General features: G+C 42.8%; 4 protein-coding genes across 5 annotated transcripts in view; 3 read left to right on the forward strand and 1 right to left on the reverse strand.

Moving 5' to 3' along the window:
* Nucleotides 1–3285: 3285 nt before the first annotated feature.
* On the forward strand, nt 3286–8148 carry LOC135512756 (E3 ubiquitin-protein ligase RNF126-like). Its single transcript, XM_064935101.1, has 9 exons — nt 3286–3404; nt 4593–4651; nt 4842–4902; nt 5123–5361; nt 5552–5620; nt 5762–5831; nt 5991–6084; nt 6247–6362; nt 6587–8148. Exons 1-9 carry the CDS (start codon nt 3330–3332, stop codon nt 6740–6742), a joined length of 939 nt encoding a protein of 312 aa, XP_064791173.1. The 5' UTR covers nt 3286–3329; the 3' UTR covers nt 6743–8148.
* A 9365-nt stretch (nt 8149–17513) lies between these two features.
* bsg (basigin) lies at nt 17514–24581 on the forward strand. Its single transcript, XM_064935102.1, has 8 exons — nt 17514–17892; nt 19180–19348; nt 20086–20174; nt 20368–20510; nt 20784–21057; nt 22514–22538; nt 23122–23189; nt 23344–24581. Exons 1-7 carry the CDS (start codon nt 17529–17531, stop codon nt 23174–23176), a joined length of 1119 nt encoding a protein of 372 aa, XP_064791174.1. The 5' UTR covers nt 17514–17528; the 3' UTR covers nt 23177–23189; nt 23344–24581.
* A 2358-nt stretch (nt 24582–26939) lies between these two features.
* On the forward strand, nt 26940–100973 carry LOC135512758 (potassium/sodium hyperpolarization-activated cyclic nucleotide-gated channel 2-like). Its single transcript, XM_064935103.1, has 8 exons — nt 26940–27983; nt 33432–33855; nt 36501–36662; nt 50134–50352; nt 79086–79232; nt 81085–81325; nt 83577–83741; nt 96149–100973. Exons 1-8 carry the CDS (start codon nt 27097–27099, stop codon nt 97123–97125), a joined length of 3222 nt encoding a protein of 1073 aa, XP_064791175.1. The 5' UTR covers nt 26940–27096; the 3' UTR covers nt 97126–100973.
* Nucleotides 100974–111634: 10661 nt separating this feature from the next.
* The window catches only part of LOC135512759 (DNA-directed RNA polymerase, mitochondrial-like), an 87641-nt gene continuing 55096 nt past the window's right edge, over nt 111635–144179 (reverse strand). The window contains exons 16-21 of one of the 2 annotated variants that reach the window (XM_064935104.1): nt 134093–134145; nt 119883–119981; nt 118962–119034; nt 117458–117549; nt 113729–113802; nt 111635–112576 (exon numbers count right to left, since the gene is read on the reverse strand). In XM_064935104.1, coding sequence (XP_064791176.1) covers nt 112527–112576; nt 113729–113802; nt 117458–117549; nt 118962–119034; nt 119883–119981; nt 134093–134145 — 441 coding nt within the window. In that variant the 3' untranslated portion in view covers nt 111635–112526. The other variant, XM_064935106.1, reaches the window with a different exon arrangement.

A 144179-nucleotide genomic window follows, 5' to 3' on the forward strand; every position in this document is an offset into this window, starting at 1 on the left:
GCTAGAGGACAGTCAGGCGGAAACTCCTACTTACTCTCAACATGTGGTGCCAAATACTGGAGATTTGTCTCAAGGTAGCACAGTAAACTCAATACCCCTGGATGCTGGAGTGATACAGTATCTTACAAAGCTGCCAGAGCTGACCATAAATCACTGCTGTTATGGCTCTCTGGAGATAACATTAAAGCTACCTGTGAAAGAGTGAAATATTAAAGGAGAAGTATTTTTCATCTCCAAAATAAAAACAGACCTGCATAGTGCCCTGGGTCTTATCAATCAAGCTCTCCTCTTTAACATAACTACAAGACCACCTGGGCAGTGCAATCTTGAAAATGCTTTAAAATTTGATGTTTGAACTACACTGAACAAAAAATATAAACACAACATGTTTTTTTTATTTTAAATTTTACTAGGCAAGTCAGTTAAGAACAAATTCTTATTTTCAATGACAGCCTAGGAACAGTGGGTTAGCTGCCTGTTCAGGAGCAGAATGACAGATTTGTACCTTGTCAGCTCAGGGATTTGAACTTGCAACCTTTTGCTTACTGGTCCAACATTCTAACCACTAGGCTAAGCCAATTGTTAAGTGTTGGTTCCATGACTCATGAGCTGAAATAAAAGATCCCAGAAATGTTCCATTCACACTAAAAGCTTAAGTCCCTCAAATGTTGTGCACAAATGTGTTTACATCCCTGTTAGTGAGCATTTATTCTTTGCCAAGATAATCCATCCACCAGACAGGTGTGGCATATCAAAAAGCTGATTAAACAGCATGGTCATTACACAGGTGCACCTTGTGCTGGGGGACAATGAATTGCCACTCTAAAATGTGCAGTTTTATCACACAGCACAATGCCACAGTTGTCTCAAGTTTTGACTGCAGGAATGTCCACCAAGCTGTTGCCAGAAAATGTCATGTTCATTTCTCTACCATAAGCTGCCTCCAACATAGTTTTAGACATTTTGGCAGTGCGTCCAACCCGCCTCACAAACGCAGACCAATGTTGTGAACAGAGTTCCCCATGTTGGCGGTGGGGTTATGATATGGGCAGATATAAGCTATGGACAACGAACACAATTGCATTTTATCAATGGCAATTTGAATGGACAGAAATACTGTGACAAGATAATTTTGAGGCCCATTTCTTTTAAGGTACAGTATATGTGACCAACAGATGGGTATCTTTATTCCCAGTCACGTGAAATCTATAGATTAGGGCCTAATGAATTGATTTAAATTGGCTGATTTCCTCATATGAACTGTAAATTGTTGAGCATAACGTTTATATTTTTGTTCAGTATATTATGTACATTGACAACAGATAAATAGATCCAAACTATCAACTTTGTATATCTAAAATATCTCTAAAACCCACAGCTTGTCAAATCCAATGATGTGTATATATAAACCCTGGAACGAGTCATGCTATGCATTGGCCAATTAGAGGCTTTGAAGCCACTGGCTGCCATATTGGTACTCCCCAGAATGAGAAGTCTTCCATAGGAGTATTTCAATAAAATGTTTCATGGACAAAATTAAGTGTATTTTAGTATTTATATGATGAATTGGGGACAGTAACCAATGATGTGTATAAACCCTGGATAACTGACAGGTGGTGCTGAATTGAAGCCACCTCGGAGCCATCTTGGTATTCCATTGTCAAAAAAGATTTTGGAAACTATAGAAATGCATTTGTTAATGTTTACATTCGTTTTTAACACGTTTATTATATTACAGACACCTTTAATGCATACGTTTAAATAATATGCGAGCTAAACATTAATGTAATAATATATATATTTTTAAATGAGAGTACTAATGTTACTGTCCCCTCTACAACAAAAAAAGCTTAAAGACATAATTTTGTCCTTAAAACATTTAATTGAAATACTATAGGATTCCATTAATTCCTGTGGAGCACTGTTCCACCTGGGCAGTGCCAATATGGCCGACCGGTGGCTTCAAAGCCTCTCAATGACCAAAACATAGAAATAGCAACCCAGGGGGTATAGACATCACTAGCAGTAACATTACTACCACAGATAGAACAATTAGGCAGATATTTCACCGGATGTATAAATCTGAAGCATCCGGCTTGCGTTTCCACTCACTACCAAATATGGTGACAAGAAGAAGCCAATTGGCCGGCAGTGGGAGAAGATGGTATGAGATGGATTTTGGCCGAGATATTGCACATTTTCTCATCGATTAAACTTTTGATCTCAAAACAGTTTTCTGTTCCCAAAACTACAATCTGTTACGTACAGAGTAGACTAAGTTCTGTAGATTTTACCCTTCGACATAGTTAAAAACTTGCGTTGTTTAGAAGGAATGCAAGGGTGAATTGAGTTATTGCACATGCGCACTTCACAGAGTAGGCGCTCCCTACTACGACAGGCTGTGGTCTATAAAGGGTTAGTTATAAAAAAATATATTTGTTAGTAGACCTATACTGTGAATAAATGCTATATTTTTTAATTTTATTTGTTTATGTTCCGTTCACATAATATAATTCAAACATATGCAGTAAGGTGTCTAATAGAATATACTTGTCAAAAACAAATGTAGACATTAATAAATGCATTTCTATAGCTTCCAAAATATGGCTGCACGGTGGCTTCAATACAGAGCCCCCTGTCAGTCAGCCAGGGTTTATACACATCAATTGTAAAATCCCCCAAAATATGTAATAGAATAGACCAGCATTATCTATTTTTTGAACTGGACTCTGGATCTTTCAGTATTACATAAGGTGAAAGAAAGGTTGCCAATAGGTTCTCAACTGGTCACAAAATGTTCCACAATCCTGTACATTAATATGAAGAATACTTTACCTGCTGAGGGGCAATATTTGCTGGAGATCAGTAAAAAAACAATTATACTTAGGACACAAAAGCGCCACCATGTGGCAATACTGCGTAGACCCGCCATCAGAAAAGTGAAATAGAACATAGCGCTTCATTATTCCCCGGAATTTCTTGTTATAATGTATGTTGTTCGTGTTATTTTTTTTAACTATCAGAAATGCATATTGGCTTAGTATTGCTTCTTACCTTAGCATTATACAACAAACATCAGTGAAGCACATTAAGATGTTTTGTATTGCTAATTTACTGGAAACTAGTGCAACGAAAATGCTAATTTAGGCCTAAATAAAGATGCCATTGTTTTTCTTTAGCTACCTACTGAATAATACAGATTTAAGACATTTGATGTGTTTCATTATAGCCCGTCGTACATTCACTGAGACATCATGCCTATATTATAGTGAGCGAATGATTATTGTCCCCTTCATTTCGCCGTACATTCTCCCTCTACAACCAAAAAGATGGCAGAAGCACCTCCATGGCCCAGACAGTTTTTCTGTCACAGATGTTCGGAAGAGATCAGCCCTCGCCTCCCGGTAAGTAACGTTGACAAGAAGCAAGAAGTTAAAGACAATCGTCGTGGAGAGTAGATACATTGATGTTGGTCTTGAACGTTTGGAGTCCTTAACATTTCTAGCTAGCTAACAGCCACTCTGGCTAGTATCTAGCTAAGCAGTACGCTAACGTGAGCTAACCAGATTGTCCATGTCTGGCAACTGACAGTTATCTAATGAGAACTAGTTAGCTAATATTTTAAGCTGGAATGATGGTGTGTGAAATCAGAGACTCGCTATCTGGTTAACCAACTAACCTAACCGTATCTGATATGGTTTTCGGTTAAGATGGCTAGTTAATTAGCCAGCCTGTCTCGAGTTGCGTCGGTTGTAACTAGCTACTGTAACTAGCTTGGCTGTGTACGTGCTAACTAGTTTACTTAGCTAGGGCATTACATTTATGCAAGATATAAATGTGACTCACATATCTAGCTAGCAAGAAATCAGACATGATGGGACAAGCACTCTTAGCCAAGGAATGCATCAGAACGTCCTTTGATATCAGTCAGCAATGCTTGGCAATGGCATGTGATGACAGTTACGTCCAGATTAGCAATGAATGATTACTAAAGGATTTCATTCAGTGTCCAAACGTCCTGTAGGCCTTATGACTACATCCAGTTCAGCAGCAGCAGAGGACGATTTGTATTTACCTGGTCGTGAGATATTGACTTAATTAACCATTCTCTCCAAGGAACAGTTTATTGTAAATATTTCCATTATGGCATTAAGGTTATCTCTAGAAAGCGTATACATAGGTTGGTCATTTGCTGGCATATTCCAATGCCAAATGTAAAATATTATGTCTAGTGTTGAAATGCTAGTCATTGACAATGGCATGTTGCTTTCTTTCTGTGTGCGTGCCATTCAGTTAAATCACACCAGCATAACAGTCAGGGCCTGGAACAATCTGTCATAGTATACTAAAGGTGTGTCTCACAATGAAATGTTCATCTGTAGGCTTTCCCCAGTTTGGTGCTAATGACAACTGAATAACATACTGAACACATTTCAAGTCCTTCCAGGATTATTTGTTGATTATGCATGTTCTTTGAAGCTGTCCACGTTCATGGTTGAATGTAGTGAAGTAGGAATTCAATAGCTATATGCTCAATGTGTGGTAGTGAATGTGAAAAGGACACCTAAAGTCATTGTAATATTTGTTTGCAGGATTACACATGTCCACGGTGTGAATCTGGCTTCATTGAGGAACTGCTGGAGGAAAGAAGGTTTGTTAAATGTGTGATGGCAGGCATACTGTTGACATTGTGGTTAAAGATTTCAATTGATTTTGTCACTTGGCATCACATAACTTTTCACCTATGATTACACCAATCTGGTCAAGAGGGTGTGCACAAATATAAAAACATCTCTCCAAAATTGTTAACTGTTATTTTTTATGCTTCTCTTCTTGAACAGCAGTGAAAATGGGTCCACAGCCACCATCTCCAGCGGTGATCAGAACCAACAGTCGTTAGAGGTTTTTGCAGCTTATTCATTCTGCTTATTGATAAACCCAGGCTAGACCACGATATTATCTTAGCAAACACAAAAGCACACCTCTGTGCATTCTGGAAAGATTCTATCAGTTGAATTTTGATGTAGTTGGGATTTCTGTTGACTATTAACATTGAATAATACAGAAAGAACTCCAAGTAATTTATGAATGCGGCTGTATGTTAAATGTCCTTTTCTTGTAGAATGTGGACTCTTCACACATGGCTACATTCCCATCGGGTTACGGACAATTTGCTCTGGGTGTCTTTGACGACTCCTTTGATTTTGGAGCGGGGCAGGGAACAGAGGACAACCGCGACACAGAGAACCGGCGGGAACAGGAGTTGGCATCACGGCAGCGTTACGGCGCCAGGCAACCTCGCGGCCGCCATGACATCCGGGGACAGGCAGGGAGACATGAGGGAGTGCCCACTCTAGAGGGGTAAGCTCAGTGACTTGTGGGACCTTTTTAACTTTAGACCTGTCAGCAGTTCCCAGTGACAGGCTTGTCTCTTTTCCTCTGAGCTTTGATGATTTAGCTTGTCAACCATGTTCTATGTAAGCAATGAGGAAATTAGGTTTCATTTTTGGATGCATGCATAACATAATCATGTTTTTTTTGTCATGTGTAGAATCATTCAGCAGCTAGTGAATGGAATAATCGCCCCTACGGCAATGCCAAATATTGGTGTGGGACCCTGGTGAGTATAATTAGTCTCAGGATACTGGGATGTACTATGCCCCTTTTTTAAATTCATTTTTTATGTTAAACTTTGAAGTCAGCCAACTGACTCTTTTTCTTCCATCTGATATTTTTTAAATTTTTTTATTCCTTTTTATAGGGGCGTGCTCCACTCAAACCCCATGGATTATGCCTGGGGTGCCAACGGACTAGATGCAATCATTACACAGGTACGTATTGACTGTTTACCACTCGCATTATTAAAGTTTCTAAATTAACTGGCAAAAAGCACACAAATGCCTGCATATTTGCATTGTGAAAATGGTTGCGTTTGGGCAGCAAGATCTGCGTGGTATGAAATAAAAATGTATTTTTTATGTGTCCCTTAGTTATTAAATCAATTTGAGAACACTGGGCCTCCCCCAGCTGACAGGGACAAAATCAAGAGCCTTCCCACAGTCCCAATCACACAGGAGCATGTTGGTGAGTGACCCTGAACATTAACACACATGTACAGCACAGTCAATTGCATCACCTGTGGGCTGGACTTGTTGTGGTCTTGTTCTTTTTCTACGGAGGTCTGTGGGTCATAGGGTTTGGTGGTGTTTTTAAGGCATGTACATCTTGAATTTGTTTTGTTTCCAGTCTCAGGTCTAGAATGTCCAGTGTGTAAAGAAGACTACAGTGCTGGAGAAAATGTTAGGCAACTTCCATGTAATCATTTGTTTCATAATGATTGCATAATACCTTGGCTTGAACAGGTAAGACCTTTCCACTCATATACCCTTATTTTAGTGCTATCATTGACAAAACCTATATGACCTTACCCCCCCCATCACCTAACCACAAACATATATTGGCCCACATATATTCTCCAAGGCAAGTTAAGTGGTCAGTAAAAGCTACTGGCCCTACTTTAAATTCTTGAAGATGACTAATTATATAGTGATGTCTTCTGTGTTTGTGCCACTGTGTGCTTCCACAGCACGACACATGTCCAGTGTGCAGGAAAAGCTTGAGTGGACAGAACACCGCTATGAATCCTCCAGGTCTATCAGGGATGAACTTTGCCGCGGCCTCATCCCCTACACCCCCGTCCTCCACTTCAACCAACAACGAGAACTCAGCCAACAACTGCTAAAAAAACATTCCCCACCTCACACCACCCTGTGAACTGCCCTGAGTGGGTGCCAGTCTCTGGCTGTAGAGGGGAACTAAGAGCACACACCCAGTCTCATTCTCACTTGGAGCGCTGTCTCACACTGGACTGGAGCCAGCAGGAATCCAATCAAATGAAAGTCGATGCGTTTCTTCCCCACCTGAGGCTCTCCTCAAGCCTTCAGGAATGGTGCGCCTTGCCGGGTGGAAGGCTGACCCCCTGCCTGGGGAGAATAGGAACATTAGGAGGGGGGGGGGGGGTCACTCTGGATAATCTCATCATGCAACAACCGGTCAAGCCAGTTAGTCCTGCATTCTGAGGGCAGACAAGGGTGGGAGGTTTTTTCTGGTCTCTTACCAAGACAGAGTTGTTTTACAATGAGAGGTATATTAATTTTAATACTTTGGATGCACAGCAATTTGTGAAAAAGGATAAATATATTGTATTCACTTTTTTTTAAGTTGCATCCATATCTGTACAGTTGTAGGCCTCAAAATTGAACTTTCAGGAGTGGAGGAGAAAGGAGGCTAAGTATAGGATGTCTACTTGGTTTGGATTCTGCATCTTGTTTCCATGGATTGGAAACATCTTATCAGATTTTAAGTTTTTCTTTTTTTTTTTTAACAAAAGTACGTATGAATTTATCATTCATACTTAAAAAAAAAAAAACTTTCTCAAACAATAACAACCCTACATAAACAAAAGACCAATAAACCGATGCACACAAATTTCAACCAACATTGACGACATTACACCTGATCACACCCACCTGTTCCCACCGCAACCATACACATCACGTATATATCTCAACTACACTCCCCCTTCATCCCCGGGAACTTTCCAGTGCTTGTAGCACTATGCCATATGGCCTCAAATTGCACTGTTCTGATTCTTTGTAGCCCACACCTTTTTAAAATATTTAAATAATTTGATTCATCCACTGTTGTAGTGATGGAGGATAATTTTATTTCCAGTTTGAGTATAAGTATGGTCCACCTGATTTGGATATCGAAGTTTCTTACTGACTTAAGTTGCACTGATATCATTGTTTTGCTCTTCCAATTAAGAAACAAACTACATTTGGCTTGGGGCTTTTTGGAAAATTTGTTTGGATGCTGGATTGTCAAATGTTACTGAATTCCTCTAACTACAGAGGGAAAATCCATTGTAGTTAACCTTCTAGACACATTCTAACTCAGCCTTTTTTCTTATTCAATCATACATAATCAGTGAGTTTCCGTGCATTTTTTTTTATACATGAAGTTAAATGTAAAAAAAATCACAAAATTAAGTGAAATATTGATTTGCAGATGATGTAAACCCCTGAACAAAACAATCAATTTAAAAATAAAGCTGTTTTGGGTGCTACCGCTCAATATTCAAGTGAATGATTCTATATTGGTTTATTTATATCTATATAAGCTTATCATAAATATGTATGGATGGACATTTAGTGCTCGGTAGTTCAAACATCTATATAATTTATATATTGTCCCAGAAATGATAATGCTATCAGACCAATATCTTATTACTCATGGGTTATCTAGTAGATTTCAGTCACTCAGTCTATTACTTATGCATTTCCTCATGACGACATGGGTTTGACACTAGGTGGGAGTGTAATACAAAATGGCTACTGTTTGTCACGCAACCCTCTGATGTGGTTGCCTGAAACAACTATTCAATACAGTTTGGAATTGTAGGTAATTGTTTTGTCACCCTATATAAAACAAAGCCTTGTTGCATAATGGACATAACGATTGTTTTCAAGGGCTATAATCAACAATTGTTCTGGGTGTCTCATACTCCCATTTAGAGCAATGATATAACATTTACTACCCTGAGAAGTTGTGAACTCACCAGAGGGTAATACAATGAACTCATTAATGACCAACACTGGAAATTACACACCCCTCTTTGGCAAGGTGTTTGGTTAAGGGAAAATAATTGTCCAGTTTTTTTTAAACTTGTGAGATCCAACAAAGGGCATGTCTTGGATAAACGTTACACAACAAATCCAGTGCATGCTGTATTTTAGGACCAAATATTTAATTACACGGTATCTAATGTACTTTAAGTATCATTGAATATGCCTATTGTACAATACACCCAATGCAACATTGGTGCCTCTCTTTTAATATGAACATCATGAACGAGTTCACATTTTTAGCTTCTTAAACCGAGTAACTTGTACATTTGCAAGAGTAGACATGGCAAGTCTTAAACTTATATTTGAAGAATTGCTTGCCACAATTCTGTTTATATTATAATACAAAACAATTGCTCAAGCTGTCAGTTCCTCCAAAGAAATGTAGTGGGTCTCTAGATTCATTGCCACTGATACACCTACCTATTAAGTGAGATTTCCTGAACCACTTTAAGAGTAAACCATAATAAATGGTTGTCTGTTATTGTGCGAGAATAACATCCATGAGTAACATGCCCCCCCAAAAATTGAGCATTTGCTTTATTGTCATTTTCCGAAGGGGAGTTTGTTAAAAACCGTATGAATTCCCAATCTGGCCCTCATACCATCATGGCCTCCTAATCACCCCCAGTTTCAAACTGGCTAATTCATCCCACCTCCTCTACCCTGTAACTATACCACAGGTCCTTGCAGTAAAAGGGAAATTGTTCTTAGGCAATTTACCTGGTTAAATAAAATAAATAAACTGCTAACTCGATAGGCGATGTCATGGCGACGTTGGCTAGCTAAACTCATGCGCAGCAACACGTCATCCGGCCAAACTGAGCATGTACAGGCCGTCAACTTAAAAGGAGTGGACGTTGAACACATTTATAGCGGCAAAAAATATATAACCATGGTATGTATGAAAGGGATAATTATCTCGGGGCTCTATGCGTTCTCTGGAGAATAATGCAACTCCGTGGAAGGTCAGTTCCACTCTGCTAACGTCGTGAAACACATCTTCCACGTCGTTCATTATTTTCCACAGACCGCATAGCCCTTCGTTGATTACCCCTTCCATCTGTACTGTTTTGGGTGGATGACTATTTAGAGTTTAAATACATCTTTATCTTTACAATCTAACTACATAGACCTATCTGTGTGATCCAAATTTCCATAGAGTAAGATGTTTTTGTGGACTCCATTTAATCACATTTGTTACAATTCCATGTTGCACAATCACAAATAATAATGAGGAAGGTTCATGGGCATTACGTAATGAAATACAATGGAGCATATCCCATTCAAGTAGCCTATGTACTCACTACCTAGTTATATTTTGAGAAAACCAACACAAAAATACAAAACAAGTCTAGTGAATGTTAGAAAGAGCTTGGGCTGGTATTAAATTCCTTATCATCAGGATGTTCATTCATTGGAACATTTTTATTTAGTTTTTATTTCACCTTTATTTAACCAGGTAGGCTAGTTGAGAACAAGTTCTCATTTGCAACTGCCACCTGGCCAAGATAAAGCTTAGCAGTGTGAACAGACAACACAGAGTTACACATGGAGTAAACAATTAACAAGTCAATAACACAGTACAAAAAAAGGGGAGTCTATATACATTGTGTGCAAAAGGCATGAGGAGGTAGGCGAATAATTACAATTTTGCAGATTAGCACTGGAGTGATAAATGATCAGATGGTCATGTACAGGTAGAGATACTGGTGTGCAAAAGAGCAGAAAAGTAAATAAATAATGTTGAGGCGGCAGGTAGCCTAGTGGTTGGTCAATAACCGAAAGGTGCTCAGATCGAATCCCCGAGCTGGAAAGGTAGAAATCTGTCATTCTGCCCCTGAACAAGGCAGTTAACCCACTGTTCCCAGGCTGTCATTGAAAATAATTATTTGTTCTTAACTGACTTGCCTAGTTAAATAAAGGTATAAAAATGGATCATGTTCAGCTTTGTGTCCATTGTTTTACTATTAGATTTGTATGTATTGTTGTAAATTGTTAGATACTATTGCACTGTTGGAGGTAAGAACACAAGCATTTCGCTACACTCGCAATAACATCTGCTAAATATGTGTATGTGACCAATAAATATTGATTTATCAAGAGTAACAGAGGATAATGCCATTTTCGCGTTTCCTAGAAAAAACATAAGTTGTCCGACTTGTCCGCTGTTGGTGCACGTGTACCTCCACCCACTTTACTCTCCTGACTTTCGCCTACTTTCACCTTTACCACTCAAACGCGCCATTTGACTCCTCAAACCCTGGCCTTATCTGCTAACGGAAGTATGAAGAGTCTGTTTCCGCAAGCGTTCCCGGAAGTGATGCTGCGCCTCTGGGTTTAGAAACTCTGTGGTTTGGTAATCAAATCTATTTTGGTCACGCCCGAGCGTCATGTCATGTGTACGTGCTAGTTCACGACGTGACTGATTAAATTGAGGAACAAGTAGAGGACGACCAACTCGGTCGATGGTGGAGCAGAGCTAACGTATTATTTTTTTTTTCTGAAAGTATATATCTGTGCTAGAAAAGGACATCGTCGAAATGAAATATCTGTGGGGTTTAGGTGCCCTCCTCTTGTGCTTGTACCAAGTCGATGCCCTGACAGGTAATATTTTTAGCTTGCTTTCTAGCGAGTTAGACATCATACAGTCATTGAGTAAGACTAACTCGATTGTGTGTGTCGTGCTAACTCACTGGCTTGATAGCAAACAAGCTAACTTTGGCGCTTTTCAAATATTGATTTGATATAGTGCTTTCGTAAACGTAGCTAAGACATTATTTTTTACAGCTGAATGTTTTCCCAACGTTTTTAAATCAGTCTTTGCCATCGAGCTACTTTAGAAAATGAACCGCTGGCTAGGAAGCATAACCTTCTTTTGTAATGCGCTAGCAATGTTTGCTAACGTTAGCTAGTATAATGGAACCAGCGTTCCAAGCGTAGGAGCCATTGATCATTTCAGACTGCTTCTCCGTAGGGTTTTTAGCGGTTTGCCTCGTCCACTGTTGGCTCCATGTGAACTACAATTCCGACGCATTTAGAAACTTCTATCATCCCTTGCTAAAAATGTTTTACAAACATATGCTGATATGCCACTTTCATATCAGCGAGGAAGACTTTAAAAAATATATACACTTAGCTACTGTAGCAGTTTTGCACAGATCCATATGCTGTGTGCCAGAAAACAAATATATCAAAATTATCTATATAGCCCTAGTTACATCAGCTGATATATCAAAGTGCTGTACAGAAACCCTAGCCTAAAACCCCAGCAAGCAATGCAGGTGTATAAGCACGGTGGCTAGGAAAAACTCAATAGAAAGGCTAAAACCTAGGAAGAAACCTAGAGAGGAACAAGGCCAGTCCTCTTCTGGCTGTGCCGGGTGGAGATTATAAAATACCAAGCGTACCATTGATTGTTTACGATGAGCTGCACTGGGGTAGGAATGCATTGTGGGGCCGGTGTAAGATTTAGGTCGGAAAACGCACCTCTTTGCAGGGATGGGCTATGCCACTGTGCCCCAAATTGTACTTCTATCCGTAACTGATACAGCAAGAATATTTAAATAATGCTTGTTTTCCTGTAAAACTGTCCTTCTCGTCCTCATACTAGCTAGCGTTTGGATGGTGTTAGCCAATCAGCTCCTTTGTTCTACGTGAAGTGCCATTACACAATGGCTGCCGTGTCTACAGCTCGCTAGCATGAGAACAAGAAGTACACTTTACCAGAACTAAATACAGTTGAAGTCATACACTTAGGTTGGAGTCATTAACTTGTTTCTCAACCACTCCACAAATGTCTTGTCAACAAACTATAGTTTTGGCAACTCAGTTAAGGACATCTACTTTGTGCATGACACAAGTCATTTTTCCAACAATTTTTTAGACAGATTATTTCACTTATAATTCCCTATCACAATTCCAGTGGGTCAGAAGTTTACATACACTAAGTCGACAGTGCCTATTAAAAAGCTGGGAAAATTCCAGAAAATGATGTCATGGCTTTAGAAGCTTCTGGTAAGCTGATTGGCATAATTTGAGTCATTTGGAGGTGTACCTGTGGATGTATCAGCCAAGACCCACAGAAAAAAAGATAGATATCCACAAGTCTAGCTCATCCTTGGGTGCAATTTCCATACGCCTGAAGGTACCACATTCATCTATACAAACAATAGTACGCAAGTATAAACACTATGGGACAACGCAGCCATCATACCGCTCAGGAAGGAGACTCGTTCTGCCTCATAGAGATGAACGTACATTGGTGTGAAATGTGCAACTCAATCCCAGAACAACAGCGAAGGACCTTGTGAAGTCCTATATCGACATAACCTGAAAGGCTGCTCAGCAAAGTAGCCACTGCTCAAAAACCACCATAAAGCCAGACCATGGTTTGCAACTGCACATGGGGACAAAGATTGTACTTTTTGGAGGAATGTCCTCTGGTCTGCTGAAACAAAAATATAACTGTTTGGCCATAATGACCATTATGTTTGGAGGAAAGGGGGGGGGGGGCTTACAATCTGAAGAACACCATCCCAACTGTGAAGCAAGAGGGGTAGCAGCGTCATGTTTTGGGGGTGCGAGCAAGGAGGCCTACAAACCTGACTCAGTTACATCAGCTCTGTCAGGAGGAATGGGCCAAAATTCAACCAATTTATTGTGGAAGGCTACCTGAAACGTTTTGACCCAAGTTAAACAATTTGAAGGCAATGCTACCAAATACTAATTGAGGGTATGTAAACTTCTGACCCACTGGGAATGTGATGAAAGAAATAAAAGCAGAAATAAATCATTCTCTCTATTATTTTGACATTTCACATTCTTAAAATAAAGTAGTGATCCTAACGGACTTATGGCAGGGAAGTTTTACTAGGATTAAATGTCAGGAATTGTGTAACTGAGTTTAAATGTATTTGACTAGGGTGTATGGAAACTTCTGACTTCAACTCTATTTATATATTGTGGATAAAGGTACCGTAGCATATCCCATTCATGCATTAGGGTAAGTTTTCCGCCCCCCGTGCAGCTCACTGAAGTGTAACGGTAGGGTATTTTCTAGCAACCATCCGATGAACTATACTTTGGCGACACTGTTCGATCACGCTAGATGACTTATTAGCCCGGGGGTGGCCGTGTCTGACTTTGGTAGCGCCAGCGCTGTAGTATGGCAGTATGGGAACACTGACCCTTTAAAGGTGTGTAGTATTTGAACTTTTTTTTTTTTTTTTACATGATTTCTCGCTGATATGAAAGATGGCTAATTTCCTTGTTTACAAAATTTTACCGCAAGTGATGCATGCTATTATTAAGAACGAGCGTCTGGGCTTTTAACCAAACTCAGCCGGCAAGAAAATACTATGTTTAGTAGAGGCGCTAAAGGTAGTTAGCATCTATGAATGGCTTTACCAGGTAGTTAATTTAAACACATGGCAGTGATCAAAATCACTGCCTTGTAACGGTTAACGCTAGGTAAAATAGTTGATTTTGCAATTGGAACCTGCCATCATAAAAATAGTTTGCCATCATAAAAATAGTTTGCCTATTTAAAACAAGTTATTTAATAAAACTAGTGTCAACACTTACAGATGACATCTACTAGGCAGCTAACTTGCTAATTTTTTCATGTGATCCAAACCCACCTTTGGCCAAATATCATAGATGTTGGTTTATTTTTCATAAACCAGTCAATGCAGTTGCTTTTGGCTGGTTTATGAAGAAATAAACCTTTTTTGTATTTGGAAATTAGCAGACTAACCGGACACTTGTGTTTCAAGTCTCAGCTAGTTTTGTGTGAGAGCCAAAGCTTGTGCTTCTGGCTTGTTTTAGCTGCAGTCTTTAAACTGGTGTAGACCAGTTTGCCTGCCTGAATCATGAGACATTAACTAGCAGGTTAGCTGCTGTGTCCTATATAAAGACATACCATTTAAAAAAAAAAAAGTGGGCCTATATTTGACCTCTTCTATGGAGATTAATGGCATGCAGTTGAGGTACAACATGCTACCACATTTAAATTCACACCATTTTAAATTGATTACAAATGTATGTGAATGTGTGACATGAAATGTGTCAAACAAGCAAGAAGCTTTGTTTACACGATTGTTGTGGGGGTTTGTTTTTAGCGGAGACTGCAACACATTTAGATTACCTTAATCTCATTATAACATTCCGTCACAACCACTGCCTTGTCTATTTAAGATTGTGCTGACTTTCTAAGCCTGGAAGAGCCTCAAGCCATGGCAGTATCTATACATTACGCAACCTTGAGTACTTAATAAAGCATTGCATGCAGCGCATGATGCACTCATTGTTAATTTAGCCAATTCAGAGTGAGGGTCCAACATTGTATTAATTTATGCTCGGTGTCAAAGAAACAAGGGAGTATGTGTTAATGACACTAAAACATTCTAAATAAGGAACGGATGGGGATGATGGGGGGTCCTGTGTGGCTCAGTCGGTAGAGCATGGCGCTTGCAACGCCAAGCGTCGTGGGTTCGATTCCCGCTGGGGCCACCCATATGTAAAAGTAGTGGCCCCAGCCGACTTGTAAGTCGCTTTGGACAAAAGCGTCTGCTAAATGGGATATATTATTATTATATTATGTATAATCTTATTGAGAGTAGATTGCTAGCTCTCTTAATTTGGTGTGGAAAAGGCTCCATTTTAGGCCATAATGGTTTTGGTTAATCCTAAAAACCGTACCAAATGTTTGAAACTTGCCTCGTATTTTGCTTTTTAAAAAGCATATTTTATAGAAAAGTCCTACACTGTAACCTGCCCTATTTGCTCCAAACAATTTAAATTGGTAAACCTAACAAAAAAAATATTGATTTTTGCCAGGACAGTCTGGGGAGACTGGACTTTGCATTGGGCCTTTGACTCTGCGAGGTCCTCCATTGACCCAGATATACAGAGTGGCATGAAAGCTTTAGAGGGCATGTCCCAGAGGACTGCAGATGCCTCTGAAGATACAGCACACAGGCAGTCCCCATGCTGGACGGGCAGTTTTCCGCTTTGGCAACTCCAGATCATTAATACAATTATATTTCTATTGCGCTCCAGCTTCGTCTTGAGCAAAACGTTGGTTGGAGAAGTAGGTTATAGAAAGCAGGCAGCCATTTTCCCTTCGGTTAAACGAGGTCAGGAAAAGCACGTTTTGAAGCATTTCCTATGCAAATGAGCAGAGTCATGAAGTACGATGGGCTCATAAAATCCCATTGATTTATGTAACAGAATGTTAATACATATATGACTCAGATAAATCTTTATTGCTAGTAGCATTTGTTTCCCTGTCTGCCCCGGACAGTGTGTTCAGGATTCATGTTGGTTTGCTATTTTGATTGTGTGCCCATTTTCTGGGTGACCATTTTATGTCAGCATAATTGATCACTGGGTAGGCTAAATGCTGAAGTCACATGCCTATCACACCTGCTTTTGAAGTGTCCTATTTATCCCCAGCTAACATTCACACAAAATAGAAACCTAGTTGTTTACACTAAGTAGGTGGCCTGTGGAGCATGACCCTATGTAGTTAGTAAACTGTAGCACATTAACTTGACAACCATTCCAAGCAGTCAGGCTTCTGTCTTTTCGCTATGCTAGGCCAGTTAGGACTACATGTCACCTACAGTACTGGTGAGTCACACTGATTTCAAGAGGGGTATACTGGAGCGGGCTCTTTGGTCAGGTCTCTTTCCAAAATGTTTTTTTTTGGGGGGGGGTGGAACTTGCTGGTTTGTTAAGTTTGATACACGCTAGAGTAACTAATTTTAGTTATGACTTTCGTTCAGGTCTATGTGAAGTCACTATCTGCATTTACTTGGGTTTGTTTTGTACAGCATTTGCTATGAAGGTGACCTCTTTGTTATGGTTAAAAGGATCCTGTCAGCCTTAGCTAAAAGGTCACATGCTTTTTAGAGCCAGAGGCAGCCGTTCCTCCAATCCACTTCACAAGTTTGACTTTGGACATGTTAATGGATACATACTGTCTCTGGTCTTTAGGGAGCCAACTATTCAGAAAATGTCCACCTACCACCATGCCTTGTTGTCCTACTATGTAAAGATGCAATAAAGAAAGAGGGTGTGGCTCAGGCTTTGTCTGAACATGGTTATCTTTGTTCAAGCGGCGTTACATAGGGATCCCTGAGTTTGTTCTGAAGCATTTCTCATCATTGATCTCCTGGGTTGTATGTTGAAGGTATGCCAAGGTTTTGTTCTCCTGTGTTGATTTAAGATTGTTCCGTGGGCTTGGGCTTCGATAGAAATAACCCTACAGGGGGCTAACTCTACAGAGTGCGCCTCGAGCTGTGCAAATGTTATTCTTCTGTTGCTCCTCCTGGGTATTAAATCCTGTACAGAATGTCCTCAACGTCAGATCAGGTGTTTCGTTTAATAACTAAGCCCTGCACTTCTCAACACAATGACAAACGGACAGAGAATGTAATAGATTTACGGACACAATTTTGAATCATATCTGACATTTTAAATTTCATCCATCTGCTTAGTCCACTCGTGCGATGAATAACAAACATATTTTCACTTGCCCTTCATGAAATGTATCTGTTTTTATTAGTTGCTTTTGATTTTAATGCATGTCATTCAACTTGTCTATATCTGCAATGGGTCTGAGTATCAAGTACTCTAAAAAGCCATTTGGCATGAACTATTTTGGTTAATGATACTCAAACCCCTACTTTTCATGTGTTTGATTAATCTTTTGTTTCTTTCTTTGCCTGCTTGCCTTTTCCATCGCATTTTACTTTCACCTCCATAAAATTGTCGGATTTGCTAAAAACCAATCTGAAACCAAATCAATGTAAACCACCCCTCCCCCACATATTAATGGCCTGTTCAGCTGGTTTTGTCAAGTCGCCCCTGTCCCAAATGAAACTGATAGAGGACATTGCAGAGCTGCACTGTGAGGTGACAGGGAACCCCATCCCAGAGGTGCAGTGGTGGTTCATAGAGGGCGAGGAGCCCGACGAGACCATGACCCAGCTGTTCGATGGGGCTCGGCGAGACCGTGTCGAGATCAACGCCACCTACATCCTGCACGCCACCAGCTCCATTCACCTCTTAAACCTCACGCTCGATGACTCCGGCACGTACGAGTGCCGCGCTTCCAACGACCCCGACCGCAACGAGCTGAAGAAGGCACCCAAAATCAAGTGGATCCGCTCACAGGCTAACGTTATAGTGTTTGAATGTGAGTGTTGGGAGGCCCTACGTACAGCCAGGCAGCGTCTCCTTGTAGAGGACAGCGAGGGGTCCAGCTCCTGTCCCACACCTTCTCCTGCCCTCTCCCCTGTTTCACCCAGACTCCCCTACTCTCCCCTCACTGAGCTCCCATGATGTCCAGTAGTGGAGAGCCAACCTGACCACAAGGCGTGGCCGGGCCTCTCCTTAGACGTGTCCTACCTGCCGTAGCACTACCCTCAATCTGATGCCTTTTTTTTGCTGGGCTTATGTCAAATCCTTATTTTAAATGAATTAGGAAAATATTTCACATAATACTGGTCATAAGGTCTGAAACCTGCAAATGGCTACATCTAATTTTTCAATCATTAAAAACAAAATGAACATTTTAAAGGGTCAGATTATGGGTTGGTCAGCTTCTTGTTGGCTTCCATTTGGTCTATTTTGCTGTCTTGTCCAAGGTAATAGAATGTGTAATTGATACTAACATTGACACTGTCCTGTGGTGTTTACACTCTTTAGACCTGTTAGGGCTGACTAGGCTCTTTAGGAGTACTAAATCTATCTACAGGATACAGTAACCCAGTTTTCTGATTCTTAGCCATAGGGCATCTTTCCAGTATTTGTTTTCTCTACCTGACTCAAACCAAAATATCCTCTTTGTTCCTCTTCTCTGTTAGTGGAACACCAACCTACCATACCTTGCCGGTTGCTTCTTCTGCATGTGTTGATTACAAGCTCCTCTCCTCATGGTCTCCTAGATTAATTTCCCTGTGTAACCCCTCTTCTCTTGAACTCTTGGTTCAGCCCGCGCTCTCCATTTTTAGGTGCCTGCCCATGTGACCCGCCTCTTCTTGGAAGAGGCGCTGCCTTTTTATATTGTGCTGTTCTTGGCCAGTTCTTGGCTTGATTTTGAAAGTAATAACATTTGACAAGCTAAGCTAGACCTTATCAGTTGTCACTATGAAGTTTAGGCTAAAGGATAGTAAAGCAATGTCAAGCCCTGAACAGTCAAGGTTTGTGCTGCAACATGTTGGTATCAAGAGAGCATTTTATCCTGTAAACCCAATACATATGTACCTTTTTAAGTTTGGATTAAATCCACTACTCGGATATAAAATATTTTTTAGTGTCTTTAGTTACCCTAAAGTATTTTTAGCAATATCCTGTATGTGAAAAGACATGCAATAATTATTTACACTTGGCTTGTAGTCGTGGTAACGTTACTACGGTAATGATCCTACTAGAAGTGGTCATGTCAAAGGACAACTTATTAATATGTTGACTTTGTCTACAGATCCCTTAATTGTGTCTTCACCTATGGAGGTGAACAACCAGACCTCTGCCATCCTCTCATGCAACCTTACCAACCCCCCGTCCACAGTCAAAGGTCATTACTGGACGAGGAATGGCAATGTGATCGAGTCATCCAAGCAGGACTCTGCTGCGCTCTACACCGAGTACATGTAAGTGCCTGCCAGGCAGGCAGCGTGTGTTTGCATGTTTGAGCCACCAGATGGACGGGAAACCCTCTGAGCTATAGAACGATTTCCCGGAGCTGGGCTCACTGAGATTCAGCTGTTGTCCTGAACCTAGCAGTCATTGCTTGTCATTATTAGTGACCATGCCTTTTTAATGTTTGGTCAGCAGGGCGGTAGGTCACAGATTTGACCGCACAGCAACACTGAAAAACCACGCCAACCTGTCCCCCATGTATTTTCTACATGTTAGCTCTCCCTCATTATATTGCACACACACATACCATCCATTAATGGTAACACTCCAGGCCCTGCTCAGGCATTCCCTGCCATTAATTGGCAGCGAGATGGACTGCAGCTTTGGTTGTAGCCTTGGCAGCAGCATGGATAAGTGCCCCCTAGCACTCCCATTCTTTCACTCCCATAATTCCCCATCAGACATAAAGAGCAGGGAGGGTTCCAGTGCCGACACAAGTCCGATTGTTGTTACCAGGGGGAAGTAGAAGCGTTTGTAACAAGGAGAGAGGCAGTTTATTTTTATCTGGTTGCTTCTCATTCTCAACAGGGAGCCATTTGAAGTTCAGCCTGTTGGGGCCGCATCTTTTGTAGTGTGTTTTTACAGGCAAAGTGACTTCATGACTGAGATGTGTTTGAAGCCATTGAGTGAAGTCTGTAGGCCTGCGTTTCTCATCCTCGGGGCTTACGTTGTTTTTTCCCCCCATTAGCTTGGCTAAAATTGATTTCCATTCTGGTGGAGTATATGACTGCGTCTTCCTGTCTGATCCTGTGGTGAAGAAATCCATTGCAGTCAACAGTAAGTAATGCGTTTGTACTTTTAAAGTGAAGTCTCTAACTGGCATTAGCTATGCCGATGAATGTTACTACCTTAGTGCACTTTGAGTATCTGAAAGCTGTAATGGGCTTATATAGCCAGTTTTAGACAACTGCAGGTGTTGGATGAATCGCGGCTATCTGATAAATACCTGCATCCGTGTGTTTGTCACTAGCTGCTATCCATGTCTCTGCCTACAAACGCTCTGAGCATGGAAACGAGCAGGACAAGGGTGTGCTGGTGTGTGTCAGTCATGGATATCCACTGCCTACTGACTGGAAGTGGTACAAACTGGAAGGAGAAGAAATGCTGAAGAAGGTATGTTTAAGGAAGGTTTACCGTCATTGATTCACCTCGCTGATTTGCTTAACCACGATGAGTTTCACTGAGCCAGAATAACCCCTGATGCTGAACTGAGTGAATAAAGTCACATGCTGCAGTTATTTTCCAATGTTAGGAATTGTTGACGAAATCAATATCTTGATTGAAGTCACAGTAATGCCACATGCACTAGTACTATCCAAAGAGGTCTCTGCCCTAGATAAGAGTTGAGTATTCAATTACTTTTTGCTCCCTGTTTGTCATTCTCAGGCCATCACCAACGGTACTGACAGGTATGAGATCAAGAGCACCCCCAACAGGACTACCCTGACCATCAATGACCTGGACATCGCCATGGACATGGGCGACTACATGTGCTACGGTGCCAGAGAAGTGGACTCTGCCTTCGACAAGATCCACCTGCGCGTCCGCAGCCGCCTGGCCGCCCTCTGGCCCTTCCTGGGCATCGTGGCAGAGGTCATCATCTTGGTCAGCATCATCTTCATCTACGAGAAGAGGAGAAAGCCTGATGAGATCAACGACGGTACGTAGAAACACCCACAGAGAAATGCAGAAACGAAGTATTCTTGTTTTGCCATTCATTATGATTTCTGAAGTAGCATACCTCGCTAAGTCCATATGATTTGGCTGTGAGTGTCTGCTGCCCTCCAGTGGCAGAACAGTCTTAGTTTCAGATGTACTGTCATTCTGCAAAGATTGCTGTGCATTAGCTGCCATTTTAATGATATCTCAACACGTTGTCTTTTCTTAGTGGTTTGGATATAGCAGGTTTACTGTTATTTACTTGGTCTTCTTGATTTGCAATTTAAATATGTTTTTCACTTATGATTTTAGTCATTTCATTTGATCAAAAGCAGTTGGTTTTCTATTAGAACACTTTTTTTTTTTCTCCGTTTTGTATTTCTCTGTTCGCTGCTGCGTTTGCGTTTTGGTAAGTGATCAAAACTGCATGTCAGTCGGAAGTGGTTGACCTGAGATGACTGTAACTGAGAAGCTATAGGAATGCACTGCGTTCACTTGTTAAGAATGTATCTAATAAGGAACTCTTCCACTGGCCTTGCATTCATATATTGGACCAATTTGGGCCAAATTTGAAATACATTTTCAGACTGCTAAAACTTGCCCACCAATCAATGTGTTTTTGTCATGCCAGTAAAAGGGTCAAATAGCCCAAGTCATGTGATTTATGTGGAGATGGAAATTAGGCCTAATGTCATGGTTTGTAGTGTTGGAAACACCTACGGTTATAGGGTTTTACAGGTACACACAGCAGTATGACATCACGGGGCAACTTCCTGCTTGCATACAGTTGTTGACGTCTGTAAGCAGGAAGTTGCTCTGGTTATGTCATTTCTGTGTGTACCTTTTATGTCTTGCATGCCATCTGCATCTTGATCTCATGCATGACAAGTCATTTTCTTTTTTTTATAATAGGGATATCATTTCATTGATCTCATTCATTGCCTGAGGGCACCTATTCTTTGATTTTAACCGGTGACTGAACGGTCATGTCCAGACCTTTTTAATCTGCAGTATACCTGTACGCTTTGTTTAGGACTGTTTCCGGTGTTGCATTGTCCCTTCAACTTTTCACTTGGTTATCCTGTTTGCGTTATTTTGAGATGTTCAGAACAGATTGATACCATATCTTCTAATCAGGAACATATAGTTGGGATACAGTGTAGGTAGATTTGTCATAACTGCAGTTCTTTTTAAATGAAATGATTAAGTTCAAGCGATGTAACTATTTGCTTATTGTAGAATTATGGCAGTGTATGCTTGTTTTGCATAATTGACTGCAATCATTTGACAATGGCCTACTTAAAGAAATACTTGGAACTTTGTCACCATTTCTTTCATTGTCTGTGGAAAGAATTTTCTCCATGCCTTGCTCTCATTAGAATGTCTCCCTACCAGACAGTCTCTGACCAATTCAGCTGTTGACACATCTTTTCTCTTGTCCCTGTGCTGCTTTATAGATGAGGACTCAGGTTCTGCTCCCCTGTAAGTACACATTTTACACTGATATGTAAAAATTCAATACATTTAATTTCTCATGAAGAAAATATATATATGGGCCTTCCGAGAGGTGCAAGGGTCTAAGGCACAGCATCGCAGTGCTAGAGGCGTCACTACAGACCTGGGTTTGATCCCATGCTGTCACAGGTGGCCGTGACCGGTCAACCCATGAGGCGGCACAAAATTGACATAGCGTCGTCCGGGTTAGGGGAGGGTTTGGCCGGCCGGGATGTCGTTGTCCCAGCGTGCTCTAGCGACTCCTGTGGCGGGCCGGGCACACGCAGGCCGACTTCGGTCGCTAGTTGTACGGTGTTTCCTCCGACACATTGGTGCGGCTGGCTTCGGGTTTTTAGCGGGCAGTGTGTCAAGAAGCCGTGTGGCTTGGCAGGGCCGTGTTTCGGAGGACACATGGCTCTCGACCTTCGCCTCGCCGAGTCAGTTCAGGAGTTGCAGCGATGGGACAAGGCTGTAACTACCAATTTGGATATCATGAAAAAGGGGTAAAACATTTTTTTTAAAGATATACATTGCTGTGTTTGTAAAGTTCTGGATGGAAAATGTCTTTCAGGAAAAGCAATGCTGCCACAAACCACAAGGATGTCAGGCAAAGGAACTCCAACTGAGAGAAGATGAGAGGTGTGTGTGTGTGTGTGAGGGCTTTTGAATCAACCCACTCGACTGGATGAGCCTATTTCAAATTAATTTATTCTGATTGCAAAATCAAAGCAGTAAACCTCCCGTAGAGGTTGAGCTCTCAATCTAATTGTCAGTCCCCTTTCTTTCCTGACAGATATCCTGATGACGATCTTCCAGGATGAAGAGCATTTGCTGAGCGTCACATAATCTAGTGCACCCTGCGAATTTTAAACAACTTTAAATTTCAATTCTTGAACGTTAATGTCTTGAAATGGACGGAATTGTACTTCTATATTTCTCTCCATATTGTGCTTTCGGCTTAAGGCCATTGGCAAAAAAAAACATGTTTTTGCATGAGTTTTATTGCCGTTCTAGAAGTGTTTGTTCGTAGTGAAGTCCATTGTAAAAGTTTACGTGGGAATGATCTATTGGTGGTTTTTCTATTTGTGCTTATAGCTTCCTCCACTGTCCTTCACGTCTAAATATCTGCTCTTATATTTGCAAGCATGAACAGCCACCTGTTAAGCAACATGGATCTTACTACGATTGTGAAATGTTTGGACACTGACATGCTTTTGCCCCAGGCCCTATTACCACACCTGACTCCAATAATCAACTAATCATTGTCTTTAGAATACAATTAGTTTAATCAGGTGTGTTTAGATATAGGGCTGGGGACAAATGACGACATGAATCAGGCCCCTGAACTGGAGAGGCCCATCAATGCATCCCTCACATAGTTGGCTGAGTTATAGGATACACCTTAACACAGTCCATTTGACTTCCTCCACTGTATTTGATTTTCAGCAGAGGAAGTTGTAATACTGTAGGTAGTTCCTAAATTAAACGCAGCAGGTAGGATTATAATGCAATTTTGTCTGAGTTCCTGCTGTATTTAATACATGCGCTGTTGAGATTTTTAGGCTAATCACTGCAAAATAAAATCCAAGCTTTTTGGAGTTTTACTACTATGTTAAGGTGTAGTTTTGACTTTTCTATGCTTTTTGTTGCCATAGTCACATCATAGTAATACTTCCTGAGAAAGGACCAAGTATAAGAGATGGGTTTTCTGCTTCTGAACAACGACTAATACTAATGTATTAATCAGAATGGAAGGCTATTTTTAAATGGCTTGTTTTCTTGAAGGGTACATGGAACCTAAACAGGATTGACACTATTGAAGCATTGTCCTTTTTCTAACCTCCACTTTGTAGACAACTCAGAAGCCTCATGTGGCTTCTAACTTGATTTAGTATTGTGACTGGATGTGCACCGGTAGTTTAAGAAGTACATGTGAAAATATGACTGTCATTTATTTTGCTTAAAAGTAACTAATTAGATTCTACACAACTGTACCAATTTGCACAATCTCAATAAAGTGATCTGATTTAAGAGATGTGGTCTGTCTGTTACTGCTTGAATAAGATGGCCATTTTGGTTTATTTCCTCTGGGCAATAAAATGCTATAGGTCATCCCACACAAAGCTATGAAGTTACTGTTAAGTGCCCTGGATAGTCGTTGGCGATGGGTTTGTAGAGCAAAGGTGTTGGTCCTCTGGTAAATGGCATGACTTGAAGCTGGCATACATACAGGAGTTACCCAATGGTAAAGGAGTAGTCTTGGAAATTCCAGACCTGACAACATTACATACAGTTGTGGCCAAAATGTTTGAGAATGACAGCTAAAGATTTTCAGTCTGCTGCCTCAGTATGTATGAGGGGAAATTTGCATGTACTCCAGAATGTTCTGAGTGATCAGATGAATTACAATTAATTTCCACAGCCCTCCCACAAAAAGACGAGCTGACATGTCAGTGATTCTCTCATTTAACACAGGTGTGAGTGATGAGGACAAGGGTGGAGATCACTCTGTCATGCTGATTGAGTTTGAAAAACAGACAAAGCTTCAAAAGGAGGGTGGTGCTTGGAGTCATTGTTCTTCCTCTGTCAACCATGGTTGCCTGCAAGGAAACACGTGCCGTCAATGCTTTGCACAAAAAGGGTTTCACAGGCAAGGATATTGCTGCCAGTAAGATTGCACCTAAATCAACCATTTATCGGATCAAGAACTTCAAGGAGAGCGGTTCAATTGTGAAGGCTTCCGGGGGCCCAAGAAAGTCCAGCAAGAGCCAGGACCGACTCCTGAAGTTGATTCAGCTGCGGGATCGGGGCACCACCAGTACAGAGCTTGCTCAGGAATGGCAGCAGGCAGGTGTGAGTGCATCTGCACGCACAGTGAGGTGAAGACTTTGAGGATGGTCTGGTGTTAAGTGCAGCAAAGAAGCCACTACACTCCAGGAAAAAAAAATCAGGGACAGATTGATATTCTGCAAAAGGTACAGGGATTGGAATACTGCGGTAGTCAATTTCTCTGATAAATCCCCTTCCCGATTGTTTGGGGCATGCGGAAAAAAGTTTGTCCGGAGAAGACATGGTGAGCGCTACCATCAGTCCTGTGTCATGCCAACAGTAAAGCATCCTGAGACCATTCATGTGTGGGGTTGCTTCTCAGCCAAGGGAGAGGGCTCACTCACAATTTGCCTAAGAACACAGCCATGAATAAAGAATGGTACCAACACATCCTCCGAGAGCAACTTCTCCCAACCATCCAGGAACAGTTTGGTGACGAACAATGCCTTTTCCAGCATGATGGAGCACCTTGCCATAAGGCAAAAGTGAGAACTAAGTGGCTCGGGGAACATAACATCAATATTTTGGGTCCATGGCCAGGAAACTCCCCAGACCATAATCCCATTGAGAATTTATGGTCAATCCTCGAGGCGGGTGGACAAACAAAAACCCACGAATTCTGACAATCTCCAAGCATTGATTATGCAAGAATGGGCTGCCATCAGTCAGGATGTGGCCCAGAAGTTAATTGACAGCGTGCCAGGGCGGATTGCAGAGGTCTTGAAAAAGAAGGGTCAACACTGCAAATATTGACTCTTTGCATCAACTTCATGTAATTGTCAATAAAAGCCTTTGACATTTATGAAATGCTTGTAATTATACTTCAGTATTCCATAGTAACATCTGACAAAACTATCTAAAACACTGAGGCAGCTAACTTTGTGAAAATTAATATTTGTCATTCAACTTTTGGCCACGACTGTATACTGGAACATTGCTAACGTTGTGGGAGGCAATTTATCTACTTAGGTCCTAGGGAGACTAGTAAATGAATGGACTAAAAGTCCGATTTCATAGTCCAAACCGATATAGACTCACTGTACAATATTACATCAGTAGGCATACACATCCAAATCATTCTGAGAAGATTCGACACCAGAGGGTGCCATTTAATCATCAGTGGGAGGAACAATTGTGATTATATGTGGCATGGTTGACGTAGCCTATCAAGGTGTCTTGAATAAATCGACATCCGGACTGGTGAATAGTGTAGCCTATATTAGCACATATTCAATTTCTCAGGTGAAGTAATCCACCAGTATTATTTGGGGATTACACATGCGTCCTATGCATAAAATGGAGTAAATTTGCCAATGTGCTTATCGATTGACCTTTCAAGGCTACTATTGCATTTGAATGTTTCACAAACTATTTGTATTGAAAATACAATATTCAAAACAGATATAAAATATTTCACGCTTGTATTACTTTTTTCCATCTTTCTTTGGTCCACCATGCTGTCATCTCACATTGGAAACTTCCCTTGGATGTCATTCGTGAGGAGGAGAGGAGGGCTCTGAGGTTATAGGTAAATAGGACGGGCTCTCCGTTTCACTGTGACATGAAACGAATAGCCTGATTGCAGCCATAGCAACGCCACTGTGCTGTATCCTAAAGTGGTTTCCACTGGATACAATAGGCTGGGGCTGCTTTGAACTCGTCGCCGCCCAGCCACGCAAAGGTTCCGAAGGCGCGCACTCTATTCCCAGGCGCTGTCATGGACGAGGCTGAGGATGGAGAAGATGAGTCCAAATTCCAGCAGCCTTTATTGTGCGGAACCGGCTCCGTTGGTGGCGGAGGCGATAGGAACGGTCTAAGTTTGAAGATGAAGCAATTTACGCCAGGAGGGGGAGCATCATCAACAGCGCGCAAGAACTCCAACAATGAGCTGTGGTTCATGCAAGGCGAAGAGTCCGCACCTTGTGCTCCTACAGGCGCCACAAGCTGTGCTCTGTTATGCCAGGGAGATGCTACTGCCCGTGGCGGCTCATACTATAGGGCTGGAGGGGACTTAGCCCCAGGGTCAGCGGTAACCGGGTTGGCTACTTGTTGGACAGGTGAAGGCACTACCGGTGTGATATGCAACAACAACGGAGATTGCAGAAGGGACCCCAACATTTCAGGGAGCCTGTCCTCCATCGTCTCTAGGCAGGAGAAACAGACCGGTGGAATAGTTGCAGCGGACAACGGGAAAAGGCCAACTAGATGTAATTCCAGAGTCGCCAGCATGGACGGTTCGATCACCTCAGTACAGGGGCAAGGGCCCGAGGTGGCCGGGGCCACAACTACTGGCAATGAGAAAAAGGACTCCAGAGTTTCCTTCTCAAGTGTCCCTAATAGAAAAGCATCGTCCTCTGTGCAGAACCAACAGAACAGGAATTCGCTCGCATTTTTTAAATCTGAGGATGGACCCCAGATTGTGCCAGATGATGGGGAACCGCAGGACAATCGGACTTATATGCAGCGCCAATTTAGTTCCATGCTTCAGCCTGGAGTTAATAAATTTTCCCTGCGTATGTTTGGGAGCCAAAAAGCGGTGGAAAAGGAACAAGAGCGCGTCCAATCGGCCGGTAATTGGATTATTCATCCATACAGCGATTTCAGGTATGGGTTGAGTGAAGTGCCACTCTGAGGTGGGCGCAAATTGTTAATGTGATCTATGGGCTAAACAATTTACCCAATAAGTAACTTGAATATAAATTAACATAACCAATTTGATATTAAGCATTGGAAGTAGTTTATGAGTTGTTAAATTATAAGATTTGTTGACATCCATTTTGATGTTTGCTGTCAGTGCGGTCTGCTGCTTTTCATGAGTAATGCATTGCCACTAAATGTCAAATTAGGCAACATATATATTGGGAGAACACCGAATCTAAAAGCTGAAAAGGTATGTTGCACATTCTCATCATTACGCAGTTTTAATTTATTGGGGTCGAAAGACCTATTCCATGGGAAGTACTTGATTTAGGGACGAGAGTTGCGTTGCTGAAACCTCTGTAGTTTAAAGGAAAGGCCTATTTATGTCTCGCGATTTACATTGAGGACGCGTGTTTAAAACAGCTGACCACAAAGGCCTTGTTGTTGGTGAAGTTACTTGGCAAACATATACCGCATGAAATCAATCTAAAACACCCACGCAGTTGATAAAATGTGTATCACCTTTATGAAATGCTACATGCGCTTTTTATTAAGCTCTTAATGGTAGCCTATTATAAAGCGTTTTTCTCAGATTCCCTAATAGTATAGTCATATTTCAAGCAGGGATGGGCAACTTTGATGGGGGTGGGGGCCACAAAAAAAATCTGAGCTCACCATGAGAAATGTTTGCGGTTTTTAAAATGATATCTGAGTGAGACTAACAAAATCAATGGTGGGGGCCGCCATTAATTCGACGATGATAACAAGTTTAGATAGCTGGCTTAGATAGCAATATTATTCTTATTTTTTAGCTGACATGGGCTAATTGACTGACTGTAACAACTGCTGATGCACAGCCAAATCTCTGAATTACACCTTGTGTAGTTTACTACTCGAAATCGCAACAGTAAATTGAGACACTGACCGAGTTCTTAATATATATATATATATATTCAAGGGTTTCTTTATTGACTATTTTCTGCATTGTATAATAATAGTGAAGACATCAAAACTATGAAATAACACATGGAATCATGTAGCATCCAAAAAAAGCCTTCAACAAATCAAAATATATTTGAGATTCTTCAAAGAAGCCACCCATTGCCTTGATGACAGCTTTGCACACACTTGGCATTCTCTCAACCAGCTTCACCTGGAATGCTTTTTTTCAACAGACTTGAAGGAGTTCCCACATATTAACAGCACTTGTTGGCTGTTACCTGGTGTCCTTTAGTAGTGGTTTCTTTGCAGCAATTTGACCATGAATGCCTGAGTCACTCAGTCTCCTCTGAACAGTTGATGTTGAGTTGTCTGTTACTTGAACTCTGTGAAGCATTTATTTGGTCTGTAATTTATGAGTCTGGTAACTCGAATGAACTTATCCTCTGCAACAAAGCTAACTCTGGGTCTTCCTTTCCTGTGGCGGTCCTCGTGAGAGACAGTTTCATCATAGCGCTTGATGGTTTTTGCGACTGCTCTTGTGGCCTGATTGACTGACCTTCATGTCTTAAAGCAGGGGTGGGCAACTCCAGTCCTCGAGGGCCTGATTGGTGTCACACTTTTCTCCATCCCTAGCAAACACAGCTGATTAATCGAATTGCATTCTAAACTGAAGATCATGATTAGGTGATTATTGAAGTCAGGTGTGTTAGATGTGGTTGGGGCAAAACATTGACACCAATCAGGCCCTCGAGGACTGGAATTGCCCAGACCTGTCTTAAAGTAATGAGGGTGTTGCTTATTTGAGCTGTTCTTGACCTAATATGGACTTGGTCTTTTACCAAATCTTCTGTATACCACACAGAAGATCTATACCACATCTTCTATATACCACCCAGAAGATTTATACCACATCTTCTGTATACCACCCAGAAGATCTATACCACATCTTCTGTATACCACTCCTACCTTGTCACAACACAACTGATTTGCTAAAAACGCAATAAGAAGGAAAGAAATTCCACAAATTAACTTTTAACAAGGCACACCTGTTAATTGAAATGCATTCCAGCTGACTACCTCAAGAAGCTGGTTGAGAGAATGCCAAGAGTGTGCAAAGCTGTCATCAAGGCAAATGGTGGCTACTTGGAAGAATCTCAAATGTAAAATTTAACTTGATTTGTTTAACACTTTTTTTGGTTACTACATGATTCTGTATGTGCTATTTCATGTCTTCCCTATTATTCTACAATAATAGTAAAAATAAAGAAAAACCCTTGAATGAGTAGGTATGTTCAAACTTTTGACTGGTACTGTATATATTTTTTTGGGGGGTGGGGGGACTGATCCGAGGGCCTTCAAAAGGGGTGTGTGGGCCGCCAGTTGCCCATCACTGGATTACATTATCATACACAGACATCTGATATTGTTTTGTCACATAACTTGGTCAAAAATGTTTCATATTTATTTTGTCAATGCTTATTCATAAAATATGAATGTTACATGAATGGAACCATGCACGACTCTTGACAGGATATTATTCCATGCAAATATATTCATATTAGATTTCATATTGAAAATACTAAATGCACCAATCTAGTTTGATCTTTTGGATTTCGTTATGGGTAGGTGTTGGTGTTAATTTAATACTCTGTAATTAAAATCGGGAACAATTTCTTTCTTGAATGCAAAATCAGCTTCAGCTATCTCACTGTAGCTGCTTCATCCCTATCCCTCACTATTCTCCTCCCATTTCCTCACATCGCTCTACAATAGATTCCCATAAACATTTAGGCTTTCCCCCAAAATCAGACGCTTCGGTCTAAGACAGACTCTCCCTCGTATGGTGACAGCTATTTTAAGCCGACTAATAATCAATTTCATTACGTGCACGTGTAATTATAAGAGGCACCATGATTTGTTATTAAGTCAATTCCAGGTCTTGATGTCAAGAAATAGTTAAGGTATCATCTCTCTTCGAGGGTTACGGTTGGAGTGGTTTTTAAAGTGAATGATGAATTGTGTTATTAAGCAGCACCCCATCCCATTGCTCCCTCTTTCCGAAACATGACCTTTTAGAGAAACAAACAGGGACGTACACTGACCCATTACTCAGTAATACAAATGTAAAGTAGTACTGTTATGTATGTTTGTTAGGTAGCCTTCAGTTTGCAGGTTAGGTTCACATAGGGTGAGATACGCTACATGACCAAAAGTATATGGAAACCTGCTCGTCGAACATCTCATTCCAAAATCATGGGCATTAATATGGAGTTGATCCTGCCTTTGCTGCTATAACAGCCTCCATTCTTCTGGGAAGTCTTTCCACTAGATGTTGGAATATTGCTGCGGGGACAAGCTTCCATTCAGCCGCAAGAGTATTAGTGAGGTCGGGCACTGATGTTGGGCGATTAGGCCTGGCTCGCAATTGGCGTTCCAATTCCTCCCAAAGGTGTTCGACGGGATTTAGGTCAGGGCTCTGTGCAAGCCAGTCAAGTTCTTCCACACAGATCTCAACAAACCATTTCTATATGGACCTCGCTTTGGGCATGGGGGAATTGTCATGCTGAAACAGGACACAAATGGCTTCAAACTGTTGCCACAAAGTTGGAAGCACAGAATTATCTAGAATGTTATTGTATGCTATAGCGTTAAGATTTCATTTCACTGGAACTAAGGGGCCTTGCCCGAACCATAAAAAACAGCCCCGCTTTCAAAACTGTCAACATGACAGCATACTGTCACATGCTGTGCGTTTAGACAGAGAGCGATTTTTAGGCCTATTTCACAACCAATAACTTCTCCGATACAGTAAATTTGCAAACTTCACGGCAACATTTAGGGCATTTTTGTTATGTAGCCTACTGTAGCAATTTCTCGTTGGAAGGATGATCACTCACTCAGTGGAGTCATCGATGTCCGTTTCCAATCAGGCAGGATCAGTCAATCAAGACATGACTCAGCGTCCCACCTATCAGTTACACTCTTTCCAAGCATTACCTTGGGTTGATTAGACAGCATTATTGATAGCCACTGATATTACACTAGGTGCACAATTCAACATGTATTTTCAGTTGAGCTCTTCAATATTAATCAATCTCTTACCTCACACATGTTATTGTCAAGTGTAACATTCCATATGCAAAATTCCATAAACTAGTAGTGTAACTATCTTACATAACCTGGCAGTTACAATAATTCAAATATACAGATATAGGCCTACTATTCTGGTTTCACCTATGCCACCCTTTGTCCTTGTAGCAAGGATTTAGAATCAATTCACCATCCAGCTGTACCCTCATATTACCCTCTTCCCCCATCGCCTCCCCTCCTGTCCTTGACATGACCTTGTCATGCATGAGCAGGAGGATGGACTTGATTTGTGACAGGTTGCAGGGATATGACTGTTGATTGTTAACTGTTTTGCGGTAGGCTATGCCACCAGCCTTGTTGTGTGTGTGTGTGTGTGTGTGTGTGTGTGTGTGTGTGAGCTTGCATGCACATGTTTGCTTGACTCTGTGCGTGTGTGTGTCATTGTCAGTGTGCCCCTGTCTGACAGAGGGTGTTGTGGGATGTGGACAGTAGAGAGCAGGCTGCAGTAAGTCGAGAGAGTACTTGTCAGAGTGACAAAGCAACATCAGCGACTTTTAGTGATTAGAGGGAAAAAATCCATACAGTTACATATCGTGATATTATTTTTGGATGATACTATATTGATATTTGTCTCCAAGTATCGTTTATTTATTTGTGCCACTGTAGGTAGCATCAGCTTGTACTACTCGGCTGTACCTGCATCCAAACACCAGTACTTTTCCTTCATAGCTTGTTCTCCATCTTTAAAAACAAAAAATAGGGAGCCAATTTCTTTTCAGCACTTATATTTCCCGGACGGATCATAACTCGTCTTCTCATGCTCTCTTGTCTCTGCAGCAGACATATAGTGAGAATATGTTTGGAACATCAAATCGCAATGAATGTAGAATCGTGATTCGTGAGAATGGTGGGAGTCGTGAGAATCGCAGTACATACAGTATCTTATCAGCTCCTCGGTATAGTGATAATGTATTGCGACGTTCCTGGCCATTCCCTACTACTTGCATGTGATATGCACAGCAAACAGAAAATAAGAACATTTGCTCATAATGAAAACAGTGATACTACAGTTTCTACTTGAACTAGTACTCGTCATACCCTAGTCACTTACTGTACTGTTATTGTAGTTTTCTTACTAAGTAAAAGCACCTGTCAATTGGTCCCGCATAGATCATGTGATGATAGGAAGCCCTGTCTCCGAGGATCTTCCCTCGCGACAAGACCATTCCCCAAACGATTTAATCAAATGTTATATTGCATTCTTTGTTTTTAATTTAGTTAAGCCTGTACTCGATTGAACAGGAGTTGAAGTTCAGGTGTCCCGAGTTCTTCCACCATAACTGTCTCTCAGTCCCCTAACCTCCTTCTCCTGCCCTCTAGGTTCTACTGGGATTTCACCATGCTGATGTTCATGGTGGGCAACCTCATCATCATCCCCGTTGGGATCACCTTCTTCAAGGACGAGACCACCGCGCCCTGGATCATCTTCAACGTGGTCTCTGACACCTTCTTCCTCATGGACCTGGTCCTCAACTTCCGCACAGGCATTGTATTTGAGGACAACACCGAGATCATCCTGGACCCCAGGAAGATCAAGAGGACGTACCTGAAGACCTGGTTCTTGGTGGACTTTGTCTCCTCCATCCCTGTGGATTATATCTTCCTGATCGTTGAGAAGGGGATCGACTCTGAGTTGTATAAGACGGCCAGAGCCCTGAGGATCCTACGCTTTACCAAGATCCTCAGTCTGCTGAGGCTGCTCAGGCTGTCCAGGCTAATCCGCTACATCCACCAATGGGAAGAGGTAAACTGGGCTCTAGAACTTACTTTGACCTAACATAGCAGGCATGAAAGAAATGCCTGAAACTAGATCTCCTACATACTGGTCTTGAGAAGAAGAAAAATAACTGGGGAGGTTCTCTTCTGCACTGTTCAACTAATCCAGTAAATGTGGAGGAGGTTGTTGATGACTCGGCAGAGTCTAACTTTGACCAGTGGCAGGAGGAGATGGGATTGGCAATGTGTTTCTAGAATTTAAAATGAGAGGCTACACACTATAGGTTAAGTACTTGCATCGACCAATGGAAAGAGGGGGAAGGCCGCAATAATACCCCTATGATACAAAGGCAGCAGTAGAAAGAATAAGCTCTTTTAGTTTGTCAAATCAGGGCAAGTACAGAAGGGAGTCAGATATGAACATCATCAGCCCAACCTACTTCAGAGTAATGTCCTTCCAATAATAGGCTAGTCTCACACTATCACAGGCCTTCAACACTGTTTTATCTCTGTATCTGTAGTGATATACATCAGCAGGATGCTGAGATTCACAGCCTTGCTTTCTCAGGGACTGTGTTGGCCAGTTAGCCTCATCATCACAACATTTGGCTCTGGTGTGCAGCCAATCACAGTGGCCTGTTTTACCCTGATGTGACTGGATGTGTAAAGCTGTGCTGGCCGAACAGAGGGGAGGATGGCCAAACATACATTTATGCTCCTTCTGTGCTAGCTAAGATATTCCAGAAGAGGCTCTGAGCTGACCCAAGTCTGATGACTCATTTGTGTGTGTGTTCTGTACTCTACTTAAATGGGACAATTATTTTCTTGATTCCAGAGTGGTAATTTGAGCCAGACACAACCCCCTAATTATTGAATCAACCCCTTGCGTAACCGAGTGCCTCTCACCCACTGCTCAGCTCTGCTCTGCACAGGGCAGCTGCTCACCTCATCTGGAGCATGAGAGGGCCAGTTAGACAAGTCACCGAATTAAGGAGGAACCTGAACTGCAATATTTTTCACAGCTGTTGTCATACAGTGACTTAATTTTCTTAGAGAGCAATGTGCTCATCAAGATGTACCTGGGAACACGGTCTTCTTTACTACTGCATGTAGCTGACAGCTGTTTGTAGCACTTCTCTGATACCCTATCTAGACCCACGTATTCCCTGAGTGTCATCCCCTCTGCATTGGGCTGTTTGTGTGTACGTGCTTGTTAGTTTGTGTTCTAGGTGCTAGACAGGATGCAGCAGTAAAAACACGGAGGCTTTCTGGGAATAGGAAGCTTGTATCAACCTCTTCCATTTGCAGTCACGTCCAGACTGAGTGGATGTTCCCTTTCTCATGAGCTGGGCTGGCCAGGCAGCAGTGCACTAGGCACTCTGGGATTGCGTTGTGGGTTCAGGAGGACTTTCACTTAGCATGCTCTCATTTCTGATTCCCATCTAGAGCATTATGATTGAATCAGAATCCTTAAACAATTACATTTTAATTGAATTGATACAGTGTTTCCATATTAGTGGCTGTGGAACTGTTGTGTAATGTGTTAGAGTGGATAGCGTAATGTTTTGTCCTGTGTTTCTATTTGTGTAATGGGCTGCCGGCCATAAGGTTCTTGTTACATCTACGCTATGTGCCTTGGCCCTTCCGGCCAACTGACAGTGACACATGTTACATGTCATAGTTCTGCTAGTTAGCTGAAGACTTAGTTTTAGCCCGTGATTGGATCCTAATCAAAATGCAAGGCCTTCAAGTATTTTCTCCTCCTGTTGCTTGCGGGCAGTGAGTCTGATAGCAGAAGCACGGAGGGGTGAGTTGAGAGATGGCAAGCAACTGCCTGTGAGGTCACTGCGATACGCTAAAAACGCACCAATCTGAGCCCTCTGACCTTAATGGTGTAAGACAAGCCATTGCATTTATGTAGGTGTGTGTGTACGCTGCAGGTAAATTGTCCATAAACAGATACAGAAATAGCTGTACAGGCACCGTGAAAATAACCCAATACCACCCAAACTCAGTAATACAGGGATTTTGTTTTTAATTTTAGGGCTTTTGAGACAAAGATAGAAAGAGGTCATGCAGAAGGATGCTTGTTTGGCCTTTTTCACCACACATATTCCAATACAGTCACTTTTACAAACAGCGAAAGGAGGCACTCTGACCTTGTGTTGTCTATCAGAGCTGCTTTTCATTTTGAGTCCGGATAAACTTTAAACCCATGGGTTTGCGTGAGGTCTTGTGAGGTGACTGAATCACCTGGCTCACACTTCGATGGAGCTCTAATTTTGACACTCCATGCTTATCTCTCTTGGTCATATTTGTCTCATCAAAGATTTTAGTGCCTCTGATGAGTGCAGGAAAGGAGTGTCGTCATCACTGAAGTTATTTGATGTACTTCATTTCTCAAGGCAAACTAAGTTCAACTTCTGTGTACAGAAAAGCAACTGTGCATTTTTGGCACCGGTAAACTTACTTACTTAATTACAATAACTAATCCGATCATGAATCCAAATCCTGTTGTAACCAGATAATGCTTATAATGGAATCGGTTTCAATTTTTTTTTTAATCATGTGTTCATTGGCTATGTTAACAGGCTAAGTCCATGTGAAATGGTGAATGAATGAGGTGTGTAACACACCACTTACTCCTCTCTCTCTCTGACCCTCTCGTGACAGATCTTCCATATGACCTATGACCTGGCCAGTGCAGTGATGCGTATCTTCAACCTGATTGGTATGATGCTGCTGCTGTGTCACTGGGATGGCTGTTTGCAGTTCCTGGTTCCCATGCTGCAGGACTTCCCCCAGGACTGTTGGGTCTCTCTCAACAAGATGGTGGTAAGTGCTGCTTAATACACACTCTAGAGTATAGTTCGATCCGGTACTCTAGGGGCCAATTCCTGGATACCAGACTGGACAACCGGGCAGACGTTTGGTATTTTACGTAAATATTTGCATTTCCAATAAGTCTTATATGTTACATTTGGTATGGTTAATTAAGACAGAAACGATCGGAGGGACGTTGGACCGTGACCGTCTAGCAATCCAAAGGTTGCGTGTTCTAGACGTGTCAGGGACAACTGTAGCATTTGAGCTAATCCATATTCTAACCTTAACCCAATTCATCTAACTTTTTTACTTCATTTTCTGAACCTTTGTCGTTTTAGTTCCCCTGACTTTTTACATAAATTATCCTAACCTTTGTTGATATTTATCCACCAATGCAAATTCTCCCTGTAATTCTCCTTTGTTGTTACCATGCAACAAGCAACTTGGTTTCAGAGAAGAACGTATAATACTATACGTCCTTTAATTTGTATGATATATATATATTGTACGACCGCTATTCCATTCGTAATGTAACCTAACGGAGTGTAATGTTTCGTACTAAATGGAGGGGAACAGATTTACATTCCAAATCTTACGAATTGCCCTGAGGCTAGGCTGCAGACACAGATGAAGCCTATTCCTGGACTAAAAAACACTTTCAGTGGTGATTCTCCACGGAGCATGCTTTATAGTCCAGGAGTAAGCTTAATCCCGGTCCGGAAAATCAACCATTCAAGTGCTGCCGTGAAGGAGTATTTCCTACCTCAAAAGAGGTCTGAGGTAGACGCTCATCCAAAATACCAGTGCTGGGAAAAGCAAGAATCCCAAGGCACAGACCGTATTAGAGTGAATATATTGTCTTTATTGAGACAAAACATTAATGGACCAACAGGTGTTTCCTAACCAGCTCCTGCTAAGAACGACACACTCACCCAGGCCTGCAGTAAACAAGCAATTATAGTAGTACTCAAGAGGCTTGTTGAAGGTTTGTTCTAGTCTCAGGCTCTCTCTAGTCTCAGGCCCGGACCCCAATCATTCAGCACACGACGCTTCCTCGTTGTCAGAAAGGAAGATAAAAAGGCCCTGTCATTCTCTCTCGGCACTCCGTTCCTTTTCTTTGCTCTGATGTCTGTGGACTCACAGATGATTCGTTGCTTGTGTCTACCTGCAGACTCCTCATAGAGAGAGGAGGCTGACAACACTACAGAGAGAATAAAGACAGAAGACGTGAACAGGCAGGGGGCATGTTGCAACAACACACCGGTCTTCTACTTCTCTTTCTCCAGATATCATAGTGCTAGCAATCCATCAGCCCTCACAAGTCATAAATCTCTGGCTGAGTGCTCACAGACAAATGTGTTTTGAACAGGCTGAGGGCTAGCATGACTGAGGATCAACATAGATGCACCTGACTCAGAGATTCAACACATTGCTTGGTTCTGAGGTCCTTGATGATCTTCTTGGCTTTCCTTTGACACTGGGTGCCATGGATGTCCTGGAGGGCAGTGTGTCCCCGGTGATGCGTTGTGTTGAACCAGCCCGACAGGATGCTCTCAATGGTGCATCTGTAGAAGTTTGTGAGGGTCTTAGCGGCCAAGCTGTTGCACCTTCTTCATCACACTGTGTATGTTCCCGCTGGCATCTAGCCCCCTCTGGCCTATACAACCCCTCCCATCTGGGAACAAAGTCTTTCTGGGGTCTGGGGCCATACCGAGTTAAAAAGGCATTTTTCAGCCCTACTCTCTGTCCAATAAATTGCAGTGATCCGATATGTTTAAACGTGTGTGTATGCCTGCATTCCTGTGTATTGATGAGCCCCGTGCCTCTCCTGTGCCCTCCTCTGGGGTTGAGGAATAGAGTTCACCTGAAATGGAGGAGCTTTAGCAGACAGGTGGTGTGACTGACTGGGACTCCCGTACAGCTGAGAGAGTAGCTGGCAGCCCCAAAACCACCACCCCAGGTCTTCAGGACCTTTATTGCCATGCCATTACAACAAACAGCCATGCCATAAGCACTGTCATGCCATATGCACTGTCATGCCATAAGCACTGTCATGCCATAAGCACTGTCATGCCATAAGCACTATCTAACAACACAGGAGACACATTTATGTTCTACAAGCATAGAGTAACCTGCAACCTGTTGAGTTGCCTTAATGATATTGCTGTGCTGTAACATAAAACTCCAATGGGTAAAAACACAAATACTTCTGCACATGCTAATTCCAAGTCCAAATAAGAAAGTATTGAGACATGTCCATGTGAAAACAAATAGTTCAGGCAGGAACTAAAAGGGCCACCCAAGCCACAGCCTGTTCATCCTGCTACCATGTAGAATACGGGGACAGTACAGGTGCATCAAAGCCGGGAATGACAGAAGCTATTTCTCAGTCTATCTCCAGTCAATCAGACTGTTAAACAGTCACCACTAGCCGGCCCCCGCCCAGTACCCTGCCCTGAACCTTACTGTTCTAGTCGGCTACCACCCAGCACTCTACCCTGCACCTTAGAGACTGCTGCCCTATGTACAGAGTCATTGGGAAAGGGAAAGGGGGATACCTAGACAGTTGTACAAATGAATGCCTTCAACTGAAATGCGTAAGACACAATTAACCCAACTCCTCTGAATCAAGAGAGGTGTGGGGGGCATTGCCTTAATCGACATCCACGCCTTTGGCGCCCGGGGAACAGTGGGTTAACTGCCTTGCTCAGGGGCAGAACATCAGATTTTTATCTTGTCAGCTCGGGGATTCGATCCAGCAACCTTTCGGTGGTCACTTTAATAATTTTTACATACTATTTCACCAAATGTATATGTACAGTACGAGTTAAAAGTTTGGACCTACTTATTTCAGGGTTTTTCTTTATTTATTCTTTATTTATTCTTTATTGTAGAATAATAGTGAAGACATCAAAACCATGAAATAACACATGGAAAAATGTAGTAACCAAAAAAAGTGTTAAACAAATCAAAATATATTTTGTATTTGAGATTCTTCAAATCGCCACACTTTGCCTCGATGACAGCTTTGCACACTCTTGGCATTCTCTCTCAACCAGCTTCATGAGGTAGTCACCTGGAATGCATTTAAATTAACAGGTGTGCCTTGTTAAATGCTCATTTGTGGATTTTCTTTCCTTCTTAATGCATTTGAGCTAATCAGTTGTGTTGTGACAAGGTAGAGGTGGTATACAGAAGACAGCCCTATTTGGTAAAAGACCAAGTCCATATTATGGCAAGAACAGCTTAAATAAGCAAAGAACATCATTACTTTAAGACATGAAGGTCAGTCAATCCATAAAATGTCTAGAAATGTCTGAAGTTTCTTCAAGTGCAGTCGCAAAAATCATCAAGTGCTTATGATGAAACTGGCTCTCATGAGGACCACCACAGAAAAGTAAGACCCAGAGTTACCTCTGCTGCAGAGGATAAGTTCATTAGAGTTACCCGCCTCAGAAATTGCAGCCCAAATAAAAGTAACAGACACATCTTAATAGAGGAGGCTGCGTGAATCAGGCCTTCATGGTCAAATTGCTGCAAAGAAACCACTACTAAAGGACACCAATAACAAGAAGAGACTTGCTTGGGCCAAGAAACACCATCAATGGTCATTAGACCGGTGGAAATCAAACCTTACGTATGGGTGGTCCCAGTAGCTGAAAGGATGATCTCTGCATGTGTGGTACCCACCGTGAAGCATGGAGCCTGCATTGCTTGCTGTTTGGGGGTTTAGGCTGGGTTTCTGTACAGCACTTTGAGATATCAGCTGATGTAAGAAGGGCTATATAAATACATTTGATTTGATGGAGGAGGAGGTGTGATGGTGTGGCGGTGCTTTGCTGGTGACACTGTCTGTGATTCATTTAGAATTCAAGCCACACTTAACTAGCATGGCTACCACAGCATTCTGCAGCGATACGCCATCCCATCTGGTTTGCGCTTAGAGGGGCTATCATTTGTTTTTTAACAGGACAATGACCCAACACACCTTCAGGCTGTGTAAGGGCTATGTGACCAAGACGGATAGAGATGGAGTGCTGCATCAGATGACCTGGTCTCCACAATCACCTTACCTCAACCCAATTTTGATGGTTTGGGATAAGTTGGACCGCAGAGTGAAGGAAAAGCAGCCAACAAGTGCTCAACATATGTGGGAACTCCTTCAAGACTGTTGGAAAAGCATTCCAGGTGAAGCTGGTTGAGAGAATGCCAAGAATGTGCAAAGCTGCCATCAAGGCAAAGAGTGGCTACTTTGAAGAATCTCAAATATAAAATATATTTTGATTTGTTTAACCCTTTTTTGGTTGTAACATGATTCCATATGTGTTATTTCATAGTTCTGATGTATTCACTATTGTTCTACAATGTAGAAAATAGTAAAAAATAAAGAAAAACCCTTGAATGAGTAGGTGTGTCCAAACGTTTAACTGGTACTGTATATGCTGTATTCTAGTCATGGCTTATACTATATAATTTATTTTTGTATTTTTCTGGATTATGTGTGTATTGTTATTTTTTTTATTGCTAGATATTACTGCACTGTTGAAGCTAGAAACCGATGCATTTCGCTGCACTTGATTTGATTTAAACTAAAAGAGCTGTATGTTCCAGGTCTCTAGTCCCAGATGGCCACCATTACCCCATAGTAGAGAGCAGTGAGATGGTGGAGGGTGGCTCTATCTCTCCCACATCTCCCCTCAGACTGGCCTGGGCCTGGGTGGACTGTGCCTGCCTGGGTAGACTGCTCCACTACTACGTGCCAGCTCTACATCACTGTCTCTGAACCAGGCCCAGGATTATGGCAAGCGCAGACGTTGACTCAGTGTCTCTTACTGTGCAGTAATTGTGTTTGGCCCCCTCCCCTACCTCCCTCCTTGATTTGGGATGATGGTAGCTAGGGTGCAGTGCTGTGTGTGTATAACACACACACACACACACACACACTCTGAGTGTACGTCGCGTACGCCTCTCGGTCCTGTTGATGTTCTGTTCCTCTGAGCTGGGCCCCTACCCTGTGTACTCCATGCCAATTTCCATGAGAACAGTCGTCCTGGGCGATCGGGTGCAGGCAGGCGCAGGCTGGCTGGCATCTCCCAGCAACCAAGGTCAGCATTTCTCTGGAGGCGGATGGCTTCAAATGAGAGACGCAGCGTTAAATGATCCATCTCCCTGCCACTCGAGACTTGTTCACTTCGAGTGGCTGCCTGTCTACTCACTGCATCCTGGTCTGCATCCTTCATGCTGATCAGAGAACAGGGACACACACATCTCTGTGGCCACAATACTTTAAACATTTTTGACGGTTTGACTGTATTTTATGTTTTTGAATAATAACAGTTCTACATTTGCTTTATGAGTGGTCTATGATCATAGGGTGGCAACACATACAGTTGAATTTGGAAGTTTACATACACCTTAGTCTAATACATTTAAACTAAGTTTTTCACATTTCCTGACATTTAATCCTGGTAAACATTCCCTGTCATAGGTCAGTTAGGATCACCAATTTATTTTAAGAGTGTGAAATGTCAGAATAATAGTAGAGAGAATTATTTATTTCAGCTTTTATTTCTTTCATCACATTCCCAGTAGGTCAGCAGTTTACATACACTCAATTAGTATTTGGTAGCATTGCCTTTAAATTGTTTAATTTGGGTCAAACATTTAAGTTAGCCTTCCACAAGCTTCCCACAATAATTTGGGTGAATTTTGGCCCATTCCTGACAGAGCTGGTGTAACTGAGTCAGGTTGGTAGGCCTCCTTGCTCGCACATGTTTTTTCAGTTCTGCCCACACATTTTCTATAGGATTGAGGTCAGGACTTTGTGATGGCCACTCCAATACCTTGACTTTGTTGTTCTTAAGCCATTTTGCCACAACTTTGGAAGTATGCTTGTGGTCATTGTCCATTTGGAAGATTCATTTAGAAGACTCATTTGCGACCAATCTTTAACTTCCTGACTGATGTCTTGAGATGTTACTTCAATAAATCCATATAATTTTCTTTCCTCATGATCTATATTGTGAAGTGCACCAATCCCTCCTGCAGCAAAGCACCCCCACAACATGATGCTGCCACCCCTGTGCTTCACAGTTGGGATGGTGTTCTTCGGCTTGCAAGCCTCCCACTTTTTCCTCCAAACATAAGGATGGTCACTATGGCCAAACGGTTCTATTTTTGTTTCATCAGACCAGAGGACATTCCTCAAAAGTATGATCTTTGTCCCCATGTGCAGTTGCAAACCATTGTCTGGCTTTTTTATGGCGGGTTTGGAGCAGTGGCTTATTCCTTGCTGAGCGGCATTTCAGGTTGTGTCGATATAGGACTCGTTTTACTGTGGATATAGATACTTTTGTACCTGTTTCCTCCAGCATCTTCACAAGGTCCTTTGCTGTTGTTCTGGGATTGATTTGCACTTTTTTTCACCAAAGTACGTTAATCTCTAGGAGACAGAACGAGTCTCCTTCCTGAGCGATATGGCGGCTGCATGTTCCCATGGTGTTTATACTTGCGTGGGTGAAAAAAATGTTTTAATGACTCCAACCTAAGTGTATGTAAACTTCTGACTTCAACTGTACATTCTAAGTTATTTCAATGGCTCTGTCTCCTTTCTGATTGTTTTATACTGTTTAATTTAATTTCAACCCCCCCTCCCAAATAAGCATTTTCATAACTTTCTGCATTCCCTGCACTTGTTTGAGATTATTTCCACACTGCCATGTTGGTCTGCACAATATGTGCAGAACATAGAGTCCGAACTATTAAAATTGCGATTTGACTTGCAATTTAGATCAAAACACTTGGGTAAACTGTTGGAAAAAGGGGAATACAATGATTGTTATAATTCTATAGTTAGAATGTAACAATAGGCACTTTGAATACAGTGTTGTTTGACATTCGTTTCACAACGAATGAAAAAGCTAGGGTGGCATTATTGTGACAGGGTAGGAACCAAAATGTTGGTCAGTGTTTCCAAGGAGACCCTTTAATCTTTGTCTTCATTAAATGAAATACAGCTGACATATTCATGCTTTGCCTATTTCTCTCTGATTTAGAAGATACTAATGCACAAACAACCAGCTAGCCAGCTAACTAGTGAAAAGCAACTGGAGCAAACATGATTTATTGTAGCCACAACTTGCTAAGAAAAGACAAACTAGCTGTTTGCAGACAGTAAGATACACAAACTAAGTGTAATTATAGAATACTTGTGGATTTATATTAGGAAGCAAAGTAGAATGGAGCAATGTTGTCAGTCTTGAACATGCAGACTGAAGAGTGAACAGCAAATGGTTGAGAAACGACAACTGCGCTCCTCGAGTCACGTGGCAGGGTGGGGCTTGTTGGGAGAGAGACAAATTAAGTATAGCGAAGTAACCTATACAAACGGTCGAGTCACGTGGCAGAGTGGCGTGTCACATTTAACAAACCAAACAGTGAAATACCGTTATAGAAGTAAAAACACAAGCCGGTCCTTGCAACAATACAATTCTTCAGTATAGTAAAATATGGTATTCCGCCCAGCTGTAACACACACACAAACACACAGGAAGCCACTTCTCCAGGTCCCTACTGGGCTAATTCACTGAGCCAGAGCATCAGGTGTGGGAGAGGCTTTCCTCCAACTATCTTAAGGCCCCGTGGGAGAGAATTACCAGGAGGTCCCTTCATCAAACAGCCAGTCAAATCAAATGTATTTATAAAGCCCTTCTTACATCAGCTGATATCTCAAAGTGCTGTACAGAAACCCAGCCTAAAACCCCAAACAGCAAGCAATGCAGGTGTAGAAGCACGTTGGCTAGGAAAAACTCCCTAGAAAGGCCAAAACCTAGGAAGAAACCTAGAGAGGAACCAGGGGTGGGGGGTGGCCAGTCGTCTTCTGGCTGTGCCGGGTGGAGATAACAGAACATGGCCAAGATGTTCAAATGTTCATAAATTACCAGCATGGTCAATTAATAATAATCACAGTAGTTGTCTAGGGTGCAGCAAGTCAGCAAGTCAACATGTTAATATACCTGACCCTCCCTGATCTGACCACTGATAGCAGGTAGCCTAGCGGTGTTCGGCCAGTAACCGAACGGTTGCTAGTTTGAATCCCCGAGCCAACTAGGTCGAGCAAGGCAATTAACCCTAATTGCTCCAGGGTTGCCATTGGGTGTCTTGGGGAGTTGGGATTTCCAATTCACACATGAGTATGATACACACTTGGTACTTTTCTGAAATAGGACAAATATAAGCACCCACCTCATTGTTATTAGATACGGACTGTTCTGCTATAAGCCAGGATTTAGGTTTATAGCCACCTGATCAAATTAAATAAAAATGTCCTCTCTGTTATGAAGCCCAAGTCAGGGCCAGGTGCTTTCATCTCATATACCTTATCCTGTATGGCTCTTAGGTCAATGGAATTATAATAAAGCACTGGATCATCTCACTATCCATCTGTCCTTTATAATCTTAGACCTGAGGTAGAGTAATCCGGATCTCATGCCAGGGTTCCTCTGGCTAGAAGATGCAGGGCAGCCAGGGAAAATACAGTTACTAAGATGAGACTTATATCTCCCTCTCTAACTTTAAGCATCAGCTGTCAGAGCAGCTTACCGATCACTGTACCTGTACACAGCCCATCTGTGAATAGCACACCCAACAACCTCATCCCCATATTTGTATTTTTTTGTTGTTGTTGCTCTTTTGCACCCCAGTATCTCTACTTGCACATCATCATCTGCACATCTGTAACTCCAGTGTTAATGCTAAATTGTAATGATTTTGCCTCTATGGCCTACTTATTGACTTACCTCCCTAATCTTACTACATTTGCACACACTGTATATAGACTTTTTCCATTGTTATTGACTGTACGTTTGTTTATCCCATGTGTAACTCTGTTGTTTTTGTCACACTGCTTTCCTTTATCTTGGCCAGGTTGCAGTTTTAAATAAGAACTTGTTCTCAACTAGTCTACCTGGTTAAATAAAGGTGCAATATATATATGTGTGTATTTTATTTATTTAAAAAAAACTATATACACACACATACACATACAGAGCCTTCAGACAGTGTTCACACCCCTTTACTTTTTCCACATTTTGTTGTTACAACCTGAATTTAAAATGTATTAAATTTACATTTTGTGTCACTGATCTACACACAATACCCTATAATATCAAAGTGGAATTTTGTTTGTAGAACATTTTCGATATTAATAAAAAATGAAAAGCTGAAATGTCTTGAGCCGATAAGTATTCAACCCCTTTGTTATGGCAAGCCTAAATAAATTCAGGAGTTAATATGTACTTAAAATGTACTTAACATATCACAAATGTTGCATGGACTCATTCTGTGTTCAATAATAGTGGTTAAAGTAATAATGTAATATATTAAACTTTTATCCAAAGCAATTTAGTTGACAAAAAAATAAATTATATATATATATAACATATAATATTTCACATTTATTTAACCAGGTAAGTCAGTTGAGAATAAGTTCTCATTTACAACTGCGACCTGGCCAAGATAAAGCAAAGCAGTGAGACACAAACAACAGAGTTACACATGGAATATCCCTTTACGCATGGTGAAGTTATTTGTTAGGCTATGAATGGTGTATCCATACACCCAGTCTCTATAAAGATACAGGCACCCTTCCTAACTACGTTGCCGGAGAGAAAGGAAACCACTCAGGGATTTTACAATCAAGACAATGGTGATTTTAAAACAGTTAATAGTTTAATGGTTGTGATATGAGAAAACTGAGGATGGATCAACAACATTGTAGTTACCCCAAAATACGAACCTAATTGACAGAGTGAAAAGAAGGAAGCCTGTTACAGAATACAAATATTCCAAAGCGTGCATCCTGTTTACAAGGTAAAGCATTGCAAAAAATGTGGCAAAGAAGTTAACTTTTTGTCCTGAATGCAAAGCATTACATTTGGGCCAAACCAACACAACACATCACTGAGTACCACTCTTCATATTTTCAAGCATGGTGGTGGCTGCATCGTGTTATGGATATGCTTGTCATCGGCATTGCAAACATTACATAGTATGTTGTGTAGATCGTTGGCCAAAAATGACAATGAAATCCATCGTATCCCCCTTTGTAACGCAACAAAATGTGGAAAAAGTCAAGTGGTGTGAATACTTTCTGAAGGCACTGTATGTGCGCGCACACACACACACACACACACACACACACACACACACACACACACACTCACACTCACACCCCCTCCCACAGAGCCACAGGAAATACCCTTGTTTCAATGGCTAATAAGGATATCCTCCATTTATTAAATGACTGAATCCATTAGAGTGGCTCAGCATCTCAACCCTCCTATCATGCCTACCCATGGCCCTTAGGGATGGTAAAGATGGCTGTACAAGTTTAGGCATCTGACATGGTGAATGTAGCTGAAGAAAGAGCCTTTTACTCAGCTCTCACTGTTATCCATCTATGAAGGCAGGCCACTCAGAGGTTAAACGTAAGCTCCGAGGCACCGCGCAGAAGTGAGGGAGCAATGGTGACAAAAAGTCCACAGACACACACACCCACACACACACACATACGCCTGCGCACACATACCCACGTACACACACACACACCACGACCCCTCCTCCCTTCTCCTTCCACATCTTACCTCCCTCCAGGATCTTGGAACAAATCTGTGTTTATCTCTGATTATGCCATCATAGATCATGCACAACCCATACTGCATGAGTGCTCCTCTCTGTAAATGGATTATGTACAATTAGGCTTTGCCCCTGTTCCTTTAGCTGGGGAATGACTAATGCAATGGATGGGGGAGATTATCCTCTGTATTGCTGCTGAATTGTGAATAACAAAACAGAGCTCAGTGGCGTGCATCATGTAGTGAAAGGTGTAGAGTTTGATCCTAAGTGACGGTTGTACACTAGACTGGGGGATTTGATTTTCTCTAGCATTTTCACCTTCTCCTTGGCAGAGAATGTTGGGTTGTAGCCTGCTTCAATGGAGCTGTCGTGTGTATTCCACACTATCCCTTAGAGCCAATCCCTTATGAGCTGGGTCCACATGTCACCCATTGTCATTGTAATGGGTTATTTTTAGTGGAAAGTGTATGCCTATATCATATCGGTGTGAGAATCAGAGTACAGAACAGAGATGATTCACCTGCTCCTGTCTAAACACCAGGCTGTCTGTTGACGTTATTGCTGTGGGGATTGGGGACTATGTTTCATCATTTGATCACAAATCTGAGCTCCCGTACCTGTAGGATGGATGCATGTTCTAATAGATTATCATTTCTGTCAACTCCCTGTCGCTATGGAAGCAGTAATGGCGCGGTGCGACACACACAGGCACACATCACATACATACACAGTGCGGTGGGTAAAATATGGTATTGTCCTACCGAGACAGAGAAAATGGATGTGTCAGTACTGTGGAGGATGTTCAGTCATCTGCACTGGGGATTGGGTCTTTAGATCACAGGCGCTGTGTGTGTGTGTGTGTGTGTGTGTGTGTGTGTGTGTGTGCTGTGCTCAGTTCCTCAAACTCGGGGTGCAGTGAGGCAGCATATAGACGTTAGTATAAAAGCCTGGGTGAACATTGTAAATTCAGATAAGCTACTGCAAGCAGGCCGAGCCAGAGCAGCTCGCTACATCTCCCTGTCACATTTCTTAAAGGCATGACTTTATCTGAATGTATTCCTTTGTCATCCATGTTGGACAGTTTCTCTGGTTCTGACAGAGTTATTGTAGCTACCTGCACATGTCAGTCAAACAGGCCTGGTGGTAGGGAGTATACATATCCAGGCTGTATCACATCCGGCCGTGAGAGTCCCATAGGGCGGCACACAATTGGCCCAGCGTCGTCCGGGTTTGGCCGGGGTAGGCCGTCATTGTAAATGAGAATTTTTTTCTTAACTGACTTGCCTAGATAAATGAAGGTTAATATATATATATATATATATATATATATATATATTTCATCAGACAATATTTCAGCTCAGTCTGAAGACTACAGTCCACAATAGTGAACATTCGCTGCTAATTCTGTCCTGATCTGGCATTGGATGAGTGCGTGTGTTTGTGTGTGTGTGTGTGTGTGTGTGTGTGCTATTTCCGGCTCAGAGTTTGGAGCTCAGGGTGACGGGTTGCTGCTGCTGTTTGCCTGGCAGGCATGCACTGTAGGCAGCATGCTGATAGACCAGGGGGACAGAGAGAGAAAGAGAGAGAGAGAAAGAAAGAGATGCAGCTCTGCCTCTATTGCACAGCCAAGGTATTGGGACCAGGTCTGAGGCTAAAGCTGCCCCTAGCAAAGAGAGAGAGAGAGGGAGGTTCCATATGAGGACACACAAATGCATCTCCATCTCTGCTTTGGCTCTTTACTGGCAGTCCCTCCTCAGTGCTGACTGCTGAGTGCTCCCAAGATCTCATCTCATCTCATCACCATGCAATTCCACACAGTACCTATCTGTCCTCTTCCATTATTACTTTCCATCCAATTCGCTCTGTCACATTTCAAAACAATCTGATGGTGCCTCGCACTAATTTCTCCTGATTTCCACCCCAACTCCTCTCCCAACTAAAGCATTTTGAATTGAATGCAAATAGAGTTCAAAGAAATTCAAAACAGATACAATCCGATCCAGAAGGAGTCAACCGTTGATAGTGGAGACTGCTCTGTTGGCCTCGGCTCTCTACGGCATGCAGATAGCTCTGTAAAGCATGTCCTGATCTCTGTTTTTTTTTAATGTCTGTTTGTACTTAATGTTTTCATGTTTATATGTTCACCTGCCAGGGGACTGCAGATGTAAATGTCTGCTAAAGCTGGTGCAACGGGTCACTTCTCTTACTCTGAGACGTATGTTTTGTTGTACATTGTACCTGCCAAATAAACGGAATAACTAATACCGCCAGGCCAGTCTAACTCTGAACCAAAAGCACTGTAGATGGCAGAGGAGAAGATTAACAGTGACATTTCCCTGGATGAGTAAACCTGTAGCCAGGCAGCATTTCTCAGTCAGTGTTGCTGTTTATGGCTGAGTAGACAGCGTTTATAATGACTCTAACATGACTAGTCTCACTGTATACACAAATCAAAGGCAGAGTGGAGGAGGCAGATGTAATGGCTCCTCATTAGAGCCCAGTCTGAAGAGGCCTTCTATACCTGAGTCAACAACACTATGGTGGAGTGATTAGGCCTTCAACAAGCAGCAAGCTAGTACAATGGAGCCAAACTCCTTACCTACTCCAGAGGAGAGATCGCAGCTTTCTTTCAGGAACTTTCTCATACCCCCCCCCTCTCTCTCTCTTTCTCTCGCTCTCTTTTTCTCTCTCTTTTTAAAGGCTTTCTATTTTAGACTTTTAGGTTGGTATCATAGTCATGTTTTTTGCACAGTGAGATTGAAAATGTTGTTTTAATGCAATGTTATTCTTTCTATATAATATCCTCTTTTGTAACAGAACCCCTGTTTTTTCTCTCTCCCAACAGAATGACTCGTGGAGCGAGCTGTACTCCTTTGCCCTGTTCAAGGCCATGAGTCACATGCTATGTATCGGTTACGGGCGCCAAGCCCCAGAGAGCATGTCTGATATCTGGCTGACCATGCTCAGTATGATCGTGGGCGCCACCTGCTATGCCATGTTCATTGGCCATGCCACCGCCCTCATCCAGTCCCTGGACTCATCCCGGCGCCAGTACCAGGAGAAGGTAAGACCGCCGTCGATGAGGACCAAGCCATGTGACCAGGAGAAACTCAGAGCCATAGACATAGGTTATTAGTACGGCCTAGAGTTTTCCCTGGTCAAGTCACGTAGTCAGGAAAATCCCTGTCCCTACCAGCATCCACCAGTCTGTGTCGTCAGATCAAAGCATGTGGTCAAGTCTCTTAAGAAGGAGAACACTGCTCTATAAGGACATTGCAGCTGAGTCTCCATGGAGTTCTTAGATACTGGGTGATCTGGTGGAGTATTATTCAGTCTGTCAGCAGCACGTCCCCCTGGCCTGCAATCATTTGCCAGGCTTTGTTGTCTAATTGCAGCATCTGGCTAATGTTGAGAACAGAGGAGAACAGTGCCTCCGACTCCGCTTCTGTCATCTACTGTTTGGCTTCTCTTCAAGACCTGAGACAGGATTCCATCCTGTCTCTAGTTTCTGTCCCTCTGTCTCAGTCTCCAATACCTTTTTGTTATTATCTTGGAGAGATAATCATCCTGTTTTCTGGTTCACAATACTAGGGAGCGACGAGGGGGAAATTGTGTGCTTGAAACAGAATGAATTTGCATTTGAATGAGGGATTATATAAACCAAGTCTCCAATCAGATAACATTAAGTCGGCTAGTACAGTAAGATAAAAGTTAGACTAAATTCACAGGAAAGGGTTTCCCTGAACCAATTTGACATGATCTGTATCCACTCCATACTATCATTCATACACAAGTGCACCCGTTGTAAGTAATTTCACCCGCATAAGGATAATGAATACAAACGTTCAATAGAGATGTGCTTCTCCCTATTCCTTACTCCCTAGTGATGGAGATACAACAGTTAGTGCTATGTTGCAATTTGTACCTACTCTGTAACTACACTACCTCTTTATGTAACTTCTCAAAAACATACATTTAGGCCACTTAATGTAGAGTGAAACCACACTCTCTGTTCCCTAGCTAAATATATGCCCATTACATTATCTCAGGACTGTTCGGACCGGTTACAACAAGTATGCTCCTGACACAGCACATCAATCCTTACTACTCCCTACTCGGTGACTGAGATGGAGAGAGAGAGATCTCTAGCTGAAGAGATGCACACGCCTCCTAACACAGGAAGAGCATGTAAAGCCAGGAAGGCCCCGTTATTCCTGGAACTGCTCTCTCTCTCATGCTCCCCGTCTTCCCTGATGTCAGAACTAACGATGTGACTACCGTGATCCAGCGAAGACAGCTCATCACATCTAGATCTTCCTCAGGCCATCAGACATGAGGGTGTTTTATTCACCATCAGCTACTTGAGATACAGTATACTGGGATACACACTGAGGCAGGCATCCGATTACACGGTGATAATGGCACAATGAGTCTGAACTCTCGCCTCCGATCCCCACAAAATGGTTTCTTTGTACAGGGTAGTGTAAACACAGGCGTCAGTGCGTGGTCGTATTGACAGCGCACTGTAAAAAGTTATCCGTGGTTTCGGGGGTTGAAACAGATTAGTCATGATACACTATATATACAAAAGTATATGGACGCCCGTTCAAATTAGTGGATTCGGCTATTTCAGCCTCACCCGTTGTGTATAAAATCTAGCACATGGCCATGCAATCCCCATAGACAACATTGGATGTAGAATGGCCTTACTGATGAGCTCAGTGACTTTCAACGTGGCACCGTCATAGGATGCCACCTTTCCAAAAAGTCAGTTCGTCAAATTTCTGCCCTGCTAGAGTTGCCCCGGTCAACTGTAAGTGCTGTTATTGTGAAGAGGAAAAGTCTAGGAGCAACAACGGCTAAGCAGCAAGGTGGTAGGCCATATAAGCTCACAGAACGGGCCCACCAAGTGTTGAAGCGCGTAAAAATCGTCTGTCCTCGGTTGCAACACTCACTACCGAGTTCCAAACTGCCTCTGGAAGCAACGCCAGCGCAATAATTGTTCGTCGGGAGCTTCATGAAATGGGTTTCCATGGTCGAGTAGGTGCACACAAGCCTAAGATCACCATGCGCAATGTGAAGCATCAGCTGGAGTGGTGTAAAGCTCTCTGGACTCTGGAGCAGTGGAAATGCGTTTTCTGGAGTGATGAAACACGCTTCACCATCTGGCTTTCCGACGGACGAATCTGGGTTTGGCGTATGCCAGGAAAATGCTACCTGTCCGAATGCATAGTGCCAATTGGAATGTTTGGTGGAGGAGGAATAATGGTCTGGGGCTGTTTTTTCATGGTTCGGGCTCAGCCTCTTGGTTCCAGTGAAGGGAAATGTTAACGCTATAGCATACAATGACATTCTAGATGATTCTGTGCTTCCAACTTTGTGGCAACAGTTTGGGGAAGGCCCTTTCCTGTTTCAGCATGACAATGTCCCCATGCACAAAGCGAGGTCCGCACAGAAATGGTTTGTCGAAATCGGTGTGGATGAATCACCTTTGGGATGAATTGGAACGCCGACTGCGAGCCAGGTCTAATCCCCCAACATCAGTGCCCGACCTCACTAATGCTCTTGTGGATGAATGGAAGCAAGTCCCTGCAGCAATGTTCCAACATCTAGTGGAAAGCCTTCCCAGAAGAGTGGAGGCTGTTATAGCAGCAAAGGGGGGCCCAACTCCTTATTAATGCCTATGATTTTGGATGAGCAGGTGTCCACATACTCTTTGTGATGTAGTGTACTTCTGACACCCAGAAAATCCACTTTAACGTTGAGAGAAAGGTATTGTCATTGTTTGCAATGTCCACACTGTTAGACAATGCGTAGGCTACTGATTTATCAGAGTGTGGCGTCTGGGCCTTAGGCGGTCAGAGTTTCTGTTTCTCATTAAGACATTCAGCAGCTCATTCTCAATGGCTCTCTAAAGGTACACATTGTCCCTCTCCATGTATCTCACCCGGTCACACATTCCATGTACACTCTTAGAAAAAAAAGTTCCAAAAGAGTTCTTCAGCTGTTCCCATAGGAGAACCCTCTGGGGAAAGGATTCCACACACATACACACACTCACACTCACTCACTCACTCATACGGGCACACACTCACTCACTCATACGGGCACACACAAATCAAATCAAATCAAATTTATTTGTCACATACACATGGTTAGCAGATGTTAATGCGAGTGTAGCGAAATGCTTGTGCTTCTAGTTCCGACAATGCAGTAATAACCAACAAGTAATCTAACTAACAATTCCTAAACTACTGTCTTATACACAGTGTAAGGGGATAAAGAATATGTACATAAGGATATATGAATGAGTGATGGTACAGAGCAGCATAGGCAAGATACAGTAGATGGTATCGAGTACAGTATATACATATGAGATGAGTATGTAAACAAAGTGGCATAGTTAAAGTGGCTAGTGATACATGTATTACATAAGGATGCAGTCGATGATATAGAGTACAGTATATACGTATACACACAGGCATGTCTGCTGGGTTTTCTCACATAGGAGACAAGGAATACCATCAACCTGTGTCCTAATCATCTGATGGTGTTGAGTAGAGGACACAGATACACTGTCGTAACGTGTCTGTCTCTCATATTGAGGACAGTGTGGCAACAGATGAAGCAGCAGCAGCAGCATGTCCCTGTGTCCTCTCTTCCTCTGAGGTGACACAACCCCCATCCCCCTCTCACCTCCATCCGTCTTTGACATCTAACTGGGTGAAACATCATCTGCCAGAGGACACAGCGTGCAAGTGGCCACGCCGCCCAGAGCTTTAGGCTTTATGTAACTGTTACTACTGTCCTTCTCCTCCTCCAGAGGGATGCAGCAACGCTGCTGAATAGGCTCCGAAGAAAGATGTGACCCAAGGGGCCTCTAGGGCAGAACAGTTCTCCACTGGGGTCCAGTCAACCTACTGTCTTCGTTGACTCAGCACAACCCCTGTGGTCTCTCTGGTACATGAGTCAATATTTCCATAGTGTGATTGGTATTTATTTGCTTCTTGTGAAAGCTCATTGGAATAAGACCAATCAAAAGAAAATCCTATGGAATGTGTAATGGGAAATGATGGTGTAGAAACACTTTACTTGTACAGTGGTTCCTCCTTTAATAGTTGCGAGCTTACGCTATGGGACTTAGAGGTAATTTGTTGTTTAGTACAGTTACCCTGCATCACCACTTCATTGCTCCAGACCAGCGTAAGGGGGGAGTTAGAGCACTGATTATGATTTTGGGTCCTACTGTGTCTCTAACGGACTATGAATCGGCAACATAAACCTAAATAGAAACTGATGATTGTGCACGACTTCAGTATTACTTTACCAAAACTTTTAGGATTATTTTGCTCTTACTGTAGTACTGTAGCACAATGCCTGAGTGGTGCAACGGTCTAAGAAGCTGTGTTGCTATAGATGCTGGTTCAATACCCCTGCCAGCCTCAACTGGGAGACCCATGAGATGAATGTAGGTTTTTGTTTTGTCTCCCTCTAAAAACAGAAATAAATCATTCTAAATAACAAACTGGATTTATTTTTAAATTAGTAACAATGTCTCACCCCACCGTAGGTGACATGAATCTCACTAGTGTTGAGTAACGTGCTGTTAAAAGTGGTGTAGGTATTATTTATTTAAAGAGCATATTGAAGTTAGAAGCAATAGCCTACAACTATTTTAGCACCGTTTCGCGCTGCTCTGAGACAAGCATGGGGACTGGTCTTGATAAATCAATGAGATTTTTATTTTCACGGAATCTCCATTTGGGTTTTTGGTTAGACTAGAATTAGAAAATCAAGGTGCAGATGTTATGCTCTTAGTTAAGAACAGGGACAGCCTACTCCTTCCTCCCCATCGGGGAATTGAACCCCGGTCTCCCGTGTGCCCTGCCCACACGACACAGGGATTTAGCTAAATAGTCCAGAACTGTACTCCCGACCGTCATATTGTACAGCGCCAGATTTTCTGTTCCATCCTAACGGAAACCCTGAGGGTTTTTCATTTTTCTTGGAATAGAAACATAATATTCATCAAATTAATTAAATTAAGCAAGTAACAGTCAAAAGTTTGGACACACCTACTCATTCCAGGGTTCTTTATTGTTACTATTTTCTACATTGTAGAATAATAGTGAAGACATCACAACTATGAAATAAGACAAATGGAATCAGTTAAGAACAAATTCTTATTTACAAGGACAGCCTACTCCTTCCTCCTCGTCAAGGAATTGAACCCCAGTTTCCCGTGTGCCCGCATTCTCTAGTACAGCCATTATTGAAGGATATCAAATGCTTCTCAAAGATGCCCTCTGCTGGTCAAACTAGCACTAACTAGCATTAATGGTACCAGTGGTTTACACTTAAATGACGTGCCATAGAATTCTGCCGCAACATGCAAGCTGTGCCACAGTACACTGCAACTTTTAAAGTGTTAGCTCACTGTGTTAACTCATGTATATGACTTTATCCCTATTCAGGTCCCCCTTGTCCTTCCTTTGGAGCAGCATGCTTCATTGGGGGTGTAGCACGTGTCCAGGGCGCTTACATTCCCGGCTCGTTGAGTTTTATAGGATCCTGCTTAAAACTTCTTATGGCTTGGGGATAGAATTTCGGTCTGGATGAGAAGTGTGCCCAAAGTAAACTGCCTGTTACTCAGGCCCATAAGCTAGGATATGCATATAATTGGTAGATTTGGATAGAAAACACTCTAAAGTTTCCAAAACTGTTAAAAAATGTCGGTGAGTATAACAGAACTGATATGGCAGGCGAAAACCTGAGGACAATCCATCCAGGAAGTGGGATTTTTTCGATGTGGGTATTTTCAATTGAATGCCTATAGAGTATCTAATAGGTTAGGACCCAGATTGCAGTTCCTATGGCTTCCACTAGATGTCAGTCTTTAGACATTGTTTCAGGCTTGTTTTCTGAAAAATGTAGAAGAATGAGACCTGTCTGTCAGTGGACTGTAGAATCATGCAGCGCTAGTTAGCGCGCGTGACCGAGTGCGCGCCCTTCTTTGCTTTTCCTTTCTATTGAATATGCTATTGTTCGGTTTAAATATATTATCGATTATTTAGACAATTGACAACCTGAAGATGAATTATAAACATCGTTTGACATGTTTCCATGAACTTTACCGGTACTATTAGGATGTATATGTCTGCATGTTTTGACCGCCTTTGAGCCAGTCGATTACTGAACAAAACGCGCCAACAAAACTGAGATTTTGGGATAAAAAGAGGGACTTTATCGAACAAAACAAACATTTATTGTGTAGCTGGCACTCTTGTGACTGCAACCATATGAAGATCTTCAAAGTTACGTGATTAATTTTATCGCTATTTCTGACTTTTGTAATTCCTTTACTTGGTTGTAAAATGTTTGTATGCTTTTGTAAGCGGGGTGCTGACCTCAGATAATCGCATGGTATGCTTTTGTAAGCAGAGTGCTGACCTCAGATAATCGCATGGTATGCTTTTGTAAGCAGGGTGCTGACCTCAGATAATCGCATGGCATGCTTTTGCCGTAAAGCCCTTTTGAAATCTGACAAAGCGGCTGGATTAACAAGAAGTTCATCTTTAAACCGATGTATAACACTTGTATTTTTTATGAATGTTTATTATGACTATGTCTGTATTTTGAATTTGGAGCTCTGCAATTTCACCGGATGTTGTCGAGGTGGGTCGCTAGCGGAATGCCTGCGCCAGAAAGGTTAAGCTAAGTCAGTTCTGACCTTTGACACCCCCTCTCCACACATCCACACACATCCACACATAAGTCATTGAGCCCCACCTCGTCCTGCCTGCCTACGGCATCCTGTGTTAGTTCAAGGGACAATTTAATTTCCTCCTCTGGTTCTGTGGCAGCTCCCACTCCTAAAGACAGCCATGCATCATGCCAGTACGCCACAGACCAGTGGCTTTATGTCCTTTAAAATATATAAAGGAACTCTGAACTCTTCCTCCCCTAAGTCTACAGGCTGATGGGAACAGATTGGATTTCAGAAAATGTAATGCATCTTTATATAAGTGCAGGAAGAGATATAGCCCCGGCTCTGCCTGTATCTCTGCTCTGAGCCTAATTTCATAAGATGGACAGTGGCACAGAAATATGACCTTGGAGGACAAGCTTTATTGTAGCAGACATGAAGGGTCACATGTCAGTGGAGCTTTAAAGAACTACACTTTCTGTCTGACTTCTAGTGAAGTGGAATATCCAATGCAGTAACTATTGTATAACTGACTCTCAACAGACTCACATAGGTGTCCGTCTTACACAGGTATTGTATGTGGGGTCTTTGTCTTTAAACACAGTGCACTGACTGTATGTTCTATGTGTGTGTTTGATTGCCATGGGGGTCCCTTTGTCAAATACTGTACTTCCTCCCGGAGCTTTGTGACAGAGTATGTGTGTGTGTGCTCAGTGTGATGTGGTGTCAGAGCTGCCCTTTGGCCTGCAGTGATACAGTGAGTCAGAGCTGTAGAGAAGATCAGACCTACTGACATTCAGCCACCGACGGCCTGGCAACTTAGTGGTAAAAAAAATATATACTTTTCCGTGGCGTATGTCTAAATCTCACAATTCACCCTTGTACCAAACACCCTGTACCTAAAGTGACAGTGGCAGGGGTTTTGGTAGGAATGTACACTACTGTTCAAAAGTTTGGGGTCACTTAGAAATGTCCTTGTTTTTGAAAGAAAAGCACATTTTCTGTCTATTAAAATAACATCAGATTGATCAGAAATACAGTGTAGACATTGTTAATGTTGTAAATAACTATTCTAGCTAGAAATGGCATTTTTTTAATGGAATATCTACAAAAGCGTACAGAGGCCCATTATCAGCAACCATCACTCCTGTGTTCCAATGACACGCTGTGTTAGCTAATCCAAGTTTATCATTTTCAAAAGGTTAATTGATCATTAGAAAACCCTTTTGCAATTATGCTAGCACAGCTGACAACTGTTGTCTGATTAAAGAAGCAATAAAACTGTCCTTCTTTAGACTAGTTGAGTATCTGGCGCATCAGCATTTGTGGGTTCGATTACAGGCTCCAAATGGCCAGAAACAAATAACTTTCTTCTGAAACTCATCAGTCTATTCTTGTTCTAAGAAATTAAGGCTATTCCATGCCAGAAATTGCTGAAGGGAGTAGTACACAACGTTGTGTACTACTCCCTTCACAGAACAGCGCAAACTGGTTCTAACCAGAATAGAAAGAGGAGTGGGAGGCCTCAGTGCACAACTGAGCAAGAGGACAAGTACATTAGTGACTAGTTTGAGAAACAGACGCCTCACAAGTCCTCAACGAGCAGCTTCATTAAATAGTACTCGCAAAACACCAATCTCAATGTCAACAGTGAAAAGGCGACTCCGGGATGCTGGCCTTCTAGGCAGAGTTGCAAAGAAAAAGCCATATCTCAGACTGGCCAATAAAAAGAAAAGATTAAGATGGGCAAAAGAACACAGACACTGGACAGAGGAACATTGCCTAGAAGGCCAGCACCCCGGAGTTGCCTCTTCACTGTTGACATTGAGACTGTTGCAAAAATTAAAGTAGGGTAGTTGGTCAGGGTGGATGGGTATGTTTCTAACGCAAACATCTAGCAACCCAAAGGTTGCGAGTTCAAATCTCATCACGGACAACTCAAGCATTTTTGTTAATTAGCAACTTTTCAACTGCTTACTACTTTTTAGCTACTTTACATCTACATAGCATGTTAGCTAAGGGCTTTGTACAAATGTAGTATAATGTGTTGAGATTGGCTGGGGAGTCCATATGTGATTGTTATGCAATAGATTGGAAATGGCACAAAACCCTTTTCAAACCAACTTGAGATTTAGAGTAATGATTGTAAGGGCGAAATTGTGGTTGTAGATCGAAATTGGATGTCATAGATCAATTACGGATGAGACCAAATCTGATCTGCTAACGTCCAAATCTGATCTGTTAACGTCCAAATCTGATCGTAAACTTTTTTAAAGAACTTTTTGGAAGACCTCCAAATGTAATCTAAATGAGGATTTCAATCCATTTTTAATACAACCCTTACTCCCTTAAACCTTTAGGGTCCTCTGAATTGAATTTCCTTCTAAAGAGCAACATATCTGAAGATCACATGTTTCTGACTTTGTCAGGGTCAGATTCTGGCTGTCCTTAGATTAAAGTCTTTCAATGGGTTGATATTTAGTCTTTCAAACTTATAAAGGGATTTCTCTGGGGGGGGGGGGGGGTCTGTCACAAGTGTAGAGAGAAGTAGGCAGGAGGAAGTCACAGATTTAGAACTACTGAATTTATTAAAGCACCATAATATAAAAGCTGGACAAAACTCATAGTGCAAAATAATGAAGTACTCAGGAAATAGTAGGAGAGATTCCTCAGGAAAACAAGCAACATTTACAATGACCGACAAAGACAAATGACAGAGGGAGTATATAGACAGTGATTGAGTGGGGATTGGCACCAGGTGTGTGTAATGATGACGAGACAAGTCCGGGGTTGATGAGTGAAGGGTGTTTACCAGCAGCAGGTTTGTCAGCAGCTAGAAGGCTGGCAACAGCGAACGCCTGAGCTGGACAGGAGGGTGAGCCAATGTGAAGGCTGGTGTGACAGGGTCAACACTTTAACATGTCTATGTTGATGAGGGGAGATGTATATGTGAGTCTCAAGCCAATGTATATATAAGAAGGCTTGCCCCTTGACACTTGTACCTTCAGTGGGTGGCTCCATGAGGCACCCCCAGCATCATACTTGAGTAAGCATATATGATAAAGTTGGCCTCAGGCCCTTTCAAAGTCCAAAATAGGCCAAGGCCACACCCCCCAACATGTCACATGACTCCTCGGTCAATCGGAGCAATATCAGATTATAATTGTACTAATCCCTTACTAAGTCCATCCATATACCTACTGTATGCTCAGTTTGGCCGGGCGGCCAGCTCTATGTTCTTGGGGATCTTCAATGCTGCAGAAATGGTTTTGTACCCTTCTCTAGATCTGTGCCTCGACACAATCCTGTCTTGGAGCTCTACAGACAATTCCTTCGACCTCATGGTTTGGTTTTTGCTCTGACATGCACTGTCAACTGTGGGACCTTATATAGACAGGTGTGTGCCTTTCAAAATCAAGTCCGATCAATTGAACTTACCACAGGTGGACTCCAAGTTGTAGAAACATCTCAAGGATAAACAATTGAAACAGGATGCACCTGAGCTCAATTTCGAGTCTCATGCAAAGGGTCTGAATACTTATGTAAATAAGGTATTTATGTTTTTTTAAATGTATAATACATTTGCAAACATTTCTAAAAACCTGTTTTCACTTTGTCAATGTGGGCTATTGTGTGTAGATTGATGAGGAAAAAATAAGTTTTCAACCATTTTGGAATAAGGCTGTAAATGTAACAAAATGTGGAAAAGGGAAGGGGTCTTAATTTCTGAATGCACTGTACTTACAGAATAATAAGAAATGCTCTGAGACCAGGGTTGGTTGTGGTAGTTTATGTTTTAGGGTGAATTGTTTGATTCAAGTGATGCCACTGACCTTAATTTTCTCCACTCTTGATTCTATTCCAACTTCCAGTTTTCAAAACATCATAAAACTGGTAGTTGATAAAAAACAATGTCCTACAAAGCCGTGGAATAGCGATAGTAAGGCGAGTGTATATGTAATTGTGGATCCAGAGATAGCCATCACTTTAACGGAATTCACCAGCTTCTCCCTAGGTTGATTGAATGAGGGGCTCCTGGGTAATTCTCCCACTGTGAGCTAAAGGCTAGAGCTGCCATATTCAAGGTGCGGGACACTGATCCTGACGCTTTTAATAAATCCCGCTATGCCCTCAGACGAACCATCAAACAGGCAAAGCCTCAATATAGGACTTAGATTGAATCCTACTACACTGGCTCTGATGCTCGTCGGATGTGTCAGGGCTTGAAAACTATTACAGACTACAAAGGGAAACCCAGCTGGAGCTGAACAGTGACGCAAGCCTACCAGATGAGCTTGATGCCTTTTATGCTCGCTTCGAGGCAAGCAACACTGAAGCATGCATGAGAGCACCAGTAGTTCCCGGACGACTGTGTGATCACGCTCTCCATAGCCGATGTGAGCAAGAACTTTAAACAGGTCAAATCAAATCAAATGTATTTATATAGCCCTTCGTACATCAGCTGATATCTCAAAGTGCTGTACTTGAAACCCAGCCTAAAACCCCAAACAGCAAGCAATGCAGGTGTTGAAGCACGTTGGCTAGGAAAAACTCCCTAGAAAGGCCAAAACCTAGGAAGAAACCTAGAGAGGAACCAGGCTATGAGGGGTGGCCAGTCCTCTTCTGCCTGTGCCGGGTGGAGATTATAACAGAACATGGCCAAGATGTTCAAATTTTCATAAATGACCAGCATGGTCAAATGATAGGTCTGGGACAGGTAGCACGTCCGGTGAACAGGTCAGGACTCCATAGCCACAGGCAGAACAGTTGAAACTGGAGCAGCAGCATGGCCAGGTGGACTGGGGACAGCAAGGAGTCATCATGCCAGGTAGTCCTGAGGCATGGTCCTACGGCTCAGGTCCTCCGAGAGAGAGAGAGAAAGAAAGAGTGAAAGAGAGAATTAGAGAGAGCATACTTAAATTCAAGCAGGACACCGGATAAGACAGGAGAAGTACTCCAGATATAACAAACTGACCCTAGCCCCCCGACACATAAACTGCTGCAGCATAAATACTGGAGGCTGAGACAGAAGGGGTCAGGAGACACTGTGGCCCCATCCCATGATACCACGGGACAGGGCCAAACAGGAAGGATATAACCCCACCCACTTTGCCAAAGCACAGCCCCCACACCACTAGAGGGATATCTTCAACCACCAACTTACCATCTTGAGACAAGGCCGAGTATAGCCCACAAAGTTCTGCGCCACGGCTCAACCCAAGGGGGGGCGCCAACCCAGACAGGAAGATCACATCAGTGACTCAACCCACTCAAGTGACGCACCCCTCCTAGGGACGGCATGAAAGAGCACCAGTAAGCCAGTGACAAAGCCCCTGTAATAGGGTTAGAGGCAGAGAATCCCAGTGGATAGAGGGGAACCGGCCAGGCAGAGACAGCAAGTGCGGTTCGTTGCTACATAGCCTTTCCGTTCACCTTCACACTCCTGGGTCAGACTACACTCAATCATATGACCCACTGAAGAGATGCGTCTTCAGTAAAGACTTAAAGGTTGAGACTGAGTTTGCGTCTCTCACATGGGTAGGCAGACCATTCCATAAAAATGGAGCTCTATAGGAGAAAGCCCTGCCTCCAGCTGTTTGATTAGAAATTCTAGGGACATTTAGGAGGCCTGCGTCTTGTGACCGTAGCGTACGTTTTGGTATGTATGGCAGGACCAAATCAGAGAGATAGGTAGGAGCAAGCCCATGTAATGCTTTGTAGTTTAGCAGTAAAACCTTGAAATCAGCCCTTGCCTTGACAGGAAGCCAGTGTAGGGAGGCTAGCACTGGAGCAATATGATCAATTTTTTTGGTTCTAGTCAGTATTCTAGCAGCCGTATTTAGCACTAACTGAAGTTTATTTAGTGCTTTATCCGGGTAGTCGGAAAGTAGAGCATTGCAGTAGTCTAACCTAGAAGTTACAAAAGCATGGATTAATTTTTCTGCATCATTTTTGGACAGAAAGTTCCTGATTTTTGCAATGTTACGTAGATGGAAAAAAGCTGTCCTTGAAACAGTCTTGATATGTTTGTCAAAAGAGAGATCAGGGTCCAGAGTAACGCCGAGGTCCTTCACAGTTTTATTTGAGACGACTGTACAACCATTAAGAGTAATTGTCAGATTCAACAGAAGATCTCTTTGTTTCTTGGGACCAAGAACAAGCATCTCTGTTTTGTCCAAGTTTAAAAGTAGAATGTTTGCAGCCATCCACTTCCTTATGTCTGAAACACAGGCTTCTAGCGAGGGCAATTTTGGGGCTTCACCATGTTTCATTGAAATGTACAGCTGTGTGTCATCCGCATAGCAGTGAAAGTTAACATTATGTTTTCGAATGACATCCCCAAGAGGTAAAATATATAGTGAAAAGAATAGTGGTCCTAAAACGGAACCTTGAGGAACACCGACACTTACAGTTGATTTGTCAGAGGACAAACCATTCACAGAGACAAACTGATATCGTTCTGACAGATACGATCTTTACCAGGCCAGAGCTTGTCCGTGTAGACCAATTTGGGTTTCCAATCTCTCCAAAAGAATGTGATGATTGATGGTATCAAAAGCAGCACTAAGGTCTAGGAGCACGAGGACAGATGCAGAGCCTCGGTCTGATGCCATTAAAAGGTCATTTACCACCTTCACAAGTGCAGTCTCAGTGCTATGATGGTGTCTAAAACCATTCTAAAACCAGACTGAAGCATTTCGTATACATTTTCTTCAGGAAGGCAGTGAGTTGCTGCGCAACAGCCTTTTCTAAAATTTTTGAGAGGAATGGAAGATTCGATATAGGCCGATAGTTTTTTAAATATTTTCTGGGTCAAGGTTTGGCTTTTTCAAGAGAGGCTTTATTACTGCCACTTTTAGTGAGTTTGGTACACATCTGGTGGATAGAGAGCCGTTTATTATGTTCAACATAGGAGGGTCAAGCACAGGAATCAGCTCTTTCAGTAGTTTAGTTGGAATAGGGTCCAGTATGCAGCTTTACGGTTTAGAGGCCATGATTATTTTCATCATTGTGTCAAGATATATAGTACTAAAACACTTGAGTGTCTCTCTTGATCCTAGGTCCTGGCAGAGTTGTGCAGACTCCCCGACTATTTGCATTGATCCCTCCCCCCTTTGTTTTTACACCTCATTTTACAAATTACTTTGATTTTGGATTACATTTTTATTGTTAATGACATGCTGGAAATAAAACATAATTGTCCATTTTAAGTGAGACCGCTTTGTTCGTCCTTTATCAGCTGCAGTTGTTTGATAGCAGTAGAAAAGTAGACATGTCATGCCCTGACCTTAGGGAGCCTTTTTATTATTAAATTTGGTTTGGTAAGGGTGTGATTTGGGTGGGCATTCTAGTTTGTCTGTTTCTTTGTTGGCCGGGTATGGTTCCCAATCAGAGGCAGTTGTCTATCATTGTCTCTGATTGGGAATCATACTTAGGCAGCTTTTTTCCCACCTGTGTTTGTGGGTAATTATTTGTTTTCTGTGAGTGTTTGTGTGCGCCACGGTTGCGTCACGTTCGGTTTTTGTTTACCTGTTTTTTGTGAAGGTTTCACTTCGATTAAAGATGTGGAATTACATGCACGCTGCGCCTTGGCTCATTTATGACAGGGAGTTTGAAGGACTGGGGATGAGATTATGGCAGGGGACAAGACCCTGTCATGGAAGCAGGCAGAGGCAGTGAAGTTAGCTCAAGAACGGAAGCCCGAGAGGCAGCTCCCAAAATATTTTGGAGGGGGCACACGGGGAGATTGGCGGTGTCAGGGTTTAGACCTGAGCCAACTCTCCGTGCTTGTGACCGGTCAGGCACCGTGTTATGCGGTGATGCGCACTGTCTCTCCAGTGCGCATTCACAGGCCGGTGCGCTCTGTGCCAGCGCACCGCATTTTTCGGGCGAAAGTAAGCATCCAGCCAGGATGGGTTGTGCCAGCTCTACACTCGAGACCTCCAGTGCGCCTCCACGGCCCAGTGTATCCGGTGCCTGCTCCACGCACCAGGCTTCCAGTGCATCTCCCCAGTCCGGTGAGACCTGTTCCGGTTCCACGTACCAGGCCTCCAGTATGTCTCCCCAGCCTGGTAAGCCCTGTTGCAGCTCCACGCACCAGGCCTCCAGTATGTCTCCCCAGCCTGGTAAGCCCTGTGACAGCTCCACGCACCAGGCTTCCAGTACGTCTCCTCAGGCTCCAGCCAGGACGGGTTGTGCGAGCTCTACGCTCGAGACCTCCAGTGCGCCTCCACGGCCCAGTGTATCCGGTGCCTGCTCCACGCACCAGGCTTCCAGCGCATCTCCTCAGTCTGGTGAGACCTGTTCCGGCTCCACGTACGAAGCCTCCAGTGATGATCCATGGCACGAAGCCTCCAGTGATGATCCATGACCCGGAGCCTGTAGTGATGATCCATGACACGAAGCCTCCAGTGATGATCCATGGCCCGGAGCCTGTAGTGATGATCCATGACACGAAGCCTCCAGTGATGATACATGGCCTGGAGCCTGTATGGATGATCCATGGCCCGGAGCCTGTATGGATGATCCATGGCACGAAGCCTCCAGTGATGATCCATGGCCCGGAGCCTGCATTGACGGTCCCACGTCCAGAGCCTCAGGAGACGGTTCCCGATCCGGAGCCACCGGCAACGGTTTGTACCTGTTTCCTCCAGCATCTTCACAAGGTCCTTTGCTGTTGTTCTGGTATTGATTTGCACTTTTCACACCAAAGTACGTTCACCTCTAGGAGACAGAAGGCGTCTGCTTCCATCTGCTTCCTGCTTCCTGGTAGGCCTTGAAATACATCCACAGGTACATCTCGAATTGACTCAAATGATGTCAATTAGCCTATCAGAAGCCTCTAAAGCCATGACATAATTTCTGGAATTTTCCAAGCTGTTTAAAGGCATAGCAACTTAGTGTATGTATGCTTCTGAGCCATTGGAATTGTAACACAGTGAAATGTAAGTGAAATAATCTGTCTGAAACAGTTGTTGGAAAAATTACTTGTGTCGTGCACAAAGTAGATGTCTTAACCAACTTGCCAAAACTATAGTTTGTTAAGAAGAAATTTGTGGAGTGGTTGAAAAACGAGTTTTAATGACTCCAACCTAAGTGTATGTCAACTTCCGACTTTAACTGTATATTGATATTGACTACTACAGTGGCTTCAGAAAATATTGACACCGCTTGACTTTTTACATGTTTTGCTGTGTAACAAAATGGGATTAAAATGGATTCAAATGTTTTTTATTGTCAACGATCTACACAAAATACTCTGTCAATGTGAAAGAAACGGATTTGGAAGAAAGAAAAAGTAAATACTAATATCTTGATTAGATAAGTATTAAACCCCCTTAGTCAATACATGTTAGAATCACTTTAGGCAATGATTACAGCTGTAAATCTTTCTGGGTAAGTCTCTAAGAGCTTTGCACACCTGGATTGTACAATTTGCACATTATTATTTAAACAATTCATCAAGCTCTGTCAAGTTGGTTGTTGATCATTGCTAGACAGCCATTTTCAAGTCTTGCCATAGATTTTCAAGATGATTTAAGTCAAAACGTTAACTGGGCCACTCAGGAATATTCAATGTCATGTTATCCTAAAAACAACACCCTAATCCTTGCCAATGACAAGCAGACCCCTAACATCATGCAGCCACCACCATGTTGACAATATGAATCGTGGTGTACTCAGTGATGTGTTGTTTTGGATTTACCCCAAACATAATGCTTTTTATTCAGGACATAAAGTTAATTTCTTTGCCACATTTTTTTTAAAGTTAATGCCTTATTGCAAACAGGATGCATGTTTTGGAATATTTTTATTCTGTACAGGCTTTCTTCTTTTCACTCTGTCATTTAGGTTAGTATTGTGGAGTAACTACGATGTTGTTGATCCATCCTCAGTTCTCATATCACATCCATTAAACTCTGTAACTGTTTTAAAATCACCATTGTCTTGATTGGGAAATCCCTGAGCTGTTTCCTTTCTCTCCGGCAACGTAGTTAGGAAGGACGCCTGTATCTTTGTAGTGACTAGGTGTATTAATACACCGTCCAAAGTGTAATTAATAACTTCATCATGCTCAAAGGGATAATCTTTGTCTGCTTTTTTTACCCATTTACAAATAGGTGCCCTTCTTTGCGAGGCGTCGGAAAGCCTCCCTGGTCTTCGTGGTTGAATCTGTGTTTGAAATTCCGTTCTCGACTGAGGGAACTTACAGTTATGTGTGCGGTACAGAGATGAGGTAGTCCTAAAAAATATATGTTAAACACTTTTATTGCACACAGAGTGAGTTTATGCAATTTATTATGTGAGTAGTTTAGCAAGCTGTTACTTCTGAACTCATTTTGCCATAACAAAGGGGTTGAATGCTTATTGACTGAAGGCATTTAGCTTTTAATTTTTAATTAATTTGTAAACATTTCTAAAAACATCATACCTCTTTGACATTATGGGGTATTGTGTGTAGGCCAGTGACACAAAATCTAAATTAAATTAATTTTAAATTCAGGCTGTAACACAACAAAATGTTGAACATTTCCATGGGTTTATGTCAAGGGGTGTGAATACATTCTGATGGCACTCTACATATATGTATGGGATTTGGAGATGATAGCAAACTGGCTACTGCTCTCTCCAGTGAACACATTAGAATGACTTTCTATAAGCAATCATAAAAATGTTTAAGTATTTTAAACATTCAAGCACGATAAATTACAAGAATCATAGGCATTAATAAATAATCAATAGGCATTTATTAGCCAATTGGGAGTGAAAATTGCATGCTTCTATGGATGTTTATGCCAAAAAAAAGCCAAGACCGATTGTAATTCATTTTGAATTAATTAGATTATGATTAAAATCGGATTACGTGGAAAACAAAAGGATTTGACTGATTGTTTGAGGGGGATTTCCATACGATTAATTAATGATTTCAACATTCACATATCCAGATTGTGTGTGGGTGTGGATGTGTGTGTGTGGGCGTGTGTGTGTGTGGATGTGTGGGCGTGTGTGTGTGGACATGTTGGTCCCCACAAGAATAGTAAATAAGCAAAAAATTGACCAACTAGGGACATTTTGCTATTTCTACGGGGTTAAGGTTAGATTTACATTAAGGGTTAGGAGCTAGGTTTATGGTTAGGAGCAAGGTTTAGGGTTCGGATCTAGGGTAAGAGTTAGGGTTAGGGAAAATTTGGATTTTGAATTGGACTGAATTGTGTGTCCCCACAAGGTTAGTCGTACAAGACTGTGTGTGTTTGTGTGTGCTCGTGGGTGCATGTACTCATAGGGGTGGGAGTGTTTTTCTATTTGGCTATGAACATTTTCTGTTTTACCAACCTTTTAATATTTCCTGTTTGGCAGATATCATATTTCATAAATGTTTCATAAATCAGTATTTTATCTTTTTGTATTTATGTTGACTTATTCTACTTATGTAATCACTCTCTTAATACTGTCCTATAATGTGTATATATATCAAAGCCTACCCTGGTGTTTTTGTAGAAGTAAAAATAGGTCTAATTATTATACAGTTGAGGAAGAAAATACATTTGTAGTAATGCTAAGTGTGATTGAAAGTGTTTCTGACACACCTTTGACTGCATGTACACTGAGCTTTACTTGGAGCTTCATTAAGAAGAGGTTGTCAAATACATAGCCAATTTATATTTTATCTCTATTTTCTTATAAGATGATATAAAAGTGAGAAGGATTATGCCAGATAACCAACCCCACAACAAGGACTACAGCCCAAGGGTCACAACTCTGTTTCTGACATTACGCTCTTCTCTGCAAGGGACAGATGTATTGGGGGGAGGGGTGGTCCATAATAGAGGAGGGTTGTCAAACTTGTTTTTTTTCTGCTTTGGAAAGGGTTGTGTGTGTTTTTTTATTGGGCACAGGAGATGTAGTGTGTTTTTCCCTGGTTTACATTCGCTCTTCTGCTTGTAGTTTTCCTATCAACAATGGCTTGACTTACTTTTGATATTACCCTAATAAAGTTTATGTAACGGCATTCATTAGAAGGTGAAAACCAAGGTGCAGCGTGGTCAGTGTTCATCTTGTTTATTTAACTGAACACTGAATAACCAAAACAACGAAGAGAACAACCAAAACAGTTCTGTCTGGTGCAGACACAAAAACAGAAAGCAACTTCCCACAACAACCCAGTGGGAAAACGCTACCTAAGTATGGTTCTCAATCAGAGACAACTGCCTCTGAGAACCACACCCGGCCAAACAACAAAGAAATCCAAAACATAGAAAATGAACATAGAATGCCAACCCTAGTCACACCCTGGCCTAACCAAAATAGAGAATAAAAGCCTCTCTATGGCCAGGGCGTGACAGTTTAGAAACATTTGTGAAGGTGAGGTTATTATTAAAATGTAGCTACTGCAGGACTATGATATGAAGTCGGTGTGCCCCGGCGCACTGACTCAACACTTGAGGTGAGGAAGTCTGTTTCAGGCCTACCAGAGTTACTCCTATAATCTAACAATAAAATGCTTATCTTTATAAAAAACATTTTGATAAAAACGTACGAGTTACCCTCCTTCTGTACTTCTATATTTGTATAGCAGACGCAGTAGCCATCTCACATAAAGAAATACATGACGGTGTCGTAGGATACCACCGGCATACTGTATCTTTATATCTCTGGGGTTAGGCCTAAACTTCTCTTCCTTTATATAGGCATTATATATAGTACCAGTCAAAAAGTTTAGACACACCTACTCATTCAAGGTTTTTTTTTTTTTACTATTTTCTACATTGTAGAATAGTAGTGAAGATATCAAAACTATGAATAACACATAAGGAATCATGTAAGTAACCAAACAAAAATATATTTTATATTTGAGATTCTTCGAAGTAGCCACCCTTTGCCTTGATGACCGCTTTGCACACTCTTGGCATTCTCTCAACCAGCTTCATGAGGTAGTCACCTGGAATGCATTTCAATTAACAGGTATGCCTTGTTAAAAGTTCATTTGTGTAATTTCTTTCCTTCGTAATGCTTTTGAGCCAATAAGTTGTGTTGCGACTGGGGTGGTATACAGAAGACAGTCCAATTTGGTAAAAGACCAAGTCCATATTATGGCAAGAACAGATCAAATAAGCAAAGAGAAATGACAGTCCATCATTACTTTAAGACATGGAGGTCAGTCAAGTGCAGTTGCAAAAACCATCAAGTGCTATGATGAAACTGGCACCCAGAGTTACCAGTTTCAGATTGCAGCCCAAATAAATGCTTCACAGAGTTCAAGTAACAGACACATATCAACTGTTCAGATGAGACTAAGTGAATCAGGCCTTCATTGTCAAATTTCTGCGAAGAAACTACTACTAAAAGACACTAATAAGAAGAGACATGCTTGCGCCAAAAAAAACACAAGCAATGAACATTAGATCAGTGGAAATCTGTCCTTTGGTCTCATGAGTCCAAGAGAGATTATTGGTTCCAACCGCAGTGTTTTTGTGAGATGCAGAGAAGGTGAACGGATGATCTCAGCATGTGTGGTTCCCACCGTGAAGCATGGAGGAGGAGGTGTGATGGTGTGGCCATGCTTTGCTGGTGACACTGGGATTTATTTAGAATTCAACCAGCATGGCTGCCACAGCAGTCTGCAACTATATGCCATCCCATCTGGTTTGCGCTTAGTGGGACTATCATTTGTTCTTCAACATGACAATGACCCAACCCATCTCCAGGCTGTGTAAGGGCTATTTGATCAAGAAGGAGAATGATGGAGTGCTGCATCAGATGACCTGGCCTCCACAATCACCCGACCTCAACCCAATTTTGATGGTTTGGGATAAGTTGGACCGCAGAGTGAAGGAAAATCAGCCAGCAAGTGCTCAGTATATGTGTGACCTGTCACATCTGCTCCTGCAATGCCCTCTACTGCTCATCCTGTGTCTCCTTGACCTGTCGCCACTACCCCAGTACTCTCTCCCTCTCTCTGTGTGTGTGATTATGTGGGCGGAGACATGTATGCTGGAGTCAGCGCAGATCCCCACCAGCTGCCACCTGTTCCATAATCAAGACCTCTACAAATACTCAACCTTGTCACTTCCACGCTGCCAGATCTAAATCTCTGCTCATTCTGCCCGCTCTGACTCTGGTCCCTGTCTCCAGTCCCGCCTCTCATCATCCTGGATTCCCCACTCTACTACTCCCTTGGATTCTTCTCAGGACCTGCTTACCCTGTCTCAACCCCCTCGCTCCAGCCTCAGCCTCCACACCTGGTTGATGGAGCTTGATGCGCCAGGTTTGATCTGAATGCATATGGATGTGCGTAGAATTTCTCAAATGTCCGGTAAAGTTAAATATTTCCTGTCATGTTGTCCGCCGCCAAATTTTGCTAAAGGAAACTCTGAAATGGCTTATTGTTTTTATAAAGATTTTAGAATATTCACATGAAAATGTGTCTCCAATTGGATGGAATGTAGTGAGGTGCGTACTGGCGGCAGAGAAGTCAGGCAAAGGAGAGCGAAAACTGATTTACAACGGTGTTGTTTAATATCCATAAACCACGTCAACAGAACAATACAAATAAATGGGTCAAACAAATCCCGGTAATACCAGCATACCGTGCACAAGCACTACAAGAAACAATTATGGACAAGAACATGGGGGAGAACAGAGGGTTAAATACACAACATGTAATTGATTTAATTGGAACCAGGTGTGATGGAAGACAAGACAAAACCAATGGAAAATGAGAAGTGGATCAGCGATGGCTAGAAGGTCGGTGACCTCGACCGCAGAACGCCGCCTGAACAAGGAGAGGGACCAACTTCTGCAGAAGTCGTGACATGGAAACCTAGCTGGAGACACCCTAAAGACAAATGCATTAGTCTAGTGTCACTTTGAACATGCCTGCACATCATGGTTCACTAGCAGCCCCAAACATCTAAATAATAAGTAACCAGCCCAACAAGCTTGTAAGAATTGTACTTAAACTCCCCCCTCAGACTTATCTGGAGGTTAAGCATCTTTTTGTCTACAGTGCATCTTTGTGTCTGTATCTATGTAATTGTATTTATGTTAAAAATAGGGACCACTGGAAAAAAGTCCCTGAGTTCATTGTGCAATCCCGGTACCTTAAAAGTATTTGTGTATATATATTTTTTTTATTTCGGACCAATAAAATCAATCAATCAATCAATCCGAACTGTGCAGAGTTCTGTTACGAAACACAAATGTTTAATAACATTTGAAGATTGTCAAACCAAGCCAAGTTGCATTTTCTGTTTGTTGAGATTTACATTTATTGTGGTGTTGAAAATGCTAACCATGATATTGCTCCCATCTTCCCATTCATCCATTCATATACATCATGAATGTTGGGATGGGCCATTGACATGCATGGAACACATCAGCACCATAAATGATTAAAGAATGGAGTTTGCATGTATGACAAGTCTGATGCTGCACTGAATTCCCCAACTGCATCACCACACACATGTGGAGATAATCACCACACACATGTGGAGATAATCACATAATTGTATAATTACACACTTGTCATGAACATGGCCTTATTTCTATTACAGCATATCGGATGGGTGTCATTCACATTGCATTCACCCAGTTCAATGTAACATCGATAGTTTCAGGCTACTACATGATACTAAAACTTTCCCTATACCCATCATGAGGTTGCTACAACCAAGCCTATGAATGAACGTTTACAATGTAGGTGTACACAGGTAGAGAGAAAATCTTTATGTGACGAACAGTGACACATTCAAAACTCCCTTGCACACTCTTGCCCGCATCTAGCTGATCGAGGGTGTAATAATTAGTCCAACAGTTTCTATTGGACAAATCCAGGTATGTTTATCCCTGTTTCGTTCTGCTTGCTTCTGTTTAATAAACGTTTTACAACAGAATTGGTGGAAGGACTACACCCCTGATCACATGGTAACACAGTTCACTTCATAACAGCCACGTTGTATTCCTTCTCGCATCTATGCGATCCCCTCCTCTCACCCTTTCCCTTCGTTTGTGGACTTCAATGCACAACACATCAGCTGTATGTGTATAGGCGAAAAAACCTTTCCAAGCAAAACCATATCATAACCGTCACACAGCCTACATAGTTTTCATCATATTAGCTAAAGTAACGTCATAGTCAACATAGCTAATAGAACTAACACATTAGTGAACCCGCTACAATCATACAGTAATGTTACAGTGTACAGTTAGTAAGCAGTTCAATAAGCAGCTTAGCAGTTATACTGGCAGGCCCAGGTGGCAATAAATTAGTAAAACCTTTGAGTAGGCTAAACTAGCTAGCTAGCTGCATTTGTTTGCTAAGTAGGTGAAGTGACAGTGAAAATAAATGACAAAATATAGTTATCTCTCTCTCTCTTGCTTCTCCTTCATTTTTGAAGAAATTAATTTGTTGTTAACTGTTCAACTATTGTCTCTCTCTCTCTGAGTCAACTACTCACCACATTTCATGCACTGCAGTACTAGCTAGCTGTATCATATGCTTTCAGCACTAGATTCATTCTCTAATCCTTTGACTGGATGGACAACACCTCCAGAAGTAGTAATAATTACTGTGTAAGTCTATGGAAGGGGTGAGAACCATGAGCCTCCTAGGTTTTGTGTTGAAGTCAATTTACCCAGAGGATGGAAGCTAGCTGTCCTCCGGCCATATCATGGTGCAGCCCTACAGAGTGCTATTGAGGCTAATGTAGACCTTCATTGCAAAACAGTGTGTTTTAATCAATTATTTGGCGGCGTGAAAATATTTAGTATAGTTTTATCTGAAAAGGATAACTTTTTAAATGTTTCACTACTTTTATGAAATTGACTACAGAGGATGGTCCCCTTCCTCCTCTGAGGATCCTCCACTGGTGGAGATAGTATTCTGTGATGCATGCTGTATTTTTCATCCACACATGACACCGCCCTGACAATATTATACGATGGGAGTGGCCATGTGACGTGTGTAGCTTTGATTCATTTCCTGCTTGACAGCTGATTTGACAGGAACAATCCATTTCAGCACACATTTCATATTGCTGATATAAAGTGGTGTGAAATATTTACAAGCAAAGCAGTCATATTAGTAGGCTTGTGAAAAGTCCATAAAATTGTTTTCGCATTCTGAGCTAATCACTATAAACGATAATCAGTATTTTTGAATTTTTTATTTCACCTTTATTTAACCAGGTAGACTAGCTGAGAACAAGTTATCATTTTGCAACTGCGACCTGGCCAAGATAAAGCAAAGCAGTTCGACACATACAACAACACAGAGTTACTCATGGAATAAACAAGCACACAATCAATAATACAGTAGAAAAATCTATATACAGAATGTGCAAATGAGGTAGGATAAGAACGGTATAAGGCAATAAAAAGGCCATGGTGGCGAAGTAATTACAATATTGCAATTAAACACTGGAATGGTAGAATGTGCAGAAGATGAATGTGCAAGTAAAGATACTGGGGTGCAAAGGAACAAGATAAATAAATAAATACAGTATGGGGATGAGGTAGATTGGATGGGCTATTTACAGATGAGCTATGTACAGGTGCAGTGATCTGTGAGCTGCTCTGACAGCTGGTGCTTAAAGCTAGTGAGGGAGGTAAGAGTCTCCAGCTTTAGTGATTTTTGCAGAGTCGGCCCGATCCAGTCATTGGCAGCAGAGAACTGGAAGGAGAGGCGGCCAAAGGAAGAATTGGCTTTGGGGGTGACAAGTAAGCTATACCTGCTGGAGCGTGTGCTACGGGTGGGTGCTGCTATGATGACCAGTGAGCTGAGACAAGGCGGGGCTTTACCAAGCAGAGACTTGTAGATGGCCTGGAGCCAGTGGGTTTGGCGATGAGTATGAAGCGAGGGTCAGCCAACGAGAGCATACAGGTCGCAGTGGTGGGTGTGTCGGAGGCTATTTTGTAAATGACATCGCCGAAGTCGAGGAACAGTAGGATGGTCAGTTTTATGAGGGTATGTTTGGCAGCATGACTGAAGGATACTTTGTTGCGAAATAGGAAGCCGATTCTAGATTTCATTTTTGATTGGAGATGTTTAATGTGAGTCTGGAAGGATAGTTTACAGTCTAACCAGACACCTAGGTATTTGTAGTTGTCCACATATTCTAAGTCAGAACCGTCCAGAGTAGTGATGGTGGCAGGTACGGGCAGCGATCGGTTGAAGAGCGTGCATTTAGTTTTACTTGCATTTAAGAGCAGTTAGAGGCCACGGAAGGAGAGTTGTATGGCATCGAAGCTCGTCTGGAGGTTAGTTAACACAGTGTCCAAAGAAGGGCCAGAGGTATACAGAATGGTGTTGTCTGCGTATAGGTGGATCAAATAATCACCAGCCGCAAGAGCGACATCATTGATGTACACAGAGAAAAGAGTCGGCCCAAGAATTGAACCCTGTGGCACCCCCATAGAGACTGCCAGAGGTCCGGACAACAGGCCCTCCGATTTGACACACTGAACTCTATCAGAGAAGTAATTGGTGAACCAGGCGAGGCAATCACTTGAGAAACCAAGGATGTTGAGTCTGCCAATAAGAATGTTGTGATTAACAGAGTCGAAAGCCTTAGTCAGGTCGATGAATACGGCTGCACAGTAATGTCTCTTATCGATGGCGGTTATGATATCGTTTAGGACCTTGAGCGTGGCTGAGGTGCACCCATGACCAGCTCTGAAACCAGATTGTATAGCAGAGAAGGTACGGTGGGATTCAAAATGGTCTGTGATCTGTTTGTTAACTTGGCTTTCGAAGACCTTAGAAAGGCAGGGTAGAATAGATATAGGTCAGTAGCAGTTTGGGTCTAGAGTGTCTCCCCACTTGAAGAGGGGATGATCGCGGCATTTTTCCAATCGATGGGAATCTCAGACGATACGAAAGAGAGGTTGAACAGGCTAGTAATAGGGGTTGCAACAATTTCGGCAGATAATTTTATTAATATGACTATCCACTGTATGTCTAACTGCTATGTTCAATGAAAAAGCTAAATATTTTTATATAGCTCTCTATTTAAGAGCAATTGGAGGCCACGGAAGGAGAGTTGTATGGCATTGAAGCTTGCCTGGAGGTTTGTTAACACAGTGTCCAAAGAAGGGCCAGAAGTATACAGAATGGTGTCGTCTGCGTAGAGGTGGATCAGAGACTCACCAGCAGCAAGAGCGACTTCATTGATGTATACATAGAAGAGAGTCGGTCCAAGAATTGAACCCTGTGGCACCCCCATAGAGAATGCCAGAGGTCCGGACTGCAGACCCTCCGATTTGACACACTGAACTCTATCAGAGAAGTAGTTGGTGAACCAGGCGAGGCAATCATTTGAGAAACCATGATGGGTAGGGACCGGTGGTATGAAAACCAAGGTTGTTGATTACAAACGCAACATATTTCACCATTGTTTCTGTCTGATTCTGCATCTTCATAGTACTCTATTCACGTTTTATAATTAAATGGAAGCTGAAAAGGTTGTCCGTGGTTGGAAGGGGGAGTTCACTGTATTGTTTTAATACACAGCTAAGTCACATGATTAAGCTACCTTCTTCTTCTCTGTCCACGTGTTTCGCGTTGTGTGTGTGACAGGTGTGTGCATTGTTAACTGAAATCCAGTGATGCTTGGAACTAGAATAAAACCCAATTTTCTGCTCTTATATCAAGGGATGAGCAAATACCCTGCTTATTCTTCAGTTGCAGCAACAGTACACATGAAAGGGCACCATTTTACACTACTGTCTATACATGAAAGGGCACCATTTTACACTACTGTCTATACATGAAAGGGCACCATTTTACACTACTCTCTATACATGAAAGGGCACCATTTTACACTACTCTCTATACATGAAAGGGCACCATTTTACACTACTGTCTATACATGAAAGGGCACCATTTTACACTACCGTGACTACAGTATATGTTTTTCATTAAACCCAGCGTTAAATATGTTTTGATGAGGCAGAATTGACACATTTCGATTGGCAGCTACCTCAAAGAGAGAAGGAAACACTGGATTTTAACACTGAACATGGTTTGAATCATTGAAATTCAATTTGAGCAGGGACCTTCTCTCTATGAACAAGCATAGAGTAAACTTAGAGTACTACAGTCCAGCCACCACTTTACAAACATCAGATCAGAACTACCCCTGTGCATATACCCATCAATTCCACTGGAAGTAACTTACATCTATGCCTCTTAGAATAGTACCCAAGTACAGGAATGCATGATGCTCCAATTAATACCCTGTGATTCACTGAATACAGTCATCATCATCATGCCAAAGAGTGGTTCCATGTCCAATAATATGACTACTGTTGCCAGATAAACAGTTGTGGCAGGGTTATATTGGCGTGTGTTGACTGAGAGCAGGCCTGTGGTTTAATATATATGTCAACTAGAGCCTGGTACACATCTGACATACTCTGACACAGTCAATGACTCAAATGTAAATGTGGGAAATCTCTGGGGCTTTCTGGAGCTGTCACTTTTCCTCAACAACTAAATGTTTTCCCTCTCCCAGCAGCATAAATAGGTCAGGTGATTGCTGTGAACGTGTCTTCCTTGTCTTCCCTATGTATGTGTAACAGTATAACTTTAAACCGTCCCATCGCCGGGCACGAACCAGGGACCCTCTGCACACATCAACAACAGTCACCCTCGAAGTGTCGTTACCCATCGCTCCAAGGGGAACTACTACTTCAAGGTCTCAGAGCAAGTGACGTCACCGATTGAAACGCTATTTAGCGTGAACCACCGCTAACTAAGCTAGCGTTTCACATCCGTTACATATGTTTATGTTCAATGTACAGTAAGAGGTATAGGACCACATATGTTTAGCTCATGGTTTCATGGATATGCAATAGGTTGTTTATGGTGAATGGTATTGTATGAGAATGCATACAACAACCACAATGCATTGAGTACTAGTGTTAATATCCTCATGACCTTAAAATAATAATTAGGTTAAATATACATTTGTCAAACGTTGTCTAAGCATCTATCGGAGTCCAACACGTGAATGCGTACACACAGCAGTGTTCTAGAATATTGGACCGTTGGCTTTCATACTTTTCAAATTCTCAGCGCTGCAAGAGCAATTTCTCCAACCCTCACCCCATTCAAATGGATGGCTGACGAGTACGTGGAGCCGCATTGGTTGGGAATTTGGGGAGTTGCACATTCGGGCTGTGCATCGCCTGAGGACGTTGGTCTCAGAGCCGCATTGCTATGTCTGCCAAACATATATTTTTTGACAAACTGTTCCTTTAATAAGCAGGTGCTAACTCCAGTCCATGAGTGCCCCCAACAGTACATATTGTTGATGTGGCCCCGGAAATGCACACCTGATTCTACTTGTTAACTGATCATTGATCCCTTGACAAGTTGATGTGGTGTTTTTGTCCGCGCTACAACAAAAATGTGTGCTGTTGACTCGAGGATCAGAGTTCGGAGACACTGCTGTAGAGCATATTCCACATTCTCCATTTATATCAACCTGCACTCAGGGGTAGACGTAACATTGTAAATGAAAATCAGGACACTCAAATTAGTATTACATACCATACCAAATGTAACATATCATTAATTTATGGATGTCCATCATCCATTTCATATGATATGTTACAAATTACAATTCATGATATGTTACGAATTTGTAATAGGTATGATATGTTACAAATTACAATTTGTTGTGACTAACATTAGCTAGGTGGCTAACATTAGCTAGACTAGGGGTTAGGTTAAGGTTAGGGTTAGGGTTAAGGATTGGTTTATGGTTAGGAATTAGGTTAAAGGGTTAAGGTTAGGGAAGGGTTAGCTAACATGCTAAGTAGTTGAAAAGTAGCTGAAAAGTAGTAAGTAGTTGTAAAGTGGCTAATTAGCTAAAATGCTAAAGTTGTCCATGATGAGATTCGAATGCGCAGCCATTGGGTTGCTAGACGTTAAAAGCCCAACCAACCACCCTCCTTTCATTTTTGCCTTCAGTAATCTTCTGTCTTATGTAACCATACCAAACGTAACATATCATGCTAATTTGAGTGTCCCCTCTTTCTTCCCTCTTTCTTTCTCTTTCCCTCTCCCTCTATTTCTTTTTCTCTAGTACAAACAAGTGGAGCAGTACATGTCTTTCCACAAACTGCCGGCTGACTTCCGACAGAAAATCCATGACTACTATGAACACAGATACCAGGGCAAGATGTTTGATGAGGAGAGCATCCTGGAGGAGCTTAATGAACCACTGCGGGAGGTAAAACAACCAAACACACCATTAAAAACCCTGACAAGGTCTTACACTTAAAGAAAGGAACAAAGGAACTGAAAAACGATGTCCTTGCCCCAGATGTCTTTTGCAAACATGCCCACTGAGAACTTCTGAAGTTCTGAACCACTTCTTTTAAATCACAAAAAAATCAAATCATACTTTATTGGTCACATGCTCCGAATACCACAGGTGTAGACTTTACAGTGAAATGCTTACTTATGAGCCCGTTCCCAACAATGCAGAGTTAAAAAGTAAGACAAATATTTACTGAATTAAAAAGGAAATAGTAACTCAATTAAAACAACAACGAGGCTATACACAAGGAGTACCAGTACCAGGTCAATGTGCAGGTGTACGAGGTAGCTGAGGTAATTGAAGTAATACAGTATTTACATGTGGGTAGGGATAAAAGTGACTAGGCCATCAGGATATATAATAAACAGAGTAACAGCAGCGTGAGTGAAAGTGTGTCTGTGTACGTGCTGGTGTGTTGGAGTGTCAGTGTAGTATGTGTGTGGGTAGAGTCTAGTAGGTGTGCAAGAGCCAGTGAAAGGGGGTCAGTGCAAAACCATCAAGATAAATGAAGAAGTAATAAAGGTGGTCAATTTAAATAGTCTGGGTGGCCATTTGATTGATTGACTGTTCAGCAGTCTTATGGCTTGGGGGTGGAAGCTGTTCAGGTGCCTTTTGGTCCAAGACTTAGCGCTCCGGTACTGCTTGCCGTGCAGTAGCAGAAAGAACAGTCCATGACTTGGGTGGCTGGAGTCTTTGACAATTTTTAGGGCCTTCCTGACACCGCCTGATATAGAGGTCCTGGATGTCAGGAAGCTTGGCCTCAGTGATGTACTGGGTCGTACGCACAACCCTCTGTAGCACCTTGCAGTCGGATGCCGAGCAGTTGCCATACCAAGCGCTGGTGCAGCTGTAGAACGTTTTGAGGATCTGAGGACCCATGCCAAATCTTTTCAGCCTCCTGAGGGGGAAGAGGCGTTGTCGTGCCCTCTTCCCGACTTTGTTGGTGTGTTTGGACCATGATATGTCCTTAGTGATGTGGACACAGAGGAACTTGAAGCTCTCAACCCGCTCCACTGCAGCCCCGTTGATGTGAATTGGGGTGTGTTCGGCCCTCCGTTTTCTATAGTCCACAATAAGCTCATGGTGATTTTAGGCTTGTGTGAGGCTGCTCGGCCATGGAAACCCATTCCCTGAAACTCCCGACGAACAGTTCTTGTGCTGACATTGCTTCCTGAAACTCCCGACGAACAGTTCTTGTGCTGACATTGCTTCCTGAAACTCCCGACGAACAGTTCTTGTGCTGACATTGCTTCCTGAAGCTCCCGACGAACAGTTCTTGTGCTGACATTGCTTCCAGAGGCAGCTTGGAACACAGTAGTAAATGTTGCAACCAAGGACAGAAGATTTTAAGTGCTTCAGCACTCGGCGGTCTCGTTCTGTGAGCTTGTGTGTCCTACCACTTCGCAGCTGAGCCGTTGTTGCTCCTAGATGTTTCCACTTCAGAATAATAGCACTTGCAGTTGACCGGGGCAACTCTAGCAGGACAGTAATTTTACAAACTAACTTGTTGTAAAGGTGTCATCCTGTGACGGTGCCACGTTGAAAGTCAGCTCTTCAGTAAGGTCATTCTACTGCCAATGTTTGTCTATGGAGATTGCGTGGGTGTGTGCTCAATTTTATACACCTGTCAGCAACAAATGTGGCTGAAATAGCCTGAATCTACTCATTTGAAGGGGTGTCCACATACCTTTGTGTATGTAGTGTATGTTAGTCTTAGACTTAACAATTCAAATTCAGTTACATTAATTATATTTTCCCTCAGGAAATTGTCAACTTCAACTGCCGTAAGCTGGTGGCATCCATGCCCCTGTTTGCCAATGCCGACCCCAACTTTGTGACAGCCATGTTGACCAAGCTCCGCTTCGAGGTCTTCCAGCCCGGAGATTACATCATCAGGGAGGGCACCATCGGCAAGAAGATGTACTTCATCCAACATGGTGTGACCAGCGTGCTGACCAAAGGAACTATGGGCATGAAGCTTTCTGATGGATCCTACTTTGGAGGTATGCTCAACAATATACATATATATATATATCTTTTATTTTATTCAATTCGATTGTATTCTATCGTGGTACTGATAACATACATCTACTGTAGAACAGATATAAAATAAGTTACAGTACATTCATGTAGACTTAATTCACATTCATTTCTCGCTCTAAATCAGGGATCATCAAGTACATTTTTTTTCTGGTCAGGGGGCCTGAACGTATTTACCGATAATTTGTAGACTGCAAATTGACCGAAAGAAGACCAAACCGAAAAAATATCTGACTAAAACATAACATTTGTATACAATATTTTATGTGAAGGAATACTTGGGAACAGCTTTTTTTAAATAAAAATGACTTGGAGCTGATTTCCTGGTGTTTTTACATTCTTTTATGTCCAACAATACAATTTATTTTATTTTAATAAAAAATAAAACCACCTGCGGCCCACCAGTTGGGGAACCCTGCCCTAAATCCTATGATCCAAACCACTAATGTCTCAACTATGTTAATATAAAAATTGTAGCATGCAAGATAAAATAAAAACACCCTGACATTTGACTTATTCTCGCTAGTCTTTTCGCCCTGCAGCCAGTTTTGTCCCCATTTCCCATGCAGTCTGTCCTCTTCCCTGCCTGTTTTCAGATGCATCGCTGCTGTTGATCCACAAAAAAAGCACAACTTTTCCCAATGTGTCTGGGCCATGTTCTTGGGGCATTCTTCACATCCGGCTCCTCTTCAGAAGAGCAGAGTTCAGTTCAGTGGTGCTGTGGGTTGGTCTGTGAGGTGCCAGGAGCCAAGGGCGGATGCTGAAGGAGAGAGATCTACAGCAGCACCCACGGCTCATAAATAACAGCTAATTAGTCCACAGAACACCAATGACAGAGCAATTAGTAATGTCAACCGTCGACGTTCAAAGCCAAGCCATTATACTTTATGCCACCAGGAGGCCAACCCTTCTCTACATGGCATGGGCTCGGCACAAGCTTGAATCAGAATGTCTGTTGGATTTGTGGTGGCATTTGCTGATTCATCTGCTATTATTTACAATTAATAATATTACTGGAGAAGATACCGTATTTTGGTCATGTTGTTATAGTATGATGAGGACATATGGAAAGAAGGTAGAAACTAGGTACTGTAATAGTTGCCCTAAGATAAATTAAATGTGGGCATAAGGGAAACAACATGGCCCATATTTGCCGTAATTTGTTTTTAAAGGAGGAAATACCAGAGTGAGTAAATGGGTGTAGTAGAGTCAGAATCACATCCCAGCATTGTGTTCTGCTGCTTGCCTCTGCAGCGCTCGGCACAGCGGAGAGAACGGAATCTCATTAATCTTGTGAAGAACTGTAAATCCCCCATCAGATAGCGGAGAGACACAGGGCCGCGCTGACACTCAAGGTCACACTTTAATACCCTGTGAATAAGGAGCCATTTTGAGAGTGGGAGGGGAGCTGGGGTGGAGAGGGTTTGTCACTGCGGCTTACTGACAAGATTATTATGTAAATGTATAACTCATGAATGGAACATCCCTTTGTTGCTCTTTAATGGTATGTGGGCCTCTGTCCAGCCGGCAGTAGCTGATCTTTTACTTGACTGCGCTTCTTGTTAAATCCTATTTTTCCATGGTCCCCGGGGGGTTGCCTACCACTGTAAAAGCTGATATGTAGAGTGGAGCCAGTGCAGTTCCCCCATGCATACAGTAAATAGTCCCCCCCCTTTACTGAGAGCCAGAGGATACCCTTCACACGCGACAGCAGAGCGAGGGGGGAGAACGGGGAGGCAGCAGAGTAAAAAGAGCATATGGTTGTCAAGACAACCATCAGTCACAGGCCAGAGAAGGAAGGGTAACACCTGAATGTAATGAACCTTGGCTCTACTACGTATCCAATCCTGTAGCTCCCTCCATACACTAAGCAGTCTCAGCAGGGTCTTTGGTTTAAATGCCTTTCTCCTCTCTGTATTCATGCTCTGTATCCTCTCTGTAAATGACCTATGTCCACATGTGATACATTGATACTGTAGGATTGTGTGTGCATTGTATTTGAATCATAGTGTAGCAGTGTTTTATAAGATAGAAATAAGAAGAATAACGAGTGTGACATGTCCAAGGGAACTTTGCCATGGGGATCATGACATTCGAATGGCTCATGTTTCTTTGACATGTTTTCTGTAGCTGAGTTACAGTAATGATGCTCCCTCTGGCCGTGTAGTAATTGTGTCTGTCCCTGACCGTCCTGTCTCTCTCTCTCTCCCTCAGAGATCTGTCTGTTGACCCGAGGCAGACGGACGGCCAGTGTGCGAGCGGACACCTACTGCCGTCTCTACTCCCTGTCTGTGGATAACTTCAATGAGGTGCTGGAGGAGTACCCAATGATGAGACGAGCCTTCGAGACTGTGGCCATCGACCGACTGGACCGGATAGGTGAGACCAACCCACCCACTGACCAATAAATAAGCCACTGACCCATACAGGATTAGCTATGCGCGTAGTTGAGGCATTTTGTCATTCACAGAATCAGCAGAACAAAAACAGACAAACTGTATTCTATCAATGGAACCTACTGTAACTATGCCACTAATCATTTCTCTTTGACTTCCCTGGTTCCTTTGATTTAATTTTGGACCCTTTATTTAGATGCAGCTGGTGTATCTTCAGCATATGATTTTCACAAGATATGATTATTATCTCAAAATGACTGTGTGTGCCGTCCTCCCCTGGGTTTACTGTAAATGTGCTCTCAGGAGGAGTGATGCTCATTTGTGAAAGGGACTGCTCAGCACACTGTCTAAACAGCTTCCTTATGCTCTCCTCTTCTGTGTGGAAGGGAGGAAGTTACCGTATTCTCTCTTGGTTGCTGCGTTACCTCCGGTGTTGCTACGCTGTCAGTCACTCAGCTATCATCAGAAAGCACCTGGTTAGTGAATTCCGAGCTTTGAGTGTAAACATATAAATGATTAAACAGTGAAGGCAAGGTCAATGTGATGCTGATGTCACCGCTCGGTGACGTGCAGGGGCCCTGCATCCACCACCTGCCAGCGGTTGCCATAGCAGCCAGATTCCACATCAAGTACGAGACATTCGGTTTCACACATTCAGATGAGATTGAGTTGTCTTTGATCTTTGACAACAGATTAATACCTAACCTGAATAGAGCATAGGGGAGCAAGAAAGGTTTAATATTCTGTTTAATTCCATTCATGTCCGTAACAGAAATGTAAAATGTATTTTAGTACACTTGTTCTCTGAGCTTACTGATGGACGAATCTGAAGACATCTTTTAAATCAGCCAAAGCATTTGTCTACAATGTGAGTTGTTGATATTGTACTATATTTTGTCTCCGGACACATGGGGTTACTGTTTTTACACATTTCATGAATCACGTCATGTGAATGAATACATGTTTAAATGATTCAATCTTTTAAAAAATGTTGGTATATAGATTGTCCAGAACAATATATACAGTGCAATCGGAAAGTATTCAGACCACTTGACTTTTTCCACATTTTACAGCCTGACACTAAAATTGATTAAATCATTTTCGCCCCCCCCCTAATCATCTATACACAATACCCCATAATGGGTATTAGTCCTGAGCACTCTGGAGCAGGTTTTCATCATGGATCTCTCTGTACTTTTCCCCATTCATCTTCCCCTCAATCCTGACTAGTCTCCCAGTCCCTGCCGCTGAAAAGTATCCTCACAGCAAGATGCTGCCGCCACTATGCTTTACCTGTAGGGATGGTGCCAGGTTTCCTCCAGACGTGACACATGGCATTCAGGCCAAAGAGTTTAATCTTGATTTCATCAGACCAAATAATCTTGTTTCTCAAGGTCTGAGAATCTTCAGGTGCCTTTTGGCAAACTCCAAGCAGGCTGTCATATGTCTTTTACTGAGGATTGGCTTTCGTCTGGCCACTACCATAAAGGCCTGATTGGTGGAGTGCTGTAGAGATGATTGTCCTTCTGGAAGGTTCTCACATCTCCACAGAGGAACTATGTAACTCTTTCAGTGTGACCATCGTGTTCTTGGTCACCTCCCTGACCAAGGCCCTTCTCCCCCAATTGCTCAGTTTGGCTGGGTGGCCAGCTCTAGGAAGAATCTTTGTGCTTCCAAACTGCTTCCATTTAAGAATGGTGGAGGCCACTGTGTTCTTGGGGACCTTCAATGCTTCAGAAATGTTTTGGTACCCTTCCCCAGATCTGTGCCTCGACACAATCCTGCCTCGGAGCTCTACGGACAATTCCTTCAACCTCATGGCTTGGTTTTTGCTCTGACATGCACTGTCAACTGTGGGACCTTATATAGACAGGTGTGTGCCTTTCCAAATCATGTCCAATCAATTGAATTTACCACAGGTGGACTCCAATCAAGTTGTAGAAACATCTCAAGGATGATCAATGGAAACAGGATGCACCTGAGCTCAATTTTGAGTCTCGCAGCAAAGGGTCTGAATACTTATGTAAATAAGGTATTTCTGTGTTTTATTTTGTATACATTTGCAAAACACTCAAAAAAGATGCTTATGCTTTGTCATTATGGGGTATTGTGTGTAGATTGATGAGGAAATTGTTTTATTTTAGAATAAGGCTGTAACGTAACAAAATGTGGAAAAAGCAAATGAGTCTGAATACTTTCAGAATGCACTGAATATACCAAGCACTAGGAACACCTTTAGAACAGCCCATCCAAACACACTCTATTTTACACACACACCGCTAGAGTACATGCAGTATAAGGAAATCCAGTGCAAGTCAATGGAGACTGCAGAGTGAGTCATTTTACAGCAATTTCCTTAACTCAATATTAGGAAGGTTTCACAGAACATATATTGTGTTGCACCCCCTTTTGCCTTCAGAACAGCCTCAATTCATTGGGACTCTATAAGGTGTCGAAAGCATTCCACAGGGATGCTGGCCCATGTTGGCTCCAATTCTTCCACAGTTGTCAAGTTGGCTGGATGTCCTTTGGGTGGTGTACAATTCTTGATACAAACTCAGCAGAGTTGCTGTTCTTGACACAAACTGGTGCGCCTACTACCATCCCTCGTTCAAAGGCACTTAAATATTTTGTCTTGCCTGTTCACCCTCTGAATGGCTCACGTAAACAATCCATGTCTCAATTGTATCAAAACTTCAAAATCCTTCTTTAACCCGTCTCCTCCCCTTCATCTACGCTGATTGGAGTGGATTTGACCGAGGACTTCAATAAAGGATCATAGCTTTTATCTGTGTTTTTAATGCTTTGTACACTCAGTATATACAAAACAAATATCTAAAGAAATCCACACACACACACACTCTCTCACATACACAACCCTAGAATATATGCTTTATAAGTAAATTCAATGGAGACTGGATCTCTCTCTCAGATCTTAAGAATTGTTGGTGTGTGTGTATATATATATATACACACACACAACAACAATTCTTAAGATTTCTTATGAATGTGTCTTGTGAATGTTTTGCATTCATACCAAACAATTTGATTTGTGGCACGCTTTTGATATTGTGCTAAATATTGTACAAGCACGCGAATGGGTTCATTCGTCTGCTGTTTAGCTATTCTCTAGATTTACTGACAACAGAAGCATCCTGGATCAAAGGCTTAGTTTTGTAAGTGGCCAGACTAAACAGTCACTGGGTAGAAAGCTAATGAATTCCAGATCTAAACAGTAATTCAGAGGATGGTAATTCTCTGTTAACCTTGGAGTTATTTTGGTCTTTTTCCGACACCTTCACCTAAAGCATCCAAAGAAATCCTGTTTATAAAGTCTTGTAGTTTACACAATGTCAGGACAGGAGACTATGATCCTTCTGTTTAGCAGATCAGGGTGTGTACTACAGTGCTCTGGCGCCTTTAGATGTCTATGGAAGAGACAGTAGACTAGACTTATTGAACTCTATCCTGACCCTAAGGAAACATAATAGACTTGGCCCTTTTGGCCTGGGGCCTATAGCAGCCAACCACTCTGCAGTCAACTGAACTGTGTTGTACCATGCTAGCTAGTTATGCAGCTTGAATTAGAGTTAATGTCTCTGTCAGACTGTATTTTCCATGTTCTCCCAGTCCCTCAGACTCATGTTTCAAATCCACCTGATGTTTTCATGTGGGTGTCACTCTATTTGTTTTCAAAAGCCTGATGGAGACAGACAAGTTGAACATCCCCTGCTGATAGGGAGAAAAACAGAGAGTAGTAAAGATGAAACTCTGAAACTTGAGAGGGGGCGGAAGTAATAATCCTGGGAGTTTTTTTTAATGCGCGTTCAACTAGAAATGTTTTGAACACTGGAGAGATGAGAGAGATGGATCTGTGATCTTACTTGGCCGCCTGCGTGAGCTCCGTGAAGGAGGCAATTTCAGCTGCAAATTGGTTTCTCCCCCAGCACCACCACCAACCCAGGCCCACACAACCACTACACACATGCACATGTTGATCCACCTCATGTTTGAGAAAACACAGGCCACCCATCCTCACACCCTTGTGTTTACAATTCAGGTGGTGCATGCTATAGATGGGACGATTAACTGAAAATTGCAGACCGACATTGCCTGCCTCTTACCAAAGCATTTTGCTTACGTCCGTAAACTGGTAATTAGGCTACACAATGTTTTTTAGGGTTCTATTCAAACCATTATTTGGTCAACTGTAATGTGCATTAACCTGCTTCCTGCAAGTAAAGTATCTGCCCCTCCGCCCCTGTTTCGCTGCCCGCTCTCAATCCCTCCCCCCACCTTGTGCACGGAGTGAAGGGAGCATACAAACAACATTTCAAAATGTAATTGCAGGAAAAACACTTTTTGCCTAATCTTACTGTTGTTAAAGAGAGGAGAGTCTCAGCTTTCTGTATGTATGAAAAACATTTCTCAACACTAAATATTGAGAAATTACCAGCGCTTTACAAACAGAGTAAATAATTGAGGTGATGCGTTGGCGGAACCGAGCACACCATTTGTGGTGAATACATCATCAAGTGCCAACATAGGCCTAACCAATGGAACGTTTTTTGTTGGATATTAATTAGATCAATTACATGGCTATCTAGCAACAATATCATATTTAGGGTTGGCAATCTAGCTAATATGTTTTGACTTCCACTTCCTTAGGTGTTGAATTATGTAGTATATAGCCCAAGCCAATATGCACAAAAAGATGCAGGTGACTTCATCTCTAAAGAGCCCCAAATTAATCTGATCATTCTAGATCCTGTTTTGACTCTGTCATGTCTGTCACATGTGCTGAGTGTGAACCTGCTTTCATCTGTGAAGAGCACAGGGCGCCAGTGGCGAATTTGCCAATCTTGGTGTTCTCTGGCAAATGCCAAACGTCCTGCACGGTGTTGGGCTGTAAGCACAACCCCCGCCTGTGGACGTCGGGCCCTCATACCACCCTCATGGAGTCTGTTTCTGACCGTTTGAGCAGACACATGCACATTTGTGGTCTGCTGGAGGTCATTTTGCAGGGCTCTGGCAGTGCTCCTCCTACTCTTCCTTGCACAAAGGCGGAGGTAGCAGTCCTGCTGCTGGGTTGTTGCCCTCCTACAGCCTCCTCCACGTCTCCTGATGTACTGGCCTGTCTCCTGGTAGCGCCTACATGCTCTGGACACTACGCTGACAGACACAGCAAACCTTCTTGCTACAGCTCGCATTGATGTTCCATCCTGGATGAGCTGCACTACCTGAGCCACTTGTGTGGGTTGTAGATTCCGTTTCATGCTACCACTAGAGTGAAAGCACCGCCAGCATTCAAAAGTGACCAAAACATCAGCCAGGAAGCATAGGAACTGAGAAGTGGTCTGTGGTCACCACCTGCAGAACCACTACTTTATTGGGGGTGTCTTGCTAATTGCCACCTGTTGTCTATTCCATTTGCACAACAGCATGTGAAATTTATTGTCAATCAGTATTGCTTCCTAAGTGGACAGTTTGATTTCACAGAAGTGTGATTGACTTGGAGTTACATTGTGTTGTTTAAGTGTTCCCTTTATTTTTTTGAGCAGTATATATATATATATAAACATGAACATGTTAGATGAAATAGCTAACGTTTTTCATGTCTTACTTGGCACCTTAAAAGTCCTGCCGCTAACGGAAAGTGACTGTGCATAAGAAAAATATACAGTACCAGTCAAAAGTTTGGACACACCTACTCATTCAAGGTTTGTCTTTATTTTGAATATTTTCTACATTGTAGAATAATAGTGAAGACATGAAAACTATGAAATAACACATATGGAATCATGTAGTAACCAAACAATTGTTAAACAAATCCAAATATATTTGAGATTCTTCAAAGAAGCCACCCTTTGCCTTGATGACAGCTTTGCAAACTCTTGGCATTCTCTCAACCGGCTTCATGAGGTAGTCACCTGAAATGCATTTCAATTATCAGGTATGCCTTGTTAAAAGTGAATTTGTCAAATGTCTTTCCTTCTTAATGCATTTGAGCCAATCAGTTGTTTTGTGACAAGGTAGAGGTGGTATACAGAAGACAGCCCTATTTGGTAGAAGACCAAGTCCATATTATGGTAAGTACAGCTCAAATAAGCAAAGACAAACGACAGTCCATCATTACCTTAAGACATGAAGCTCAGTCAACCTGGTATATTTCAAGAACTTTGAAAGTTTCTTCAAGTGCAGTCGCAAAAACCATCAAGGGCTATGATGAAATTGGCTCTCATGAGGACCGCCACAGGAAAGGAAGACCCAGAGTTACCTCTGCTGCAGAGGATAAGTTCATTCGAGTTACCAGCCTCAGAAATTGTAGCGCAAATAAATGCTTCACAGAGTTCAAGTAACAGACACATCTGAACATCAATTTTTCAGAGGAGACTGCATGAATCAGGCCTTCATGGTCAAATTGCTGCAAAGAAACAACTACTAAAGGACACCAATAAAAAGAAGAGACTTGCTTGGGCCAAGAAACATGAGCAATGTACCTTAGACCGGTGGAAATTTGTCCTTCGGTCTGATAAGTCCAAATGTGCGATATTTGGTTCCAACCACCGTGTCTTTGTGAGACGCAGAGTAGGTGAATGGATGATCTCCGCATGTGTGGTTTTTCAAGAGGACAATGACTCAAAACACACCTTCAGGCTGTGAAAGGGCTATTTGACCAATAAGGAGAGTGATGGAGTGCTGCATCAGATGTCCTGGCTTCCACAGTCACCCGACCTCAATCCAATTGAGATGGTTTGGGATGAGTTGGACCGCAGAGTGAAGGAAAAGCAGTCAACAAGTGCTCAGCATACAGTTGAAGTCAGATGTTTACATACACCTTAGCCAAATACATTTAAACTCAGTTTTTCACAATTCCTGACATTTAATCCTAGTAAAAATTCCCTGTCTTAGGTCAGTTAGGATCACCACTATATTTTACGAATGTGAAATGTCAGAATAATAGTAGAGAGAATTATTTATTTCAGCTTTCATACCCTTCATCACATCCCCAGTGTCACGCCCTGGTCAAAGTTTATTGTGTTTGTCTTAATTTATTTGGTCAGGCCAGGGTGTGACATGGGTTTATTGTGGTGTGTTTTGTCTTGGGGTTTTGTTAGGTATTGGGTGTGTGGCTTAGTGGGGGTATCTAGCATAGTCTATGGCTGTCTGGAGTGGTTCTCAATCAGAGGCAGGTGTTTATCGTTGTTTCTGATTGGGAACCATGTTTAGGCAGCCATATTCTTTGTGTGTTTCGTGGGTGTTTGTCCTTAGTGTCCTTGTTCCTGTCGCTGTGTTAGTTTTCACTAGTATAGGCTGTTTCGGTTTTCGTTACGTTCATTTACGTTCTTTGTTTTTGTATTGATTTGTGTTTACGTTTGTTGATTAAACATGGATCAAAATCTACACGCTGCATTTTGGTCCGACTCTCCTTCGCCTACAGAAAAACGTTACAGAATCACCCACCGCAAACGGACCAAGCAGCGTGTTAACAGGCAGGTGCAGCGAAAGGAGGAATGGACATGGGAAGACGTTTTGGATGGCAAAGGTTGTTACACTTGGGAGGAGATACTGGCTGGAAGAGATCGCCTCCCATGGGAACAGGTGGAGGCACTTAGGAGAGCAGAGGCAGCCGGAGAGAGGAGCCGGCAATATGAGGGAACACGGTTGGCAAGGAAGCCCGAGTCAGCCCCAAAAGTTTCTTGGGGGGCTCACAGGGAGTAGGGCTACGCCAGGTAGGAGACCTGTGCAAACTCCCTGTGCTTACCGGGGGCTAGAGAGACCGGGCAGGCACCGTGTTATGCAGTGATGCGCACGGTGTCCCGAGTGCAGGTGCATAGCCCGGTGCGGTATATACCAGCTCCTCGTATTGGCCGGGCTAGAGTGGGCATCGAGCCAGATAAAGTTGGGCAGGCTCGGTGCTCAAGAGCTCCAGTGCGCCTGCACAGTCTGGTCTACCCAGTACCACCTCCACACCCCAGCCCTCTGGTGGCAGCTCCCCGCACCAGGCTTCCTGTGCGTGTCCTCGGCCCAGTACCACCAGTGCCAGCACCACGCATCAGACCTACTGTGCACCTCGCCTGTTCAGCGCAGCCAGAGCTGCCAGCCTGCATGGAGCAGCCAGAGCTGCCAGCCTGCATGGAGCAGCCAGAGCTGCCAGCCTGCATGGAGCAGCCAGAGCTGTCAGTCTGCATGAAGCAGCCAGAGCTGCCAGTCTGTATGGAGCAGCCAGAGCGGCCAGTCTGCATGAAGCAGCCAGAGCCGCCAGTCTGCCCAGCACCGCCAGTGCCGCCAGTCTGCCCAGTGCCGCAGTCTGCCCAGTGCCGCCAGTCTGCCCAGAACCACCAGTCAGCCAGGATCTGCCGGAACCGCCAGTCAGCCAGGATCTGGCGGGCTTCCTCTCAGTCCCGAGCTTCCTCTCAGTGCTGAGCTTCCCCTCAGTCCCGAGCTGTCTCTGCCCCGAGCTGCCCCTCTGTCTCGAGCTGCCCCTCTGTCCCGAGCTGCCCCTCAGTCCACTGGGATTCTGGGTGAGGACTACTAAGCCATGGTCGGCCGCGAAGGTGGACTATCCTAGGACGCGAGGAGGGGGACAAAGACATTTATAGTGTGGGTTCCCGTCCCGCACCGGAGCCGGAGCCGCCACCATGGACGGACGCCCACCCCGACCCTCCCTATTGTTTTGATGTGCGTCCGGGAGTCCGCACCTTGATAGGGGGTTCTGTCTCGCCCTGGTCTATATTTATTATGTTTATCTTCATTTATTGGGTCAGGCCAGGGTGTGACATGGGTTTATTTGTGGTGTGTTTCGTCTTGGGGTTGTGTGGGGTGTATAGCATAGTCTATGGCTGCCTGAGGCGGTTCTCAATCAGAGTCAGGTGATTATCGTTGTCTCTGATTGGGAACCATATTTAGGTAGCCATATTCTTTGTGTGTTTCGTGGGTGATTGTCCTTAGTGTCCTTGTTCCTGTCGCTGTGTTAGTTTTCACTAGTATAGGCTGTTTCGGTTTTCGTTACGTTCATTTACGTTCTTTGTTTTTGTATTGATTTGTGTTTACGTTTGTTGATTAAACATGGATCGCAATCTACACGCTGCATTTTGGTCCGACTCTCCCTCGCCTACAGAAAACCGTTACATCCACGTCCTGCTGCCGGAGCCGCCACCATGGACAGACGCCCACCCGGACCCTCCCCTATGGTTTTGGTGTGCGTCCGGGAGTCCGCACATTAGGGGGGGGGGGGTTCTGTCACGCCCTGGTCGAAGTTTATTGTGCTTGTCTTAATTTATTTGGTCAGGCCAGGGTGTGACATGGGTTTATTGTGGTGTGTTTTGACTTGGGCTTTTGTTAGGTATTGGGTGTGTGGCTTAGTGGGGGTATCTAGCATAGTCTATGGCTGTCTGGAGTGGTTCTCAATCAGAGGCAGGTGTTTATCATTGTCTCTGATTGGGAACCATATTTAGGCAGCCATATTCTTTGAGTATTTCATGGGTGATTGTTCCTGTCTCTGTGTTTGTTGTCACCAGATAGGCTGTATAGGTTTTCACGTTCCGTTTGTTGTTTTGTATTGTTCGTTCGTTCTTCTTCATTAAACATGTATCAAAGATACCACGCTGCATTTTGGTCCGCTTCTCCTTCACCAGACCAGAACCGTTACACCCAGTGGGTTAGAACTTTACATACACTCAATTAGTATTTGGTAACATTGCCTTTAAATTGTTTAACTTGGGTCAAACATTTCGGGTAGCCTTCCACAAGCTTCCCACAATAAGTTGGTTGAATTCTGGCCCATTCCTCCTGACAGAGCTGGTGTAACTGAGTCAGGTTTGTAGGCCTCCTTGCTCACACACGCTTTTTCAGTTCTGCCCACAAATGTTCTATCGGATTGAGGTCAGGGCTTTGTGATGGCCACTCCAATACCTTGACTTTGTTGTCCTTAAGCTATTTTGCCACAACTTTGGAAGTATGCTTGACCTATTTGCGACCAAGCTTTAAATTCCTGACTGATGTCTTGAGATGTTGCTTCAATATATCCACATAATTTCCCCTCCTCATGAAGTGCACTAGTCCCTCCTGCAGCAAAGCACCCCCACAACATGATGCTGCCACCCCCGTGCTTCACGGTTGGGATGGTGTTCTTTGGCTTGCAAGCCTCCCCCTTTTCCCTCCCAACATAAGGATTGTCGTTATGGCCAAACAATTGAATTTTTGTTTCATCAGACCAGAGGACATTTCTCCAAAAAGTATGATCTTTGTCCCCATGTGCAGTTGCAAACCATAGTCTGGCTTTTTTTTATGGCGGTTTTGGAGCAGTGGCTTCTTCCTTGCTGAGCGGCCTTTCAGGTTATGTCGATATAGGACTCGTTTTACTGTGGATATAGATACTTTTGTACCTGTTTCCTCCGGTATCTTCACAAGTTCCTTTGCTGTTGATCTGGGATTGATTTTCACACCAAAGTGTGTTCATTTCTAGGAGACAGCGTCTCCTTCCTGAGCGGTATGACGGCTCTGTGGTCCCATTGTGTTTATACTTGCGTACTATTGTTTGTACAGATGAACATGGTACCTTCAGGCCTTTGGAAATTGCTCCCAAGGATGAACCAAACATGTGGAGGTCTACAATTTTCTTTCTGAGGTCTTGGCTGATTTCTTTTGATTTTCCCATAATGTCAAGCAAAGAGGCACTGAGTTTGAAGGTAGGCCTTGAAATCCATCCACAGGTACACTTCCAATTGACTCAAATGACATCATTTTCTGGAATTTTCCAAGCTGTTTAAAGGCATTGTCAACTTAGTGTATGTAAACTTCTGACCCACTGGAATTGTGATACAATGAATTATAAGTGAAATAATCTGTCTGTAAACAATTTTTGGAAAAATTACTTGTGTAAAGCACAAAGTGGATGCTCTAACCGACCTGCCAAAACTCTAGTTTGTTAACAAGAAATTTATGGAGTGGTTAAAAACCAAGTTTTAATGACTTCAACCTAAGTGTATGTAAACTTCCGATTTCAAACGTATATGGTAACTCCTTCAAGACTGTTGGAAAGGCGTTCCTCATGAAGCTGGTTGAGCGAATGCCAAGAGTGTGCAAAGCTGTCATCAAGACAAAGGGTGACTACTTTGAAGGATCTCAAATTTAAAATATATTTTGATTTGTTTAACACTTCTTTGGTTACTACATGATTCCATATGTGTTATTTCATAATTTTGATGTCGTCACTATTATTCTACAATGTAGAACATAGCAAAAATACAGAAAAGCACTTGAATGAGTGTCCAAACTTTTGACAATTATTTATTGTTATCGAGCAAAATGGGTCAAGAATTCAATTGATCAGCTCTAGTACACAAACACACACAGTTAAAACATCTACAGTGAGACCACTGACACATACGGAGGCTCGAGCGTATCTTCCCTTCTCAGTGAAATATTACTGTCTGTGAATTCAGTAGCGAAGGTGCATAAAGATGGCGGCCCCCGTGTACTTACCACAGACGCCTAATTTGCTAAACTTGCTGTATTGTACAATGCTGTCCAATACTATTTTTTTTGTATTGGCATTAGCACAGTATACATGATCCCAATTTTAGCCCCAAGAAGGTGGCAATTAAAAAAATCAAAAAGTAGATTGTGCTGATTTACACATTAAACGCGTTGATTTACAAGTTGCGCACCATAGATTAAAAAGTCTGTGGCGTCATATCTTTAATAACATTTTTTTTTCTTCCCAATTTCGTAGTATCCAATTGTTAGTAGTTACTGCCTTGTCTGGTAGCCAACCTGGTAGCCAGCCGCACCAATGTGCCGGAGGAAACACCGTGCACCTAGCGACCTGGTCAGTGTGCACTGCGGTCTGGCCCGTCACAGAAGCCGCTAGTGCGCGATGAGACAAGGATATCCCTCCTGGCCAAACCCTCTCTAAGCCGGACAATGCTAGGCCAATTGTGCGTCGCCCCATGGACCTCCCGGTCGAGGACGGCTGCGACAGAGCTTGGGCTCGAACCCAGAGTCTCAGGTGGCACAGCTAGCACTGCGATGTGCCTTAGACCACTGCGCCACCCGGGAGGCCTGAATTCCTCCATCTTGCACCTTTGCCATTACAGACAGCCTCCAGATAGGCAGACTGAAAGGAGATGTGAATACATGTCTGTCCTGATCAGGTTAACTGCTTCTAGCTGCCCCATACTCTGTTCTGCTATGCCAGCAACTTCTCTAATACCAACTAATCAGGGGGGAGAATGCTATTACTGTGGGGCACTGTTAGGAGTATTCATCGGACAATTTGGCTGTTTATTACTTTGTATAATGTATTGATTGTGCTGATTCTACAGTGGAACTGTGTCTGCTCAGGTAACAGAGTCTCATCTCTTCTCTTCTATTTTCCGTCCTCAGGGAAGAAGAACTCAATCCTAATGCACAAGGTTCAGCATGACCTCAACTCGGGTGTCTTCAACAACCGAGAGAATGAAATTATCCAAGAGATTGTGAAATATGACCGTGAGATGGTGCAGCAGGTGGACATGCAGAGGCCTCGTGCCATGTCCATGTCCAACCCCCCCACGCACGGGGGTATCTTCGCTCCTCCAGCACCACCTCAGAGCTCAGCCATCGCCACCCTCCAGCAGGCTGTGGCTCTGAGCTTCTGTCCCCCCATGGCAGGCCCCCTGGTAGGGGCCGGGGCCCTGCAGTCACCTCGAATGGTACGGAGGTTCCAGGTGATGCAGAGCATGTCAGCCTCCCCTCCTCCCCAGACTGAGCAGACCATGCAGCCCCAGCTACACGCCGGTGGTGCCTTCGCCTCCGCCCTCTCGAGCCCCCCCATCCAGAGCCCCCTAGCTGCTGGGGGACGGACATTCCAGTACGGCCACTCCTCTGGCTCCCAGCTCTCCCTGGTCCAGCAGATCGTACCCAGCCCCCCACACCGGCCCAACACCCATAACAGCACCCGCTCTCTGCACATGGGCAGTCTGAGTCAGGACGCCAGGGCACTGTCTGCCTCTCAGCCCTCTCTGCCCCAGGGAGGGGCTCAACCCGTGGCCCCGAGCCCATCACAGTCCAACCGTGTTTCCTCGACCTCCATTGGGCCACCTCAGACCCCCCCGGGCTCTGTGGGGCTCAGGAGCGCTGTGACTCATAGGATGGTGCTGCCCCAACAGATGTCTGTGGGGGCGTTTCCTCTAGCCTCCCTCCCGGGGACTCTGACATCGCTGGGGACAGGCATGGGTGCGGGTATGGGAATCGGCATGGGAGTGGGCATGGGATCAGGCTTGGCGCCAGCCCTTCCGGACTCGGGTTTACCCAAAAAGGACTCCAAAGCCAGCCACCCTGAGACAGACCATGTCAGATCGAGGCTATCTTCCAATTTGTGACCTTTATTAGATTTCTGCAGAGCCAGGAGTTTTTGGTTGTGGGAACTGTGGAAGGTTTCGTCCTTAGACCCCATAATCTCCCCTCTCCCTGTCACGCGGGTCTGAATATGACTATAAGAATGTATGCTGTGGGACCTTGGAGAGGGAGACCGTAGCTGGAAGACAATGTATGACTAACAATATAGTTATTATCAGAGGTGGGATGTTTCTACTCCACCCACAGACATAGATTGTAGATACCGGCCGTACGTAGTAGTAGCACCTTCTCCCCACATCTCTCCTTTATTTACTCTCTTTACTGTAACCATATTCAACATAAATAGCACGCATCTCTCACCCATTATCTATATAGTCGAACAATACAAACTGGCAGGGACAAGAAGAAAATCAGGAACCTGCTTCCGATGACAACGATGACATCAACGTTTGCAGAAGTTCTTCTGGGATTTCATCTTTTCTCTACGGACTGGTTTTAACAAAAGTTCTACTCATGTCACTGTAATATTGTTTCAGAAAACAAGAAAATGTTCTTTTTAGACCATGTCTTAAATTATTATTATTATTTTTATTTTATTTTTTACAGGTTGGGCTTAATAAACAAAATGTTGCATTGCATTAATGGGATTAATAATATATTTCTGAAAAAAACAAGTGGATAGATCATTTCATTGCCTTGATTTCAACATTTGAAGCCATATCCTTTGTGTGTGTGTGTGTGTGTGTGTGTGTGTGTGTGTGTGTGTGTGTGTGTGTGTGTGTGTGTGTGTGTGTGTGTGTGTGTGTGTGTGTGTGTGTGTGTGTGTGTGTGTGTGTGTGTGTGTGTGTGTGTGTGTGTGTGTGTGTGTGTGTGTGTTAATAAAGAATTCATATCTATAAAATACATCTTCCCCCATCCTCAAATTGTATTTGCAGATGACAGTGTAGGTATAATTTCAGCATTTTTCTTGGAGTCTACAGCCTACATTTCCTTCTGGCTTGGCCAGAATACAGCTAGGGTGCTAGGGTATACTACACTACATGAGCAAAAGTATGTGGGCACATACTCGTCGACCACATCTCATAAGAAAATAATGGGCATTAATATGGAGTTGGTCCCCCCCTTTGCTGCTATAACAACCTCTACTCTGCTGGGAAAGCTTTCCACAAGATGTTGGAACAATGCTGAGAGGTTCCATTCAGCCACATGAGCATGAGTGAGGTCGGGCACTGATGTTGGGCGATGAGACCTGGCTCGCTGTTGGCGTTCCAATTCATCCCAAAGGTGTTCGATGGGGTTGAGGTCAGGGTGTTTCAACTGCTCCAGTATCCAATGGCAGCAAGCTTTAAACCACTCCAGCCTGCGCTTGGCATTGTGCATGGTGATCTCGGTTAGTGTGCGGCTGCTCAGCTATTGAAATCCATTTCCTGAATCTCCCGATGAACAATTATTGTGCTGACGTTGCTTCCAGAAGCAGTTTAGAACACTGCAGTGACTGTTGCAACCGTGGACAGACAATTTTTACGCTCTATGTGCTGCAGCAAATGGCAGTCCCATTCTGTGAGCTTGTGTGGCCTACCGCTTTGGGCTGAGCCGTTGTTGCTCCTAGACATTTCCACTTCACAATAACAGCACTTACAGTTGACTGGGGCAGCCCTAGCAGGGCAGAAATTTGACGAACTGATTTGCTGGAAAGGTGGCATCCTATGACGGTGCCACATTGAAAGCTCTTCAGTAAGGCCATTCTACTGCCAACGTTTGTCTATGGAGATTGCATGGCGGTGTGCTCAATTTTATACACCTGTCAGCAACGGGTGTGGCTGAAACATCCAAATTCACTCATTTGATGGGGTGTCCACATACTTTTGTGTATATAGTGTTTAAACCAAGTCATCCATCCCCATTGGCTGCTCGGCTATTGAAATCCATTTCCTGATCTGAGCTATGAATCACATGAATATATCAACATACGCATTTCCATCAGGGTTGAATGAGATACAGTATCAGGTTTTTTGCATAGCTGAAGTTTAGAATAGACAGATCATAGTTTTATATTTTATAGTCTGACTGATGTTCTGAAGGCACTGTGCAGTGTAATTGATTGCGCTAATATGTATTATTATACTGTACAGACTGATGCACCCCGGTCAGATCCACACATTACACCATTTAATGAATACATTGAACTTTTCATCTCATCTGCATTGTCCCATCCATTCCAAGACTTTTTAGATTATTTGAAGTTTAAAACAAATCCATTTTCTTTTTCCTTTCCTCTCAAATTCTAACAATAATATTGCATCAAATTGAGGTAGATTTTGTGTGCATAAACGACATAATGCTTCTGGAATGCTAAAATCTAAATGACTCCCATTCTATTCTAATCTGCAGCAAGTACAGAGCAGACATTTTGGAGGGTGCATTTCAATGATGTGTCTCCTACCATAAGTGATGCCTCTGAATGTGTGTACCGGCCTCCACTGATTAGTGTCCAAAAGTATTAGTGGAAGAGGCTTTCCAAGCGCTGATATCCACTTCATCTGCTGCTCAATAACCCCCGCATCACCACCACCACCATTACTATGTAATGAGAGAGAAGATTGGATCCCCTCAGGCCCCATTTATTTTGGACTGTTATTACTTTCCATTGTGTTTCATCATAAGTTTTACTGTATCATCCACCTTGTCGGTGGCGCCAAGGTTGTGGGTTTGGAAGGGATTTGTTGCTGGAAATTATGCCCAATGAAACTTCTTTGGGAACTTTCATGTGTTTGAAGGTGGTTTTAATGGCCAAATTCCTTTTAGATTGTTGAGCAGGTTTTGAGACTATTTGTCTAGCAATAAATTAGGACATTTAACAAACATGTAATAAATACCATACAATACAGTGTAGATGAAAAGCCAAAATTTGAATAAAATGTCAATGTTTTTGAATTGCTTAAGATTTGTTTATGGGAATCGTTTGGAAGTTCTTATATCTACTGTACATGACACACTTAAGATGGTAAATGGTGGGAATATTTCATGCAATCCATATAAACTGAATAAAAATATAAACGCAACATGTAAAGTATTGGTCCCATGTTTCATGAGCTGAAATAAAAGATCCCAGAAATGTTCCATATGCACAAAAAGCTTATTTCTCTCAAATGTTGTGCACAAATTTATTTACATCCCTGTTGGTGAGCATTTCTCTTTTACCAAGAGAGTCCATCCACCTGACAGGTGTGGCATATCAAGAAGCTGATTAAACAGCAAGATCATTATACAGTTGGACCTTGTGCTGGGGACAATAAAAGGCCACTCTAAAATGTGAAGTTTTGTCACACAATACAATGCCACAGATGTCTCAATTTTTGAGGGAGCGTGCAATTGGCATATTGACTGCAGGAATGTCCACTAGAACTGTCGCCAGAGAACTGAATGTTCATTTCTCTACCATAAGCCGCCTCAACATGGTTTTAGAGAACTTGACAGTACATCCAACCGGCCTCATAACCGCAGACCACGTGTATGGTGTCGTGTGGGAAAGCGGTTTGCTGATGTCAAAGCTTCCTAGGTATGTGAAATCCATAGATTAGGGCCTAATTTATTTATTTCAATTGACTGATTCCCTTATATGAACTGTAACTCAGTAAAATCTTAGAAATTGTTCCATGTTGCGTTTATACTGTATTTGTGTTTAGTATACAATCCATTTACAATCCTATCTGAAGCATGTTCATTTTGTCAGGGTAGAATGACAGTTATCCTCTCCAATAGCTACATTTGTTGTCATGTGTTTAGCCTTTACCCAGCATTTTTCTTGGGATGTTTCCTTGCCAAATTGTGATTTAAACTGTAACTTGAATAAATATATGACGCAATAACAAGCAGTATAAGAAAGAGTCCTTGATGTTTTGGCTTACATTTCCAGGAAGAGACGGAAATAGCTTTTTAAACCCTTATATTTACTGTACGTACTGTATCGGTCATATTCTATAACAATTAGTACATGTTTTGTTCTATTCAGAGGAACTGAAACAATGACACGTGTTGTACTGTTTTATTCATCGCTATACGCAACAGAAACTCTATCAAGAATTTGAATGAAGTGTTTATTTGCGCATTTGATTTTTCCAGTGCAATACAATTACATGAAATATCTATCAACACCATCTTCAGGGCATTGTTGTCTCTCAGCTCTGCAAACATTCCTAACCACTTTTTTTTTTGAAGTATCCTCAAACCAATTATCAATTTAGCCTTGAATCCTGACACTGGTGTAACCCTTTCTCTCACACTGTCAGAGGAAAGCTCTTTTTCTGTCAAAAAAATAATGTGCCTGAGCTTTTTACAGAAAAACACAGAACACCCCTGGGCCAAGTTAGGCATCTGCGTTTGTCACAATCCGCAGCATCTGTGTTTTCCAAATGCTTTATTAGCCCCCCATATGTCGTTCCCTCTTACCAAATATAGTGTACTTTACAGAAACTGTTGCAGTTTTAGAAATGGCTTCAGCTCAGTGAGTTAATTTAGGGAGACACTGATGGCTGTTTTTTTGTTGTGTTGCTGAGCAGGTGATTGTGGAGAAATAGCATGTAAAGCTGGGACATAAATCAGGGAGAACATGGATTAGAGAAGGGCGACAATTTAATACTAATCAACCTCGTAAATAAAATATTCAAATAGCTGCGATGGGGAGAGAGGTCATTTTGAAGTGGCCAGTCATGGTGGAAAGAGAGGGTTTGGGGTGACTGTTACGTGAGCTGACATTTCACAGGCTTTGTAGTCTAGCAGAAAGCTTGGCCCAGTCTTCAAACTCACATTTTAGGGGAGTTCCACAAACATCGTAGTGCCTAATCCTAACTTGAGATTCAAACTTGAACAGAAATCCCATTGACACTGCATGATGGGGGGCCTCTGGAATAATCACTCCACCAAATCAAATTAATGATCAGTTAGTCCTTTCAGTTGAACTTTGTCTGGCGTTATATTTCAAGTGTTGCCGTGGTCGGACAAACATCTTTGACATTTGAACAAAATCCGTTTCTGTTGGTTTATTACCAATATCCTAAACTGTAAGCAATGAGATAGATGGTATATTCATGACTGTTATTCCCCCCAAAAAGTGTGAATTCATTGCTTACAGCCATAGACGTGTATAATGTTCCTCATACTCATAACCTACACGTCTCACTCTCATACAGTAGTTTCTGAAACAATACTCAGTATGGAACTAGCAGTGTGATTTTCTGTTTGAGACGCCTTCCATCTCTATTGGCGGACACTGTTGTGACCGATGTGATGTGAGCACATGTACAGTATACTGCACAATATGGTCTTAGTTTTTGTTCCTCTCTAATGCTGACCCCTTTTAACCTGTAATGTTTTTAGCTGCGTCACAGACTATATGATTCAATGTGAGTGCGTCTTTGAGTGGGTGTGGACATACACCATTTACTGTGCAACAAAGCATTCACTCATAAGGTTACTTTTTCCTCCATTAGTGACACTTGCTGCATCAATATGACTAAGTGGTCATGACCCTTGACATTCATTGCCAATGTCTGTAATGATGGAACATCCTCTTGACTGTTCTTTTTTATTCTTTTTTAAATATTTTATTTTTGCATTTTCCAATTAAGAACATTCAAAACAAAAGTGAAAAGATATTAGACAACGATAGGACAAAGTGACAGTAACAAAAATAAATTATAATTATAATTATATAAACAAACATACAATAATAAAAAATAAAAAAATAAAAAGAATATTGAGACATTGGATCACCTGCCGTAGGCTACATATTATACATTACGTGTGAAACATTATGTGAGGATTATATATAGATTCAATCAATGAGATGTGGGGGGAGATTCTCCATATAGTCAATAAAAGGTTGCCAAATTCTGTAAAATGTAACTTATTCCTCAAGCAGTAAGTGATCTTCTCCAAAGGGATACAACTATTAACTTCCGAAAGCCACATTGCAACTGGCAGGGAGGAATCCAATTTCCATTTCAAGGCAATACATTTCTTGGCAATCGCTAGCAATATTTCTGTTAGCTTTATAGTATGGCTTTGCCTAAGATTGGTGTTAGTAAAGTTACCCCTCTTGACTGTTCTTGATTAAATTGTAATTGTACACAGGGAAGAATTGACATGGTTGTCAATACATTACCTTATTGTTATTCTTCCAAGGTTAATTTGCTCAATGCAATGACGTCCCAGCACAATAATCTCACTCACTCACACAGCGTGCACTCGCACACACACACAAGCAAGCACGCACACACACAAACACTGCTTCATCACTGAGCAGACAGTGACAATAGCTAGGGCCGCTGCATCAGTGATGAGGTGTGTGTGACAGTCAGTGAGCCACGCCACCCATTAGTGTGCGTCAGAGCTCTAGGTCAGAGTACCCCCTAACTCCCCTCTGGGGCTGCCAGTGGCCAGCGCCCCCCTGCCGGCTCTGCTGAGAGGTGGGCACTCATCACACCACGGGGCAGCAGATACGCAGCGATACTGGGAGAGCTTGGCAGATGACCCAAAGAGCTCGCTCAGTGAGTGAGTGTCCTGGCTAACACATGGAGACATTTGGATCCCTTACAGCTTGAGCCATGCTAAAACTCCTCACACTAGGTTGCTTCAATAGCTAGGATACCCGCTACTGTGCACATTATGTACCATGACATCAGATCATTAGTTAAGTGTTTATAAATCCCTCAAATGTATACTACATCCTTTTGAAATCATGCATTAGAAACACTTTGGCTTAACAGCAAAGGCTGTAGTAAAACTATGTTCGGTTGCTTTTCATCAAACACTTGTGTTGCTTTCATGTGCAAGCTTCAACTATCTATCTATCAAACTTACCTGAATTCACCTGCTATGGAGTGTAGCCATCGTTGCTTCAATGGTAGTTGTTCCAAGCGAGAGCAGGACTTATTTTATGACGCTGAACATCGTTTCTATTGCACGCAGGGCATTTTCCGGCATGGATTATAGATAAGCATCGTCCTTGGAATTATAGTTTCGGGGAGTTTGCTGTGGTACCATGAGTAATGTTGGAGTTATTCATCACTTCAGTGACAGAGGTTTTAAGAGTGCACGCTATACCCAGGGTTTTCTTTTATTTCTGTATTGTGATTGTGTTGTGTGCCAAATAATTTTGTCTAGTAATATATTAAAGTTCATTGCATTCCGTGTGTAGTTGTCTTTTTATTGAGTTATGATTGCATGGGAGAACATCCTGAAAACAGTCATCTCTGTGACTCGGATGAATGCAATTTGACTTAAATGTATTAGCTAAAATAATGATTAGGTATACAAACGCAATACAATCAATTACAGTATAGAAATCAAAAACAAAATCCTGGTTATAGAGCTCCCTCTTAAAACTCAGTCAATGACACTGTTTGACCTTGCAAGCTAATGTTGACTCACGTTGGAGCTCAATTAATGATTAAGCAATGAATGTGAACACAATGTTACTCACAGTACCGCAGAAAACCCTTGAAACCAGCTGGCTGGTGTGTTACCGGACATATTCAATCTCTCCCAATCCCAGTCTGCTGTCCCCACTTGCTTCAATATGTACACCATTGTTCCTGTACCCAAGAAAGCAAAGGTAACTGAACTAAATGACTATTTCCCTGTATCACTCACTTCTGTCATCATGAAGTGCTTTGATAGGCTAGTCAATGATCATATCACCTTTACCTTACCTGAAACCCTAGACCCACTTCAATTTGCTTACCGCCCCAATAGATCCACAGACGATGCAATCTTACATAGGAATAACTATGCAAGAATGCTGTTCATTGACTATAGCTCAGAATTCAACACCATAGTACCCTCCAAGATCATCATTAAGCTCGGGGCCCTGGGTCTGAACCCCACTCTGTGCAACTGGGTCCTGGACTTCCTGATGGGCTGCCCCCAGGTGGTGAAGGTAAGAAACAACACCTCCACTTCTCTGATCCTCAACACAGGGAACCCACAAGGGTGCGTGCTCAGCCCCCTCTTGTACTCCCTGTTCACCCATGACTGTGTGGCCACACACGCCTCCAACTCAATCATCAAGTTTGCAGATGACACAACAGTAATAGGCCTGATTACCAACAATGACAAGACAGCCTACAGTTTATATTGTGTTATTGACTGTATGTTTATTCCATGTGTAACTACGTGTTGTTGTTTGTGTTGCACTGCTTTGCTTTATCTTGGCCAGGTCAGTTGTAAATGAGAACTTGTTCTCAACTGGTATACCTGGTTAAATAAAGGTGAAAGAAAAAAGAAATCCACAGCAGGCAAATTCAGGTAAGTTAGATATTAAACTAGAATTTCTCTAGACTGTAACATGTAACTAAGATTAGGCAACAGTCTTTTTGCTAAATAAATGCAATTCATATCTTCACAGATGTAAAAGTTTAAGCTCAACAAATAGTGTCCTTCTCTCTTCTCAGCTCGAGCAGAGAGTCACAAGTCCCAAAAAGTCTTCCTCCCAACAGAAAACCCTCAAATTCACACGTTATTCCAAAACGTAATGTTTATTATTGGCTAAACCAAACCAGGCTTATTTAGTTCACTTGAATGTAAAAGAGCAAAATAATTTAGTGGACGGCAAGAAATCTACCAACTTGACTGTTAAGATTATTGCACATGAAAGCAACAATTGTTTGAAGTAATGCAATCACATAGGCTCAACAGCAACGGCTGTAGTAAAATGTAGTGTTTCTAAGCCTTTAAATATCTATTAGTAATATCCCTAGCAAATCAATTTCATACAAGTTAATTTACTGAATGTCCTTTTTACCATTATTTCCATGTTAAACTAGTCAAGTGTTTGGTGAGAGGGTTACCTACACCATTTCAAAAACGTCTACATTTGGAGGGCTTTGAGGGGTAAATGGGCTTGCGAATGTGATAAAACAGACTGAGGTATAAGTATAACAAGCGGAACAAGAGAGGGTCAAAACGAAGGGAAATCCTTCCGGGACGGCAGTGGAGTAGAAAGACACTATCATTACCCCATCGTTCAGGGCCTTTGAAGGCAGATAGTTTTTCTTTTTACAACAGAAGGGGGCTTACATCTCATTAAACCGTAGCTGGGGGAAACAGAATCAGGAGCTAGATAGGAACAGTACTAGTGCACTCAAATAATTGCAGGGAGAGGATGAGTTCAAGCACACAGCCTCCTTATCAAGCATTACCCCCTTTGGTGGAGATGGCTTGTTTGGCCATGGCTTGTTTGGCCATGCAACTGATGCAGCGTGCTGGAGCTACTCTCTTTGTTCCACTTAGAAACATTAGAGTTTGCTATATTTTTCTCACTACAACTTCTCTGTCTGAGGCAGACATGTACAACGTCTTCGGAAAGCACATTTTGTTACGTTACAGCCTTATTCTAAAAGGAATTAAATAAAAAAATACCTCATATTGACTAAGCGAAAACATTTTTTTTTAATGCTTGCAAATACCTTATTTATATACACTACCTTTCAAAATTTTGGGGTCACTTAGAAATGTCATTGTATTTGAAAAAAAAAGTCTATTAAAATAACAACATATAACAACAAAGCTGACCACGGCGATTTTGTTGCTCCCTGCCTATAGACAGAGAGACTAAAACAGGAAGCTCCCGCGCTCAGGTCTGTTCAACCCTAGTCCGACCAATCTGATTCCACGCTTCAAGATTGCTTCGATCACGTGGAGTGGGATATGTTCTGCATTGCGTCAAACAACAACATTGATGAATACGCTGATTCGGTGAGCGAGTTTATTAGCAAGTGCATCGGCGATGTCGTACCCACAGCAACTATTAAAACAGTCCCAAACCAGAAACTGTGGATTGATGGCAGCACCGGAAACATGACCGAATACAAACAGTGTAGCTATTCCCTCCGCAAGGCAATCAAACAAGCTAAGCGTCAGTATAGAGACAAAGTAGAGTCACAATTCAAAGGCTCAGACACAAGAGGTATGTGGCAGGGTCTACAGTCAATCACCAATTACAAAAAGAAAACCAGCCCCGTCGCGGACCAGGATGTCTTGCTCCCAGACAGACTAAACAACTTCTTTGCTCGCTTTGAGGACAATACAGTGCCACTGACATGGCCCGCTACCAAAACCTGCAGACTCTCCTTCACTGCAGCCGACGTGAGTAAAACATTTAAACATGTTAACCCTCACAAGGCTGCAGGCCCAGAAGGCATCCCCAGCCGTGTCCTCAGAACATGCGCAGACCAGCTGGCTGGTGTATTTACGGACATATTCAATCAATCCTTATCCCAGTCTGCTGTTCCCACATGCTTCAAGAGGGCCACCATTGTTCCTGTTCCCAAGAAAGCTAAGGTAACTGAGCAAAACGACTACCGCCCCATAGCACTCACTTTCGTCATCATGAAATGCTTTGAGAGACTAGTCAAGGACCTTATCACCTCCACCCTACCTGACACCCTAGACCCACTCCAATTTGCTTACTGCCCCAATAGGTCCACAGACGACACAATCGCAATCACACTGCACTAACCCATCTGGACAAGAGGAATACCTACAGTGGGGAGAACAAGTATTTGATACATTGCCAATTTTGCAGGTTTTCCTACTTACAAAGCACGTAGAGCACCCTTAACCACTGCGCCACCCGGGAGGCCCATGTTTTTTCAACTTGATTGGAGTCCTCCTGTGGTAAATTCAATTGATTGGACATGATTTGGAAAGGCACAAACCTGTCTATATAAGGTCCCACAGTTGACAGTGCATGTCAGAGCAAAAACAAAGCTTTGAGGTTGAAGGAATTGTCCGTAGAGCTCCACGACAGGATTGTGTCGAGGCACAGATCTGTGGAAGGGTACCAAAAATGTTTGCAGCATTGAAAGTCCCCCAAAACACAGTTGCCTCAATCATTCTTAAATGGAAGACGTTTGGAACCACCAAGACTTTTCCTAGAGCTGGCCGCCCGGCCAAACTGAGCAATCGGGGGAGAAGGTTCCTGGATGTTCCTGGTCAGGAGGTGACCAAAAACCGAGATGGTCACTCGACAGAGCTCTAGAGTTCCTCTGTGGAGACGGGAGAACCTTCCAGAAGGCCAACCATCTCTGCAGCACTTCACCATTCAGGCTTTATGGTAGAGTGGCCAGACGGAAGCCTCTCCTCAGTAAAAGAGACATGACAGCCCACTCGGCACCTAAAGACTCTCAGACCATGAGAAACAAGATTCTCTAGTCTGATGAAACAAAATTTCAACTCTTTGGCCTGAATGCCAAGCATCAAGTCTGGAGTAAACCTGGCACCATCCCCTTCTTTTCTTGTGACAGGTAGACCTGCATTTGCTGCAGCATAGCCTATGCTACAGTAATATAATGACCAAATTTGATTCTAATTTTACACATCTCCATCTGGCTTTCAGGGTCACCTTTTTCCCTCCCAAAAATTCTATCCCCAATTTTGTGATATCCAAATTGGTAGTTACAGCCTTGTCCCATCCCTGCAACTCCCGTACGGACTCGGGTGAGGCGAAGGTCGAGAGCCGTGCGTCCTTTGAAACATGACTCCGCCAAGCCGCCTGCTTCTTGACACAATGCTCACTTAACCCGGAAGCCAGCCGCACCAATGTGTCGGAGGAAACACATTGCGCCTGGGCAGCCACAGGAGTAGCTAGAGCGCAATGGGAAAAGGACAACCCGGCAGGCCAAACCCTCCCCTAACCCGGACAACGCTGGGCCAATTGTGCGCCACCTCATGGGTCTCCCGCTCCCAACACAGCCTGGGATCGTACCAGGATCTGTTGTGATGCAGCAAGCACTAAGATGCAGTGCTTTAGACCGCTGCACCACTCAGGACGACTACCTCATTTTTTAATTGTAAAGGTCTTAATTTTTATTATTGCAGAGTTTTAAAACAGCCTATCACTAAAATATTGTTGCTTTAAATCAGTTCACAAGCGAACACTCTCTTGCAGTCTTTCTCAATTCCATTCAAATCGCATCCAAAATAGATAATCCTGTTCTAGATTTATATATAGATGTCCTAGCCTACCTCTTTCAGGTAATACATTCAATGCAGTATCAGCCTTTATATTAGTCTAAGTAGTGATGGGTTATGCATAATAAGCTTTTAACTTATAGCCTCTGTCTCTTGCGCAACATGCAAGCACCTGTGCTCCGCTGACCTCGCCATAAAAAAATGCTCCTTAGCTCTTGGAGTCTCATGCAGGAAAAGCTAGACTACAATAGCTTGCCGGGCTTCTTTTTATATCAATAAACTATTCAAAGAGGGATGCAAGCTCTTGTTTGCTGAATGCTAAATACAGCAGCCAATAGAGCTCACATGTAGTTTGAAAGAAGAGCGAATGCGCAATGATGGTAGGCTATAGCAGTTATTTATTCAGATTCATAACCATTCAAACTTCGTGAAGAGAAAGCCATCTGCACCTATTTCTAGTCCTATATTATCCAAGCGTGTCATTAGAATGATGAAGATAAGGACAACAAAACGTATTTCATTTAATTGTTGAAAGCGAGGAAGGAATGAAGCAATAGAGAGAAAGAGGAGGTAGGCTATAACATTAGGGGAAATATAGTATTAGAAAACGTATATACAGTACCAGTCAAAAGTTTGGCCACACCTACTCATTCAAGGGTTTTTCTTTCTTCTTACTATTTCCCACATTGTAGAATAATAGTGAAGACACCGAAACTATGAAATGACACATATGGAATCATGTATGTCCTGAAAAGTTTGCTGTTATTACAACGTCATTCTTGTCACATTAGCGCACGTTAGCAACAACCGTCCCAGTATAGGGACTCCGATCTTACGGAATCCTTAAGAGGTTTTTAGAGGTTTAAACAAACTCATGTTTTTTCTTTGTATTATCTTTTACCAGATCTAATGTGTTATATTCTCCTACATTCATTTCAAATTTCCACAAACGTTAAAGTGCTTCCTTTCAAATGGTATCAAGAATATGCGTATCCCTGCTTCAGGTCCTGAGCTACAGGCAGTTAGATTTGGGTATGTCATTTTAGCCGAAAATGGAAAAAAGGGGGCAAATCCCATTTAAAGTATGGCTCATCAGGCTCTGGTAGCATCAGGCTTGAATTTTCGATCAAATCTCTAATCAAATCCAGACATAGGCCTATTTATATGCTTTTGAATCACGCTTCCGGTTTTGGAAGGAAATACCAGGTTACCCTGGTGAACAGTGATTTATTCTCGGGATGGAACACTTGTAAAATACCGGTAAAATATTCAACCCTAGTCTGGTCTGTAAGTTGTTCTCCCAGAGAGAAGAGAGAGAGAGAATCTGCCATAATGCATCAGAACAACAGATCTAGAACTCAGCCACAGATCATTATTGAAACTCCATGTAGCCATGCCTAGCAGCCATGTTCCATCAGCCCAGACATGTACAGAGCCTTTTTCTGTCTGTTTGTCTGACAGATTAAACCCTGTCACCAATCACTTCTTAGTTATCTGCTCAGATTTAGCAGACAGAGCTCTGTGCTCTGCGTCAGTGGCCAAGTTGTGAAAGGGGATATGCATGAGTGTATGAGAACCTGAAAGCACTTCACAGCAACAATCAGAGCTGTGCCCTTGAACATGAACACTGACGGGGAGAAGAGAGAGCTAAGACATGCAGGGAGTGCTTTTTAGACCATTTGAGGACCCTGACTTGATTTGCTTTATCATTGAAATTACACAACGGTAACAGAGGACCTCTCACAATCAACAGGCTTATAACACAGCGAGAGGCATAGTGGGGATGGCCGAGTAAAAACCAGTCCGTTCAATTGAAATCTGAAAATGAACCAAGTCTAAGTGTGGAATTAATACAGATGGCTCTGAGGTGATTGTAAACAAGGCTCTTGAGTTAATGATAGAGGGCTTTGCTCAGAATAAGAGGACGTATCCATGCCTAAAGAGCAAATATTACTTCTTTGCAATCACTTGTGAACATTATGAGGAGTTGGTAAACAGATGGCACGAGACAGATGGCATGCGAATTGTTCAGTAATACTATATTTATGAAATGGTTACGTTTAAGTAGTGTCGCCGAAGTATTCCGTTTCAACTGCAACACTAAAATAATTCATCAACGCTACATACAATTTTAACTGTGCCAGGTTCATGGCAAACAAATGACCAGTTACACAGACTGGAAAAGCAGAAAAAAAGAATGTGGCTATTTTTTTTTTTAAACAGCAGGATCATCCACATTTCATGACGTCCTCCCTCTCACAGCCAGTTCTGTTTGGGTCTAGGCTACATTTGCATTTGAACATCGACTCAACACCTTTTGTCTGAAACTGCTGTTGCGTTTGAAGCCCAGATCAGATACCATTCCTGCTTTTTTTTACCTCTAGATGTGGGCACTGGCCCAGAAAAATATGATCTTTGTTGATTAGCAATTCTTCAAACCCTTTGTGGACCATCTTATGATGCTCGATACAATTAAAGGGTACAGATATAATGAAATAAATCCCCATGTCTGTAAACACATAATCCAATCAAAACTCTTATCATCAAATGAACAAGAGATGCTTTAAGAAATACATGTTTATTAAAAAAAAAATCTATTGCTTAATTACTCCAAAAGGTGAAAATAAGAACACGAAGTCACAGATTTCTCCCTCATTCCAATCCATTATTTCTATCTTCTCCCCTCTCTCTGTAAGTGAGAATAACTGTCTCTATTGGAAACTTGTGATGTAAATGAAGTACCGCTCGAAATGAGAGAGTGGGCATCTCTTCCTGGGTGCCTCTGAATCGATGAAAGGCAGGATCATGTGCTTTAATGACCCAGGTGTTAGCCGGAGGGAGAGAGCCGACCGACTCTGCCCAGAGAAGGAGGGGGGATGGAGGGCACAGACTGACCACACTGGGCTACACCGTTGATCAACGCTCACTCAGAAGTCTTGCTTAGTGTCTCTGGCTCTTTATGTAATGGGGGTATACCTGATAAGGGGAGGACACACAGGCGTGAGGAACACGAGCGTAATACAGTATAAAGCAACGTTCACATTCTCATCAAGAAATGTCATTCGCACACATTGACACACGGAAACGTTCACTCACAACCACCCACACACTACAGTAATAGGAGAGTCATAGCATGGGTCATAATTGAGCTCTGTTGAGATCTTCAGTCCAGGGTGGGTGAGTTGCTCTCCTCTCCAGAGCTGGCCTCTCCTCCTCTCCTCCCACAATGGTCTGTGGCTAGCTGTCTGTCTGGGTCATTATGAGTGATTGAGCTGCTTCCGAAGGCCTTGGCTTCGCCCAGCGGGCTGTGGATCAATCAGCCGATGTCTGAGGGAGACAAGACCTCCCAGCCTCCCAGGCCCCACGCAGCCCTCCCAGTGTTCAGCCTCACAGCCTGTCAATCCCACTCATCTCCCTCCATTGGCTTCTGCTTCCTGTCTGCCTGTTCCTCTCAGCTGAAGAAGTAAGTGGATTCCTTTACCCGCTGGAGATCAAAGTTGCCTGGGAGACAAAAACAACACAAACACAAACACACCTCAGTGAAAAGTGATGTGTGTTGATTGCTTAAGTTTTGATCTGTCAAATATTGTGGTCCAATTCGGAGTGACTGATCAGTCTAACATCAATCTCCATCTTCAGATCCGCATTGAATTCAACTCTGAAAAGTTGCCCCTGTACATGACTGTCGACTCCTATAGATACATTATAGGAGTCAATGCTTCCTCTACCATTATATAGGTGGGCCAGACTGCTAACTGTAACCTGTCATATGTGAGTGTAAGAGTAGGGAGGGGCATGTCTGTCTATATAAGGGACCAGATTATAATACTGATTCTGTCATTTAGAGGAGGGGAAATGACAGCTAGGCAAGACACCCACTCTGTGCATAGCTATTCTATCTCAACTAACACATGTAACCTACGACATGAGAGGAACTAAATGTTCCGATTATGTTGTATAACAATGGGCGATGCTGAAATTAACTACGACCTGTTCAATGTAACCTGGCGGAGTGATGCAGAAAATCATCCTGGATTATGTCCAGCTAGTATTCATCCACTGTATCCTGTTAGAGGAGACTGCCAGGGGTTACCGTGGTGATGGCCTCTGTGTGGTTCGGACACAAAGCAGACCACCACATCTGCCTGAGCCATGTAAACAGATTATGAATGCGGGTGGAGGGTGGGGACAATTAATGGTAATCAACTTTATGCAATTCAGCTGCCGGTGCCAACCAGCCACTACAGATGGACAGAGAGAGAGGTTGAGTAAAGCCTCCTTCAGAACTGATGGATGGACGTGTTGCTGACAGAACAACGGACGCTGTTATCAATCATCCCCTATGTCTATGCTGTGGGGATTAGAGGTGGAATCTGATGGACAGAACACACAGGTCACATAGGGTGCAGATAGAGAGAGAGACAATGATGCAGAGAGACAGACACACACAAGAGAGTCAGAGAGAGATGCAAAGAGAGAACGAGGCAGAGAGAGAACGAGACGGAGAGACACACACACAAGAGAGTCAGAGAGAGATGCAAAGTGAGAACGAGGCAGAGAGAGAATGAGACAGACAGACAGACAGACAGACAGACAGACAGACAGACAGACCGAGACAGACAGACACAGACAGAGGCAGACAGAGACACTGACCTGTTTGGGGCACTTTGGCCAGCAGCAGCAGCATTCTCCGGTACTCCAGAAACTTTTTGCTTTTGACCTCGTTCCTGGAGGAGAAGGGAGGACAAGATAAAAGCCTTATTTAACTGTTGTTGTTGTGGTGGTGGTAAGAGGTTGGTCAGGAGGCCCGGTTAGTGAGAAGAGCAGGATAGTGGTGCAGGATCCTCAGGCTCATCTCCCTAAGCTCCAGCCTTCCTCGGTCTCTCCTCGCTTCTCCTCCTAGGGACTAATGACCTCACGGGGCCTGGGCACAGGGGGTGAGGGGCTGGCCTGAGGTGCCCAATTACCCCACAGAAGGAGCAGTGTGGATACCATGTACACTTAACCCAAGCCCAGGGGATTACCGTAAAAACAAAACTTTTTACAAGCAACCTCACTAACAGTAAAAAAGCCTTTTGTACTGTAATACAAGTAGTGTGCTGAGATTATAAACACATTTAGGAGTCTGTGATCTGGAAATTTGTTGACATTAAAAATCATGTCTCTATTGGATAGCATAGTTAAAAGCCCATCCAGCGTTTAGTATGTTTACTTTCTACAGTGCTTAAATTATTATTACTTTAACAATGTGTGTATGCTTCACCATGCAACTACAGTGCATTAGGAAAGTATTCAGACCCATTCCCCTTTTCCACATTTTGTGTAGTTACAGACTTAATCTAAAAATACATTAAAAAAACTAAAAAAATACATCCATCTACAAACAATAGCCCATAATGACAAAGTGAAAACAGGTTTTTAGAATTTGTGCAAATGTATTCCAAATAAAAAACAGAAATATCTTATTTACATTAGTATTCAGACCTTTTGCTATGAGCCTCAAAATTGAGCTCAGGTGCATCCTGTTTACATTGATCATAATTGAGATGTTTCTACAACTTGATTGGAGTCCACCTGTGGTAAATTCAATTGATTGGACATGATTTGGAAAGGCACCCCTGTCTATATAAGGTGCCACAGTTGACAATGCATGTCAGAGCAAAAAGTAAGCCATGAGGTTGAAGGAATTGACCGAACGAGCCCCGAGACAGGATTGTGTCGAGGCACAGATCTGGGAATGGGTACCAAAACCTTTATGCAGCATTGAAGGTCCCCAAGAACACAGTGGCCTCCATCATTCTTAAATGGTTGAAGTTTGGAACCACCAAGACTCTTCCTAGAGCTGGCTGCCTGGCCAAACTGAGCAATCAGGGGAGAAGGGCCTTGGAGGTGGGCCAGAGAGGTGACCAAGAACCTGATTTCCACTGGGATTCTCTGCCTCTAACCCTATTACAGGGGCTGAGTCACTGGCTTGCTGGGGCTCTCTCATGCCGTCCCTGGAGGGGGTGCGTCACCTGAGTGGGTTGATTCACTGATGTGGTCATCCTGTCTGGGTTGGCACCCCCCCTTGGGTTGTGCCATGGCGGAGATCTTTGAGGGCTATACTCAGCTTTGTCTCAGGATGGTAAGTTGGTGGTTGAAGATATCCCTCTAGTGGTGTAGGAGTTGTGCTTTGGCAAGGTGGGTGGGGTTATATCCTTCCTGTTTGGCCCTGTCCGGGGGTGTCCTCGGATGGGGCCACAGTGTCTCCTGACCCCTCCTGTCTCAGCCTCCAGTATTTATGCTGCAGTAGTTTATGTGTCGGGGGGCTCATCAGTTTGTTATATCTGGAGTACTTCTCCTGTCCAATTCGGTGTCCTGTGTGAATCTAAGTGTGCGTTCTCTAATTCTCTCCTTCTCTCTCTCGGAGGACCTGAGCCCTAGGACCATGCCCCAGGACTACCTGACATGATGATTCCTTGCTGTCCCCAGTCCACCTGGCCATGCTGCTGCTCCAGTTTCAACTGTTCTACCTTATTATTATTCGACCATGCTGGTCATTTATGAACATTTGAACATCTTGGCCATGTTCTGTTATAATCTCCACCCGGCACAGCCGGAAGAGGACTGGCCACCCCACATATGCTCTCTCTAATTCTTTCTTTCTCTCTCTCGGAGGACCTGAGCCCTAGGACCATGCCCCAGGACTACCGGACATGATGACTCCTTGCTGTCCCCAGTCCACCTGGCCGTGCTGCTGCTCCAGTTTCAACTGTTCTGCCTTATTATTATTCGACCATGCTGGTCATTTATGAACATTTGAACATCTTGGCCATGTTCTGTTATAATCTCTACCCGGCACAGCCAGAAGAGGACTGGCCACCCCACATAGCAGCAGTGTAGCCTAGTGGTTAGAGCACTGGACTAGTAACCGAAAGGTTGCAAGTTCAAATCCCCGAGCTGACAAGGTACAAAATCTGTCGTTCTGCCTCTGAACAGGCAGTTAACCCACTGTTCCTAGGCCGTCATTGAAAATAAGAATTTGTTCTTAACTGACTTGCCTAGTAAAATAAAGGTAAAAAAATAAATAAAAATAGCCTGGTTCCTCTCTAGGTTTCTTCCTAGGTTTTGGCCTTTCTAGGGAGTTTTTCCTAACCACCGTGCTTCTATACCTGCATTGCTTGCTGTTTGGGGTTTTAGGCTGGGTTTCTGTACAGCACTTTGAGATATCAGCTGATGTACGAAGGGCTATATAAATAAATTTGATTTTGATTTGATTCGCTGGTCTGATGAAACCAAGATTGATCTCTTTGGCCTGAATGCCAAGCGTCACGCCTGGAGTCAACCTGGCACCATCCCTACGGTGAAGCATGGTCGTGTCAGCATCATGATGTGGGGATGTTTTCAGTGGGAGGGACTGGGAGGGACTGGGAGACTAGTCAGGATCGAGGGAAAGATTAACGGAGCAAAGTACAGAGAGATGAAAAGCGCTCAGGACCTCAGTCTGGGAGCGAAGGTTAATCTTCTAACAGGACAACAACCCTAAACACACAGCCAAGACAACACAGGAGTGGCTTCGGGACAAGTGTCAATGTCCTTGAGTGGCCCAACCAGAGCCCAGACTTGAACCTGATCGAACATCTCTGGAGAGACCTGAAAATAGCTGTGCAGTGACACTCCCCATCCAACCTGACAGAGCCTGATAGGATCTGCAGAGAAGAATGGGAGAAACTCCCCATATACAGGTGTGCCAAGCTTGTAATGCCATAACCAAGAAGACTTGATGCTTCAACAAAGAACTGAGTAAATGGTCTGAATACTTATGTAAACGTACTATCATTTTTGTTATTCTTTATACATTTGCAAAACAAAAAACACTATATTTGCTTCGTCATTATAGGGTATTGTGTGTAGATTGATGAAAAAACAAAAAAAAACAATTTAAACTATTTTAGAATAAGACTAACGTAACAACACGTGGAAAAAGTCAAGGGGTCTGAATAGTGTCTGAATGCACCTTATATCATTAAAGTCCAGCTATGGCTTGTCCAGGCTTAACATGTATATAGCGTATACAGGGTGAGAGAGAGACCACAGCAGTAAACTCCCAAGTAGATGAATGTTTGTACATTCTTTGCATACATGGCTGAGAGAAAGTGAAAGGTTCATCGGCAGTGCTGTTGAATCTACTTTTTGTTGAGTTATGTATTCTCAGTAAAAATGCTCAATGTGCAATAACAAGTTCTGGTAAATGCACAAAATAGGCGGGGTTTGCATATAAAGACATATAAAGTCAGGTTTTTCCCCTCCCCAACACATCTTATAGCTAAATAAAGCATACTAAACTGCCAGTCCCAGTGTGGTGTATCAGTGGTCCAGTGTGTGTGGTGTGTAGAAACTTACTGTAGCCCAGAACAGTATTTCTTCAGTAGGAAGTTGGACAGCTCTTGAAGGATGGGCTGGCTGTGCAGTGCCACAAACTGCTCCCGGCAAACCTGGCAACCCAAGAGAGCACACCACACACAGTCACTCTACTGTACTCCCAACACTCAAGCAATCACTCTATTCAACACTGGCATTTGACTGTACTGGGAGTTCTACAGTGATCTGGCAACCAGAGAGAGTCACTCACTCTGTCCTCATGATACAAGCAGAACCAACAACACTACTCAACTCTCCAGCTTCATTGACACAGGACTCAAAGTCACACTGCTGACTTGAGTTATGCTAATGATCTCCATTGGGGTTGCTCCATTTGTCCTCTCCAGTCCCGTCGGTCTCCATTGTGTGACTGGGGAGATCTAAACTAGGTTGATGAAACGCTCACAATCCCTCTGAGAGGAAGGAGAGGAGACCGGTCACAGACCCTGATACTACATAGACAACAGGGGAGGACAGGAGGAGAGAAGGAGAAGAGGGGGTAGAGGTAGAAATGGAGGAGGAAAGGGATAGGAGTCTAGCTAGAGTGATTGGGGCCATTCATTTATGCTGCCAGGTCGGTGCCAATTTAATGCTTGCCTGAAGAATAGAAATATGATAATATAAAATCCTATGTCATATGTTAAGGTGCGGACCAATATATTTAAAGTGCTGCCCCTAGCCTTTGTGTTCAATTGGCTATGTAATGAGGGAAGGGCACTTTGAGATTTAAACATGACATGAAATAACCACACTGTGAAAAACTGCTTCAATGCTCATTATTGGAGATTGGATGACGAAATAGCACTTTCCTTAACATAATTCACACAGAAATATCATTATGGTAATTCGGCCATTTTGGATCTCAACAGAGCGTCTCAATTTAGTGTTGTTGACACCTCGGAGCGTCTCAATTTAGTGTTGTTAACACCTCGGAGTCACGCTAAAAAGGACAGGCCAACAGCCATCTATACTCCGTAATGGCCCTCTGTAACAGGATGCAACTCTGGGACATATGGTGCTGTCTGCTGCCAATAGCTGTAAAGCAATGTATTAACAGCCAGGCAGTCAGTGGTGTAAAGTAATTGACTCTGGCCACCAGGGAAGGCCTATATGGGGTATTATACTCTGGGTAGTTCAAGCCTTGAATGCTGATTGGCTGACAGCTGTGGTATATGAGACTGTATACCACGGGTATGACAAAACCTTTATTTTTACTGCTCTAATTACGTTGGTAACCAGTTTATAATAGGAATAAGGTAACTCGGGGGTTTGTGGTATTTGGCCAGTATACCACGGCTAAGGGCTGTGTCCAGGCCCCCATCGTTGCTTCATGTGTAAGAACAGCCCTTAGCCGTGGTATATTGGCCAAATACCACACCTCCTTGAGCCTTATTGCTTAAGTATACTACCCCACCCAGCCACAAGGAGCTGTGTGCTAAGGTCAAAGGAGGAATGAAGGTGATAGAAGAAAATGAAGATGACGTACCTTGTTCATGGTGTCGACTGTGATGGCGTGGGTCCAGAAGCAGTCGTGGACGGAGACGAACGTCAGGCCGGCGCTGGAGAAGCACACAGAGGAAGAAAGAGAGAGACATGAGATATAGGGCTAGACGCGGTGGAAGGAAATCGTGGTGGAAACTGGACACCGTAACATGAGGTTACACAGCCTGGGAGACATACTAAGACTTGAATCAATGTGACATAGTATGACAAAGGTTTATGGGTTCAAACAGAGATGGTTATTCAGATGGCTATCCCATGCAGAGTTCAGAGGGGTCATGAGAGCTGATACCGTAGCAGGCTAGAGCAGGGATGGGCAACTTTGATGGTGGTGGGGCCACAAAAAAAACTCTGAACTCATCATGAGGGGCAGTGGCTTGAGGGTCTGCTTACCCACACATGCAGTCAGAGCCAGCCCTAGCCTTTTGGGGGCCCCAAGTGACATTTTGTCGGGCCCCAATTCTACACATTTTGCCGGGCCCCAATTCTACACATTTTGCCATGGGGCGTAGAGAAAATGTAGCAATTTTATAACTCCTTTCTTGCAATTCTACACATTTTTCCATGTACCGGAGAGAAAAATGTGCAATTCTACAGCTTATTTCCTGCAACTCCACTCAGTTTGCCATAGGGTGCAGAAAAATCTGAGTGAGAGTGACTAAGAAAATGTATTAATTAATTTGTCCACGATTACTAAAAGTTTAGATAATTGAGTGAATGTCAGTGAGTGACAAGAGAAAAACTGCTGATGCACAACCACATTTTAGAAATAGACCTATTCTACTTTTCTAACTCTCAACAGCAAGTTGAGACCTCCTTAGAAATGGATGCGGCCTGCCACCAGTTTCCCCATCCCTGTTGTAGAGTGTGGTGTGGGTCAGAGGTTATAGGTTAGGCCTTAGTGTACCTGTAGCAGTAGAGAGCAGTCAGCATCATGTGTGTGGAGTCCAGAGAGTGGATGAAGTTAGGAGGGAAGGCATTCTTCTGTTTCACAGTGTCTGGTCTCCTTTGGATGAAAAACAGGACAGTTATTCACAACAGGAGAAGACACACACAGTCACACGCTAACTATGTTTCTCTCACACACCAACACATACCCCCCACTATGAAGTCCCTGATGATGCGAGGAACTGAAAAGCCAGTTTCCAAGTCCATAAATCACTGATGGTAGATAAATATGAATTATGTATGAGTGACAAAGAAACAACAGAACAGATGTTCACGTGACAACGGCATCTCGCCAATAACAACTGCACTCTAAACTTCCAAATTCCCATGCAAGCCTCCAGCTAATTGGGTGTTGGCGAGAAAAGAAAAACACATTGCAGTATTAGAAGCTGTTTTGGCAACTGTCATCCAACTGAAGGGTTGGAGAAATGTAAATGTGCATCGACCTCTGCTGAAAGTGAGCACTTTCCCAATCTGTATATGCACACATTATCCTCATTAGCCTGGGCCTTGACCTCCCAGCCCACTGCTCCAGTGCACTTGTAATGAGGATGGAGTACAGGGGGATAATAGCTTGGGATGCACCCAGCAGCACAGACTAGACATAGGCATGCCAGCGATACAGATGTCAACTCCACTCCCCTGTAACGCCGTTTGGCTGGGAACTGGCCAGAGCGATGGAGAAAATAGCCAAGCCTGTATCAGTGCTTAGGGGTAACTTCTACCTACTCTGAAATCTATGCGATTGAAAACTATGCGGTTAACTTTGTCTCTATGGGGAATGGGATAGACTGGGAGTTTAGCTTCAAGCACTTTAGCGAAATGATTGTGTTTCTAGTTCCGACAGTGCAGTAATATCTAACAAGTAATCTAACAAAAATGACTACCTTGTACACACACACAAATGGGATGTACATAAGAATATGTACATATAAATATATGGATGAGCGATGGCCGTGCGGCATAGGCAAGATGCAGTAGATGCTATAGAATACAGTATATACATATGAGATTAGTAATGTAGGATATGTAAACATTATTAAAGTGGCGTTATTTAAAGTGACTAGTAATACCGTTATTAAATCAATTTATGAAATGTATTAAAGTGGCCAGAGATTTGAGTCAGTATGTTGGCAGCAGCCACTCTATGTTAGTGATGACTGTTTAACAGTCTGATGGCCTTGAGATAGAAGCTGTTTTTCAGTCTCTCGGTCCCAGCTTTGATGCACATGTACTGACCTCGCCTTCTGGATGATAGTGGGGTAAACAGGCAGTGGCTCGGGTGGTTATTGTCCTTGATGATCTTTTTGGCCTTCCTGTGACATCGGGTGCTGTAGGTGTCCTGGAGGGCAGGTAGTTTGCCCCCGGTAAATGCTTTGTTCAGACCCCACTACCCTCTAGAGAGCCTTACAGTTGTGGATGGAGCAATTTCCATACCAGGCGGTGATACAGCCCGACATGATTCTCTCGATTGTGCATCTGTAATAGTTTGTGAGTGTTTTAGGTGGCAAGAAATATTTCTTCAGCCTCCGGAGGTTGAAGAGGCACTGTTGCGCCTTCTTCACAACGCTGTCTGTGTGGGTGGACCATTTCAGTTTGTCCGTGATTTGTACACCGAGGAACTTAAAACTTTCCACCTTCTCCACTACTGTCCCGTCGATGTGAATGGGGGGGTGCTCCCTCTGCTGTTCCCTGAAGTCCATGATCATCTCCTTTGTTTTGTTGACATTGAGTGAGAGGTTATTTCTCTGACACCACACTCCGAGGGCCCTCACCTCCTCCCTGTAGGCCGTCTCGTCATGGTTGGTAATCAAGCCTACCACTGTAATGTCGTCTGCAAACTTGATGATTGAGTTGGAAGCGTGGATGGCCACGCAGTCATGGATGAACAGGGAGTACAGGAGATGGCTGAGAATGCACCCTTGTGGGGCCCAAGTGTTGAGGATCAGCGGGGTAGAGATGTTGTTTCCTACCCTCACCACCTGGGGGCGACCCATCAGAAAACCCAGGACCTAGTTGCAAAGGGTGGGGTCGAGATCCAGGGTCTCGAGCTTAATGATGAGTTTGGAGGGTACCATGGTGTTAAATGCTGTTCTGTAGTCAATGAACAGCATTGTTACATAGGTATTCCTCTTGTCCAGATGGGATAGGGCAGTGTCCAGTGTGATGGGGATTGCGTCGTCTGTGAACCTATTGGGGCAGTAAGCAAATTGAAGTGGGTCTAGGGTGTCAGGTAGAGTGAAGGTGAAATGGTCCTTGACTAGTCTCTCAAAGCACTTCATAATGACAGAAGTGAGTGCTACGGGGCGATAGTTGTTTAGCTCAGTTACCTTAGCTTTCTTGGGGACAGGAACAATGGTGGCCATCTTGAAGCATGTGGCCACAGCAGACTGGGACAGGGATTGATTGAATATGTTCGTAAACACACCAGCCAGCTGGTCTGCGCATGCTCTGAGGACGCGGCTAGGGATGCTGTCTGGGCCGGCAGCCTTGCAAGGGTTAACACGTTTAAATGTTTTACTCACGTTGGCCACGGAGAAGGAGAGCCCACAGGCTTTGGTAGTGGGCCGTGTCAGTGGCACTGCATTGTCCTCAAAGTGAGCAAAGAAGTTGTTTAATTTGTCTGGGAGCAGGACGTCAGTGTCCGCGACGGGGCTGGTTTTCTTTTTGTAATCTGTGATTGACTGTAGACCCTGCCACATACGTCTGGTTAGATGGTTAGAGGCCTGTAAGCACAGGAGAGCCAAAGCCAACCACACCACTTACTTACCCTAATAAAGGCCTTTGTAAGGCCTATACTGTGTGCACACGTGTGTACAGTACATGTTTTCCTGCCTTATCAGGACCAGAATGTCCTGACTAATCACCATAATGTCCTGACAAAGTAGGAAAACAGGAAACATTTTGTAAAGCCAGGACTTTTTTCATGTCCTGAATTTGTTTTAAATGCTATTTTAGGCTTAAGGGTTAGGTTTAGGGTTTGGGGTTAATTTTAGGGATAAGTTTAGGGTTAAGGTTTAGGAGTTAGGAAAAATAGGATTTTGAATGGGAATACATTTTTGCTCAGCAAAAAGTCCTGAAAATTCACGAAAACAAAGCTGTGTGTATGTACACGAGTGAAAGCTGGGGAAATCAGCAGAGAGGAGGGAATGCTGAGCTCGGCTGTAACTGGCAGACTGTGAAATACGGATACTTTCTCTGGCAGAAATCTAAGATGAGAGGAATAACTCTATAAGCAGCAGCATCCCTCTGCACGCACGCGCGCACAAGCACACACACTTTAGTTTGAGATAAAGAGGAAGCTTTTTGTTGTGTGTCGCCGTGCTCGTGTGTGGCGGTGAATGTCAGGTCAGACAGAAGGCTGTCAATCTGTCTCCTCTCTCACAGTCAGTGAGGTATTTATGGTCTCTCGATGTCAGTGCGGTATTTATGGTCTCTCTCGATGTCAGTGAGGTATTTATGGTCTCTCTCTCAGTCAGTGAGGTATTTATGGTCTCAGTCAGTGAGTATTTATGGTCTCTCGATGTTATTTATGGTCTCTCGATGTCAGTGAGGTATTTATGGTCTCTCTCGATGTCAGTGAGGTATTTATGGTCTCTCTCGATGTCAGTGAGGTATTTATGGTCTCTCTCTCAGTCAGTGAGGTATTTATGGTCTCAGTCAGTGAGGTATTTATGGTCTCTCTCGATGTCAGTGAGGTATTTATGGTCTCTCGATGTCAGTGCGGTATTTATGGTCTCTCTCGAGTCAGTGAGGTATTTATGGTCTCTCTCTCAGTCAGTGAGGTATTTATGGTCTCTCTCGATGTCAGTGCGGTATTTATGGTCTCTCTCGATGTCAGTGAGGTATTTATGGTCTCAGTCAGTGAGGTATTTATGGTCTCTCTCGATGTCAGTGAGGTATTTATGGTCTCTCTCGATGTCAGTGAGGTATTTATGGTCTCTCTCGATGTCAGTGAGGTATTTATGGTCTCTCTCGATGTCAGTGAGGTATTTATGGTCTCTCTCGATGTCAGTGAGGTATTTATGGTCTCTCTCGATGTTGATATTTATGGTCTCTCGATGTCAGTGAGGTATTTATGGTCTCAGTCAGTGAGGTATTTATGGTCTCTTTCGATGTCAGTGAGGTATTTATGGTCTCTCTTGATGTCAGTGAGGTATTTATGGTCTCAGTCAGTGAGGTATTTATGGTCTCAGTCAGTGAGGTATTTATGGTCTCAGTCAGTGAGGTATTTATGGTCTCTTTCGATGTCAGTGAGGTATTTATGGTCTCTCTCGATGTCATGTCTCAGTCAGAGGTATTTATGGTCTCTCTCGATGTCAGTGAGGTATTTATGGTCTCTCTCTCAGTCAGTGAGGTATTTATGGTCTCAGTCAGTGAGGTATTTATGGTCTCTCTCGATGTCAGTGAGGTATTTATGGTCTCTCTCGATGTCAGTGAGGTATTTATGGTCTCTCTCGATGTCAGTGAGGTATTTATGGTCTCTCTCGATGTCAGTGAGGTATTTATGGTCTCTCTCGATGTCAGCGGCAGACCTCAGACTAATGGGGAGACTGTCACAAGGCATAGGCCTCACCCCACTGAGGGATCAGACAGTAGGCTACAGACAGCAGCAATTAAAGGGGAGCTCTGCCCCAGTCACGAGCTGGATGAAATAGTCACAAAACGTGTGTGGCTGTCAGTCAGCATGGACATTGTGAAGAACAGAGTATGAAATTAACTTTTTATTTTAAAGTTAGAAATGACCCATATGCATGTTTCCAATCTTAGTGATACAGCTCTGGTGTTTTGTGTTATAGTGTAGGCACTCACTCAAAGATTTACACTAACTAGCCCAACTAGGCCTAGTTCCCTATGTTGCACAGGAATATGTATAGGCTACTTTAAAAAAAGTTTCAAACCAAATACCCAACAAACAACAACCACGGTGTATTAACCTCCAGCTCTACCTCTGATACTAATCACACATTCAATGGCCCTTTTACAGAAATCATTCAGCGGTGACATTTTAGCCCAAATGCCACCCTACCCAGGGCTATCAGTGGCCTGTCTGTCCGTCCGTCTGTCCATCTGGTGCACATGGCCCCATTGTTTTGAACATATCTTTCCTTTTCAAGTTCAAAAAGTTCACATATACATTATAAAACATGTCAAGGATCGTTCACATCATGCTCTATGTTTTTGGAAGGGAAAGAGACAGAGGGAAAGAGAGAGAGAAATAAAGTCATTTCTTACAAACTATCCCTCAAAGGACAAAAATATTGTAAGTAATACAAATAATAATTACAGCAGTTTACCTCAATGTCATTGAATAGAATTAACACACACGTTGCTGTTTTTTTCTATACAGTTATTTGGCAGGATACAATATGTCTTTAGTTGCAACCCGGCTGTTATAATTGACACACCTTTTTCAGTCTCTGAGTCCTTTGACTTACAGTCGACGGTTGTGGTTTGAGCCAAATTGGCCGTAGTCATTTTCTGTCCAATCACTAACAGTTCCCTTAACATGCACATCTGGTTTTTATTACCCAGGTTACAAGGTACTGCTCCCAATACAATGAAAGGTGATTCCAGTGGTAACTAAAAGTCTAGGAGTGTCTTCACTAGTGCATTTGTGACTACTTTCACAAATTCTCTCACATGATTGATCTTCCACCACCAAATTCATCTCTAGTTTCCATGTTCCTTTCACATCCTGCGTGTGAAACCATTTATATAACTGAGACACATATTTTTGGGCTATTTGACCTTTCAATATGTTTATGAAATTTTGCTCGACACTGAATGACGATTTTTTTATGACCTCCCATTTCTTGTGTGTCATTAGGTTGTGTCTTATCTGGAAGTACCGAAACATGTCATTTGCAGGTAGACCATATTTGGTTTGGAGCGGAGTAAAAGATTTGTGAACATTCACTTCAAAAAGCTGGTTAATTGACCCTTCGCTAAGCCCCACCCTCCCCGGTTACTGTTGCAACCTCAGACAGCATTTCCCCAGGAAGCCCAATTCTCCATTCAACCACTGGCGAAATCCCCTCACAAAGATCTCAAACTGTGTTTCTAATACACAATGAAATTAAACAGACTACCCCTTGCTAATCAGGGAACTCTTGGGTATGTTGTGGTGGATTGTTGCTTCACGGGAAAGGGAACCTGGTAAAATTATGTTTGTAGTATAGCTAAATTCACTGTCAGCATGGACTGAAAGCTATAAATATATTTGGAGCAAACTAGCCAGCAAGTGCTCTAAAATCATACCCTGATGTTGACAGCAGATGGGAGTTTTATTCATAACATTGCTAACTTAGCTAGCTAACATACAGTACCGGTCAAAAGTTTGGACACACCTACTCATTCAAGCGTTTAGATTTTTTATTTTTTTTCTACATTATAGAATAATAGTGAAGACATCGAAACTATGAAATAACACATGGAATTATGTAGTAAACAAATCAAATTATATTTTATATTTGAGATTCTTCAAAGTAGCCACCCTTTGCCTTGATGACAGCTTTGCACATTCTTGGCATTCTCTCAACCAGCTTCATCAGGAATGCTTTTCCAACAGTCTTGGAGTTCAAATAGCCCTTACAAAGCTGTCATCAAGGCAAAGGGTGGCTACTTTGAAGACTCAAGTATAAATATATACCATACCAGTCAAACTTTTGGACACCTACACCTTTTCTTTATTTTTATTATTGTCTAAATTGTAGAATAAGTGAAATGCCAAGAGTGTGGAAAGCTGTCAACAAGGCGAAGGGTGGCTACTTTGAAGAAACTCAAATATAAAATACATTTGGATTTGTTTAACACTTTTTTGGTCACTACATGATTCCATATGTGTTGTTTCAAAGTTTTGATGTCTTCACTATTATTCTACAATGTAGAAAATAATAAAATAAAGAAAAAATCTTGAATGAGTAGTTGTGTCCAAACTTATGACTGGTAATGTACATTTTGAGAACATACGTTTTATTGAGTGGCTAGCAAGCTAGCTAAGCAGCGGAGTTAGAAAACAATGTAACAAAAGTATAATTTTGTATTCGAAAAATACTTCAACAGGCTATGCATTTCAGGAATCACAAGGACAAGTACTTCTGGTACACTGTTAAATTATTTATCAATTTAAACATGTTTTTTTTGGACGAAAACTCTCAGTTTTTGCCATAGCCCTCATTGGCTTTCATGCAATATAAACGTGAGCTTTTCCGAGGTGTTGGACCTGATGTCCGTTGCTATCCAGTTGCTGCTGTTGGTTCCCCGGAATTCTGGGGCTAACCAAAGGGTCAATTGTGATCAACCCTTTCTGCCATTATGGACAGCTGTCCATACCTTAAGAGTGTATCTTTTACATTCAGTCTTCAATTTAACTTTCCTCCAATGTAATGGGCCTAAAAACGGTAATGAAGGAAGAGGTATTCTCGGAAATGAATTGTGAGCTGTAGCCATTCACTCTAACCCTGGATATAGGGTTGGGGATCCATACTCTAATCTTTAATAACCAATGGAATGAATCCCATTCTCAAAAGTGTTTGTTCTAGGTAGAACTAATCAACCGTATGAAATGCCTTCTCCGCATCTAGGCTGAGAAGCAAGGCTGTTGCATAGAAGCATCGCTGTTTGTTGTCTACCCTTTGCCAGTGACTGAATGTTTAATACCCTCCTAATATTGTTAGTAATTTGTCTGCCAAGTATAAAACCTGTCTGAACCGGGTTAATCAGTTTCCCTACTGTATATGTTTCTGAATTCTCTTAGTAAATTTCAGGTCCGTGGGGAGGAGACTAATATGCCTGAATGAGCTACACTGGGAAGGATCTTTACCTTTCTTGTGGATTACTGTTATGATTGACCATGTTTTGGGTGGGTCTTCCTTTGATAATACATAGTTATATACTCTGCACAAAACCAGGGTAATATCCTCAATGAAGGTCTTCACCTCAGTATCCATCTGTCCCCTGGTGATTTATTATTTTGCAATCTCTTGATGGCTTACTCAACCTCGTTCTCTATAACTGGCCGTGTCATTTCGGCCCAATCTTCCTGTGATCATTTTGTGAGTTTTAGGTTAGACAAGAGGCTTCAAATGTTTTCTTGTTTATGGTCTTGTTCTGCTGAATCATTAAGGTCTTTATAACATGCTGCAAAAACCTCCGCAATGTCACTTGGTTTTGAGACTTCTGCTTTAGAGAAGGGATTAATTATCTTAGGGACTACTCTGCTAGCCTGGGCTTTTCTTAGCTGGAAGGCTAAAAACCAGCTGTCTCTATTACCCATCTCATAATATCTTTGATTAGTAAATCTAAATGTCCCTTCTGTTTTGTAAGTCAATAACTTATATAACTTTTGTTGACATTCATTCAACTTATGCAATGTATCATCTTCCCTTGTTTGTTTACGTTCTCGTTCAAGTCTCTTTAAACTATCCTCCAAACGCTGCTGTTTTTCAATACACTGCTTCTTTAATTTGTCAGACATACCGCCTTTGCCCCTTCCCACAAAATGGATTGATGATACATCATTATTAAAAAAAAGAAGTAATCTTTCAAATGTTCATTGTAACTCTTGCTTTACAATATGTTATGTCAATATGGAGACAACATTTAAAGTGCTTCTCTATTCCTAGATGTATCTTTAGACATACTTGACTGGGGTCCGATATAGTTTTCAACGCTGCATTCCTTTACTTTATGTAAATACTGCTTGGATATACAAAATAAGTATATTCTGGAGTAGCTGCCATGACCCTTTGAGAAAAAAATGGGTATTTTTTTCTGGAATGCATAGAACGCCAAGTATCAATAAGCCCCAGTTCATTCATCATGGCAGCCAGGGCTTTAGATTTCTTAGAATGTGGACTGTGCTCAGCAGGAAGTCGGTCAAGCTTGTAATTCTGTATGCAATTAAAAGTCCCCGCCAATAATAACCATCCCTTTTGCATTGTCCACGTTTACAGTTGCGATAACTTTAAAGAACCCTGGGCAGTCCTCATTTTGATGCATTCAAGTTCAGAATAGTAATTTCTGTCCCCACTACCCTCATCTACCCTGATTATCCTTCAACACTTTATTCTTGGCAAAGAACACAGATGTATTAAATAAGATTGCAACACCTCTTTTTTCTACACCATGAAAAGATGCACAAAATACTTGATCTACCCATTCTCTTCTTCATTTTTTAGTTCATTCTTTGTTACATGGGTCTCCTTGAAATGTTCAACTGAACATTTATATTATAACTAATACAATTAACTAGTCGTTTAATCTGTTGTTTTGCGTTGATACATAACTCCCTCCTCAAATTGTACTCCCCTCCCTCATCATGTAAATCCATTTTAAAAAGTCATGTCTGTGAAGTGCAGAAACTCACTCCTAAGCTCAATATGATGGTCAAGGATAAATGGAACATAGAAAATAACCAAACAAAATGAAATAAAATACACCATCCCCCTTCGACATACAGTGGGGCAAAAAGTATTTAGTCAGCCACCAATTGTGCAAGTTCTCCCACTTAAAAAGATGAGAGGCCTGTAATTTTCATCATAGGTACACTTCAACATTGACAGACAAAATGAGAAAAAAAATCCAGAAAATCACATTGTAAGATTTTTTATGAATTTATTTGCAAATTATGGTGGAAAATAAGTATTTGGTCAATAACAAAAGTTTCTCAATACTTTGTTATATACCCTTTGTTGGCAATGACCGAGGTCAAACGTTTTCTGTAAGTCTTCACAAGGTTTTCACACACTGTTGCTGGTATTTTGGCCCATTCCTCCATGCAGATCTCCTCTAGAGCAGTGATATTTTGCGGCTGTTGCTGGGCAACACGGACTTTCAACTCCCTCCAAAGATTTTCTATGGGGTTGAGATCTAGAGACTGGCTAGGCCACTCCAGGACCTTGAAATGCTTCTTACAAAGCCACTCCTTCGTTGCCCTGGCGGTGTGTTTGGGATCATTGTCATGCTGAAAGACCCAGCCACATCTCATCTTCAATGCCCTTGCTGATGGAAGGAGATTTTCACTCAAAATCTCACGATACATGGCCCCATTCATTCTTTCCTTTACACGGATAAGTCGTCCTGGTCCCTTTGCAGAAAAACAGCCCCAAAGCATGATGTTTCCACCCCCATGCTTCACAGTAGGTATGGTGTTCTTTGGATGCAACTCACTCAGCATTCTTTGTCCTCCAAACACGACGAGTTGAGTTTTTACCAAAAAGTTATATTTTGGTTTCATCTGACCATGACATTGTCCCAATCTTCTTCTGGATCATTCAAATGCCCTCTAGCAAACTTCAGACGGGCCTGGACATGTACTGGCTTAAGCAGGGGGACACATCTGGCACTGCAGGATTTGAGTCCCTGGCGGCTTAGTGTGTTACTGATGGTAGGCTTTGTTACTTTGGTCCCAGCTCTCTGCAGGTCATTCACTACGTCCCCCCGTGTGGTTCTGGAATTTTTGCTCACCGTTCTTTTGATCATTTTGACCCCACGGGGTGAGATCTTGCGTGGAGCCCCAGATCGAGGGAGATTATCAGTGGTCTTGTATGTCTTTTCCTAATAATTGCTCCTATTGCAGATTCAGTCTTCCCAGCCTGGTGTTGGTCTAAAATTTTGTTTCTGGTGTCCTTTGACAGCTCTTTGGTCTTGGCCATAGTGGAGTTTGGAGTGTGACTGTTTGAGGTTGTGGACAGTTGTCTTTTATACTGATAAGTTCAAACAAGTGCCATTAATACAGGTAACGAGTGGAGGACAGAGGAGGCTCTTAAAGAATAAGTTACTGGTCTGTGAGAGCCAGAAATCTTGCTTGTTTGTAGGTGACCAAATACTTATTTTCCACCATAATTTGCAAATAAATTCAATAAAAATCATACAATGTGATTTTTCCCTCATTTTGTCTGTCATAGTTGAAATGTACCTGTGATGAGAATTACAGGCCTCTCACATCTTTTTAAGTGGGAGAACTTGCACAATTGGTGGCTGACTAAATACTTTTTTGCCCCACTGTATGTCCAGAGAACTGTGACTTTCCTGTCTGTCTGGAGTAAACACAGTCTGTGTGGATGCCATGATCCAAAATAGTCAAATCCCCATCCTAGGAAGTTGCTGCTCAAACCCGGACTCCCACCACCCCACACACGACCCATTGAACTTCTTATCAGTTTTAAATAAAAGTTTTAGACTTGCTAACATACTATATACAGTGCCTTGCGAAAGTATTCGGCCCCCTTGAACTTTGCGACCTTTTGCCACATTTCAGGCTTCAAACATAAAGATATAAAACTGTATTTTTTGTGAAGAATCAACAACAAGTGGGACACAATCATGAAGTGGAACGACATTTATTGGATATTTCAAACTTTTTTAACAAATCAAAAACTGAAAAATTGGGCGTGCAAAATTATTCAGCCCCCTTAAGTTAATACTTTGTAGCGCCACCTTTTGCTGCAATTACAGCTGTAAGTCATTTGGGGTATGTCTCTATCAGTTTTGCACATCGAGAGACTGAAATGTTTTCCCATTCCTCCTTGCAAAACAGCTCGAGCTCAGTGAGGTTGGATGGAGAGCATTTGTGAACAGCAGTTTTCAGTTCTTTCCACAGATTCTCGATTGGATTCAGGTCTGGACTTTGACTTGGCCACTCTAACACCTGGATATGTTTATTTTTGAACCATGCCATTGTAGATTTTGCTTTATGTTTTGGATCATTGTCTTGTTGGAAGACAAATCTCCGTCCCAGTCTCAGGTCTTTTGCAGACTCCATCAGGTTTTCTTCCAGAATGGTCCTGTATTTGGCTCCATCCATCTTTCCATCAATTTTAACCATCTTCCCTGTCCCTGCTGAAGAAAAGCAGGCCCAAACCATGATGCTGCCACCAACATGTTTGACAGTGGAGATGGTGTGTTCAGGGTGATAAGATGTGTTTCTTTTACGCCAAACATAACGTTTTGCATTGTTGCCAAAAAGTTCCATTTTGGTTTCATCTGACCAGAGCACCTTCTTCCACATGTTTGGTGTGTCTCCCAGGTGGCTTGTGGCAAACTTTAAACAACACTTTTTATGGATATCTTTAAGAAATGGCTTTCTTCTTGCCACTCTCCCATAAAGGCCAGATTTGTGCAATAAACGACTGATTGTTGTCCTATGGACAGAGTCTCCCACCTCAGCTGTAGATCTCTGCAGTTCATTCAGAGTGATCATGGGCCTCTTGGCTGCATCTCTGATCAGTCTTCTCCTTGTATGAGCTGATAGTTTAGAGGGGCGGCCAGGTCTTGGTAGATTTGCAGTGGTCTGATACTCCTTCCATTTCAATATTATCACTTGCACAGTGCTCCTTGGGATGTTTAAAGCTTGGGAAATCTTTTTGTATCCAAATCCTGCTTTAAACTTCTTCACAACAGTATCTTGGATCTGCCTGGTGTGTTCCTTGTTCTTTATGATGCTCTCTGCGCTTTTAACGGACCTCTGAGACTATCACAGTGCAGGTGCATTTATACGGAGACTTGATTACACACAGTTGGATTGTATTTATCATCATTAGTCATTTAGGTCAACATTGGATCATTCAAAGATCCTCACTGAACTTCTGGATTGAGTTTGCTGCACTGAAAGTAAAGGGGCTGAATAATTTTGCACGCCCAATTTTTCAGTTTTTGATTTGTTAAAAAAGTTTGAAATATCCAATAAATGTCGTTCCACTTCATGAATGTGTCCCACTTGTTGTCGATTCTTCACAAACAAAATACAGTTTTATATCTTTATGTTTGAAGCCTGAAATGTGGCAAAAGGTCGCAAAGTTCAAGGGGGACGAATACTTTCGCAAGGCACTGTATATATACTATCTGTCGACAAAGTCATACAATAATGAAACCAAATAAAGTGGCCTACATCTACATATCAAATCAATGTGTTCATTACCTCAGTGGAAACACATATTGTAATGTGGAGCAATACATTTCAAACGTCTTCCTGGATGAATGTCTTCAGATCCATATCTGACAGCACTATTCTGTCCCTGCCTCCTGCACCTGCCATCGGTCTTTCTCGAAATCTCTCTCCCGACGGTTTCTTTCTTCCATCCGTACCGTGATTCCCAGCTCCCTCAGGGTCAGGATTGCATCCATCAAAAGTGCTGAAGGTCTTCGTGCCTGAGTTTAGTGTCATCCTCAGTTGGGCTGGGTATGGGCACTTCGCTTTTATGTTGTTCCCTCTCAGCTTGTTTGATCACTTCTCGGACTCACATCCTTTTCTTCTGTAGGTCTGGGGAATAATCATGGTCAAAGTAGATTGTTTTCTCCTGAAATGTAACTTGCCTCTGCTCCCAGGCCTGGCGTAGAATAGTTTCTTTGACAGTAAAGTCCAGAAACCGCACTATAATGGACTTTGCCAGTGCTTCTGTATCTCTCAGCTTCGTAACCAGTGCCCTCACAAAGCTCATCATATCATTTATTTCAACGCATTCTGCTACCTGGTAGATCCGAATATTGTTACACCTCAGCATATCTTCCAAGTCGTCACACACCGTGGCTCTGTCCTCACCGGTCTCCTCTGGAATCTTTTGAACTGTCATTATTTGTTGTTGTATCTACTTGACAAAGTCATTATTCAACTTTTCCTGCCACTTTGTTCAATATTTGCCACTATTAATATATAGTACTACAGTAGTTAGCTAGTTTTCCATTTGGGTCGCAGCTGCGTCTTCAAGCTGTTTTCCCGTTCACGACGTCACCGGAAACTCCCTTCAGTCCACTGTTAATACAATCCCAAAATGTTTTGCATGTCAGCAGTCAAGATATAGGATTTTCAAGACGCAAAGTGTCACTTGCCACATCATCCTGATGATGTGCTTGCTGTCGCTGAACGGATCAGGATGTGACCAATCAAAAGTGCTAAACATGTCTTGTATACTGTTTTTATACAGGGTGTACATGTCAAAGTATCTAAAGCAAGTTGAAGATGAGTGGAGAGGAAAAAAAGTGAGCCCTGAGAAGATACCGATGGATGACAGGGTTGGGGTCGATTCCATCCTAAATTCCAGTCAAGTCAGGAATTCAACAACTTTCCCCTATGGAGAAATCCCATGTCCAATGCAACTGACAGGAATATAAATGGAATTTATCCCAACTCTGGTAGTGTTAGAAGGGTTTGGAGGGAGAGGAACTTACTCTTTAGAGTCGTGGGTGATCTGGAAACTCAGGTACTGGATGGTGGCCTTCAGCTGCAGGAGACATGGGGGGGGGGGGGGACATGAATGAGTCAGGTAGGTTTGATGATGTCATTTCGGGTCAATGAAATGGTGGAGGTTGGGAGAGGGGACTGGATTAGTATTAGACATTCTGTAAACACACACAAAGCAAACAGGGTAAACTTCTAACACCCAAAGCAGTCCTTCTGTTTGACATTTCTAACACATTGATGGAAAATCAAACGAATGTGGAATCCATTCTTATTGAAAGCCTCTGATTGACTTACAAATGCTACCCATTGATTCCCAGCCCACCTGCCATAGAAATGACAATAGAACACAGGACATTAATGACTGGTAAGACCTGACTTGAGCCAACATACAAGCGTACTGTGACATGCTAACAAACAGTAATTGTCTCCTAAGACAGTAGTTTCCAACCTGTGAGTCAATTATAATAAATCAAAAAAGGGATCAAAATATCAATTGTCTTCCAAACATAATAACAGTTGGGAGCATCTAGATGTTAGAAACTGTCCAAAAAATCCATCTGTAATAATAGGCATTTCATATGTTACATTCACTGATAGAATTGACTAAGATATTTTATGTAAAAAATGGTGGTCCTCAAGAGCTTTTGACAGTTATTTGGTGGTCCCCGGAAAGGAACAGGTTGGGAACCGTAGTCCTAGAAATAAACCTGACTAGTGCTCAAGTCTCAACAACAGCTACTGACAGAGCAGACGCACTAACTACTATAGGTTCTGCCACAGAAGAGAGTTTGGCCAGGCTGAGGTGAATAATGGGGCCCATCATTTTGGCCCTGTAAGAGAAGCCATTTTGTCAAGAATGTGAGTGACTGCTCTCCACATTGGCCCTATCACTGTCACGCCCCTGAGTGCCTCAATCACATTACAGCTCAGATTAGTTTCTCCCTGTCTCTCTCTCACACACACACACACACACACACACACACACACACACACACACACACACACACACACACAGAGAGAGAGAGCAGTAGAGGAGAGACGTTCCCTGCTCAAGGTGACACTGCATTGAGCCGGGACAGAGAGAAGACAGAGAAACATGAGAGAGACAAGCAGCACACAGCCGAGAGGGACATCTGAAGTGCTGAGGATAGCTTGAGAGCTGGAGCTTGGGTGGTGTGTGTGCTGGCCATGAGGTAAATTGAGATGCAGTCCTGTGGGTGGTCATCAATCACTGTGATTTATTAATCTATTAGACCCTATTAATAGAATAACCACTTAATGGAGGAGAGATGAGAGAAAGAAAGAGAGTGAGAGGGGGGGGGGTCAGAAAAAGAGAGAGAGAATGACATAGTGTGAGAGAATTAGGGGTGAGAGAGACAAGGAGAGTGAAGAGACACCTTGCTCACTCACCTCGCTCATTAGTTATTCTGCCCTGCAATTCCTCTACAGCAGAGCTTCCAAAGGGGTGCACATTTTTGTTTTCGCTCTAGCACTACACACCTGATTCAAATAATCAACTCATCAAGCCTTTGGACCTGGGTCAGAGTGGAATCAGGTGTGTAGAGCTAGGGCCCTCCTTCGGGTCCCAGGAGCAGGATTAAGAAACACTGCTCTACAGAGACAGTAGAAATAAAGAACAGAACAGTCTTTTATAAGCGAAGTGATACGACTAGCAGTGAATGGGAACCTCTACCCAAACAGGCTCTCTACGATAATAGAGTACCCTGATATAGTCACAAATGGACATAACTTGAAAGGATCAGTTCAGGCCTGGGGAACTCCAGTTCTTGGTTACACACTTTTGCCCCAGCTAACACATCTGACTTGAATAAACCACTAATCATGATCTTTAGTTTAGAATGCAATTACTTTAAATCAGCTGTGTTTGCTAGGGATGGGGAAAAGTGTGACAGCACTCCAGCCTCCGAGGACTGGACTTGCCCATCCCTGGATCAGGTCATCATCGTTGTAGCAGTATATCGCCTTCATCTAAGAAAGACCTTAGTTATGGGTCAAAATGATGCCCATCTAAGAAAATAACATTTTGGGAGCTCGGAATCAAATAGGATTCACTGCTTGCACTCCTACATCTAGCCATACCAAGGCAACCAGGGCAGTCCTCCCACTGATAGACCCTGGCAGTAGGCTTGTGTGATGAAAACATCAATCAACAACCAGAAAAGACTGGCTTCAGACAGCAGACACTACTGCACATTATAGCACACATTACATGAACACTGCTGGTTCTGGAAAAGAATGAATGTCTGTCTGCCCGCCACAAGTGAAGAGAACCATTCATTCGTCTGGAACTCCTGACTAACTAAAAGCTCTCCAAATGAAGTGCTCTCACTGACACTGGTTCACTTAAAAGTAAATCATCAAAAGCACTGAGAACACTTAAAGACATGCTCCGGAACTTTGGCGACTAAGTATTTTTAAACCTCCAGCTTTGGGCTAAATGTGTCAATGTGTAGTTCATACAAACATAATTTTTTGTAGAATTATTGTCTTACCTAAATCAGCCACAAAGTCCCTAGTTTGAAAACAGTTTTTCTGGAAGATGGGCTGTGCCACTTTCCCTACATTTCCCCCCACATCGGGCAGCCCCCTAGAAATTCAAGTTCTAGCCAATAAGCTTCAGTCCCTTGCCATTTGAGTGACAGCTAGCAAGTTGAACACACAGCAGAGCGAGAGAAAGAGCAATGACGTGGTGCACATATGTGACTTAGTACGCACATTTCTGGGACCAGTTTTGGCTCGTGACCTCTACTTTCAGAACTACTGGATAAAAATAATACAAAAGGTGAGTTGGGAATCTCTTTAGAACACTTAAATCCATCACCCAGACTGTAGTGTCTCTAACTGAATGCGGTTAATTCATGCTTCCAGTTTAGAACCAGGGGAGAAAAGTGTCTGCAACTGCTTCATGAATGGAAATGTGCTGCAAAAGCCCGTGTCCTATTCATTAGTGGAACCCGTAGTAAAACATTTTGCAACAGAAAATAAGAATTTGTTATTGGACAGGTTTAGATAGCACCATTCTGTTTCTACTCGTTTTCTTCCATTTTCTGCCTAATGAAGGCAACCGTGGTCAGTTCTTTATGCTAGATTAAAAATAGATAAATCAGGAATTAGGACTTCTGGACATAAATCCAATCCCACAGTGACAAGCCTTCAATGCAGGGTAGCAGCTCTCTTGATTTACCCAGCAAGCTGCCTCCTCTCCTGTCAATGGCTCCAGGGCACATTGATTTATTACAGAAACAACCAAACAGGTTGAAAATAGACACACACAGACACACAGGGCGATACATTCCCATCAGCATGTGCCATGTAGTGCGATCTCATCCATCAGCCCTCTAGGAGGAGTTGAAGGAAAGATGTGTCTATCACTGTGGCAGAAAGTCCTTCCGATCTCCCCATGTCCTCAGGGATACATTTAGGGAGAAAGGAAGAGGTAATGATGGAAGGATCTGGGGTTAACTCAACACACTACTCTATTGTACGTAGGGGCAGCAGGTAGCCTAGCGGTTAGCGCGTTTGGCTAGTAACCAAAATGTTGCCGTTTCGATTCCCCGAACCGACTAGGTGAAAAATCTGCCGATGTGCCCGTGAGCAAGTCACTTAAACCTAATTGCTCCTGTAACTTACTTAAAATGTCAAATGTATCTTCCATATCCTTATTGAGTTTGCATAAAATAGGAATTAAAAGGTAGGCGTAGCGAAATTACGCTGCCACGATTAGAGCTGCAGTTATTGAAATGCAAGACATCACTCTCACAAATCAAATCGTATTTGTCACATGCGCCGAATACAACTTGTGTAGACTTGAAATGCTTGCTTACGAGCCCATCCTAACGATGCAGAGTTTAAGAATAAAAATTGTAACGAGAAATAAAATAAAATACACAAGAATGAAGCTATATACAGGGACTACCCGTACCAGATCAATGTGCAGAGGTATTTGAGGTAGATGTGTACATAAAGGCAGGGTAAAGTGATTAGGCATCAGGATAGATAATAATAGGTGTAAAATAAAGAACAGAATAGAAGCAGCAAATGTTGAGTGTAAAAGTGTGTGTGTGTATGTTTGTGTTGTGAATGTGTGGGAGTGTCAATGTAGTGTGAGTGTGTATACAGTGCATTTGGAAAGAATTCAGACTCCTTGACTTTTTCCACATTTTGTTACATTACAGCCATATTCTAGAAAGGATACAATTGTTTTTTCCCCCTCATCAATCTACACACAATACCCGATAATGACAAAGTGAAAACAGGTTTGTAGAATTTTTTGCACATGTATTAAAAATAAAAAACAAATACCTTACTCATAAGTTTTCAGACCCTTTGCTATGAGACTCGAAATTGCGCTCAGGCGCATCCTGTTTCCATTGATCATCTACAACTTGGAGTCCACCTATGGTAAATTCAATTGATTGGACATGATTTGGAAAGGCACACACCTGTCTGTATAAGGTCCCACAGTTGACAGTGCATATCAGACCAAAAAACAAGCCATGAGGTCGAAGGAATTGTCCGTAGAGCTCTGAGACAGGATTTTGTTGAGGCACTGATCTGGGGAAGGGTACCAAAACATTTCTGCAGCATTGAAGATCCCCAAGAACACAGTGGCCTCCATCATTCTTAAATGGAAAAAGCTAGAGCTGGCTGCCCGGCCAAACTGAGCAATCGGGAGAGAAGGGCCTTGGGTTAGGGAGGTGACCAAGAACCCGATGGTCACTCTGACAGAGCTTCAGGTTTTCTCTGTGGAGATGGGAGAACCTTCCAGAAGGACAACCATCTCTGCAGCACTCCACCAATCATGCCTTTATGGTAAAGTGGCCAGATAAAAGCCACTCCTCAGAAAAAGGCACATTGCAGCCCGCTTGGAGTTTGGCAAAAGGCACCTAAAGAAACAAGATTCTCTGGTCTGATGAACCCAATATTGGACTCTTTGGCCTGAATGCCAAGCGTCACGTCTGGAGGAAACCTGGCACCATCCCTACGGTGAAGCATGGTGGTGGCAGCATCGTGCTGCGGGGATGTTTTTTTTTGTTAGGATTGAGGGAAATGAACGAAGCAAGGTACAGAGAGATCGTTGATGAAAACCTTCTCCAGGACACTCAGGACCTCAGACCGGGGCTAAGGTTCCCCTTCCAACAGGACAACGACCCTAAGTATACAGCCAAGACAACGCAGGAGTGGCTTTGGGGACAAGTCTCTGAATGTCCTTGAGTGTCCCAGCCAAAGCCCGGACTTGAACCCGATTGAACATATGTGGAGAGACCTGAAAATAACAGTGCAGCGACGCTCCACATCCAACCTGACAGAGATTGAGAGGATCTGCAAAGAAGAATGGGAGAAACTCTCCAAATAAGGTGTACCAAGCTTTTAGCGTCATACCCAAGAAGACTTGAGGCTGTAATCGCTGCCAAAAGTGCTTCAACAAAGTACTAAGTTAAGGTTCTGAATACCTACTTAAATGTAATATTTCATTTTTTTTGTGTGTAATAAATTTTCAAAAATGTTTGGGATGTTTGGGAGTGTTTGGGAGTTCTGCATCGGTGGGTAACTCACGGCTTGGTTTCCCTTTGTAATCCGTTATCGTGTGCAATCCCTGCCACACATAATATTGCAGCTTTTCAAGTCTCTCTGATAGGAGACTCTCGAACAAAGCTATTCTTGAGTGACTGAACATTTGCCAATAGAACGCTGAGGAGTGCCGTTCAGTTCTCTTTGCCTCAATTTTACCAGGATTCCATCTCGCAGGTGGCGTTTTGGTAGCTTATGAAACAAAGGAATAGGGTTGAACAATGGAATAGCTGAGTCGTGGAACAGCTGTCGAACTGATGTCCAGAAGTACTTGGTGGTCATTATGGGGCGGCAGTGTAGCCTAGTGGTTAGTGTTGGACTAGTAACCAAAAGGTTGCAAGTTCAAATCCCCGAGCTGACAAGGTACAAAATCTGTCGTTCTGCCCCTGAACAGGCAGTTAACCCACTGTTCCTAGGCTGTCATTGAAAATAAGAATTTGTTCTTAACTGACTTGCCTAGTAAAAATAAAGGTAAAAAAAAAAAAATTATGTGATGATAGTATGAACTTTCTGTACAAAAAAAATCAACATAAATACGATAAAAGTCACGGTTGGAGCTCGTAAGATGTCGCCCTTCTCTGTTGGCGCGCAATATCTGCGCATGTGCACGGTTCGCTTCATGCTCATACAGTGTGGGAGCCACGGGACCAAAACAGCAGAGAAGTTGAGCCTCGTGTTGTTTACTTTCTGCATACATGTCATATCGCTGAGTCTACCTTTAAAATCTTGATCATTGTAATTTTCCCTAGGAATGGATCTGCAATATATCTTTGAAGAGAGAGATTTTAATTTATGTCTTGATTTGTACACTATACCCACATCATTATATCTGCACCAGTTTTGCCAGCCGAGCCAATCCTTAGCTTATGATGAATTTGCCCTTGATACAGTGCAACATTCTCTCCATGGAGAATAGTCCCAAATCACCTGAGAGTTACTCTATCAGACAGCACTAGATAAAACAGTCATAAGTATCAGTGAAGAAAGCAGCATTGTGCCGGAAGTGGGAGGATTCCCATCGCATTACGACTCTGTTGTGGCAGTTCCTACCACAACCATCATCAGTCCATGTCTAGACCAGCCCTGCCTCCAGCCCAATGAGCCAACCACTCTACGCTAACCTGAGCATTCCTGGCCCCTCTATCTCGCGCCAACTCTCCACCACGCTCACCCCAGCTGTCACTCACTCACCTTATTGATCACGGTGGTCAGACAGTCCACAGATGAAGTACAACACAATTATTCACCTCCCCAATGGAGAGACCTACCAAATTCCCATTGACCTTTTCCTCTCCTCCCCTCCATCCCTCCCTTCTCCTTCTTTTATCCATTACCTCTAGGGTGTCCTTGAAACTCCATCAGCATGTATTAGTTCACCCCAAAACCGTGGGGAGTTGCTGGCTTTGGTTCTCGGGGAGTGAGGGAGAGGAGAAGTCAACATTTGGAGAAGTGCGGTATCATGGAATTAGAATAACTCATTCTGATTCTGTGTATGGTACAGTGCATATTCCACTAGCATACTCATGGTGACTACAGCAGCTAGCATGTTTCATCAAGACAAGGGGTTAGGATTGGAAAGGAAATCTTAAGTAGGCCTCCACACAGCAGGCAAAATAGTATGTAGAAAGACTGGAGAGTTGTCTTTAAACCCCAACATAAAGTGTTTTTAACAGTGGGACCCCCGATCCTTTGGGTTTCCACCAGTAAGGTTAGTTGAGGATATGGCATAGAAAAGACCCTTAATGGAAGGGTTTCAACTCAACATAGATCCACTGTCTGTCTCTCTGGGTAATAAAAGCATGGAGTAACCCCATAATCCACCACTCCTCTCCCCGGTGAAATCCACTTCTCCGGTTTCACTTACGTAACTCAGCCAGCGAGGGTGGAAAGGAGAAAAATCTTTGCCCAGGCAAAAGTGACCCCTAATCTGATTAGTTGCCTACAATCCCGTTAGGCAGCCATATTGATGCATGTCCACGCTGCTCGCAGTTTGCTACTGTCATTTCCTCCAACCTATCATCAGCACTGGGCCACCTTCCCTCCCTCCGCCACTGACTGATTATGGGACGCTTCTCTCCCTTCTCTTCCTGCTTATTTGTGTACTGGTTGTTCCGGGTGCTTCATCTTCTCCCATATTGTCTACTCTAATTAATGCTCCACAGAGTCCATTTATGAAAGGAAAAAAAGATTGAATCAAGTATGGTGGAATATTAGGGAGAAAAGGTGACCTTTGTAGTGTTTAATTTCTGTTGGCCCCATGATGCAAGTAGATGGAGAGGGAATAGAAGTATGTAGGGTATATAACATGAAGTGTGGGAATAATAGTGTAAGGGTGAGTTACATTTGTCTTGGTAGTGTGTGTGGGTGTATGTTTGAGGATGTTATTACTTACAAAGCAGACTATGTTACACACATTCGCATCGGCAGCTAAATATATGATTCACATTACAGAAACAAATCACGTCTACAGAGAGAGAGAGAGAGAGAGAGAGAGAGAGAGACACAGAGAGAGAGACACACACACACACACACACACACAGAGAGAGAGAGAGACAGAGACAGAGAGAGAGAGACACAGAGAGAGAGAGAGAGAGACAGAGACAGAGACAGAGAGAGAGACACAGAGAGAGAGAGAGAGAGAGAGAAAGAGACACAGACAGAGAGAGAGAGAGACAGAGAGAGAGACACACAGAGAGACACGGAGAGAGAGACACAGAGAGAGAGAGACACACAGAGAGAGACACAGAGAGAGAGAGAGAGAGAGAGAGACAGAGAGAGAGAGAGAGAGACACAGAGAGAGACACAGACAGAGAGAGGCACAGACAGAGAGAGAGAGAGAGAGAGAGAGAGAGAGAGAGAGAGAGAGAGACACAGAGAGAGAGAGAGAGAGACACAGAGAGAGAGAGAGAGAGAGAGAGAGAGAGAGAGAGAGAGAGAGAGACAGAGCGAGAGAGAGAGAGACACAGACAGAGAGACAGAGACAGAGACAGAGAGAGACAGAGACAGAGACAGAGAGAGACACAGAGAGAGAGAGAAAGAGAGAGACAGAGACAGACAGACAGAGACAGACAGAGAGACAGACAGACAGAGAGAGAGACACACACACAGAGAGAGAGAGAGAGACAGAGACAGAGAGAGAGACAGAGAGAGAGAGACAGACAGAGAGAGCCCTCCAGAGGCCTGCCATCTGTCACCTCTGCTCCCCAGCACCTGCTGATGAGGTGCTGCTAGCCCAGCGCATCACCGCTGCTTGATACCACACTACCAGAGCACGCTGGGCGAGCTGACAGACCTGCTTAGGATGTCTGTCTGCTCTCTGTTAGTGCTGAATGCCAGACACGTAAGCAGCACAGCACACACACAGCTTCACACACACAACCACATACACACACCATTTTTTGGTTATAACGGGGACAGTAACATCAGTAATCTCCAAAGGTAATCTCTAAAAGGGGGTTCTACTAAGCTATATGGAATAATAAGGATCATTTTGCTATTTGATTTTGAATTTTAAAGACCCCTTTAAGTATCAACAATAATGGTGAAGACATCAAAACTATGATATAATACATATGGAATCATGTAGTAACCAAAAAAACTGTTAAACAAATCAAAATATATTTTATATTTGAGATTCTTCAAAGTAGCCACCCTTTGCCTTGATGACAGCTTTGAACACTCTTGGCATTCTCTTAACCAGCATCATGAGTTAGTCACCTGGAATGCATCTCAATTAACAGCAGTTGAATTAATTACAAGTTCATTTGTAGAATTTCTTTCTTTCTTAATGCATTTGAGCCAATCAGTTGTGTTGTGACAAGGTAGGGGTGGTATACAGAAGATGTGTTATACATTTTCGGGATGGTATACAGAAGATAGATCTATTTGGTAAAATACCAAGTCCATATTATGGCAAGAACAGCTCATAAGCAAAGAAAAATGACAGTCCATCATTACCTTAAGACATGAAGGTCAGTCAATCCAGAAAATGTCAAGAACTTTGAAAGTTTCTTCAAGTGCAGTCATAAAAACCAACAAGCACTATGATGAAACTGGCTCTCAGAGGACCGCCATAGGAAAGGAAAAACACAGAGTCACCTCTGCTGCATAGGATAAGTTAATTTGAGTTACCAGCCTCAGAAATTGACAATTAACTGCACCTCAGATTGCAGCCCAAAAAATTGCTTCAGAGTTCAAGTAACAGACACATCTCAACATCAACTATTCAGAGAAGACTGCGTGAATCAGGCCTTCATGGTCGAATTTCTGCAAAGAAACCACTAGTAAAGGACCCCAATAATAAGAAGAGACTTGCTTGGGCCAAGAAACATGAGCAATGGACATTAGACCGGTGTAAATCTGTCCTTTGGTCTGATGAGTCCAAATGTCAGATTTTTTGTTCCATCAGCCGTGTCTTTGTGAGATGCAGAATAGCTGAATGGATGATCTCCGCATGTGTGGTTCCCACCATGAGGAGGTGTG

Source organism: Oncorhynchus masou, chromosome 24 (genome assembly GCF_036934945.1).
Source record: "Oncorhynchus masou masou isolate Uvic2021 chromosome 24, UVic_Omas_1.1, whole genome shotgun sequence".
NCBI classification, from domain to species: domain Eukaryota; kingdom Metazoa; phylum Chordata; class Actinopteri; order Salmoniformes; family Salmonidae; genus Oncorhynchus; species Oncorhynchus masou.

Coding starts and splice junctions, on each gene's coding strand:
- LOC135512756 (XM_064935101.1), top strand. CDS start 3,330: ATGGCAGAAGCACCTCCATGGCCCAGACAGTTTTTCTGTCACAGATGT. Junction 4,652..4,841: donor GAACTGCTGGAGGAAAGAAG/GTTTGTTAAATG, acceptor CTTCTTGAACAG/CAGTGAAAATGGGTCCACAG. Junction 6,363..6,586: donor TAATACCTTGGCTTGAACAG/GTAAGACCTTTC, acceptor GTGCTTCCACAG/CACGACACATGTCCAGTGTG.
- bsg (XM_064935102.1), top strand. CDS start 17,529: ATGGCCTGTTCAGCTGGTTTTGTCAAGTCGCCCCTGTCCCAAATGAAA. Junction 20,511..20,783: donor GAGAAGAAATGCTGAAGAAG/GTATGTTTAAGG, acceptor TGTCATTCTCAG/GCCATCACCAACGGTACTGA. Junction 21,058..22,513: donor GCCTGATGAGATCAACGACG/GTACGTAGAAAC, acceptor GCTGCTTTATAG/ATGAGGACTCAGGTTCTGCT.
- LOC135512758 (XM_064935103.1), top strand. CDS start 27,097: ATGGACGAGGCTGAGGATGGAGAAGATGAGTCCAAATTCCAGCAGCCT. Junction 33,856..36,500: donor ACATCCACCAATGGGAAGAG/GTAAACTGGGCT, acceptor CTCTCGTGACAG/ATCTTCCATATGACCTATGA. Junction 83,742..96,148: donor CGACCGACTGGACCGGATAG/GTGAGACCAACC, acceptor TTCCGTCCTCAG/GGAAGAAGAACTCAATCCTA.